General features: G+C 47.8%; 10 protein-coding genes and 1 pseudogene across 10 annotated transcripts; 4 read left to right on the top strand and 7 right to left on the bottom strand.

The window, feature by feature from the left end:
• Positions 1-9,512: 9,512 nt before the first annotated feature.
• On the bottom strand, positions 9,513-10,864 carry LOC125532144 (uncharacterized protein At4g15970-like). Its single transcript, XM_048696300.2, has one exon. The coding sequence runs from the start codon at positions 10,755-10,757 to the stop codon at positions 9,660-9,662; it is 1,098 nt and encodes a 365-aa protein (XP_048552257.2). The 5' UTR covers positions 10,758-10,864; the 3' UTR covers positions 9,513-9,659.
• Positions 10,865-24,823: 13,959 nt separating this feature from the next.
• Positions 24,824-26,952, bottom strand: LOC125529859 (uncharacterized protein At4g15970-like). The gene is made up of 2 exons (XM_087517030.1): positions 26,772-26,952; positions 24,824-25,922 (listed from the first exon to the last, which is right to left on the bottom strand). The coding sequence occupies exons 1-2, from the start codon at positions 26,937-26,939 to the stop codon at positions 25,023-25,025; spliced, it is 1,068 nt and encodes a 355-aa protein (XP_087373156.1). The 5' UTR covers positions 26,940-26,952; the 3' UTR covers positions 24,824-25,022.
• Positions 26,953-41,132: 14,180 nt separating this feature from the next.
• Positions 41,133-44,421, bottom strand: LOC147981091 (uncharacterized protein At1g28695-like). The gene is made up of 3 exons (XM_087513790.1): positions 44,008-44,421; positions 43,551-43,919; positions 41,133-41,829 (listed from the first exon to the last, which is right to left on the bottom strand). The coding sequence occupies exons 1-3, from the start codon at positions 44,257-44,259 to the stop codon at positions 41,344-41,346; spliced, it is 1,107 nt and encodes a 368-aa protein (XP_087369916.1). The 5' UTR covers positions 44,260-44,421; the 3' UTR covers positions 41,133-41,343.
• A 5,944-nt stretch (positions 44,422-50,365) lies between these two features.
• On the bottom strand, positions 50,366-51,358 carry LOC147981092 (uncharacterized). Its single transcript, XM_087515861.1, has one exon. The coding sequence runs from the start codon at positions 51,356-51,358 to the stop codon at positions 50,366-50,368; it is 993 nt and encodes a 330-aa protein (XP_087371987.1).
• Positions 51,359-64,280: 12,922 nt separating this feature from the next.
• On the top strand, positions 64,281-69,837 carry LOC147981093 (uncharacterized protein At4g15970-like). Its single transcript, XM_087513791.1, has 3 exons — positions 64,281-64,758; positions 68,738-69,103; positions 69,184-69,837. Exons 1-3 carry the CDS (start codon positions 64,549-64,551, stop codon positions 69,706-69,708), a joined length of 1,101 nt encoding a protein of 366 aa, XP_087369917.1. The 5' UTR covers positions 64,281-64,548; the 3' UTR covers positions 69,709-69,837.
• Positions 69,838-71,140: 1,303 nt separating this feature from the next.
• Positions 71,141-73,548, bottom strand: LOC147981094 (glycine-rich RNA-binding protein 4, mitochondrial-like). Its single transcript, XM_087513792.1, has 5 exons — positions 73,388-73,548; positions 72,683-72,800; positions 72,520-72,588; positions 72,325-72,431; positions 71,141-71,713 (listed from the first exon to the last, which is right to left on the bottom strand). The coding sequence occupies exons 2-5, from the start codon at positions 72,789-72,791 to the stop codon at positions 71,321-71,323; spliced, it is 678 nt and encodes a 225-aa protein (XP_087369918.1). The 5' UTR covers positions 72,792-72,800; positions 73,388-73,548; the 3' UTR covers positions 71,141-71,320.
• A 3,966-nt stretch (positions 73,549-77,514) lies between these two features.
• On the top strand, positions 77,515-82,005 carry LOC125531284 (UPF0481 protein At3g47200). The gene is made up of 2 exons (XM_048695697.2): positions 77,515-78,393; positions 81,234-82,005. The coding sequence occupies exons 1-2, from the start codon at positions 77,752-77,754 to the stop codon at positions 81,936-81,938; spliced, it is 1,347 nt and encodes a 448-aa protein (XP_048551654.2). The 5' UTR covers positions 77,515-77,751; the 3' UTR covers positions 81,939-82,005.
• A 2,841-nt stretch (positions 82,006-84,846) lies between these two features.
• On the bottom strand, positions 84,847-107,444 carry LOC147981095 (uncharacterized). Its single transcript, XM_087515862.1, has 4 exons — positions 107,403-107,444; positions 104,550-104,639; positions 89,047-89,064; positions 84,847-84,912 (listed from the first exon to the last, which is right to left on the bottom strand). The coding sequence occupies exons 1-4, from the start codon at positions 107,442-107,444 to the stop codon at positions 84,847-84,849; spliced, it is 216 nt and encodes a 71-aa protein (XP_087371988.1).
• LOC147981096 (uncharacterized) lies at positions 103,270-103,857 on the top strand (annotated as a pseudogene).
• An 8-nt stretch (positions 107,445-107,452) lies between the features above and the next one.
• LOC125531286 (uncharacterized) lies at positions 107,453-110,337 on the top strand. The gene is made up of 2 exons (XM_048695699.2): positions 107,453-108,854; positions 110,110-110,337. Exons 1-2 carry the CDS (start codon positions 107,629-107,631, stop codon positions 110,120-110,122), a joined length of 1,239 nt encoding a protein of 412 aa, XP_048551656.2. The 5' UTR covers positions 107,453-107,628; the 3' UTR covers positions 110,123-110,337.
• A 1,735-nt stretch (positions 110,338-112,072) lies between these two features.
• LOC125531285 (uncharacterized protein At4g15970) lies at positions 112,073-113,772 on the bottom strand. The gene is made up of 3 exons (XM_048695698.2): positions 113,357-113,772; positions 112,901-113,275; positions 112,073-112,730 (listed from the first exon to the last, which is right to left on the bottom strand). Exons 1-3 carry the CDS (start codon positions 113,564-113,566, stop codon positions 112,239-112,241), a joined length of 1,077 nt encoding a protein of 358 aa, XP_048551655.2. The 5' UTR covers positions 113,567-113,772; the 3' UTR covers positions 112,073-112,238.
• Positions 113,773-142,410: the final 28,638 nt, after the last annotated feature.

Genomic DNA, 142,410 nt, shown 5'->3' on the forward strand with positions numbered 1-142,410 from the left:
TCTCTTAGCCGTGTGCGGTGTCCCCCTCCACAGTTACACACCTCGGTCATATTGTCGTAGTGCTTAGGCGAAGCCCTGCGCCGGTAACTTCATCATCACCGTCAACACGCCATCATGCTAATGAAACTCTCCCTCGTCCTCAACTGGATCAAGAGCTCGAGGGACGTCATCATGCTGAACGTGTGCTGAACACGGAGGTACCGTACGTTCGGTGCTAGGATCGGTTGGATCACGAAGGCGTTCGACTACATCAACCGCGTTACTAAACGCTTCCGCTTTTGGTCTACAAGGGTACGTGGACACACTCTCCCCTCTCGTTGCTATGCATCTCCTAGATAGATCTTGCGTGATCGTAGGATTTTTTTTGAAATACTGTGTTCCCCAACATATAGGCAGCGGAAATTAGACATTCCAAGTGATAGTAATGTGGAGAGTAGAGTTTGTAGATACACCAACGTAATGCTGACACGGAAGATTTTGACCCGTGGTTCCGATAGGTGGTGCGATCATACGTCCATGTTGATGGAGGCTTCGATCTCAAAAGATTATGGTTGCGAGATTCCATGGAGTAATCGAGTCCACGAAAAGCTCACCCACAAAGGGTCCACGATGAAGCAACATTGCCTATCCCACCATGACTTACGTCCATGAATGACTAGTTTCACTTAGGGTAGATCTTCATGAAGCAGGTGATCTAGAAGCCAACCACCTGACTTTCGCCTCAAATTTTTGTGCCTCAGCCTTCCCAATGGCAACGTCGTGTAACTCCTCATCGAGCAACTCCATGTTCTTTAACATCTCTTCTAGATTGATCCTTCCTTGCCCGACTTCGATGAAGAATCCCTCTATGTTGCCATGGCGGCGCACTAGGTTTATCACAAATTCGACATTGCGAAAAGCTATTCCTTGTTTTGCCTTTTTTATGCAATATAGCCGGTATGTCACTAATTGAGCATTGGAACGAGTATTTGCAAGCAATAAACAACAACATTAATTTAAAATGCAAATTTGTGCAAATAAAATATTGGGACAAATAAAATGCAAGTTTTTGCACAAATAAAACATTAATATATTGGGCAACACGCACATGACATAGATATCAGTAGCACCCTTACAACTTAGCACAACATAGCACGACATAGACCAAAGTGCACGGTAGACACGGCACAACATAGATCAACCCTAACACACAACAGGACCAACACACAACACTGAACACGAGCTGGACCTACACCACCAAGTTCACTTCGGGTGCCCGTTCACTCCTCATCCTCAATGTTGCATGCGAGTGTGTTCATGCCACTGGCGGTGGGGAAGATGTTCTCGAAGTTAGAGAAGATGTTGTGGGTGGTGAAGGCGATGAAATCGCACCCACATCAAAAGACTTGGCCGAGGAGGAAGGAGGCACCGAAGGGGTTGGTGAAGTGAGCAAGGAGCCCAATTATAAGGGTTTCGTTGCCACAAACCTCTTCGAGGTGGAACATCACCGGAGAGCCTCGTGGGAGGTGGCGGTAGCCGACCCCAACGAAGAAGTTTGCTAACTCCCTTTGACCCCTCCACCTTGATATCGCCCACACCCAGATGGTGTTCTCCATGAAGACCCTGGCGGCATACTACCACTCCGGCACGGTGGCCGGCGCACGGTAGGTTGGGCCATTGAACTTCATCTTGTCTTGGACGGGATCTGTCTTTTGCTTTGGCTTTTGGTGAAGAAGAAGGGGCACAGATGGATGTGAGATCGAGTGAAGAGGAAGAGGTAGACAAAAGGTGTTTAAATATCCGTGGTGCACCGTTTCACCGCTTTCATCGTGGCACTACCCTCCCCTAATAATGACAATAATAGCCCAACGGAGCCCTAGGCATTTTTCACACTGAATCGAGGCATGTCGATCGGTAAATCGAGGTTGCACTAGTTGCCCTGATGCAATGATTCTGAGTGGCTCTGCATCGAGCGGTTACTGCATTGGCCGGTGGAGCGTGCTTGTGGTTTTGCGGCTGGCATGCGTGGCCGCGTACATGTTGGGTCGGGTAGCTGCACACGCAAGCATGGCAACGTGGTGGTTGCACGTGCATGCATGGCAGGCCGAGCCGGTGCCCATTCTACGACGAACGGACCAAAGAACGACGACCCAATGGTCTGACGAGCGCGCCCAACCGAATCCATGCATTTGAAAAAAAAGTCCAGCCAATCAGGTCACAGAACCAGCCTCTCACGGATTGCCCATGTGAATTTTTAAAGTTATTTAGGCCAGAATAAAAAGTTCACATGGCTTCACATGAGTCTAGGGATTTTTTTTATATTTTCAGGATTTTTTCTGAGCTTATTTGGATTTATTTAGGCCCCAAAACCCTCTCTCGGTACTTAAATAAAGAAAACCCTTTTTTCCAAGACGAAACAATATCCAGCCCAAGCGCTCACTGTCCGGCCCACATCCACTTTGGACCCACAGCCGTTGTCGCTTGCCCCTCTTTTGCCGCTGCCAGATGGGTTTAGAGTTAAGCATGGCATATTTTGTCCAAACGATCCCAATACTAGGCATGGACATTTTGCACACTAGATGTCAAGGTTTTTTTTGGCTCATTTAGAGAAGGTAGAAAAAACTTGCTTAGAAATGGGGTTGTTTACCCTAGCATTGGAGCTCATTTGAATCACATTTTTCATGACTATGAGTTTTACTTCACAAAAGTGCTCAGATTGATCACCTAACATGCATACTACTTGTGAAAGCATTGAAACATACAATACACATCAAAGTAAATAACATTACATCACACAAGTTGAGACTCATAGACTAATCGACACTGGAGTTTTCACTACTAGTTTTTCTTACCACTCTATTTCTTTTTCGTCTTCTTCTTACCACTGCTTGTTTTTAATTATACAACACACATTTCAGTAATGCTCTTGGTTTTCTTCACTTGAATAGCTTCAGCTTCCACCACAACAGTAGGAATACTTTCAGTTTGCACCATAACATCCAAAAGAGGCTCAGTTTGCAACACAAGAGCTTGAATAGCTTCAGTTTTCACCACAACATCCAAAAGACGCTCACTTTGCAACACAACAGCTGGAATAGCTTCAGTTTGCAACACATCATCCAAAGTTGGCTCATTTTGCAACATAACATCCAAAACTGGCTTTGCAACACAACATCCTAAATTGTTTCATTTTTTCCACAATATCTAAATCTGGCTCATTTTACACCACAACATCCAAATTTGGAATAGCTTTAGTTTGCACGGCTTTACCATTAAACATGATCTACACACATCTCTTTTTATACAATCATTGAGTTTTACCTCTTTTGTTGGCCAGCAATCTTCAACAACAAGGGGCTGACATGCACGCCTCCTCCTCACAAACAAAGCATGTCATTTGGTTAGTAATTAAAAAAAGTAGCCAAATAAAAAATAACTAAAACATGAACATACTTTGGCCTTTCAGGAGTGTAACGACATTTCGGAGATCCCTTTAAGGCGCCCAATTTCCTGGCACCACTTGCATCTATTATTTTTTTTAACCTTTTTGGGTCCTTCTTGGCTTTGTATCTTTCTTCCCTTCTTCCTACCCCACCTTTCTCAAACCATGCCTTGAATCTACTCTCTTTAGGCCCACAACCTTTCTTTTCGTTATGGGAGGACACATGGAAAATTTGATTTCCACTTCTGGCCACTGAGACTGATTTGTGTTGGAATTGGAGTTGCATACGCAACCTTGAATCTTGCTACTGAGTAATATTCATGCAAATATGGTTGCATGTTTATCTTCAATTGGGAGGCCAAGAAAAGTATGGCATTCTCACATGGTTTCCTAGTGTTTTGCCACTCGTGGCAAGTGCAGACATGCATTTCAGTGTTAACAACATGCCTCCTTCCAGTCTTGGTATCTCTAACTTCAGCACCCCACACTGAAGATTTTTGAACGGACAAATGTGCAAGATTTTTGCTTCTATTATACACTGCAGAAAACTTATCCCCTTGCAGACAATCACCAATCATTCTCAATTCCCACAAGCGCATGATCATGATCCTGATTTGGACAACCATGTCATGCACAGACAAGTTTCTTCACTACTTCACTTTGTTGTTAAAATTTTCTGCCAAGTTGTTGTTGATATGGTCACATTTGATGGTAGTGTTAAATCTTGACTTGTACCATAGTAGAGAATGGTAGGTGTTCACCCATGGACCAAACTCAGTGCATGCTGCCATTATCTTACCAAGATGATATGAATGTGTAGTGTAAGATCTTACTACTGGCCACTGCTACCTCTTGAGCACTGCGTTGGATTTCCCCGAAGAGGAGAGGATGATGCAGCAAAGTAGCGTAAGTATTTCCCTCAGTTTTTGAGAACCAAGGTATCAATCCAGTAGGAGGCTACGCGCGAGTCTCTCGTACCTACACAAAAACAATAGCTCAACGCAACCAACGCGCTTAGGGGTTGTCAATCCCTTCACGGTCACTTACGAAAGTGAGATCTGATAGAGATGATAAATAATATTTTTGGTATTTTTGGTATAGAGATGCAAAGTGAAAAGTAAAAGGCAAAGCAAAAAAGCAAAGCAATAATAAAGTGATAGAGATTGATATGATGAGAAAGAGACCCGGGGGCCATAGGTTTCACTAGTGGCTTCTCTCAAGAGCATAAGTATTCTACGGTGGGTGAACAAATTACTGTTGAGCAATTGACAGAATTGAGCATAGTTATGAGAATATCTAGGTATGATCATGTATCTAGGCATCACGTCCGAGACAAGTAGACCGACTCCTGCCTGCATCTACTACTATTACTCCACTCATCGACCGCCATCCAGCATGCATCTAGAGTATTAAGTTAAAAACAGAGTAACGTCTTAAGCAAGATGACATGATGTAGAGGGATAGTTTCATGCAATATGATAAAAACCCCATCTTGTTATCCTCGATGGCAACAATACAATACGTGCCTTCCTGCCCCTTCTGTCACTGGGAAAGGACACCGCAAGATCGAACCCAAAGCTAAGCACTTCTACCATGGCAAGAAAAACCAATCTAGTAGGCCAAACCAAACTGATAATTCGAAGAGACTTGCAAAGATAATCAATCAGACATAAAAGAATACAGAGAAGATTCAAATATTATTCATAGATAGACTGGATCATAAACCCACAATTCATCGGTCTCAACAAACACACCGCAAAAAGAAGATTACATCGAATAGATCTCCACGAGAGAGGGGGAGAACATTGTATTGAGATCCAAAAAGAGAGAAGAAGCCATCTAGCTACTAACTATGGACCCGTAGGTCTGAAGTAAACTACTCACACTTCATCGGAGGGGCTTGGATGATGATGTAGAAGCCCTCCGTGATCGATGCCCCCTCCAGCGGAGTTCCGGAACAGGCCCCAAGATGGGATCTCGTGGATACAAAAAGTTGCGGCGGTGGAATTAGGTTTTTGGCTCCGTATCTGATCGTTTGGGGGTACGTGGGTATATATAGGAGGAAGAAGTACGTCGGTGGAGCAACAGGGGGCCCACGAGCGTGGAGGGCGCGCCTGGGGGGTAGGCGCCCCCGCTACCTCGTGGCCTCCTGTTAATTGGCTTGACGTAGGGTCCAAGTCTCCTGAGTTGTATTCGGTGAGAAAATCACGTTCCCGAAGGTTTCATTCCGTTTGGACTCCGTTTGATATTCCTTTTCTTCGAAACCCTAAAACAGGCAAAAAACAGCAATTCTGGGCTGGGCCTCCGGTTAATAGGTTAGTCCCAAAAATAATATAAAAGTGGATAATGAAGCCCATAATGTCCAAAACAGTAGATAATATAGTATGGAGCAATCAAAAATTATAGATATGTTGGAGACGTATCAGCCACATGCACCTAAATTCTTCTCCTCTGAATTTTTTGATAAAATTCACCCACTTATGGTCGAAGCACTCCCTATACTCACCAGGGGAAAAAAATCATGACTGCACTTTCTAGCCCTTTACATGCATTTGTGTGGACTGTCAAAGGTAACACTGGCCCGATTGGAAAAATTCATGAACCATGTCAATGGAACCTTTGTCTCTAACTAAAACAAGCCAATAGCATCAGGAAACATCTAGTTATGGCCATCTAGAGCATTGCATGATGCCAATTGACCTTCCACTTGCCAATCAAAAAAAGATGAGTCTATGCTAAAATATGGACGACACCCTAGTTTGATGCCATCGATGCAAGGCTTTAAAGCTATAAAGGACTTAGAGAAAAAGACTTTGCCATCCTCTGTTACCTCATTATCTATCTCAACAACATTGTCAGGTGACCTCTTCTCCACCTCTGCTTTGAAGTTATAAAACATCCTAAAGGTATTTTCCCAATCACCACATAATTATTTCATTGCCCTTTGTTTTTCCTTTCACACTATGGTATATTTTAGCTTAATGGGGTATTGCTTTTCTAAGTCTACTAAAAGTTTCTTTGCAGTAGTTTTTGGTTTCTTGGCTAAAATATGAGTGATCTTTTCTTCAACCCAAACTGTGATGTCATGGTTAATACTCTCTGTGAACTTGTAATACGATTATGTTAATGTGTGGTTTGATTAATCCTGGTGGTACTTCTATCAAGTTGGCGTCTAGCAGATATGTACCACTTGCAAGGCTTGGCGCTTCCATCAAAATCTCTGCTCCTCGCATAAAACTTCCTTCTATCACTCCACTAATTCTTGGCATCAAACTCATGTTTGACTACATAAGTCTTGAAACACATTCTAAACTCATCCATGTTTGGCTAGAACTTCCCTACTTCAATAACAGGGTTTCCTTTGTCATAGACATTTACTAGCTCATCATCATGCGCATCATCTACATTATGTGCAACATCTTCCACCAACTGTCCATCCACATCTTCAGATGAATCTCTGTTAGCATCAACAAGCAAACTAGATTCACCCCTTTCCTCCTTACCTCTATCATCTACTGGAATGCTAAGTTTTTTGGCCATCTTAGTGTCAGCCATTGGTGTAATGACCAAATCAGCAGGGTCATCTAATTCTATCCTTTGGTTTAGAGGAATCTTGTAGGAATTTCATAGGATAGGATTTCCATAGGAAAAATTCCTTTAGAGCCCTTTGGTTTGTAGGAATGGAATCCTATTTCTATGGAGAAATTCTTCCTATCCTCCACATTTCATAGGAAAATAAATATTAGTCTAGACTCAATGGAAAAAATATCCTATGATGTGAATCAAAGGACATCTCCTTTCCTATTTCTACTCATAGGATTTGAGATACATGACATCTTATTTTCTATGGCTTTCCTATTCGTATGATTTTCCTACCATATGAACCAAAGGAGGCCTAAATTCACACAAGCAACCCTTGCAGCACCATGATAGCCTTGTGCATTTGCGTCATCCCCTCGGCTAATATTGTCACTACACTGGTACATATGGGCATTATCTGCCTCTGTGTAGCGCAATCATTATCTAAACATCTGCGAAGCCAACTTTGAAGGCACATATCCAACCTTAGAATCTGATTTCAGATCAATGAGCTCCGCATTAAAGGTAGCCTGTTTGCTTGTCCAGCCGTCTTGCCGGTTGACATCCTCAATTCTCATATACCCGCCCTTCCAATTTTCGAACCGTAACAATGCTACCTCTCGCTCTGGATTCCAAAAGATACTCTCTCCAATTTTCTCCATCACATTCTTCACGGCCTTCTCTTTCATGCTCTGTAGGTCTTGCTGCAAATTCAACCTCCCATTTTAGAATTGTATCTCTCTCTATGTTCCACATGCTACCATCACCTAGCTTCGACTTAGATGGAAAGAATTTGATCGTGAATTCGAAGGTCCGCGCACCATCCCCCTATTTGTCAATGGTTGGTAGTGTGAGGTAGAGGAAGCAGACGAGGCCCAAATCGCATAGGTTGGAGAAATGTGCATTACCTATCCGAAGTTGTCTCTGGCGGCTCCACCTCGTTCAACCCACCAGTGCCTCCCATAATCTAGATTCTAAATCGGTCAAAAACAAAGACGATGCGGTCAGATCTAAATCGACATAGAGTGGAAAATAAGTGGGACCCACCTCCCTTAACATAACCTCGCCCTCTTGACGACTGTTTTATTGCCCCGTCGGGCCTTGACTGTTTGGCCTTTCTGAAACATTGTACGAGAGTTATTCTGTCCAACTGTCGCTCTCCTTCCAATAGGCGTGAAAAACGTCAAACTGTGGCCTTTGTACACTTTGCAAGCGGGAGCAAGAGTTTGTTGACCACCTTTTCTACAAATGCCGCTTCTCTATCCGCCTATGGGGATTAGTCAAGGACTGGCTGCAACTGGTGAGCATCGATACATCCTCATGGCACCTCTCGGACAACATCGAAGAGTGGTGGGTGGGCCTCTCCGACACATCTACCCCCAACAGGAAGGCGATGGCCTCGCTCACCATGCTCGTCGCCTGGACCATTTGGAATGAGAGGAATGCGCGAGTGTTCCGTCAGAAGAGTGCCCCACCGATAGTCCTACTCGCCAACATCAAGAAGGAGGCCATGCTTTGGGTAACTGCGGGTGCTAGAAAGTTGGGATACTTGATGACGCGAGAGTAGTTGGTCACATTCATTTGTGTTGTTGCGGCGCTGTCTGTGTTGTAACACAACCATAAACTCTATTCCTCTTATTAAATGAATGAGGCAAATCTTTTGCCTCTCTTTCAAAAAAAAAATCACACATTGTAGGAGCTCCAGCTTGGCCCACACGAGCTCCACGTACGGGTCGCTCATGAAGTTGATGGTGGAGCTCAGGACAGGTTCAGAGACGTTTCCTCATCCAAAAAAAAGATGAGGTAGTAGATCCGGTGCACGGTCTCACAGTGGCGGTAGGCGAGCAATGCTACATTCACGGGGGCTTTACGGGCGTTTTATGGGGCTACGCTGACGTGGGTTGCACTAATTGGGCATTAGACGACACCGGCCCATCCTGAAAATCAAGGGGGGATGAGATTAGTGAGAGGGGGAAGGAAAGCCCGTTGATTAAGTAAAAATAGTCCGTGAGTGTAGCATTTTTGGCGGTAGGCCATGGCTTCGGGCTTCCACATCGACGAAGAGCGGTGGTCGAGGAAGTAGTCGGTCTTCTCACCAGCGAAGAAGCTCTCACGGAAGAGGTCCAACAGGGAGCCCCGCCGCGGGAACGCCTCGTTCACCGACGTGATGATAACCGTCCGGTTGTCCGTGGCCACATTGGGCAGAAGCTCAGCCAAACCTGCGAAATTGGACTGGGCATCCTGCGCACTGGATGATACAGTATTATTATTGAACATTTAACGCTGGATGTATTTTCCTGGAAAAGATTACACACGTTATTGGAGAAAAATGTTCAGCAATAGACTCAAATATTCGCTAAGGATTTAAAAGATTTTATGCGTTTCTTGCTAATTAAATCATTGGTCACGAGTTAATGTTGTATTCCTCCTTCACTCTACTCAGTTTATTGTTTCTGATTCCGTATTTCTGTTGAGACAAGTCCTTTTGCACATCCTCATTAAATTTTAGATCTAGTCAAATCCCACAATATTTCGATCGATTTTCTAATCAATTGAGAGTTACAAGGCTGATTTGCAGTACTCTACTGCTTAACCGTGCAGGCAGGCATGCATGCATGCATGCATGCACGCGGCCGGACCTGGTCAGGGTCAGCGCTGCCTAGCTCATGGACTCCTCGCACTGGGCGGGGGCCGTCCACGTGCGCCCGCTGTCCCTTCTCTCCGGCGGCGCTAGGCTCGTGTAGTTCTTCCAGTCGGCGGCCATGTTGGTGAGGTCGTGCACCTTGTTCTCGAGCCCGATGCAGCAGTTGGCGTGCATGGTGCACACCCGGTCCATCTCGCCGTGGAGCTGGCAGAAGCCGTCGAAGAGCGCCGTGTCCAGGAACACGAACCTGATCCGCAGCTCGCCGCCCGCCAGCTCGCCCTTGATCTCGTCGAACACCGCCTGGTCGTGCTGGGTCGGCGGGAACCGCGACCGCGCCGCCCGCCACCGCCTCACCATCTCCACCGTGCGGTTGGTGGACTTGACGTAGTAGAAGCCGGTGTTGGGCGCGTTCGCCAGGGACTCGGCGTCGCCGTTGAACCGGTCGGTGGAGACGGCCATGTCGGCGTAGAGGCTGATGTGCCGGAACGGGTTGCGCAGCCACATGATGTCCACGTCGGTGAAGAGGTAGCTGTAGCCGAGCTGGAGGACGCGCTGCTGGAGCTCCAGCTTGGCCCACACCAGCTCCAGGTAGCTCCTGGTCATGAAGCGGTTGGCGGAGCTGACGTTGGCGGAGGTGACCTCCAGGAGGTAGCAGTGCGGGTGCACGGCCTCGCAGTGCGCCAGCGCGCCGGGGTCGACGGCCACGATGAGGGTGTGGTTGAGGAGGTGCGCGATCCCCTCGCCGTTGTTGAAGCCCGCGCGGAAGAGGTCGAGGAGGGAGCCCGGCCGCGACCACGCCTCGTTCACCGACGTGATGATCACCGTCCCGTCGTCCGTGGCCACCCTCGGCAGCAGCTCCGCCAGCCCCGGGAACACCCTCTCCTCCGTGTCCGTGAGGTTGGCATCATGGGTCATCATCTGCTCATGAGCCGATGACGATCCATTGTTGTTCCCCAAGGTGTAGGTGGAGATGCTGGCCAGCCGCTCGCCGACCCGGTCGGAGGCGAGGAGGAAGAGCAGGAGCGTGGGGAGGAGAGCCCCGAGGAGGAACGAGGCCGAGTGGCTTCCGCCGCCGCCGCCGTGCTGCTTTCTCGGGCTGCCACCCATGCCCATATCACCACCAACTACGCAATCCACAGGGGTACGTACGGTACGTTGTGGCAGCAGACACAAATGGAAACTGCGTAGCACCGTACCGCCGGCTACCGGTGCTTTAGAAGGACGCGTGTTGATCGCTTCAAAGTTCAAAACGATCGACGACCATATATATATATATATACAGCCTGATGCGTGCGTGCGAAATAACTAGTCTTCCTGCTTCGATCCGACGTAGGATTCGGCCCTCTGTGTCAACGTGTGTCTTAGTCGTGATTCGGTAAAACAACGGCACACGCCACATGGTTTTGTACAACTTTTCAACGAATGCTAGCATGGAGTTACGTACGTGCTTTGATCCATCTCCAACAAGTATCCGTCAAACTGGCCTACGTAGTACGTAATACTAGTCAATATAATTAGCGCGCGTGCCAGTTCTCGATCGACCGGCCGGTCTCTTCCAGAGTTGGAAATGTTCCGGCCGGGCGGCCAGATCCTGGAAGGCAAAAGTCGCGGAGCCTCGGGGTACAAGGGTTCAAGCTTGACAACAATGTTCAAAGTCCAGTCAACCTAAAGCGCGACGTTTCCCTCTTTGGCGCCTCTTTCCTAGGCTGCTTTTTGACAACGACAACGGTTCAACGCGTCCATTCATGCTAGTATGAGAGAGCTTTGCTGTACCTACGGACTAATTTTACAAGGATTCAAGAGGAAAAAAATTCTGTGGATGCATTCATATGTGTTCATAGGAAACCCTTACACGAACTCTGTAGGAATACTATCCTATGTGTTTTGAGAAAACTAAACATCCATTCAAAGCTCTCTTTTTTTTTTATGTAAGAACGGGGACAGACAATTCCTTAGGTTGGCATTTATCATCCTATCAAAATGTCTGTACTACCCCTAATTCCTACGCTTTAGTTTCCTCCAAACCAAATGAGCCCTACATTGTGGATGCTCAAGGTGGAAGTCTATATGTGGGTTCATGACTGAAGTTTTTTTACCACACTCTCTCTTCGTCTCTTTTTTACTTCGCATATAAGATTTGTCATCGCAAATTTTGATCAACATCTACACTACTAAAGATATATACTATGAAAATTATTTCATGATGCATCTAATGATCTTGGTTTGATATTGTGAAAGTTGATATTTTCTTATAAACTTGATCAAACTTCATGAAGTTGGACTTAAGATAAATCGTATATGCAGAGTAAAAACACAAAGCATAGGAATAATTTCAAAGTATTATTACTACCTCCGTCCGGTTTATTGGGCCCTTGAGCAAAACACAAAGACCAAGAAAATCATACACATAGAGAAATTGAAAATAAATCAGAGGACCGAGGGAATAAAGCGACTTGCTTAAATGCAGAGGCGTAATAAAAATGGTACAACCTTTGGTGGCTTTCTGGCCCAATAAATCCAGACGGAGGAAATAGTTGCCCACGCACCTTCGTTTCTTTACACGAAATTCATCACGAAAAAAATTACATTGTTAGCGATATTTTCTTCTTAAAGTTAAGTTAAAATTAACATTTTCACAAAGAAAGTTAGAATTAACATTAAGATGCACCAACATTTCTTCTCTCTTACTACCTCCGTCCAGATTTATTGCCGCCCTTGGTATTTTGTGCCCAACTTTGACAGTAGATTTGACTAACAAATTATAAGTTGTATATCACAAAATTTATATTATAGGATTCATATTTTAAAGATGTTTTCAATTATACTATTTTTAAGGTATATAACTTATTTTTTGATATTTAAATTAAAGGTCGAAATTTGATCTAAACTATAAGGACTAATAAACCAGGACGGAGGTAGTACTAATACTCCTGGAACATTTCCAGGATCTGGCCGGCCGGCCGGAACATTTCCAGGATCTGGACGGAGGTAGTCCATGTCTAGTCTATTGAAATAATTGGTCAATTATTTCAATAGACTAGACATGGACTCTCAGACCTCTTGTCGGCCCCCACACATAGTCGTGATGTGCCACCAGGTCCTCCACACCCCCCCTCCACAAGCATGTATTAATTACATTTCCCTCAAAAGAATGTATTAAGTACACTCCACTCAAAAAATGTATGTATTGATTACATTGAACGTGGATACTTGGAAATATATGGATGATTAAAACAGCTTGAAAAACGTTTTTGTATTATGGGATATAGGGAGTAGTAATTATTACCTTCTAAATATCTAGGCGTTGCAACATGAGGATCTCGATCACCATATGTTTCTATGGGTTTTGATAGATGGGAAGCTTACCAAACAAGATGGGTGTAGGGTAATTCCACTGTCGGTGGCCCCCCTCCCACCACCACCAACTCCCAGACATGCTTGGTGGTTGCAGATGATAGCGGTATGAATAGAAAGATCATCACCTACCTTCCTCCTTCTAACCCATGGCTATCTCGTCGGTCTTTTCTTGTCTTCCAACCCATTGATAGCCCTTTAAACCCGGAGTTCCATGGTGGAAGACTCAGTTGCTATGGATAGAAGCCACCCCCGCACTCCTGCTCGCAAGCCGGGAGTGGTCAGTACCAGACGTGATGGTTGTCTTGGCATGGAGATGCTGCCACCACGTCTGCCGGTGGCCACTTCCGATTGGCAAGCTCCATATTGAAGTGGATTGTAATATCCTGATATTGGGAGAACCACCGCAAGCGTCCAAGATTAGATGCACACTTTCGCCTTCCTACCATGCCGCTTGTGTGTCTGTGCGGGGGTGGGGGTGTTGGTCGGAGGTAACCAAGGTTTAGGTTTTTCGACATGAAGAATTGCCTCTCATCCCTACCGAGTGCCTTATTTATAGCCTCAACAAAAACATTTACAAAAGTACCCCTACCTTGATACTAGCATCACAGGGGTATTTTAGATTTTTCACGTCTACATTTTATTCCCAAGCGATGCTCTAAGACTATGAGATTGTAGAGCAGAGCGGTGATGTATCGTGATGGCGGGCATGGTTATTGAATCCAAACAGAGTGACACATTTTACCTCGTAAGTTCTGCTCTTTTTTATTAGATGCACATCGTAATCACCCAAGATTAGATGCACACTTTCGCCTTCCTACCATGCCGCTTGTGTGGGTGTTGTGGGTGGGTGGGTGTGTGAGGACGCGGAGGGAGGTAATGTTTTTTGAAAAAAAGAATGGACTCTCATTCAGACCGAGCGCCTTATTTATAGCCTCAACGAAGACAATTACAAAGTACCCCTACCTCAGTGCTAGGATCGTAGGGGCATTTAAGATATTTCACGTTTACATCTTATTCCCAGGTGATTCTTGGAGATGTTGTGATTGTGGAGCGAGTCGGTGATGTATTGTGAGTATCAGTTCTACTCAAAACAGACTTTCGCCCCACTTTATATAACCGAACAAAGTATAACAAATAGATCATTGGTCGGCACAAAGCGAACTATTCTTTTGCATTTTTTATATACTTCTAGGTAGTAAAACAAATCAAACACTCCGTCCGTCGCATAATGCCTCTCATCCCTACCGAGTGCCTTATTTATAGCCTCAACAAAAACATTTACAAAAGTACCCCTACCTTGATACTAGCATCACAGGGGTATTTTAGATATTTCACGTCTACATTTTATTCCCAAGCGATGCTCTAAGACTTTGAGATTGTAGAGCAGAGCGGTGATGTATCGTGATGGCGGGCATGGTTATTGAATCCAAACAGAGTGACACATTTTACCTCGTAAGTTCTGCTCTTTTTTATTAGATGCACATCGCAATCACCCAAGATTAGATGCACACTTTCGCCTTCCTACCATGCCGCTTGTGTGGGTGTTGTGGGTGGGTGGGTGTGTGAGGACGCGGAGGGAGGTAATGTTTTTTGAAAAAAAGAATGGACTCTCATTCAGACCGAGCGCCTTATTTATAGCCTCAACGAAGACAATTACAAAGTACCCCTACCTCAGTGCTAGGATCGTAGGGGCATTTAAGATATTTCACATTTACATCTTATTCCCAGGTGATTCTTGGAGATGTTGTGATTGTGGAGCGAGTCGGTGATGTATTGTGAGTATCAGTTCTACTCAAAACAGACTTTCGCCCCACTTTATATAACCGAACAAAGTATAACAAATAGATCAGTGATCGGCACAAAGCGAACTATTCTTTTGCCTTTTTTATATACTTCTAGGTAGTAAAACAAATCAAACACTCCGTCCGTCGCATAATGCCTCTCATCCCTACCGAGTGCCTTATTTATAGCCTCAACAAAAACATTTACAAAAGTACCCCTACCTTGATACTAGCATCACAGGGGTATTTTAGATATTTCACGTCTACATTTTATTCCCAAGCGATGCTCTAAGACTTTGAGATTGTAGAGCAGAGCGGTGATGTATCGTGATGGCGGGCATGGTTATTGAATCCAAACAGAGTGACACATTTTACCTCGTAAGTTCTGCTCTTTTTTATTAGATGCACATCGCAATCACCCAAGATTAGATGCACACTTTCGCCTTCCTACCATGCCACTTGTGTGGGTGTTGTGGGTGGGTGGGTGTGTGAGGACGCGGAGGAAGGTAATGTTTTTTGAAAAAAAGAATGGACTCTCATTCAGACCGAGCGCCTTATTTATAGCCTCAACGAAGACAATTACAAAGTACCCCTACCTCAGTGCTAGGATCGTAGGGGCATTTAAGATATTTCACGTTTACATCTTATTCCTAGGTGATTCTTGGAGATGTTGTGATTGTGGAGCGAGTCGGTGATGTATTGTGAGTATCAGTTCTACTCAAAACAGACTTTCGCCCCACTTTATATAACCGAACAAAGTATAACAAATAGATCATTAGTCGGCACAAAGCGAACTATTCTTTTGCATTTTTTATATACTTCTAGGTAGTAAAACAAATCAAACACTCCGTCCGTCGCATAATGCCTCTCATCCCTACCGAGTGCCTTATTTATAGCCTCAACAAAAACATTTACAAAAGTACCCCTACCTTGATACTAGCATCACAGGGGTATTTTAGATATTTCACGTCTACATTTTATTCCCAAGCGATGCTCTAAGACTTTGAGATTGTAGAGCAGAGCGGTGATGTATCGTGATGGCGGGCATGGTTATTGAATCCAAACAGAGTGACACACTTTACCTCGTAAGTTCTGCTCTTTTTTATTAGATGCACATCGCAATCACCCAAGATTAGATGCACACTTTCGCCTTCCTACCATGCCGCTTGTGTGGGTGTTGTGGGTGGGTGGGTGTGTGAGGACGCGGAGGGAGGTAATGTTTTTTGAAAAAGAGAATGGACTCTCATTCAGACCGAGCGCCTTATTTATAGCCTCAACGAAGACAATTACAAAGTACCCCTACCTCAGTGCTAGGATCGTAGGGGCATTTAAGATATTTCACGTTTACATCTTATTCCTAGGTGATTCTTGGAGATGTTGTGATTGTGGAGCGAGTCGGTGATGTATTGTGAGTATCAGTTCTACTCAAAACAGACTTTCGCCCCACTTTATATAACCGAACAAAGTATAACAAATAGATCATTGGTCGGCACAAAGCGAACTATTTTTTTGCATTTTTTATATACTTCTAGGTAGTAAAACAAATCAAACACTCCGTCCGTCGCATAATGCCTCTCATCCCTACCGAGTGCCTTATTTATAGCCTCAACAAAAACATTTACAAAAGTACCCCTACCTTGATACTAGCATCACAGGGGTATTTTAGATATTTCACGTCTATATTTTATTCCCAAGCGATGCTCTAAGACTTTGAGATTGTAGAGCAGAGCGGTGATGTATCGTGATGGCGGGCATGGTTATTGAATCCAAACAGAGTGACACATTTTACCTCGTAAGTTCTGCTCTTTTTTATTAGATGCACATCGCAATCACCCAAGATTAGATGCACACTTTCGCCTTCCTACCATGCCGCTTGTGTGGGTGTTGTGGGTGGGTGGGTGTGTGAGGACGCGGAGGGAGGTAATGTTTTTTGAAAAAAAGAATGGACTCTCATTCAGACCGAGCGCCTTATTTATAGCCTCAACGAAGACAATTACAAAGTACCCCTACCTCAGTGCTAGGATCGTAGGGGCATTTAAGATATTTCACGTTTACATCTTATTCCTAGGTGATTCTTGGAGATGTTGTGATTGTGGAGCGAGTCGGTGATGTATTGTGAGTATCAGTTCTACTCAAAACAGACTTTCGCCCCACTTTATATAACCGAACAAAGTATAACAAATAGATCAGTGATCGGCACAAAGCGAACTATTCTTTTGCCTTTTTTATATACTTCTAGGTAGTAAAACAAATCAAACACTCCGTCCGTCGCATAATGCCTCTCATCCCTACCGAGTGCCTTATTTATAGCCTCAACAAAAACATTTACAAAAGTACCCCTACCTTGATACTAGCATCACAGGGGTATTTTAGATATTTCACGTCTACATTTTATTCCCAAGCGATGCTCTAAGACTTTGAGATTGTAGAGCAGAGCGGTGATGTATCGTGATGGCGGGCATGGTTATTGAATCCAAACAGAGTGACACATTTTACCTCGTAAGTTCTGCTCTTTTTTATTAGATGCACATCGCAATCACCCAAGATTAGATGCATACTTTCGCCTTCCTACCATGCCGCTTGTGTGGGTGTTGTGGGTGGGTGGGTGTGTGAGGACGCGGAGGGAGGTAATGTTTTTTGAAAAAAAGAATGGACTCTCATTCAGACCGAGCGCCTTATTTATAGCCTCAACGAAGACAATTACAAAGTACCCCTACCTCAGTGCTAGGATCGTAGGGGCATTTAAGATATTTCACGTTTACATCTTATTCCCAGGTGATTCTTGGAGATGTTGTGATTGTGGAGCGAGTCGGTGATGTATTGTGAGTATCAGTTCTACTCAAAACAGACTTTCGCCCCACTTTATATAACCGAACAAAGTATAACAAATAGATCAGTGATCGGCACAAAGCGAACTATTCTTTTGCATTTTTTATATACTTCTAGGTAGTAAAACAAATCAAACACTCCGTCCGTCGCATAATGCCTCTCATCCCTACCGAGTGCCTTATTTATAGCCTCAACAAAAACATTTACAAAAGTACCCCTACCTTGATACTAGCATCACAGGGGTATTTTAGATATTTCACGTCTACATTTTATTCCCAAGCGATGCTCTAAGACTTTGAGATTGTAGAGCAGAGCGGTGATGTATCGTGATGGCGGGCATGGTTATTGAATTCAAACAGAGTGACACATTTTACCTCGTAAGTTCTGCTCTTTTTTATTAGATGCACATCGCAATCACCCAAGATTAGATGCACACTTTCGCCTTCCTACCATGCCGCTTGTGTGGGTGTTGTGGGTGGGTGGGTGTGTGAGGACGCGGAGGGAGGTAATGTTTTTTGAAAAAAAGAATGGACTCTCATTCAGACCGAGCGCCTTATTTATAGCCTCAACGAAGACAATTACAAAGTACCCCTACCTCAGTGCTAGGATCGTAGGGGCATTTAAGATATTTCACATTTACATCTTATTACCAGGTGATTCTTGGAGATGTTGTGATTGTGGAGCGAGTCGGTGATGTATTGTGAGTATCAGTTCTACTCAAAACAGACTTTCGCCCCACTTTATATAACCGAACAAAGTATAACAAATAGATCAGTGATCGGCACAAAGCGAACTATTCTTTTGCCTTTTTTATATACTTCTAGGTAGTAAAACAAATCAAACACTCCGTCCGTCGCATAATGCCTCTCATCCCTACCGAGTGCCTTATTTATAGCCTCAACAAAAACATTTACAAAAGTACCCCTACCTTGATACTAGCATCACAGGGGTATTTTAGATATTTCACGTCTACATTTTATTCCCAAGCGATGCTCTAAGACTTTGAGATTGTAGAGCAGAGCGGTGATGTATCGTGATGGCGGGCATGGTTATTGAATCCAAACAGAGTGACACATTTTACCTCGTAAGTTCTGCTCTTTTTTATTAGATGCACATCGCAATCATCCAAGATTAGATGCACACTTTCGCCTTCCTACCATGCCGCTTGTGTGGGTGTTGTGGGTGGGTGGGTGTGTGAGGACGCGGAGGGAGGTAATGTTTTTTGAAAAAAAGAATGGACTCTCATTCAGACCGAGCGCCTTATTTATAGCCTCAACGAAGACAATTACAAAGTACCCCTACCTCAGTGCTAGGATCGTAGGGGCATTTAAGATATTTCACGTTTACATCTTATTCCCAGGTGATTCTTGGAGATGTTGTGATTGTGGAGCGAGTCGGTGATGTATTGTGAGTATCAGTTCTACTCAAAACAGACTTTCGCCCCACTTTATATAACCGAACAAAGTATAACAAATAGATCAGTGATCGGCACAAAGCGAACTATTCTTTTGCCTTTTTTATATACTTCTAGGTAGTAAAACAAATCAAACACTCCGTCCGTCGCATAATGCCTCTCATCCCTACCGAGTGCCTTATTTATAGCCTCAACAAAAACATTTACAAAAGTACCCCTACCTTGATACTAGCATCACAGGGGTATTTTAGATATTTCACGTCTACATTTTATTCCCAAGCGATGCTCTAAGACTTTGAGATTGTAGAGCAGAGCGGTGATGTATCGTGATGGCGGGCATGGTTATTGAATCCAAACAGAGTGACACATTTTACCTCGTAAGTTCTGCTCTTTTTTATTAGATGCACATCGCAATCACCCAAGATTAGATGCACACTTTCGCCTTCCTACCATGCCGCTTTGTGTGGGTGTTGTGGGTGGGTGGGTGTGTGAGGACGCGGAGGGAGGTAATGTTTTTTGAAAAAGAGAATGGACTCTCATTCAGACCGAGCGCCTTATTTATAGCCTCAACGAAGACAATTACAAAGTACCCCTACCTCAGTGCTAGGATCGTAGGGGCATTTAAGATATTTCACGTTTACATCTTATTCCTAGGTGATTCTTGGAGATGTTGTGATTGTGGAGCGAGTCGGTGATGTATTGTGAGTATCAGTTCTACTCAAAACAGACTTTCGCCCCACTTTATATAACCGAACAAAGTATAACAAATAGATCATTGGTCGGCACAAAGCGAACTATTCTTTTGCATTTTTTATATACTTCTAGGTAGTAAAACAAATCAAACACTCCGTCCGTCGCATAATGCCTCTCATCCCTACCGAGTGCCTTATTTATAGCCTCAACAAAAACATTTACAAAAGTACCCCTACCTTGATACTAGCATCACAGGGGTATTTTAGATATTTCACGTCTACATTTTATTCCCAAGCGATGCTCTAAGACTTTGAGATTGTAGAGCAGAGCGGTGATGTATCGTGATGGCGGGCATGGTTATTGAATCCAAACAGAGTGACACATTTTACCTCATAAGTTCTGCTCTTTTTTATTAGATGCACATCGCAATCACCCAAGATTAGATGCACACTTTCGCCTTCCTACCATGCCGCTTGTGTGGGTGTTGTGGGTGGGTGGGTGTGTGAGGACGCGGAGGGAGGTAATGTTTTTTGAAAAAGAGAATGGACTCTCATTCAGACCGAGCGCCTTATTTATAGCCTCAACGAAGACAATTACAAAGTACCCCTACCTCAGTGCTAGGATCGTAGGGGCATTTAAGATATTTCACGTTTACATCTTATTCCCAGGTGATTCTTGGAGATGTTGTGATTGTGGAGCGAGTCGGTGATGTATTGTGAGTATCAGTTCTACTCAAAACAGACTTTCGCCCCACTTTATATAACCGAACAAAGTATAACAAATAGATCAGTGATCGGCACAAAGCGAACTATTCTTTTGCATTTTTTATATACTTCTAGGTAGTAAAACAAATCAAACACTCCGTCCGTCGCATAATGCCTCTCATCCCTACCGAGTGCCTTATTTATAGCCTCAACAAAAACATTTACAAAAGTACCCCTACCTTGATACTAGCATCACAGGGGTATTTTAGATATTTCACGTCTACATTTTATTCCCAAGCGATGCTCTAAGACTTTGAGATTGTAGAGCAGAGCGGTGATGTATCGTGATGGCGGGCATGGTTATTGAATTCAAACAGAGTGACACATTTTACCTCGTAAGTTCTGCTCTTTTTTATTAGATGCACATCGCAATCACCCAAGATTAGATGCACACTTTCGCCTTCCTACCATGCCGCTTGTGTGGGTGTTGTGGGTGGGTGGGTGTGTGAGGACGCGGAGGGAGGTAATGTTTTTTGAAAAAAAGAATGGACTCTCATTCAGACCGAGCGCCTTATTTATAGCCTCAACGAAGACAATTACAAAGTACCCCTACCTCAGTGCTAGGATCGTAGGGGCATTTAAGATATTTCACATTTACATCTTATTACCAGGTGATTCTTGGAGATGTTGTGATTGTGGAGCGAGTCGGTGATGTATTGTGAGTATCAGTTCTACTCAAAACAGACTTTCGCCCCACTTTATATAACCGAACAAAGTATAACAAATAGATCAGTGATCGGCACAAAGCGAACTATTCTTTTGCCTTTTTTATATACTTCTAGGTAGTAAAACAAATCAAACACTCCGTCCGTCGCATAATGCCTCTCATCCCTACCGAGTGCCTTATTTATAGCCTCAACAAAAACATTTACAAAAGTACCCCTACCTTGATACTAGCATCACAGGGGTATTTTAGATATTTCACGTCTACATTTTATTCCCAAGCGATGCTCTAAGACTTTGAGATTGTAGAGCAGAGCGGTGATGTATCGTGATGGCGGGCATGGTTATTGAATCCAAACAGAGTGACACATTTTACCTCGTAAGTTCTGCTCTTTTTTATTAGATGCACATCGCAATCATCCAAGATTAGATGCACACTTTCGCCTTCCTACCATGCCGCTTGTGTGGGTGTTGTGGGTGGGTGGGTGTGTGAGGACGCGGAGGGAGGTAATGTTTTTTGAAAAAAAGAATGGACTCTCATTCAGACCGAGCGCCTTATTTATAGCCTCAACGAAGACAATTACAAAGTACCCCTACCTCAGTGCTAGGATCGTAGGGGCATTTAAGATATTTCACGTTTACATCTTATTCCCAGGTGATTCTTGGAGATGTTGTGATTGTGGAGCGAGTCGGTGATGTATTGTGAGTATCAGTTCTACTCAAAACAGACTTTCGCCCCACTTTATATAACCGAACAAAGTATAACAAATAGATCAGTGATCGGCACAAAGCGAACTATTCTTTTGCCTTTTTTATATACTTCTAGGTAGTAAAACAAATCAAACACTCCGTCCGTCGCATAATGCCTCTCATCCCTACCGAGTGCCTTATTTATAGCCTCAACAAAAACATTTACAAAAGTACCCCTACCTTGATACTAGCATCACAGGGGTATTTTAGATATTTCACGTCTACATTTTATTCCCAAGCGATGCTCTAAGACTTTGAGATTGTAGAGCAGAGCGGTGATGTATCGTGATGGCGGGCATGGTTATTGAATCCAAACAGAGTGACACATTTTACCTCGTAAGTTCTGCTCTTTTTTATTAGATGCACATCGCAATCACCCAAGATTAGATGCACACTTTCGCCTTCCTACCATGCCGCTTTGTGTGGGTGTTGTGGGTGGGTGGGTGTGTGAGGACGCGGAGGGAGGTAATGTTTTTTGAAAAAGAGAATGGACTCTCATTCAGACCGAGCGCCTTATTTATAGCCTCAACGAAGACAATTACAAAGTACCCCTACCTCAGTGCTAGGATCGTAGGGGCATTTAAGATATTTCACGTTTACATCTTATTCCTAGGTGATTCTTGGAGATGTTGTGATTGTGGAGCGAGTCGGTGATGTATTGTGAGTATCAGTTCTACTCAAAACAGACTTTCGCCCCACTTTATATAACCGAACAAAGTATAACAAATAGATCATTGGTCGGCACAAAGCGAACTATTCTTTTGCATTTTTTATATACTTCTAGGTAGTAAAACAAATCAAACACTCCGTCCGTCGCATAATGCCTCTCATCCCTACCGAGTGCCTTATTTATAGCCTCAACAAAAACATTTACAAAAGTACCCCTACCTTGATACTAGCATCACAGGGGTATTTTAGATATTTCACGTCTACATTTTATTCCCAAGCGATGCTCTAAGACTTTGAGATTGTAGAGCAGAGCGGTGATGTATCGTGATGGCGGGCATGGTTATTGAATCCAAACAGAGTGACACATTTTACCTCATAAGTTCTGCTCTTTTTTATTAGATGCACATCGCAATCACCCAAGATTAGATGCACACTTTCGCCTTCCTACCATGCCGCTTGTGTGGGTGTTGTGGGTGGGTGGGTGTGTGAGGACGCGGAGGGAGGTAATGTTTTTTGAAAAAAAGAATGGACTCTCATTCAGACCGAGCGCCTTATTTATAGCCTCAACGAAGACAATTACAAAGTACCCCTACCTCAGTGCTAGGATCGTAGGGGCATTTAAGATATTTCACGTTTACATCTTATTCCCAGGTGATTCTTGGAGATGTTGTGATTGTGGAGCGAGTCGGTGATGTATTGTGAGTATCAGTTCTACTCAAAACAGACTTTCGCCCCACTTTATATAACCGAACAAAGTATAACAAATAGATCAGTGATCGGCACAAAGCGAACTATTCTTTTGCCTTTTTTATATACTTCTAGGTAGTAAAACAAATCAAACACTCCGTCCGTCGCATAATGCCTCTCATCCCTACCGAGTGCCTTATTTATAGCCTCAACAAAAACATTTACAAAAGTACCCCTACCTTGATACTAGCATCACAGGGGTATTTTAGATATTTCACGTCTACATTTTATTCCCAAGCGATGCTCTAAGACTTTGAGATTGTAGAGCAGAGCGGTGATGTATCGTGATGGCGGGCATGGTTATTGAATCCAAACAGAGTGACACATTTTACCTCGTAAGTTCTGCTCTTTTTTATTAGATGCACATCGCAATCACCCAAGATTAGATGCACACTTTCGCCTTCCTACCATGCCGCTTGTGTGGGTGTTGTGGGTGGGTGGGTGTGTGAGGACGCGGAGGGAGGTAATGTTTTTTGAAAAAAAGAATGGACTCTCATTCAGACCGAGCGCCTTATTTATAGCCTCAACGAAGACAATTACAAAGTACCCCTACCTCAGTGCTAGGATCGTAGGGGCATTTAAGATATTTCACGTTTACATCTTATTCCCAGGTGATTCTTGGAGATGTTGTGATTGTGGAGCGAGTCGGTGATGTATTGTGAGTATCAGTTCTACTCAAAACAGACTTTCGCCCCACTTTATATAACCGAACAAAGTATAACAAATAGATCAGTGATCGGCACAAAGCGAACTATTCTTTTGCATTTTTTATATACTTCTAGGTAGTAAAACAAATCAAACACTCCGTCCGTCGCATAATGCCTCTCATCCCTACCGAGTGCCTTATTTATAGCCTCAACAAAAACATTTACAAAAGTACCCCTACCTTGATACTAGCATCACAGGGGTATTTTAGATATTTCACGTCTACATTTTATTCCCAAGCGATGCTCTAAGACTTTGAGATTGTAGAGCAGAGCGGTGATGTATCGTGATGGCGGGCATGGTTATTGAATCCAAACAGAGTGACACACTTTACCTCGTAAGTTCTGCTCTTTTTTATTAGATGCACATCGCAATCACCCAAGATTAGATGCACACTTTCGCCTTCCTACCATGCCGCTTGTGTGGGTGTTGTGGGTGGGTGGGTGTGTGAGGACGCGGAGGGAGGTAATGTTTTTTGAAAAGAAGAATGGACTCTCATTCAGACCGAGCGCCTTATTTATAGCCTCAACGAAGACAATTACAAAGTACCCCTACCTCAATGCTAGGATCGTAGGGGCATTTAAAATATTTCACGTTTACATCTTATTCCCAGGTGATTCTTGGAGATGTTGTGATTGTGGAGCGAGTCGGTGATGTATTGTGAGTATCAGTTCTACTTAAAACAGACTTTCGCCCCACTTTATATAACCGAACAAAGTATAACAAATAGATCAGTGGTCGGCACAAAGCGAACTATTTTTTTGCCTTTTTTATATACTTCTAGGTAGTAAAACAAATCAAACACTCCGTCCGTCGCATAATATACTAGTGTCCAAAACGTTTTTATATCATGCTATGGAGGGAGTAGATGTTTGTGAGGCCATACTTGAAGACAAAAGTTCTTGAGCCATGAGCTAGAAGGATTAAGGTATGACAGCAAAGTTCAAGTCTATCTATATATAGTCAACTTAAAGTGCGACGTAGCTTTATTTTTCTTCTTCTCGTGCTACTGAGGCCTCTTGTCGGGCGTCCCGCACTTGGCCGGGACGCGCCACTGGAAACTCCTCCCGGCGGCCATGGCCTTCATCTTCTCCGCCGGCGCCATCACCGTGTAGTTCCTCCACTGCCCCAGCACGTCCCGGAGGTCGCTGATCTTGTTCGCCATGCCGATGCAGCAGTTGGCGTGCATGGTACACGCCCTCGCCATGTCGTTGCGGAACAGCTGGCAGAAGCCGCTGAAGTGCGCCGTGTCGAGGAACTGGACGCGTATGCGCAGGTCGCTGCCGGCGCCGGCGAGCTCGTGCTTGATGTAGTTGAAGATGGTTTGCTCGTGGTTTTGCGGGAACCTCCGCCGCGCCGCCCGCCACCGCCGCAGCATCTCCACCGTCCGGTTCGTCGACTTCACGTAGTAGAACCCCGTGTTGGGCCAGTTGCCGAGGTCGTCCGCGTCGCCGGAGAACACGTCGCAGGACGTCGCCATGTCCGCGTGCAGGCCGATGTGCCGGAACGGGTCCCGGAACCACAGGATGTCCACGTCCGTGAACAGGAAGCTGTAGCCGAGCTGGAGCACGCGCTGCTGGAGCTCCAGCTTGGTCCACACCAGCTCCACGTACGCGTCGCTCATGAAGTCGCTCGCGGAGCTCAGGTTCATGGACGTCTTCTTCGTCGGGAGGAGGTAGCAGAACCGGTGCACGGTCCGGCAGTGGCGGTAGGCCATGGGGTCCACGGCAAGGACGAGGAGGTGGTCGAGGAAGTGCTCGATCTTCTCGCCGGCGAAGAAACTCTCACGGAAGAGGCCCAGCAGGGAGCCCGGCCGCGCGAACGCCTCGTTCACCGACGTGATGATCACCGTCCGGTCGTCCGTGGCCACCATGGGCAGAAGCTCAGCCAAACCTGAGAAACTGGACTGGGCATCCTGCGCGCAGTTCGTTCAGACACTACGTGTCAATTCAATTGATAACCATCATAATTTACCTCTAAGAATATCTCTCCAATTTTTTGTTACTAGAGTAGTACTACAGTAGGGCCATAGTATGAATATTGAACATTTAACGCTGGATATACTTGGATGGAGGAGTACTGATTTCATAACAATTAGGACAGCTTTCCTGCCAAAATCATGAATTGATCGTCAGTTAATGTTGTTTTCCTTATTTACTCTACCTTCTTATTGTTTCTACCCCGAAAACTCCATTTGCACATCCTAATAATTTTGGGACCCCCTTAAATCCTAGCATAATATTTGTGAGGATTTAATCATGTTATTAAGTTAATGCCAAATCTACCAAGAACTTCTTAGATCTTTCTTTTTTTGCAGGAATAATTTCTTAGATCTTAGCCAGCCAAACTTACTCGTCTAATTAGCCTCAAGATTTGCTTTGTTTATCTAAACACCTGGAAAGGACGATTAGAGCTCACTACACCGATAGGGAACTAAATGAACAAGCCTACCTAAAGTGCTATTTTTTTCTTTCTAAAATGTATAGTAACTATACTAATATAACGGCTCAATATGCCCGATGCACAAAAACATGACTAGCCGCGAGTAAAAAAGGCCAGCCTCCTATTCCAAAGAAATACACCATGTAATACAAGGGATCTATCTCAACGAGAAACAATGAAACAAAGCGATTATATGGGATTCAATCATGTCATATGTGTTTTCATACTGAAATGGAAACGTCGAAATGCTACACATCATATGGAAACCTGCAAAGAAACCAAATGGAAGTGACCAGCACAATGAACTACCTACCTCGGTAGAGTTTCCACTATTTTGTTTTGTTGCTCGCCATGGAGACGGCATCATTGCATCTAGTGGTGGCCACCTCTGGCTGGCCAGCACCAATAGTAGAAAGAGGGTTATAGTGGTTGCAATCCAAAACTTTACAAAGCGATGAAGACTTCCGTCATGGAACTCCATGATGATTTCCGAAACAAAAATGAACTTTACCGTGTTGGAGAGATCTACTTCCATTGCATTGGATTTATAGGGTGTCCATGATTAATTGGCATGCAGCTAATGCTGGCAGGAATTAATGACATTATGGTATCCTACTTGGAGATATATACATGATAAAAGAATAATTATTACCTTCTAAAGATGTATGCACTTCAGCGTGATGATATGGATGTCCTTAGGTTCCTATGGGTTTTGAGATCTGAGGGTGTCTTCAATCCACAATTTCACAAAGCGGCGGAGACTTATGTCACGGAACTCATATGGTGATGTGAAACTAAAAAATTAACATTATTTGCATCTCAAAATTCGAGTTCCGATTACATTGTATTTATAAGGCGGTCTATAATATATGGGTGATGCAGAATATGGATAATGCATGAACAATAATCGATTAGATTGAAGCAGTGAGTTGCTGACTAATTGGAAATATATGCATGATAAACAACAATTGTTACCTTCTAGAAATGTAGATATTGGATCTGAATGTCCATAAGTTCCTACGGGTTTTGAGAGGTGAGGGGGTACCAAAATAAAACAAGAAGATGGGTGAGGGGTGATTCCGATGTCACTGCTCCCCGCTCCACCAACCGCTACCCTCGGTGATCAACAATTGTAGATAATAGTGGCGGTAAAATAAACACCATTCACCTTCTACCTCGGGGTTACCTTGTCGGTCCATTCTTGTCTTCTAGTTCGGCAATAATCACCAGATTTTGAAGTTTTGTGGTGGTAGACTTTGTTAATTTGTCAAACCATTGGTTGCAATCCCCCTAACTCACCTAATGGTATTGCGATATGCCTATAGGATTTGCTTCTTGCAACAAAGACAATGTCATCATGTCAATCGGTGACAACTCCCAGTTGGTGAGCACTAACAGGAAGAGGAGAAAAAGGGAGGTTGCAATTTGTAGCTTGATGAAAGTACCCCATGGTGATGTGGAACATGAACTCCATGGTATTGGGATCGCCATCGCAAGCCCAATGGCACGCTTTTGGGCCAGTTGGGGGAGGGGAGGGATATGACCAAGGGATCCAGGGAGTTTTGGAAATCATGAGTGATCTCTCATCCTTGCCGAGCACCTTATTTATAGCCGAAACAAAAATATTTACAAAAGTACCCCTACAATGATGCTTGGATCTTAGGGGTATTTGAGAGATTTTTTGTTTGCATCTCACTCCCTAGTCCTTCTCGATGATTTCACGACGGTATTTGTGGAGCCAGCGTGAGATGTACTATGATGACATCATGGTCGTACAAGGCCATAACTCTTGAACTAAAAGAGAGATAGGATACAGGCAAGTCGGGCCGCGTCCTGGGTCTTGACACCAAAATCCTTTCACACTGTAGCACTATTTGCTACTTTGTGGCACTATTTTCCATGTTTAGCCCGGGATTGGCCTTGGGCCTGGCCCCATCCTAGCTCCGCCGTTGAACAGAGACAAAGTATGTTTGGTGTCATTCGCCCATAAAGTTGTGTACTAGAACAATTCAAATAAATGTTTTAGTGGCTATAGTTTGTTTCATGTAATTCTTTATTTGGACTATAGGACCGTGGTTGTCACAAAACACCTATCACCCAAAATCTAACTTGAGCCAGTCCCCTTTATTTGGGTTGCAGATTCCCGAGAACCATTGTGACTATGGATTCTTGAGAACCAGTTCTAGGTGTGAATTCTCGAGAATCAGAAGCAGGTTGTTTGCTTACCATGTTGTTGGACAGGTGTAGGAATTGTTGGGATTTTTAAATGTTAGTAATGTCCCTGAAAGTTGGATATGATGTTTATGTTGATTACACACAAATTAAGGTGTTTTGAGTGGTTAAAGTGGAAAATAGTTGTTTAACTATATGGGACATATCTTGTGTCTACAAATGTCATGATCATGGAAACATTTCATTCAAAGTATGCATATGAAACATAACATCCAAAATATGCACCAACCTTCATTCTTACATGCAAAACATATCATCCAAAATATGTACCAACCATGGTAGTGTTACATACGAAACATATCATCCAAAATATCTAGCAACCATCATTCTTACATATGAAATGTACGTATCATCCAAAATATGCATTAACCATCATAGACTCTTCAAGTAATATTTAAACATGTAATTGATCCGCCAACAAGACATTAGCAATTGCCTCACGAGTTGCTTGCATAGTTCCATCATCACCAACCACAATGTTGGAAACATGGCCTATCTGGCGGGCTTGTAAATTCCCTGGCATGTAGTTATCGTCACGGTCACATATATCAAACTCCAAGTCTCTCAAATGGTTTTCTCCAATGCAATTATGAAGTGGCATACATGCAATGGTGATCTAATCTGGCTTCTCACAAGGGTAACTTGACATTTTGAGAAAAATATGTCATGTCATCTTCAACACACCAAATGCATGCTCAATGTCATTGCATAGGGATGAATTCACATAGTTAAAAAAAATCGGTGGGAGACCTAGGCGAAATTATGACGCATGGTACTTTTTCCCTCTGTAGAGAGCTAGATATCCACCACAATTGGGATAACCTGAGTCACCAAGATAGTACCTCCCTGCATAAAGTAACAGCATTACACATGGAACCAACAAGATAACTGAAACAATATTAATGTGCACACGAAAAATGAAATGGATACCTATAAGTGGATGTGTAAATCTATCAACATACTTCGCAGAAGTATCTCTAAGTATCCTCGTGTTGTGTGCTTACTCTGTCCATCCTGCAACTATAGAGGTGAATCTCATGTCAAAGTCGCACACTGCCTTGATATTTCCGCGTTTGGTATCCATGACCATCAACGTGGTTGACAATCTCATTCTCATAACTTGGGGCAATTCCATGAAATATGTGCCCATCAATTGCACTGTGCAACCATCAAAGTGAGGTGCAAATCTCGCATCTTGAAGCCTTTCATGAACAACTTTGAACTCTGGATAATTTGGTTGAATGATGTCTATAACCATAGCATTCAAGAAGTTTAATACTTCATTGAATTTTTTATGTGTAACTTCAGTTGATATCTTGAAATGGTTTTCCACTTGGCTTACGGATTGAGGGCCCCTAACTGTTCAAAACATGCCTAATGCTTCCTCTGAACTCCTCTTCACTGTTGCTTTCAAGCCATATGTGTTAACAAGCGCATAATGCAATCTATCAATACAAGGCTTGTACTGTTGGAAATATGCCCTAGAGGCAATAATAAATTAGTTATTATTATATTTCCTTGTTCATGATAATCGTTTATTATCCATGCTAGAATTGTATTGATAGGAAACTCAGATACATGTGTGGATACATAGACAACACCATGTCCCTAGTAAGCCTCTAGTTGACTAGCTCGTTGATCAATAGATGGTTACGGTTTCCTGACCATGGACATTGGATGTCGTTGATAACGGGATCACATCATTAGGAGAATGATGTGATGGACAAGACCCAATCCTAAGCCTAGCACAAGATCGTGTAGTTCGTTTGCTAAAACTTTTCTAATGTCAAGTATCATTTCCTTAGACCACGAGATTGTGTAACTCCCGGATACCGTAGGAATGCTTTGGGTGTACCAAACGTCACAACGTAACTGGGTGGCTATAAAGGTGCACTGCGGGTATCTTCGAAAGTGTCTATTGGGTTGGCACGAATCGAAACTGTGATTTGTCACTCCGTGTAATGGAGAAGTATCTCTGGGCCCACCCGGTAGGACATCATCATAATGTGCACAATGTGACCAAGGAGTTGATCACGGGATGATGTGTTACAGAACGAGTAAAGAGACTTGCCGGTAACGAGGTTGAATGAGGTATCAGGATACCGACGATCAAATCTCGGGCAAGTATCGTACCGATAGACAAAGGGAATTGAATACGGGATTGATCGAATCCTCGACATCGTGGTTCATCTGATGAGATCATCGTGGAACATGTGTGAGCCAACATGGGTATCCATATCCCACTGTTGGTTATTGGTCAGAGAGTTGTCTCGGTCATGTCTGCATGGTTCCCGTACCCGTAGGGTCTACACACTTAAGCTTCGGTGACACTAGGGTTGTAGAGATATTAGTATGCGGTAAACCGAAAGTTGTTCGGAGTCCCGGATGAGATACCAGACGTCACGAGGAGTTCCGGAATGGTCCGGAGGTAGAGATTTGTATATAGGAAGTCCAGTTTCGGCCACCGGGAAAGTTTCGGGGGTCATCGGTATTGTATCGGGACCACCGGAAGGGTCCCGGGGGTCCACCGGGTGGGGCCACCTATCCCGGAGGGCCCCATGGGCTGAAGGGACGTGGGAACCAGCCCCTAGTGGGCTGGTGCGCCCCCCTTGGGCCTCCCATGCGCCTAGGGTTGGAAACCCTAAGGGGTGGGGGCGCCTCCACTTGGCTTGGAGGCCAAGCCACCCCCCTCCCTAGATGGGATCTACAAGGGGACGGCGCCCCCCTAGGCCCCTATATATAGTGGAGGGGAGGGAGGGCAGCCACACCTGAAGCCCTGGCGCCTCCCTCCCTCCCGTGACACCTCTTCCTCCCCGCTTGCGCTTGGCGAAGCCCTGCCGGGATCCCGCTACTTCCACCACCACGCCGTCGTGTTGCTGGATCTCCATCAACTTCTCCTCCCCCTTGCTGGATCAAGAAGGAGGAGACGTCTCCACTCCGTACGTGTGTTGAACGTGGAGGTGCCATCCGTTCGGCGCTAGGATCATCGGTGATTTGTATCACGACGAGTACGACTCCATCAACCCCGTTCTCTTGAACGCTTCCGCTTAGCGATCTACAAGGGTATGTAGATGCACTCCCCTTCCCCTCGTTGCTAGATTACTCCATAGATTGATCTTGGTGATGCTAGAAAATTTTAAATTTCTGCTACGATCCCCAACAGTGGCATCATGAGCCAGGTCTATGCGTAGATTCTATGCATGAGTAGAACACAAAGCAGTTGTGGGCGATGATTTATTCAATTTGCTTACCGTTACTAGTCTTATCTTGATCCGGCGGCATTGTGGGATGAAGCGGCCCGGACCGACCTTACATGTACGCTTACGTGATACTGGTTCCACCGACTGACATGCACTTGATGCATAAGGTGGCTGGCGGGTGTCTGTCTCTCCCACTTTAGTCGGATCGGATTCGATGAAAAGGGTCCTTATGAAGAGTAAATAGCAATTGGCATATCACCGTTGTGGTTTTGCGTAGGTAAGAAACATTCTTGCTAGAAACCCATAGCAGCCACGTAAAACATGCAACAACAATTAGAGGACGTCTAACTTGTTTTTGCAGGGTATGCTATGTGATGTGATATGGCCAAAAGGATGTGATGAATGATATATGTGATGTATGACATTGATCATGTTCTTGTAATAGGAATCACGACTTGCATGTCGATGAGTATGACAACCGGCAGGAGCCATAGGAGTTGTCTTAATTTATTTATGACCTGCGTGTCAATGAAAACGCCATGTAATTACTTTACTTTATTGCTAACCGTTAGCCGTATTAGAAGTAATAGTTGGCGAGGCAACTTCATGAAGACACAATGATGGAGATCATGATGATGGAGATCATGGTGTCATGCCGGTGACGATGGTGTTCATGCCGTGCCTCGAAGATGGAGATCAAAAGGCGCAAGATGATATTGGCCATATCATGTCACTTTATGATTTGCATGTGATGTTTGTCATGTTTTTACATCTTATTTGCTTAGAACGACGGTAGCATAAATAAGATGATCCCTCATTAAAATATCAAGAATTGTGTTCCCCCTAACTGTGCACCGTTGCTAAGGTTTGTTGTTCCGAAGCACCAGGTGATGATCGGGTGTGATAGGTTCTAACGTTCGCATACAATGGGTGTAAGCCAGATTTACACACGCAATACAGTTAGGTTAACTTGACGAGCCTAGCATGTACAGACATGGTGTCGGAACATGGAAGACCGAAAGGTCGAACATGAGTCGTATAGTGGATACGATCAACATGAAGATGTTCACCGATGATGACTAGTCCGTCTCACGTGATGATCGGACACGGCCTGGTTGACTCAGATCATGTATCACTTAGATGACTAGAGGGATGTCTATCTGAGTGGGAGTTCATTAAATAATTTGATTAGATGAACTTAATTATCATGAACATAATCAAAAGGTCTTTGCAAATTATGTCGTAGCTTACGCTTTAGTTCTACTGTTTTAGATATGTTCCTAGAGAAAATTTAGTTGAAAGTTGTTAGTAGAAATTATGCGGACTGGGTCCGTAAACTGAGGATTGTCCTCATTGCTGCGCAGAAGGATTATGTCCTTAATGCACCGCTCAGTGAGCTGTACCTCGAGCGTCGGTTGTGGATGTTGCGAACATCTGACATACACGTTTTGATGACTACATGATAGTTCAGTGCGTAATGCTAAATGGTTTAGAATTGAGGCACCAAAGACGTTTTTTGAAACATCGCAGAACATATGAGATGTTCCAAGAACTGAAATTGAGATTTCAGGCTAGTGCCCACGTCAAGAGGTATGAGACCTCTGACAAGTTTCCTAAGCCTGCAAACTAAGGAGAAAAGCTCAATCGTTGAGCATGTGCTTAGATTGTATGAGTACTACAATCGCTTGAATCGAGTGGGAGTTGATCTTCCAGACAAGATAGTGATGGTTCTCCAAAGTCACTGCCACTAAGCTACTAGAGCTTTGTGATGAACTATAACATATCAGGGATAGATATGATGATCCTTGAGCTATTCGCGACACCGCGAAAGTAGAAATCAAATAGGAGCATCAATTGTTGATGGTTAGTAAAACCACTAGTTTCAAGAAGGGCAAGGAATGAATACATCATGAGACGGCAAATCAGTTGTTGTTCTAGTGAAGAAACCCAAGGTTGAACCAAACCCGAGACTAAGTGCTTCTGTAATGAGGGGAACAGTCACTAAAGCAGAACCACCCTAGATACTTGGTAGATGAGAAGGCTGGCAAGGTTGACAGAAGTATGTATTGGACATATATTAAATGTGTACTTTATTAGTACTCCTAGTAGCAGCAGGGTATTAGATACCGGTTCGGTTGCTAAGTGTTAGTAACTTGAAATAAAAGGCTACAGAATAAACGGAGACTAGCTGAAGGTGAGATGACGATATGTGTTGGAAGTGTTTCCAAGGTTGATATGATCAAGCATCGCATGCTCCCTGTACCATCGAGATTGGTGTTAAACCTAAATAATTATTATTTGGTGTTTGCATTGAGCATAGACATGATTGGATTATGTTTATCGCAATACGGTTATTCATTTAAAGAGAATAATGGTTACTCTGTTTATTTGAATAATACCTTCAATGGTCTTGCACCTAAAATGAATGGTTCATTGAATCTCGATCGTAGTGCTACACATGTTCATACCAAAAGATATAAGATAGTAATGATAGTACCACATACTTGTGGCACTGCCATTTGAGTCATATTGGTATAAAACACATGAAGAAGCTCCATTTTGATGGATCTTTGGACTCACTCGTTTTGAAAAGATTGAGACATGCGAACCATGTCTATTGGTAGATATGCATGAAGAAACTCCATGCAGATGGATCGTTTGGACTCACTTGATTTTGAATCACTTGAGACATGCAAATCATACCACATGGGCAAGATGACTGAAAGGCTTCGTTTTCAGTAAGATGGAACAAGAAAGCAACTTGTTGGAAGTAATACATTTTGATGTGTGCAGTCCAATGAGTGCTGAGGCACACAGTGGATATCGTTATGTTCTTACTTCACAGATGATTTGAGTAGATGTTGAGTATATTTACTTGATGAAACACAAGTCTGAATTATTGAAAGGTTTAAGTAATTTCAGAGTGAAGTTGAAGATCGTCGTGACAAGATAATAAAATGTCTATGATATGATCATAGAGATGAATATCTGAGTTACGAGTTTGGCACACAATTAAGACATTGTGGAAATTGTTTCACAATTAATACCGCCTGGACCACCATAGTGTGATGGTGTGTCTGAACATCATAACTGCACCCTATTGGATATGGTTCATACCATGATGTCTCTTATCGAATTACCACTATCGTTTATGGGTTAGGCATTAGAGACAACCGCGCTCACTTTAAATAGGGCACCACACAATTCCGTTGAGACGACACCGTATGAACTATGGTTTAGAGAAACCTAAGTTGTCGTTTCTTAAAAGTTTGGGGGCTACGATGCTTATATGAAAAAGTTTCAGGATGATAAGCTCAAACCCAAAGCGGATAAATGCATCTTCATAGAATACCCAAAAATAGTTGGGTATGCCTCCTATTTCAGATCCGGAAGCAAAACTGATTGTTTCTAGAAACGGGTCCTTTCTCGAGGAAAAGTTTCTCTCGAAAGAATTGAGTGGGAGGATGGTGGAGCCTTGATGAGGTTATTGAATCGTCACTTCAACTAGTGTGTAGCAGGGCACAGGAAGTTGTTCCTGTGGCACCTACACCAATTGAAGTGGAAGCTTATGATAGTGATCATGAAACTCCAGATCAAGTCACTACCAAACCTCATAGGTCGACAAGGATGTGTACTACTTCAGAGTGGTACGTAATCCTGTCTTGGAAATCATGTTGCTAGATAACAATGAACCTACGACATATGGAGAAGCGATGGTGGGCCCAGATTCCGAAGAATGGCTCGAGGCCATAAAATCCGAGAGAGGATCCATGTATAAAAGAAAGTATAGACTTTGAAAAAACTACTTGATGGCCGTAAGGCTGTTAGGTGCAGATGGATTTTAAAAGGAAGACAGACAATGATGGTAAGTGTCACCATTAAGAAAGCTCGACTTGTCGTTAAAATGTTTCCCGACAAGTTCAAGGAGTTGACTACGATGAGACTTTCTCACTCGTAGCGATGCTAAGAGTCTGTTGGAATTATGTTAGCAGTTACTGCATTATTTATGAAATCTTGCAGATAGGATGTCAAAAACCATTGTTTCCTCAACATTTTTCTTGAGGAAAGGTTGCATGTGATACAACCAGAAAGTTTTGTCAATCCTGAAAGATGCTGACAAGTATGCAAAGCTCCAGCAATCCTTCTAAGGACTGGAGTAGCATCTCGGAGTTGGAATGTATGCTTTGATGAGATGATCAAAGATTTTGGGTTTATACAAAGTTTATGAGAAACTTGTATTTCCAAAGAAGTGAGTGGGAGCACTATAGAATTTTTGATGAGTATATGTTGTTAACATATTGTTGATCAGAAATGATGTAGAATTTCTGGAAAGCATGCAGGGTTATTTGAAAAGTATTTTTCAATGGAAACCTGGATTAAGCTACTTGAACATTGTGCATCAAGATCTATAAGAATAATAAAAAACGCTTAATGGTACTTTCAAATGAATACATACCGTGACAAGATTTTGAAGGAGTTCAAAATAGATCGGCAAAGAAGGAGTTCTTGGCTGTGTTATAAGGTATGGGTATTGAGTAAGACTCAAGACCTGACCACGGCAGAATAGAGAGAAAGGACGAAGGTCATCCCCTATGCTTAGACATAGGCTCTACAGTATGCTATGTTGTGTACCGCACCTAAAGTGTGCCAAGCCATGAGTCAGTCAAGGGGTACAAGTGTGATCTAGGAATAGATCACAGGACAATGGTCAAGGTTATCCTTAGTAACTAGTGGACTAAGGAATTTTCTCGATTATGGAGGTGGTAAAAGAGTTCATAGTAAAGGGTTACGCCGATGCAATCTTTGACACTAATCTGGATGATTCTGAGTAGTAAACCGGATTCGTATAGTAGAACAGTTATTTGGAATAGCTCCAAATAGAGCGTGGTAGCTGCATCTACAAGATGACATAGAGATTTGTAAAGCACACACGGATCTGAAAGGTTCAGACCCGTTGACTATAACATCTCTCACAAGCATAACATGATCAAACCCAGAACTCATTGAGTGTTAATCACATGGTAATGTGAACTAGATTATTGACTCTAGTAAACTCTTTGGGTGTTAGTCACATGGGGATGTGACCTTGAGTGTTAATCACATAGCGATGTGAACTGGATTATTGACTCTAGTGCAAGTGGGAGACTGTTGGAAATATGCCCTAGAGGCAATAATAAATTAGTTATTATTATATTTCCTTGTTCATGATAATCGTTTATTATCCATGCTAGAATTGTATTGATAGGAAACTCAGATACATGTGTGGATACATAGACAACACCATGTCCCTAGTAAGCCTCTAGTTGACTAGCTCATTGATCAATAGATGGTTACGGTTTCCTGACCATGGACATTGGATGTCGTTGATAACGGGATCACATCATTAGGAGAATGATGTGATGGACAAGACCCAATCCTAAGCCTAACACAAGATCGTGTAGTTCGTTTGCTAAAGCTTTTCTAATGTCAAGTATCATTTCCTTAGACCATGAGATTGTGTAACTCCCGGTTACCGTAGGAATGCTTTGGGTGTACCAAACGTCACAGCGTAACTGGGTGGCTATAAAGGTGCATTGCGGGTATCTCCGAAAGTGTTTGTTGGGTTGACACGAGTCGAGACTGGGATTTGTCACTCCGTGTAACAGAGAGGTATCTCTGGGCCCACTCGGTAGGACATCATCATAATGTGCACAATGTGACCAAGGAGTTGATCACGGGATGATGTGTTATGGAACGAGTAAAGAGACTTGCCGGTAACGAGGTTGAATGAGGTATCGGGATACCGACGATCGAATCTCGGGCAAGTATCGTACCGATAGACAAAGGGAATTGAATACGGGATTGATTGAATCCTCGACATCGTGGTTCATCCGATGAGATCATCGTGGAACATGTGGGAGCCAACATGGGTATCTAGATCCCGCTGTTGGTTATTGGCCGGAGAGTTGTCTCGGTAATGTCTGCATGGTTCCCGAACCCGTAGGGTCTACACACTTAAGGTTCGGTGACGCTAGGGTTGTAGAGATATTAGTATGCGGTAAACCGAAAGTTGTTCGGAGTCCCGGATGAGATCCCGGACGTCACGAGGAGTTCCAGAATGGTCCGGAGGTAAAGATTTGTATATAGGAAGTCCAGTTTCGACCACAGGGAAAGTTTCGTGGGTCATCGGTATTGTACCGGGACCACCGGAAGGGTCCCGGGGGTCCACCGGGTGGGGCCACCTATCCTGGAGGGCCCCATGGGCTGAAGGGACGTGGGAACCAGCCCCTAATGGGCTGGTGCGCCCCCCTTGAGCCTCCCATGCGCCTAGGGTTGGAAACCCTAAGGGGTGGGGGCGCCTCCACTTGGCTTGGAGGCCAAGCCACCCCTAGGGCTGCCGCCCCCCTCCCTAGATGGGATCTACAAGGGGTTGGAGCCCCCCTAGGCCCCTATATATAGTGGAGGGGAGGGAGGGCAGCCGCACCTGAAGCCCTGGCGCCTCCCTCCCTCCCGTGACACCTCTTCCTCCCCGCTTGCGCTTGGCGAAGCCCTGCCGGGATCCCGCTACTTCCACCACCACGCCGTCGTGCTGCTAGATCTCCATCAACTTCTCCTCCCCCCTTGCTGGATCAAGAAGGAGGAGACGTCTCCATTCCGTACGTGTGTTGAACGCGGAGGTGCCGTCCGTTCGACGCTAGGATCATCGGTGATTTGGATCACGACGAGTACGACTCCATCAACCCCGTTCTCTTGAACGCTTCCGCTTAGCGATCTACAAGGGTATGTAGATGCACTCCCCTTCCCCTCGTTGCTAGATTACTCCATAGATTGATCTTGGTGATGCGTAGAAAATTTTAAATTTCTGCTACGATCCCCAACATGTACATCCTAAACATGTTATAGGTATATTTTGGAGTTCTCAATTTATCTTTAACCCACTATTGTCCGATAATTATAGGAACTCATTTTATGAGATACTTCTCATTGTACATGTTACCAACAAGAGGAACCATCATGTGTCTTTTCTGCCTTTACCTCCATGAAATGCGACAACATCTGAATCAGTAGTTCCAGACTCTTCACTATGGTTTCCACTTGTGCTCATCTGCAAATGAAAAATATATTTGAAACAAGCAAGCAACATGATGAACTCTAAAGTAAGAAGAAGAAAATCATGGCACGACACAAGAGTTAACAAAATAACAACTTCATGTCATGATCAACACAAGAGATGACAAAATAACATATTCATGTCATGATCATTACAAGCAAAATTTTGTTAAACACGTCTCAAGTGAAATAACATAGAGGAAGGGAAATATTTTTCGATAAGTCTCAAGTGACATAACATAAAAAGATGGGAAATAACACATCCATGATCGCATGCCTAAAGTTTCAGTCTAATGCCTATCTCGCTCATCATACATCCTCCTAAGACAATTCTTCTTCCCTTTGCCAGTCTTCATATTATTAAGGAAACCATGATTTTCAACCCTAAACTTTAGATAACTTAGTTGGTATGAAGTTACTCATCACTTCCGACACAACTTCTTCCATTATCTGCTCTACATGACTATGTTTTTGTACCAAACAACATTAAAAGAATGCACACTCCCCTTTTGCTTCTCAGTGGAAGCAGGTTTACAAAATATTGTGGTCACTTCTGGATTCCAATTTTCTTTCAACATGTATGCATATGACAATCATACGTGAAATTATATGCTACTGATTTTGCCAATGAACAAGAAATCTAACATATATGCCATTTACATGGGACTTAACAAATCTAACAACTCTTCTCATGCTACTGCCATCCACATTTTTTAATAGAAAGATTGTAAGGGATGACATCCACATTTTTTTGACATGAAGACTATAAGGGAGGCCTCTATAATATAATTGGCGCAACAAACCCAAATTGCAAGTGCCATGCCTCGAACTGGGTGGGTGGGAAGGCATCAACCCTTTTCATCACTAGGCTGCGCATTAGTGAGCTGCCATCCACATTCAGGAACACAACCAACACATATTTTGCCAATGAACAATTCAAGGATAGAAAATAGAAGATATCATACTTGTCAACCAGTATCCAAAGAATGATTTTTTGGGGAGAGTCTTTTTTACCTCATCCTGGTGCAGGTCGGGCATGGGCTAGTGTAGGTTGAGTCAAGCGACGCAACTGCACCTTCGGCGCAGTGCAGGGATACCTCTGGCCGACGGTGTTGACAAAAATCAGGGGAGTGCAAGCGCAGATTGGGGAGGTTCGACGGAGGTGGATCCAAGGGACGATGGCGCAACCCGTGGGTAATTGCTTGATGGCCGCCCAAATTCTCGTCCTCCGTGAATGGCCGATCGAGGTCAGAGAGGCTAAAGTATCTCTCATCAATGGTCTAGAGATTGATGGTGAACTTGCAGGCCTCCGGGGTACCAAGAATACAGAAGAAGTGCTCAAATGCAGCGGCAACCATGTCCTCATCGATGGAGACAGTCTGATTACCCACCTAGAGGTTGAAGATGTGGTTCTTTTGTCTTCGATGTGCAGCATGAATCTTCGATAACGCAGTGTTCGTGCCTCCCTCTTGCAGCCGGCCAAACCGCGCCCACTGCCTTGCGATCGAGTGATCAAGAGAGGCCAACCTTAGGTATGAACGCTTTACTTCACTACGGAGCCATGCCTCGGGCGGGGAGAGCGGACTCATCATGTGCCATGTCTAGCCGATAGATAAGCTAACGTGCTAGAAGTATCTGTGTGAATATGTTGCTGAGGGTGCGAGCACTCCAACTCCAGAGTCACCATGCAGTAGCTTTGAGACGAGAATAGATGCGCCAAAACGGAGCTTGATTCGGAGGGATAGACGTCCAGGTGGATTGAACCACCTGCTGAAAGCCAAAAATGCTTTAAGTGGAATCTTCATCTACCGTGCGCTTGGGAGGAGCAGTATACAACTAGCGGACAGTGATCAGATGCGGCGGAGGCAAGATATCGTAGCATGCATTGGGGTTGGGTCGTGTCATAGGTGGTGGTGCAAAGAACACGATCGTTCTGGACCAGAGTGGGGGTCGCCCATGGAGATAAATGTCACAACAACACCAGGTCAGTGATGAAGAAACGAAATCGGCTCATTGTGCGGTGATTGAGGTTACTGTTGTTCTTATGATCATGTTAAAATCGCCACAAAGGAGCCAGGGTCCAACCATCATGTCACAAAGGTCATGGAGCTCGCCGAGGAAGGCTAGCTTCTCATCATACCCGTGGGGGCATCTCATACAATCACTCGCTTGGGTTTCAAGATCATGCGTCATACACTATTCATGGATTTGCATTCTCTTGACGCGACATGAACACTCAAACCTTCTGAGCAAACTACGAGTTGACGACATAAACCTTGATCTTGTCTTACGCACAACTGCAGACACATTTGTACATCTCAAACAAAAATGGTCGACTACATGTGCATTGCTATTAACCAATCATCAGTGGATGCATATCCCAGGGACCTTCCACCGCACGGGGCCGCGCTGGCGCTGTGCGTCGTCCATCCCCATGTACGCGCGCCACTCCTTCATCAGGTTCCCGAGGTCGTGGAGCTTGGCGGCGAGGCCGACGCAGCAGTTGGCGTGCATGGTGTAGAGCATGTTGAAGTCCCGGGTGTTGTTGCAGAACCCGGCGTTGTGCACCGTGTCGAGGAACTGCACCCGAAGCCCGCGCTTGTCGACCAGCTCGAACTTGATCTCGTTGAACACCTGCTGCTCGTGCTTCCCCGGGAAGGACAGCCTCGCAGCTTGCCATGCCTCAAAGACGCCCACCATGCGCGCACTCGACCTCACGTACAGGAACCCCGTGTTCGGGGCGTTCACCGGGCTGTATGGGTCACCGAAGTAGAAGTCCGATGAGGTCACCATGTGCGCCGCCACCGACATCCGCTCGAATGGGTTGCGGAACCACATGATGTCCACATCCTGCATCATCAGGTTGAAAATGCAACAAAAGTTTTAGGGGTGCGATAATGAAGGATAGAAAGTTTGAGAATACTTACATAAATTTAAAAGACATATATGATCTGTGTATCTAAAGAGAATAAAATATCTTAGAGATTTCTCAAAAACTTACACGTACGGCCTTTTTTTTTTGAAATTCCACCACACATGTTGTATTTTGGTAGGATATGTACCCCACATATTTGAAAGGTACGAAATCTATATCTATACCTCTATATCTATATCTATATACCTACTAATAAAGCACCTATTGCTTCTGGTGGTACGTCATATAATTTACCCTATAAGTTGACAAAAATTACCCATCAATGCCACCCGTAAGTCAAAAATCGATTCGGTATTTTCAAAGTCTCCACTGCGATTAGTACTCTTATAGAGAAGATACCACAAATAGTTTACACACACATCGACAGCCTAGTGGCTGGAGCTTGTCTCTTTCCACCCGGAGACTGGGGTCGACCCCCAGGTTTCGCAAATTTCCCCTCAATTTTTTGTCACGCACCCCCCTTCCACCAATGCGCGTTCATGGGCCAGCCCGCAGGCGCGACGCCCCTGTTTTTTTTCATCTTTGGTCTGTTTGTTTTTTTATTTTTTATTTTGTTTTTCCCTTCTCCAAATTTCAAAATGTTGCGAATTTTGAAAAACATGTTCGAGAAATTATAAAATATTTTCGAATTAAAAAAATATTTGGGAAATCATAAAATTTACTCAGTTTCAAAAATATTAGTAATTTAAAAATATTAGTAATTCTACAAAATTGTTCTTAAATTTAAAAAAATCACAATTTGGAAAAATATATCCGATAATAAAACCATGTTCATGATTTTGAAAAAATAATCGTGTATTCGAAACAAATTCGTGAATCTGACAAAAATGTCCATCAAATTTTAGAGCTAGCTTGCCAAGTGTCACTTAACAGATGGTCTACACAGTACACTTACAACCAAAATATTTTCTTTAAATTTTTTGTGTGCAGATTCAAGTATTTTTAAGATATTCATGTCTTTCAAACCCAAGCTCTAAATTTAGCATGCTATTTATGAAAATAGCTCAGAAAAAAATGTAGATTCTAAATATGATATTATCTTGCATGTTAATTATTTTTATGTGCAAAATTAATTAGTACTTCTCCTTTTCTATTAAAGGCATGGATGTTTCTTACTCCCATTTTTCGCACGTCACTTATTATCAGATTTTCATCCGTTGTTTGGTTCGTCCATTTGCACATAAAATAGAAAAATAAAATAAAATATGTTCACAATTTTTTGCAAATAGTATAGAACGTTTATGAATTCAAAAAATGTTCTTTATTTTAGAAATTGTTCGAAAAATTGTAAAAGTGTTCATTTGAAAAATGTTCATGATTTCAAATGTGTGCACGAGTTTAAAAAAATGTTCATGATGTCAAAAATTGTTCATAATTTCACGAAATTGAGAGTGATATTGTATCTCGATGATGCAACAAAATATGGTCATAGCCATTGAAGATTATGAAAAAATCTCCCGTTGCAACGCACGGGCTCTTTTGCTAAAATAAGCCTCAAGTTTATTGTTAGCAAGTGTGAGAGGGGTGTTTATGCAAAAATGTGGTCACATTGGACTGGTTCTTTTAGCATCCATTTTTTGATTTGTCTTCTTTGTTTAGGCAAACTGTTCCACCTGCTCCGACGACGAACACGTACCGTGAAGAGGAAGTTGTAGCCGAGCTCGAGGATCCTCTGCTGCAGCCGGACCTTGCTCCACACCAGGTCGAGGTAGTCCTTGCTCATGAACACCTTCTCCTCCGAGAGGTCCTTGCCGCCGGCCAGGGGCGGCAGGAGGTAGCAGTGCGGGTGCACGGCCCGGCACCGCTCCAGCGCCCCGGCGTCGAGGGCCACGACGAGGAGGTGGTCCACGAAGTGCGCGATCCGCTCCCCGGCGCGGAAGCTCTCGAGCAAGAGGTCCAGCAGCGAGCCCTCCGCCGCCCACGCCTCGTTCACCGACGTCATGATCACCGTCTTGTGCTCGTCCGCCACCGTCCGCAGCAGCCGCTCCAGCTCGTCCCCCGCCGCCTGCCGGACCAAACCAAACATTCAGTTCAGAGACGCTAAAGGAAAAGTAGAGATAACTAACTTAGCAAGAATCGCAAGCTTTGGAAACCTGGCTAGTGTTGTGGTTGGCCTCCTGCGGGGAGGCAACGCCGTCGACCTTGCTTGCGCTCGTGTGGTTAGCCTCGTGCGCAGGAGCGACCGGCACCGCCATGGTTTCATTGACCCAGCTGGATATGCCGGGCGTGGACGGCCCGGCGCCGATCCCGTCCGAGGACATGAAGAAGATGAGCACCCCGGCGACGGACGCCCCGAGGAGGAGCGACACCAGCTGGTTCAGCAGGTTCGGCTGGATCCCCATCATGTGTGTTTCACTGTTTCCACGAGAATCGCCGGCAGGAGCAGAGAGAAGACTCGGGACGATGACGAAAAGAGGAGTGCCGTCCGCGAGAACTGATCGTCGGCAGGGACAGGGAAAATAAATAACTCAGGAGGAGGAGGAGAAGGGGAGTGGCGTGGAGGGAAACTGCTTAGCAGCTCATGCTGTGTCTACTATACTTGCTTAATTAACTCTGAATCTGGTGTTAGATGGGATGTTGAGGTTGACATATTCAAACCGGGACGTTGCCCAATCAGACCGTTTCTACATGGTCACGGTATATGCACAGATGGCGCAATGTCATGTGATGTGAGAAAGTCAGAGATCCCTCCTGGCTTTGTCAGGGAGACGGCGAATGTGCTTATATTCTTCAGCTCTGCTGGATCAGGAACCTTGCTCCATGTGTGTGTGTATGCCGTCAGAATCCAGAAACTCTATTGATCTACTCCCTCTGTTTAGAGATTTCAATACGGACTACATACGAAACAAAATGAATGAATTTGCATTTCAAAATACGTCTATATACATCCATACGTAGTTCGTATTGAAATCTAGGGAAATGACCAACGTGCGGTGCTCTTGGGTACTCGTTGGATCTACTGCTCAATCCATAACCTTCACGGTCTAGTTGGTTTCGATGGGGAGATGGCCAATGTGCCGTGCTCTTCAGCGGTACTCGGTGGAACTGTTGCTCCATGTGGAACTGAGCCAGCGGCAATTTAGTACTATTATTCAGTTGCTTTCGCCAACTGCCCCTTGAATAGAATCCTACACGGCGCACGTGGACGAGCGCGCCAGTTCATACTCTCTTTTGAAAATCACATGTCAACTGTGGGATGGCTGCGTGAGGGAGATCGTGTTGGACAAACCAGGGTTACTTGGGCAGCTTGGCTATCCATCCACACTTTGCTTGTTTCTGTACCTTTTTTTCCCAATTATTAAAAAAACTGAACATGATGCCGAGATCTCAATGAGCCATCGCGATGACCTCAGAATTTGGGGTTTCGTCGCAAAGCTTCATATTGGCGCTCTCGTCGGATGAACACGACATCTCTTTGTTTTCTTTTTTATCTTTTTTTATGAGGAACCTCTTCGTTTTCTTGACAACAAGAACAAAAAAAAAAGGCATCAAACTGCTTTGGCTCTTTCATACTCCCTCCGTTCCAAAATAGATGACCCAACTTTGTATTAAAGTTAGTACAAAGTTGAGGCATCTATTTTAGAATGGAGGGAGTATATCTCAAGTCATATTCTGCCTGCAAAATAAAGGAAAATCTCAGTCAGATCTTTCTTTTTCTACAAGAAGAATGTCAGTCGAACCATAAGTTTTTTTTAGAAGAAAACATAAGACTTTTGTTTTAGAAAGCCATAACTCTTTTATTTGAGAAATACCCTGCGACCAAGGCAAAGCCCATGGAGAACGGGTGCATCAAAACCGTCCCATTTCGGCCTGGGCCTAGTAGTAGCAGTTGTGCTCAACAACCACTTGTTTTCTTATGTAGCGAGCGAGTGCTCACTCGGGAACCCCACAAGGATCGTCTGGGGGCACACTCTCAGCAGCTGCAAGTGTCGCGCTTTGGGCGCTCCTTTCAAATTTTTTTCACGCGTGTTTTTGACATTTTAGATGGTTTGTTTTGGCTTTTCGGGTTTTCACCAGCCTTTCTTAGCTTTTGGACAAAAAATTTTGTGTTAAAAACCACGTTTTTTCTTTTGTGAGAGGCACGGCCATGTCTCTCGCAAGCGAAAAAAAACTATGTTTTTTTACTTCCACGAGAGGCACGGCCATGACTTTTGGAAACGAAAAATACATGTTTCTTTTTCTCCGTCTGCGAGAGGCACGGATTTGCTTTCGCGAGAGGCACAACCGTGCCTCTCGAAAACAAAAAAAATGTGTTTTTCTTTTTTCTTTCTCGAGAGGCATGGATTTGCTTTCACAAGGGGCACGGTCGTGCCTCTAGGAAACGAAAAAAAAGTGTTTGCTTTTTTTCCTTACACGAGAGGCACATATTTGCTTCTCGTGGAGGCACGGCCGTGCCTCTCGGAAACATAAAACAAAAATGTTTACTTTTTTTTCTTCCGCGAGAGGCATGGGTTTACTTATCGTGGAGGCATGGATTTGCTTCCCTGAGAGGCACAGTCATGCCTCTTTTTAGAAAGGAAAAAAATGCTCCTGGTTTGGTTTTCTTTCGGTTTTTTATGAAAAAAAAGTTCATCAAAACCTATCAAAGTGGGATCTAGTTTTGAAGATCTCGAGCGGGGAATTCAAAATGAAAACGGTTCGAGATTTAGACGCACGGTTTAAGAGATAAAACACTTTAAATAAACGAATCTACGAAAAAAAGAAAAAACTCGTAGGTTGCCACCTGTCACTACATGGAAAGGTGGGTGTGACCTTTGCATAGAGTGTTCCTTAATTAATGATTTCGATTATTTGTCATTTAACTCTTATGTTACGAAGGGGAAGATTCCCTCCACCATACGAAGGTTTTCTAGCTTTGGATTAGGCTTCTTTGCTTACTTTCTTATATGATTTTTCCCCTCTTACTTGTTGACCATGAAGTTTACTTGGACTTTTGTTGACCGTGATAACTTGCTTGGACTCACGGGAGCTTACTTGGACTATTTTCGGCCTCCTTGACTGGTGTTGACTGGTCTTCACATGTGTTGACCGCACATATGTTGTGCCATGTAGGATAGGTGGTCATAGTAAAGTCGAGGAAAAATGTGTTATATCTATTTTAACTGACGAAATTCAAAACACATTGTTGCGTTTTAAATGAGCTCAGTATGTTTTTTGAAGGAAAGAAAAGAAACACAATCAGCAATTTTCTAATCATTGATTGGATGAGAAACGTGAACAGCTAATTGTCGACGAGAAATTGGATTTTTATTAGGGTATGTCATCATGGCGGTTTATACGGGAAAAATGGATTATTGTTATCCTTTACTTCCACATTTGATAATTAGCCCCCTTCAGAGTGACTGTGGTCGGGTCCACCCTTCACTGACATAAGCTCAGAAAAATCATCCACACCCTAATAAAGTGTGGCAAATCACGAAGGAAGTTCCCTCAGTTGATTTAGGTGTAGACAGACCCAAAGCAGCAGTTTGTCCCTTATATCTAGAATGAGCAAGATTCTACTGCCTGAGACGGTCCCATCCGAAATTGGGTCGTGCATACGGTTCTCATTCGTTCCAGTTCTTATAGTGAGATTCACAAAAGTAAACAACCTTTTGTATCGAAGTAAGTTTCATATGTAAAAAAGTCCATTATATTTAGAGAAAAGTATACTTTTCGTTCCTAAACTTTTGACAAAGTCTAAATTTAGTTCTCCAACTACGAAACCGGACAATTTGCACTCCTAGCTCTCAAAACCGGACAATTTAAGTCCCTCTCCCGATTGCAAGTGGTTTCATGATGATGTGGCATGGTTTTGACCGGGTCTACGTCCACGTGGCTATCCCTGGTGGATCTCCTTCCTTCGTTCTTCTAACTCAGCTGGGCATTTTGACGAACAGTGGGCGTGCGTGCAATCGCAGCGGCACGAGAAGGACGTGGGCGTGGAAGCCTCCGGCGAGGTGTCTCTGGTCCTGGCGACACCCGTAAGGCCGCTCCGCAATGTCGGCGTGTCGCTAGCGCGGGAGCTCATGGCGGTGGCCGACGACGCGCTCAACACCACTTGCCCGCTCCAGGCGCTCCTTCCCTCAGCTGAGTCAGCTCTCGCAATCGCTTCAGCCTACAGCCATGCCCGAGCGGATTGCGGCCGCAGCCGCGGCGAGCAGAGTGGCAGCGATAGCAGAGCTCGAGGGCGTCCTCCGGGTTGGGCATGCAGTTGGGGAACATGCCGTCGGGATCGAAAAGCCCAGACAGCGCGGCGGCGATCCGCACCGTCTCTGCGTTGGGAACCCAGCCTACGGCGAATCTTGCCCCTGCTCGGCAACTACGTCGCCGGACCCAACTGCGTCCTGGTCTGCGAGCTCCTCGAACAAGGCAGCCTCAACGACTGGCCCGCTCCCATGGCCGTTGTCTGCGAGCTCCTGATGGCCATGCATGCGTGCACGGTCGCGCCTCGGCTTTGCCGGCCACCGTCCGTCGGCTGCCAGCACCGCTGCGAGCTGCTGCACCACCGTCGTCTGCCTCGTGCTCCTACCAAGTTGCTCGTCGACACACCATCTGCGCGTTGGCCAAGCTCGCCGTGCAGAGACATCGTTGGCCCTGCTGGCCGTCGCCACCGCCTCCGTGCCTTGGTCAAGCTCGCCATGCCGAATCGTCCTCGGTCATACAGGCAGCGCCGATGCGTGCAGATGGTTGATCGCCGGGAGATCTTGATGGGTGATGTCCAGGAGAGCAGTATGGACCATGCGAGCGGCACGCACAACACCTGTTTGATATTTTGTCTCGATGGAGTTAACATGACCGTTGCGTGTGTGTTTTCTTTTTCTTTCTTTTTTTGTCCGTAAAAGCTTGGCCACATGTCACTCTGGACTAGGCTGCAAACGAGTAGAGCTCGAGCGAGTTGGAGTTGGCTCAGCTCAACTCATATGAAAATTCGAGCGAGCTCAAACTAAGTGAAGCTCATGATTGAACTGTAGAACATGCCTCGTGCTCAGCTCGTAACGATCTCGAGTTGATCTCGAGCTAGTTTCGAGCAAAATGAGATGGTAAAAATTATAAATCTATGGATGAAAAAAAAGATAAATATGCTAGGAACCTTTGCCAAAAATATAGGATATTTAACACATAGTGAACCACGTGCCATAATTAGGCCGAAATTTTCTCTGCACTTAATTAAGTTTCCATGTTCGTCGATAAATAAAATGGACAAAAATTATAGACAACATATATGGTAATAAATTATCTTATTTCCATTTAATATATGGCATGATCATTTAACATAATGATATTCCGTCGAGCTATCGAGCTAAAATCGAGCGAGCCAATATTGTCTCAAGATCGGCTCGTTTCTTGGTCGAGCTACATAAAGTGTTCAAACTCAGCTTGTTTCTTTTCTAGTCGATTTCGAGTCGAGTCAAAAAATGAGTTGATCTCGATCGGCTCACGAGCCTCGAGCTTTTCTTGCAGCCCTACTCTGGACCGATCAAAACCACGTTGAGTCAGCATAGATACCGCTTGAGGGACAATACTTGTCCGGTTTCAAGAGTTTGGGATGCAAGTTGTCCGGTTTCATAGTTGAGGGATCAAATTTAAATTTCGCCAAAAATTAAGGAACGAAAAGTATACCTTTCTCTTATATTTATTTCACATGCAGGAGGAGAAATTTGAAGGGCTCGCAAAGCTACTAACCAAGGTAGCGACTGATGACGTGGCGGTGATCATCACATCAGTGAATAAGGCGTGGGCATGGCCAGGCTCCCTCCTAGACCTCTTCCTCGCGGCTTCATGAACGGTGAGGGCATAGTGCACCTCCTCAATCATACTCTAATTGTGGCCGTCGACCGAGACGCCTTGGCCCATTGCGAGGTTGTGCACCCGCATTGCTACCTCCACCAGGTCACGTCCGCCAATGTCAGTTCCGCCAACCGCTTCATGTCCAAAAGCTACCTTGAGCTTGTGTGGGCCAAGCTCGGAGTCCCGGAGCGTGTCCTCCAGCTTGGCTACAACTATCTCTTCACCGTAGAAGAGAAGCGGCAGACGTAGGTGGACATGCCCCAACCGATGCAAGGCGTCGATGAGTAAACACTGATCAAGTCCGGCCATGTGGGGTGCATGTACACTTGTACGATAGGTGAATAATATTTCCTCTCTTATTTATTTTGGAAAAAGGCTACTCTTGGATAGAAAATGCATACACTAATTAAGTTGGGCCTGTGTCGGCGATTAGAGGTCAACAGGTATTGGTCAATCATGGAGAAACGACTTTCTATCCTAACGATATTTGTTGGGTCCTGTATCATCATATATAATATAATGTTTCATTGTGTACCAACAAAACAAGATTGCACTTGTTAAACCACTGCCTAATTTCATCAGATATTTTTCTTGCTTGAGGGCGCATCTTAACATTCCGTAATGTTTCGTAATATATGATATATATCAGCAAAATCCGGACGCACGAATCTCCAACATATTTCACGGTGCATATATAGATGCGCGCTGACCGTTCTCGCCCATCAAGGCGCAAACAAGTCTCTGAATACAATGTTCCATTTCGTCATTTTTCGCCGCAAACAAGTCTCCGAAACACCGGCTCGTAAGGTACACATCAATTACATGTATATCACATATATTTTTAGTGTTGCCGGCCTTCTTGTCCGCTAAGTATTTGGGGCAGTTCCGCTTCCAGTGACCACTTCCCTTTAAATAAAAACACTCAGTCTCGAGCTTGGGTCCATTCTTTGGCTTCTTCCCGTCAACTTGCTTACCGGGCGTGGCAACTCCCTTGCCGTCCTTCTTGAAGTTCTTCTTACCCTTACCTTTCTTGAACTTAGTGGTTTTATTCACCATCAACACTTGATGTTCCTTTTTAATTTCCACCTCTGCTGATTTCAGCATTGAATACACCTCAGGAATGGTCTTTTCCACCCCCTGCATATTGAAGTTCATCACAAAGCTCTTGTAACTCGGTGGAAGCGACTGAAGGATTCTGTCAATGACCGCGTCATCCGGGAGATTAACTCTCAGCAGAGTCAAGCGATTATGCAACCCAGACATTCTGCGTATGTTTTCACTGACAGGACTATTTTCCTTCATCTTACAGCTGAAAAACTTGTCGGAGACTTCATATCTTTCGACCTGGGCATGAGCTTGAAAAACCATTTTCAGCTCTTCAAACATCTCATATGCTCCGTGTCTCTCAAAACGTTTTTGGAGCCCCGGTTCTAAGCTGTAAAGCATGCCGCACTGAACGAGGGAGTAATCATCAGCACGTGACTGCCAAGCGTTCATAACATCTTGGTTCTGTGGGACATGTGCATCACCTAGCGGTGCTTCTAGGACATAATCTTTCTTGGCAGCTATGAGGATGATCCTCAGGTTCCGGACCCAGTCCGTATAATTGCTGCCATCGTCTTTCAGCTTGGTTTTCTCTAGGAACGCGTTAAAGTTGAGGACAACGTGGGCCATTTGATCTACAAGACATATTGTAAAGATTTTAGACTAAGTTCATGATAATTAAGTTCATCTAATCAAATTATTCAATGAACTCCCACTCAGATAGACATTCTGTCGGTGTCAAAACCGGCGGATCTCGGGTAGGGGGTCCCGAACTGTGCGTCTAGGCGGATGGTAACAGGAGACAAGGGACACAATGTTTTACCCAGGTTCGGGCCCTCTTGATGGAGGTAAAACCCTACGTCCTGCTTGATTAATATTGATGATATGGATAGTACAAGAGTAGATCTACCACGAGATCAAGGAGGCTAAACCCTAGAAGCTAGCCTGTGGTATGATTGTTGTGTGATGAAGTTGTCTTATGGACTAAAATCCCCCGGTTTATATAGACACCGGAGAGGGTTAGGGTTACACAAAGTCGGTTACAACGGTAGGAGATCTTGAATATCCGCATCGCCAAGCTTGCCTTCCACGCCAAGGAAAGTCCCATCCGGACACGGGACGAAGTCTTCAATCTTGTATCTTCATAGTCCTGGAGTCCGGCTGAAGGTATAGTCCGTCTACCCGAACACCCCCTAATCCAGGACTCCCTCAGTAGCCCCTGAACTAGGCTTCAATGACGACGAGTCCAGCGCGCAGATTGTCTTCGGCATTGCAAGGCGGGTTCCTCCTCCAAATTTTTCATAAAAGTTTGTAAACACCAAGAGTAGTGTCCGGCTCTGCAAAATAAGTTTCCACGTATTGCCACAGAGAGAATAATATTAACACAAATCTTAATCTGCTGACGTACTCCGCAGCGTGACATCACACTATGGCCAAGCCTTTATTCGAATCGTTTTCACTTTTCCACCTCAGCGTGTTTTGCGAGGCGGTTTCCTTGGCACGTCTTGTCAAAGCAGAGATCGTGTCCCCTTTATTTACGGGATTCTCATCAATACGGATGTGGGTAACCCAACCGCGCTACTTATCACGGTGCTTGGGAGGCAAGCGAGTTTTACTAGGCTGGTGGGGACGCATAGTCGCGTCCGCCCATATAAGGGGATAAGAATCCATCATTTTACCCACGCCTTCTTCCTCCTTTGCCTATCCATCTTCTGCGCACCCGAGCTCCAGCGCCCAAGCCCGCACTTCCTACCTCAACCTTCCCCAACAATGTCCGGAACGGGAGGCAAGTGGATGGTCTCCTCCATCACGGAGGGCCATGTCAAAAAGCTAAGGAAGGCCGGATACTTGTCCAAGGACATCACGCACCGGCTTCCTGAGGAGGGGCAGCTTCTCCCCACCCCAAGGCCCCATGAGAGGGTAGTATTTCTTCCCCACTTCCTCCGTGGACTGGGTTTTCCTCTCCACCCATTTGTCCGCGGACTCATGTTCTACTATGGCCTAGATTTCCACGATCTGGCCCCGAACTTCGTCCTCAATATCTTGGCGTTTATCGTCGTGTGCGAGGCCTTCCTCTGCATCCGCCCCCATTTCGGCCTCTGGCTCAAGACCTTCAACGTCAAGCCAAAGGTGGTGCGCGGCAACCAGGCGGAGTGCGGAGGTGCCATGGCGGGCAAAATAGCCAACGTCCTATGGCTCGAGGGCTCCTTTGTGGACACCTTGAAGGGGTGGCAGTCAGGGTGGTTTTACATCACCGAGCCACGCGATCCGAAGTGGATCGCAGCCCCTGAATTCCGATCCGGACCCCCTACGCGGCTCACGTCGTGGAAGGAGATGGGCTTGTCGTGGGGCGACGACGAAGAAGTGACCGGACTGCAAAAATGCATCCAATCCCTGGTGAACAAGCAGCTCAAGCTTGTCAACGTAGTCCAGGTCATGCTCGTCCGTCGGATCCTTCCGTGTCAAGAACGGGACTTCAATTTGTGGGAGTTCAACCCGGCGCAGCACCGGACTCTGAGCAGGCTCTTCGACACGACGTACGAAGATGTCTGGAAGGGGCTAACCAAAGGCGCCGAGGCTCCCACATCCGCCTCCGAAGACCGTGGATTCAGCTCGCAGCGTCCTGCTGGCGAGGTGAGATATTTCCATCTTTTACAAGATGTTACGTTTTTCTTTCATAGTTTGACTCTATGCGGGATCTAAACTCCCTTACCTTTGACAGGATTGGCAGGCGCAGTCCGGACTGATTAACTGTCCGGCTCCCTTGCCCGAAGACCCAGCCCCTGCTCTCCTAGTGAAGCTGCTGGTTCCAGCACCTTATGTGGTGCCGGAGAAGAAGGCCAAGAAGAAGAAGGCCACGGGGACTCGAAAGAGTTCCCGGAATATGGTGGTGTCGGACTCGTCGTCCGACGAGTCCGAGACGCACTCCTCCCGTGACGACAAGGAGGAGGAAGAAGAAACCTCTCCCCCTCCAGCGGGGGGAGGAAATAAGAGGAAGGCCGCCCTAGTAGGGGAGGCCGAAGGGTCCAAGAAGAGGAAAATCCCTCCGCCGGACTATGCCCCCGACGCCGACGAGGACGAAGAGGGATGGCCGGACAGGGCCAAGCGTCCGGCGAAATCGTAAGTGTTCGGATACCAGAGTAACTCATGATATTCCTTTTGTTGCACAACTTTCCCTAATGTCGAATATGATCATGCAGCCCGCCCAAGGACGGGCTCGACGGGTCGTTGAGCGGCTCCCTGGATTCATCGGACGTGAATTCGGTTTCGCCCGCTGCCTCCCCCTGTGCCGCGGATGACGCCGAAGTGGCGTCGCGACAAGCTCCAGGGCAAGAGGAGGTGGTCCAGGAGGAAGCGCGAGGCGACCTCCCGGACTCCAGGAGTGAAGGGGACAAGACCCCCCAGGGCTCCAAGTCCGGCTTTAAGCGGGACACCGCGCCGGAATCGTCAAAGGTTCCGGACCGTGGCAGGCGAACTCCTGCCAAGAGGAGCAAGCCTATTGAGCCGGCATCCTCCATCCAGCCGGAGGCGTCGGACAATCTGCTGGAGGTGCTTGAGGGCGCCTCCATCGACGAGGAGCACCGTACCATCATGAGTACGGTGGTCCAGAAGGTTCAGTCCGCCAAAAGCGGACTGACCGAAGCTTGTGCTGGCCTTCTAACAGGCTTCGAGGTAAGTAAAATATGTAAAAATATTACCGCGTAGACAGTAGCCCCTGATACTCTGTTTGGCGTTCAGAAAGAAAGCCGAATAGAGGATCTATTAAATATCGCAGGAGTCTAACTAAAAAGGAGTCAATATACGTATGCAGGCTTCGCTGCTGGCCACCGCCGCACTGACTGCGGAGGTGGGTGCCCTGAAGCAGGGCCTCGAGCGGACCGAGCAAGAGCTCGGCCTTGCCAAACGGCAGCTCGAGGAGAAATAAGGTAAGAGATACCTTATAGAAAAATGCCTATAAGAAGGCGCAATTGCAAAAAATGACAGGAGTATACTGCTTATTTGTAGGGGCCACAACTGAGGTGGCGACCCTTAAGCAAGCGCTGTCCGAGGCCGAAAAGAAAGCGGCCACGGAGCGCACCGAGCGGGGCCAATTTGAGGCGCAGGTCGGCAAGGTGCAGCAAGAGCTTCAGGCTCTCATGAAAAAACATGAGAGTTTGGAGCTCGACTCGAAGACGCGAGCGTCCGAGCTTGCTGCAGCCCTTAAGACTGCTGAATCTGCCAAGGCCGAAGCCCAGAAGGCCCTCCAGGAATTGGATGCGGTGAAAAAGATAGCGGCGGGTAAGGCATTCTCTATGCAAAGCAGACATGTAAAAGTAAACTACTTGTTACTTACCCGGATCTGGAGCTCTCCAGGGGCATTCGCAGATCTTCCCCGCAGCGTATCCGATGCCGCCGCATTCTACCGAGCCGAGGAAGGCAGCTCGACGGAGAAGGTGTTCTGGTCTCAGTGCGCTAAGGCCGGACACCCTGTGCCCTTGAGCGATCAGCTGAAGCAGCTGGTCGAGCTCCACAAGGCGGCCGAACAGGCCCTGAAGGGCTTCATAGTTCGGCTGTGGCCTGGAGAGGCCCTGCCTGGGAGCTACTTCGGACTGGTGCGGCGGCTGGTGGAGGCTTGTCCAAGGCTCGAGGTCATCAAGCGCTCCGTCTGCATCGAAGGTTCCTGTAGGGCCCTTGCCCGTGCAAAGGTGCACTGGGGTAAGCTGGACGGTGAGAAGTTTGTGAGGGATGGGCCGCCGCCGGGGAAGGAGCATCGCAAGGCCGAGAACTATTATAAGGATGTTCTGGCTGGTGCCCGCCTTATGGCGGATGAATGCACCAGGGATGTAATTTTTGAATGAACTCGCTCATGTTATCCTGTGCGCTGAAAACTTGTTCATATGCACTAAGCAATGCTTGTTAAATTTAAAATATTACTTTCTGTGCGGCCGTTTATCAAATTTTTTTTTGAGAGATGGCCAGTCGTCGGCTTCTGCCCCCATGCCACTAGTGCTGGGGTGTTCGGGATAAACCTGAGCGCTCTTTTTTCCATGATTAGGTCCGTCGAGGGAGGCGCTCAGCACAACGAACAAGGCAATCAGACTATAATGCTTGAACACTCTCACTTAGCCATAGAACTCTATAATTTTAAATTTCGGCGAAGCCCCTAGTATTCGGAAGACCGAGTTAGGGGCGCTATCCACGCCTTGGCCGGACATAGCCGGTTCCTCGCTCGAAGCGGCATAAGTCTTTAAGGACTCGAAAAACCTCTCGAACAGCGACCCGTCTCTCGCCTCATCATGACAGTCAGTTTTAGCTTTCTCTACTGAGGTGCTCAGCCCAGCTCAACTGGGGCACAATCGCAGTAGTTCTCCTAGTGTTATCTAAGCCGATATAGCGGAACGTAAGGCACCAAAACATAGGAGCCGGGCAAACCCAACTATTGACCCAAATCATGATTCGGAGCCGATGCATATAGTGCTATAAGTTCGGGGTGCCGCACTTGTGAAAGTGTACGGACTTCTCACACCGTACTGAAGCCCCTGGTGTATTTTTGCCGTACCACGGTGTACGGATGCAACATGTTATTAATAAACATATATATATAAAGAGGATAATGTGAAAAATAGACAAAAAGCTATGCATTGTTTATAGAAAGGCTGCTATGAAAGTGGAACGATACAAATAGTGCGATAAGCAAAAGAAATTGGACTATTTAACATGTCCTGGCCAGGGGCAGACCGCGGAGTTGTACGAAAAAACAGGTATACTGCTCGTAATAGAGACCACCTGGGAGTTTCATAATGCGGCGTGGCTTGTCTGCTTTCCTGGATCTTGCATCATTTGCGCGACAGTTGAATTGCCGAACGGGTCGTCCGAAGTATGGAGTCCTGAGAGTAAGGAAGAAAGAAAAAAGGAATCCGGCAGCCCCTGGTGCGGTTTAGGCCGTTTTTCGGGCGTGCCGCGATAGTGCCCCTTCCCCTGTGCCCATGGTATTTCAAGTGCGTAGTTATGTACGCGAAGCACTGGTTTTGCTATATCGCGAGGGCTGGGGTTGGGGCCGTATTGCTACGCTAGCTCGGAACGTGCCAGGCGGTCTTGTTGTAGGGTGCTCCGGGCGCGCTTGACCATGTTCGGCTTTTTGAAGGCCGAACTGGAGAACTGCCTAGAGAGGCTGCTTTGTACTTCTGCTGCGAGCGCTGCCGTGTGCTCCTCCGTTCGGAGGGAGCGTTCGGTGTTCCCATTGACCGTGATTACTCCTCTAGGGCCTGGCATCTTGAGCTTGAGGTATGCATAGTGTGGTACCGCGTTGAATTTTGCGAATGCGGTTCGCCCGAGCAGTGCGTGATAGCCACTGCGGAACGGGACGATGTCGAAGATTAACTCCTCGCTTCGGAAGTTATCCGGAGATCCGAAGACCACTTCCAGTGTGACTGAGCCTGTACAGTTGGCTTCTACACCTGGTATGACGCCTTTAAAGGTCGTTTTGGTGGGCTTGATCCTCGAGGGATCTATACCCATTTTTCGCACTGTATCTTGGTAAAGCAAGTTCAGGCTGCTGCCGCCGTCCATGAGGACTCTTGTGAGATGAAATCCGTCAACGATTGGGTCTACAACCAATGCAGCGAAGCCGCCGTGACGGATGCTAGTGGGGTGGTCCCTTCGATCAAAGGTGATCGGGCAGGAGGACCATGGGTTGAACTTTGGGGCGACTGGCTCTATCGCATATACGTCCCGTAACGCACGCTTCCGCTCCCTCTTGGGGATGTGGGTTGCGTATATCATGTTAACCGTCCGCACTTGCGAGGGAAATCCCTTCTGTCCACTGTTGTTCAGCGGCCTGGGCTCCTCCTCGTTGTCGCTATACAGCCCCTTGTCTTTGTTTTCGGCTCTTAACTTGCTTGCCTGCTTGAACACCCAACAATCCCTGTTGGTGTGATTGGCTGGCTTTTCGGGGGTGCCATGTATCTGGCACAAGCGGTCGAGTATTCGGTCCAAACTGGACGGGCCCTGAGTATTTCTTTTGAATGGATTTTTCCGTTGACCGGATTTGTAGCCTCGGAATCCGGTATTAACTGCCGTATCCTCGTTGCTATCGCTGTTAACGCGGCGCTTTTGTTTGTTCCGACGCGACCTGTCGCTTTTGTCCTTGGTATTCAAATTATCAGGGTTCTTGGTTAAGTTGCTGCTGCGAGCTAGCCAGATGTCTTCTCCCGCGCAAAAGCGGGTCATGAGTGTCGTGAGGGCTGCCATAGATTTCGGCTTTTCTTGTCCCAGGTGCCGGGCCAGCCACTCGTCACGAATATTATGCTTGAAGGCCGCTAAGGCCTCTGCGTCCGGACAGTCGACTATCTGGTTTTTCTTTGTTAGGAACCGTGTCCAGAATTGCCTGGCCGATTCCTCTGGCTGCTGAATTATGTGGCTTAGGTCATCGGCGTCCGGTGGTTGCACATAAGTGCCCTGGAAGTTGTCAAGGAATGCGGCTTCCAGGTCCTCCCAAGAACCGATTGAGTCTGCTGGCAAGCTGTTAAGCCAATGCCGGGCCGGTCCCTTAAGTTTGAGTGGGAGGTATTTGATGGCGTGTAGATCATCACCGCGGGCCATGTGGATATGAAGGAGATAGTCCTCGATCCATACCACAGGATCTGTTGTGCCATCGTACGATTCGATGTTTATGGGTTTGAAGCCCTCGTGGATTTTATGATCCATTACCTCATCTGTGAAGCATAGTGGGTGTGCGGCGCCTCTGTATTGGGCTATATCACGACGCAGCTCAAAGGAGCTTCGTCTGTTGAGTTCGGCTCGGCCGGATTCATTGCATCCGGAGTGACGGTCACCGTCACGTGCCGTGGGGCGCCTGCGCGATCCATAGATCGATCTTGTTTGCCTTGCCTTGTCCTCCAGTATGTCGCGCAGGTCGGGTGCATTTTCTCGTGCCTTAGTATGCTTGACGCGGCGCCGGGGCATGGCTTGAGTGGAGGGCCGAGAGGCCTCTCTGTCACGGCCACGAGGCGGCCGGTCGGCCATGTCATGCGCTGGTGATGCAGGTGCTTCCTCCTCTAGTGGGGGTAGCAGCCTGCGCTTTGGGTAACTCTTGGAGGGGCGTTCGAGTTCATACTCTTTGGCCGCAAGGACTTCAGTCCATCTGTCAGCTAGCAAATCTTGATCAGCTCTAAATTGTTGCTGCTTTTTCTTGAGGCTACTTGCCGTGGCCATAAGGCTGCGTTTAAAACACTCTTGTTCGGCGAGGTCCTCTGGCACGACGAACTCGTCGTCGTCGAGGCTTGCATCGTCTTCAGAGGGAGGTGTATAATTATCGTCCTCAACCTCTTGGTCCGCCGCCCTCTTGTGAGGGCTGGCTTCTCTGTCCTCCTGTGCTGAATCTTGCTGGAGGGGGTGTCCTTCGGCGTTATCCGGAGTAGCATTATCTCCTGTGCCGGAGTCACCGTTTTTGCTTTGGCGGGATTTAGAGTGGCGCCGCTGATGCCGGCGCTTGGACTGTTTCCTAGAGGTATCGTCCCCCGCTGTTTCATCGCCATCTCCATCCTTTGGAGTGTCCACCATATATATGTCATATGACGAGGTGGCCTTCCAGCGCCCTACAGGTGCTGGTTCTTGTTCGTCTACTGCATCGTCATCCATGCCGTCGATGTCTTCGGAGTCGAAGTCAAGCATGTCGGTTAAGTCGTCGACAGTGGCTACGAAGTGGGTGGCGGGTGGGTTTTGAATTTCTTCATCGTCCGCATCCCAACCTTGCTGACCGTAGTCTGGCCAGGGCTCTCCTGATAAAGAGAGAAACTTTAGGGAATTCAGGATGTCGCCGAAGGGCGAGTGCTGAAAGATGTCCGCGGCGGTGAACTCCATTATCGGCACCCAATCGGATTCGATTGGCAGGGGTGCGGGGGGCTCGGAGTTCGGAGAGGAATCCGGCTCCTCGGAGTCACGGGCCATGCGAGTGTGGGGCTGGAGTTCGGCTCGATCGCCTCTGAGATCGCAGCCCCTGAGGCAGCGTCTAACCATTGATCCTCGATCGGCGCAGTAGGCTCTGAATCAATGGTCGGAACCGATGCGCGTGCGGCCTCCAAGGCGCTGTTCGGCGGCAGAACTATATCATGCCCATCAAGACAGTGCGGCGCGCTTGGCTGTGGCTCGAATCCGTCGAAGATCAAGTCCCCGCAGATGTCAGCCGTCTAGTTTAGGCTTCCAAACCTGACCTGATGGCCAGGGGCGTAGCTTTCGATCTGCTCAAGGTGGCCAAGCGAAATGGCCCGCAGTGCGAAGCCGCCGAAGACGAAGATTTGTCCGGGAAGAAAAGTCTCACCCTGGACTGCATCGTTGTTGATGATCGAAGGAGCCATCGGGCCTAAAAGCGACGACACAGAGGAACTCTCAATGAAAGCACCAATGTCGGTGTCAAAACCGGCGGATCTCGGGTAGGGGGTCCCGAACTGTGCATCTAGGCGGATGGTAACAGGAGACAAGGGACACAATGTTTTACCCAGGTTCGGGCCCTCTTGATGGAGGTAAAACCCTACGTCCTGCCTGATTAATATTGATGATATGGGTAGTACAAGAGTAGATCTACCACGAGATCAAGGAGGCTAAACCCTAGAAGCTAGCCTGTGGTATGATTGTTGTGTGATGAAGTTGTCCTACGGACTAAAATCCCCCGGTTTATATAGACACCGGAGAGGGTTAGGGTTACACAAAGTCGGTTACAACGGTAGGAGATCTTGAATATCCGCATCGCCAAGCTTGCCTTCCACGCCAAGGAAAGTCCCATCCGGACACGGGACGAAGTCTTCAATCTTGTATCTTCATAGTCCTGGAGTCCGGCTGAAGGTATAGTCCGTCTACCCGAACACCCCCTAATCCAGGACTCCCTCACATCCCTCCAGTCATCTAAGTGAAGCATGATCCGAGTTAACTAGGCCGTGTCCGATCATCACGTGAGACGGACTAGTCAACATCGATGAACATCTTCATGTTGATCGTATCTTCTATACGACTCATGCTCGACCTTTCGGTCTTCTGTGTTCCGAGGCCATGTCTGTACTTGCTAGGCTCGTCAAGTCAACCTAAGTGTATTGCGTGTGTAAATCTGGCTTACACCCGTTGTATTCGAACGTTAGAATCTATCACGCCCGATCATCACGTGGTGCTTCGAAACGACGAACCTTCGCAACGGTGCACAGTTAGGGGGAACACTTTCTTGAAATTATTGCGAGGGATCATCTTATTTAAGCTACCGTCGTTCTAAGCAAATAAGATGTAAAACATGATAAACATCACATGCAATCAAATAGTGACATGATATGGCCAATATCATTTCCTCCTTTTGATCTCCATCTTTGGGGCTCCATGATCATCGTTGTCACCGGCATGACACCATGATCTCCATCATCGTGTCTTCTTGAAGTTGTCTCGTCATCTATTACTTCTACTACTATGGCTAACGCTTTAGCAGTAAAGTAAAGTAATTACATGACGTTTATGTTGACACGCAGGTCATAAATAAATAAAGACAATTCCTATGGCTCCTGCCGGTTGTCATACTCATCGACATGCAAGTCGTGATTCCTATTACAAGAACATGATCATCTCATACATCTCATATATCATTCATCACATCCTTTGACCATATCACATCACAAAACACTTGCTGCAAAAACAAATTAGACGTCCTCTAATTGTTGTTGCAAGTTTTTACATGGCTACTATAGGTTTCTAGCAAGAACGTTTCTTACCTACGCCAAAACCACAACGTGAATTGCCAATTTCTATTTACCCTTCATAAGGACCCTGTTCATCGAATCCGATCCGACTAAAGTAGGAGAGACAGACACCCGCCAGCCACCTTATGCAACTAGTGCATGTTAGTCGGTGGAACCAGTCTCACGTAAGCGTACGTGTAAGGTCGGTCCGGGCCGCTTCATCCCACGATGCCACCGAATCAAGATAAGACTAGTAACGGCAAGCAAATTGACAATATCGACGCCCACAACTGCTTTGTGTTCTACTCGTGCATAGTAACTACGCATAGACCTAGCTCATGATGCCACTGTTGGGGAATGTAGCAGAATTTTAAAATTTTCTACGCATCACCAAGATCAATCTATAGAGTCATCTGGCAACGAGGGAGAGAGGAGTGCATCTACATACCCTTGTAGATCGCGCACGGAAGCGTTCAAGAGAACGGGGTTGATGGAGTCGTACTCGACGTGATTCAAATCACCAATGACCTAGTGCCGAACGGACGGCACCTCCGTGTTCAACACACGTACGGTTAGGAAGACGTCTCCTTCTTCTTGATCCAGCAAGGGGGAAGGAGAGGTTGATGAAGATTCAGCAGCACGACGGCGTGGTGGTGGATGCAGCAGGATCCCGGGAGGGCTTCGCCAAGCGCAAGCGGGGAGGAGAGGTGTTACGGAAGGAGAGGGAGGCGCCAAGAGCAAGGGTGCGGCTGCCTTCCCTCACCCCCTCTTTATATAGGGGCCTTGGGGGGGCGCCGGCCCTAAGGAGATGGATCTCCAAGGGGGCGGCGGCCAAGGGTGGCTTCCCCCCCAAGCCAAGTGGGGGGCGCCCCCGCCCCTAGGGTTTCCCAACCCTAGGTGCAGGGCAGGCCCAAGGGGGGGCGCACCAGCCCACTAGGGGCTGGTTCCTCACCCAATTCAGCCCATGGGGACCTCCGGGATAGGTGGCCCCACCCAGTGGACCCCCGGGACCCTTCTGGTGGTCCCGGTACAATACCGGTAACCCCCGAAACCTTTCCGATGGCCAAAACTTGACTTTCCATATATAAATCTTTACCTCCGGACCATTCCAGAACTCCTCGTGACGTTCGGGATCTCATCCGGGACTCCGAACAACTTTCGGTTAACCGCATACTAATATCTCTACAACCCTAGCGTCACCGAACCTTAAGTGTGTAGACCCTACGGGTTCGGGAGACATGCAGACATGACCGAGACGCCTCTCCGGTCAATAACCAACAGCCGGATCTGGATACCCATGTTGGCTCCTACATGCTCCACGATGATCTCATCGGATGAACCACGATGTCGAGGATTCAATCAATCCGTATACAATTCCCTTTGTCAATCGGTACGTTACTTGCCAGAGACTCGATCGTCGGTATCCCAATACCTCGTTCAATCTCGTTACCGGCAAGTCACTTTACTCGTGCCGTAATGCATGATCCCGTGATCAACCACTTGACCACATTGAGCTCATTATGATGATGCATTACCGAGTGGGCCCAGAGATACCTCTCCGTCATACGGAGTGACAAATCCCAGTCTCGATTCGTGCCAACCCAACAGACACTTTTGGAGATACCTGTAGTGTACCTTTATAGTCACCCAGTTACGTTGTGACGTTTGGCACACCCAAGGCACTCCTACGGTATCCGGGAGTTGCACAATCTCATGGTCTAAAGAAAATGATACTTGACATTCGGAAAAGCTACAGCAAACGAACTACACGATCTTTGAGCTATGCTTAGGATTGGGTCTTGTCCATCACATCATTCTCCTAATGATGTGATCCCGTTATCAATGACATCCAATGTCCATAGTTAGGAAACCATGACTATCTTTTGATCAACGAGCTAGTCAACTAGAGGCTTACTAGGGATGTGTTGTGGTCTATGTATTCACACATGTATTACGATTTCCGGATAACACAATTATAGCATGAACAATAGACAATTATCATGAACAAAGAAATATAATAATAACCATTTTATTATTGCCTCTAGGGACATATTTCCAACAAATATTTCATAATGCACTTGTACTGATAGGTGAATGATATTTCCCCTTTTTTATTTTGGAGAAACGCTATTCTTGGATAAAAAATACATGCACACTAATTAAGTTGGACCTGTGTCGGCGATTAGAGGTCAACTGCATTGGTCAATCAAGGAGAAACGACTTTCTATCCTAACGATATTTGTTGGGTCCTCGCTTGATTTCAAACTGTATCATCATATATAATATAATGTTTCGTTGTGTACCAACAAAACAAGAGTGCACTCGTTAAACTTCTGGCTAGTCTCATCAGATATTTTTCTTGCTTGAGGGCGCATCTTAACATTCCATAATGTTTCGTAATATATGATATATATCAGCAAAATCCGGACGCACGAATCTCCAACATATTTCACGGTGCATATATAGATGCGCGCTGACCGTTCTTGCCCATCGAGGCGCAAACAAGTCTCCGAATACAATGTTCCATCCCGTCATTTCCGCTGCAAACAAGTCTCTGAAACATCGGTCTGTGCCGTGCCGTGCCGTGGGTGCTCTTCTACCTCAGTCTACTACTGTTTCTACGCTTGGGTATGGGTATTCAGCAAGGTCGCCCTAGCCGGACGTTCAGCGGGTTACTACGCACAGGTGGTCCAAGGTAGTGACCTCTGACCGCGTGCAACTAAACTGAACGCGTCAATAAAAAGAAGCATCCGGAAAATCCAAAACATCCACATTTGCACACACAATCGCATCGTTGACAAGTACTCCCTGGGTCCGGTGAAGAGTATACCAGTAGAAAACCGCATCCCCGGCCGCGTCGACAACCGTAGAAATTGCTTGCCCCCCTGGGTAGCATAGGCTAGCAAGGGATCCATCCCATTGGCCATGGCTAATCACACGTCGTTGGTCGATCCTTTGGAAGAACTAGACCAATTCATATATACAGCTAGCTATGACCCAGCCCACCCGTGTAGGCAGTGGACTGCAACGACCTAAGCTTGCCTCCTAGCTAGTACCTCCTCGTATTCTTGCCGATCGATCGCTCGACGAGCTAGCTATCTATCCCTGCGTCGTGGTTCGGAGAGAGCTATGTCGATGGGGTCGGTGAAGGAGGGGAGCCTGAAGCTGAGCGGCCACCACGTGGTGCCGTTCTTCCTCGGGGCAGCTCTGCCCACGATCCTCCTCTTCGTCTTGGCCTCCGACCGGGTGGGCGAGCAGCTGTCCAGCGTCTCCGGCAGCTGGCTGGGGAACAGCAACGGCGGGACCCCAGGGACGGCTCCGGCACCACAGCAACATGAGGTAATCAAGAAAGCAAGCCCATCGTATATTTATCCATGCACACGTGTTCACCTCCATCCCATGTTTTTATTTATCCATTTGCCCAGCTCTTGAGGGGGCTAAACACTTGCATGGACCTTGTTGAGTTGTGCCCTCAGCAGAACCTTCGTACTTGTGTGTGAGACCTGGGTGCGTGTGTTTGAACTAGTCCATGTATGTGTGCTCTGTGACGGTTTGCTTTATTTATAAAGCGGGGCGAAAGCCTTTTTCGATAAACACTTGCATGGATAAATTTCACTAGGTACGATGAAGAATTTTCCTTCTATGGTAAATTTTATGTTATGAATACCAGACGGGTGATGTTAAGGACTTGTTCGGCAATCCGCCCTCTCCCTGAAATTTAAGAATCTGCGGAGTACCTGTTCACTCTCTTCACGGTTTTTAACTGGAACTCCGCGTGCTCGGCGAGCGGCCTCATGGAGCGGAGGGACTCCGAACAGGCCCTAATTTCTCCATACGTTCCAAAATACATGTAGTTATAGTTTGTCTTAAGTCAAACTTCATCACATTTGACCAAGTCTATATAAGAATATACAAACATTTACAACACTAAAGTTGTTTCACTACATTCATCATAAAAATATATTTGCATATTGTGCTGTATATATTTGATGGTGTGTGTATTAGCATTTTTTTAATGTAAATCTGGTTAAATTAATGATGTTTAACTTGGGACAAAGCTAGAACTTCAAGTATTTTGGAACGGAAGGAGTATGTATGATCGATCCAATGGCTCAAATCTATGATTGCTTCATCAAAATATCTTCGGAGCAAATCAATGTTTGGGCTCAAGGCGCAACACACACTATGTGGCCCGCTACGAAGAAGATAAGTGGCAAGCAGACATCGGGAGGATGAAAGAAGAGAAAAGGAGAGAAGGGAGGGGGTGAAGATGAGTGGGGCAACTAATCGTGTTGAGAGAATTAAGAGGTGCAAAGAGTCGGCGACTCAAGGAGGATAGACAAATAGTGGAAGAGCAAGAAGGTGATCAATAACGACAATGGAACCTCGTGGTAGGGATAAAGGACAGAGGAGGAAGAAGGATCGGGAAATGCTCTTACTTAGAAAAAACAGAGTACAATATACTTTGTTCCAGAATAACGAATTGAATTAAAGGGCTTGCTTTGACCCTTAGGAGTAGGTAACCCGTTCGCTATCCTTGTTTCTATTTCTATTGCATTCTATCTCATAGTATTGATTTCCATGCAAGTCAATTATTAGAATATTTGATCAAGATTATAGAATGAAATAAAAACCTCAGCAATACTTGATAGATAAAATATGAAACTACTTTTCATGATGGATCAAATGATATAAATTTTGTATTTTTGATATTGATATATTTTTCTAAAAACTTGGTCAAACATGCACTCGTTTGACTTTTGAAAAACAAATATACTCCTGGTATAAAGGAACGGATGAAGTATCAAGATTGATAAGGTCTAATTGTTTTTTTTCTAGTATAATTTTGGCTTATTGTCAGTAAGGTGTCGTCTAAAAGCACGGCCAAAATGGGCTTTTGTACTCCTCGTTCAGTTCCACTTTTACAGACAGTGGACTAGCTTCACACGGAATTTCCTATTGGCCGCTCATTGCGGCAAAATGCCGCCGCTTCGCACATGGGAACGACCGAGTGACGCTGCTTGGGCCGGCCCACTTACATAGATACCTTAGGAACTGCCCAATCCGGTTTTGTAAACCTTCTAGAAGGTTCCTTGAACCGGGTTTTCGTTTCTTTTATCGGTTTGCTGGTTTTTTTCACCTTTTTTTTCTTTTTTTCTGTTTCTGTTTCTTTTCCTTTTCCTTTCCTTTTGTTTTTCTTTTTTCTTTTTCAACACAAGTTCGCAGTTCTACAAAATGTTTAGGATTTTCCGAAAAAGCAAAGAAATGTTCCTATTTTTTCAAAAAATGTTCTTGTTTTCTAAAATTTGTTTCATAATTTCTAGAAATACATGGAAGTTTCAAAAAATGTTCGTTTTCTGCAAATTGTTTTCAAATTTCCAAAACTTTCATGTTTTCTAATTTTTGTTCATAAATTCAATAAATGCTCCGAAATTTCAAAAAATGTTCGTGCTTTTTAAACTGTTCAGAATATTAAAATATGTTCCTGTTTTCAAATGATGTTCTGCAATTTAAAAAAATGTTCATGCTTCTGAAAAACTGTTCAACAAGTCAAGAAATGTTACCAATATAGAAAACTATTCAGAATATTAAAAATTGTCTCACAAATCCAAATATTGTTCGTGTTTTCGAAAAATGTTCTGAAATTTCAAAAAATGTTCAAGCTTTTAAAAAATTATTTAACAATTCAAAACATGAACACATTTTCAATTTTTGTTCTCAAAATTCTATAATTGTTCGAGCTTTTAAAAAAATGTTCAGGAATTTCAAATTATCTTTGCGCTTTACAAAAATTGTTCCCATTATTCAATTTTTTGTTCTCAAAAGTCAATAAATGTTCGCTATTTCAGTCAATGTTCAGGAATTCCATAATTTGTTTTGCCGAAATATGTTCACGCTTTTATTTTATTTTTTGGAATTTGTCCGAGTTTTTCAAATTTTTTTCTTCTTTATTCAAACTTTGTGCGTTGCTACAAAAAATAACAATTTCCGAGGAAAGTTCGAACTATATCAAAAAAGCTGTCCGGGTTCTTTTATACCGCCACGCTCTGATTTTTCACAAGTACTTGTTAGGTCAACTGGTTAGCTCTCTCCGACCGTTGTTGTAGGTGCTGAGTTCGAAGGAAAACGTTTGTTTAAAGTCGGATGAAAAGAACGAAACGCAAGCCGCTCCCGTTGATCGACACGTGTCCTCTCGCCCTCCACCGCTTCGCTCAGCCGGCCTTATCTCTTCACCCCGTCTCTCCTCCACACGTTTTCATCCCCGCTCACTTTTTTCTCTTTCCCATCTCTACTCGCGAGAAGAGGAGAGCCCCCATGGCGTACTTCGGCCACGGTGCTGCAAAAAAGGGAGCGACGGCTCCACCACGCTCCTGCATCCCACCACAAATGGAGAGACGGTGAAGTCCGCACGCCACCGCCGCGGCGTTGCATCCTCGAGGGTGCGACGCAACACGTACGGGGGAGGCGCTCGCTCGTCGGTACCGCCGGCGATGCGCCGCGCTCGTCGACGACCATCTGTGCTCCAATGCAGAGCAACGCATCCATGGCCACAGCACTGCGATACAACCTGTTGATGCTGCAAGTCGCCGGCGGCGGAGCTACATTGGAGAGCTCTTGGGGCCATTGGAGCTCCACCGCGGCTGCAGTGAAGCGTCGCCGGAGGGTCGGGGTTGCAATATAGCATCACCGGAGCTGCAGTGAAGCACGCCAGAGGGTCGTCGGGGTTGCAATGGAGCGTCGCCAGGAGCTGCAGTAAGCCGGAGGGTCGTCGGGGTTGCAATGGAGCGTCGCCGGAGCTGCAATGAAGCACGCCGGAAGGTCGTCGGGGTTGCAATGGAGCGTTGCCGGAGCTGCAGTGAAGCACGCCGGAGGTTTCAATGGAGCGTCGGCGGCGCCACCAGTGCTGCCATGGAAGCTGCTGCGCTTGGTACAGGGAAGGAAGACGAGATTTGTGCTGCGATCCACCTGCTGCGCTGCGTACATGGAAGGAAGACGAGGCTGTGCTACGATCCAACGGCAACCCCCGTCAGATCGGACGGCTGGTTAGGTGGATGATTTCCCGAGGAAATCATCCGACTTATTCGAATCCTGGTGACAGAGACTCTGCCTGCATTTCCGTTTTTTTAACATCAATGCGCTCACTACATCACCCTCTATTTGGGCCGGCCCAGTCGGGGGGTCCGTGCGTGCGTCGCTTCGCTGTTTGACGCAAAATGCGTTGAATAGGAGCTCCCGCTTCACACACCCCTAACGGGCCCTTTGCACCGTACTTATGTTTCAGTTTCTAAATGAGCCCATTTTATTATCTCGCGCGCAGGCGGAGAGATTCCCGGGCCTGGCCCAGCTGCTGCCGAAGGTGTGCACGGAGGACCGGACGGTGATCATCACGTCGGTGAACGAGGCGTGGGCGCGGCCGGGCTCCCTCCTGGACCTCTACCTCGAGAGCTTCAAGAACGGCGAGGACACCGCGCACCTCCTCGACCACCTGCTCGTGGTCGCCCTCGACCCGGCCGGCTTCCGCCGGTGCGCCGCCGTGCACCCGCACTGCTACCTCCTCGAGGTGACCACCGTGAACCTCACCTCCGCCGCCCGGTTCATGTCCAAGCAGTACCTCGAGCTGGTGTGGACCAAGCTGGAGCTCCAGCAGCGCGTCCTCGAGCTCGGCTACAACTTCCTCTTCACCGTACGTGAGATTGAACGCCACAACACCACAAGCACAACTAATCAATGGTGATTTATATCTATCGCTTGCATGTACCGTAGGACGCCGACATGATCGTGCTCCGGAACCCGTTCCGGCGGATCCCGGTGTACGCGGACATGAGCGTGTCCTCCGACGACTACTCGGCGGCGCGGGCGCGCCCGCTGGACAACCCGCTCAACACGGGGCTCTACTACGTGAAGGCGACGAGCCGGGGCGTGCGCATGCTCAAGTACTGGCGAGCGGCGCGGGCGAGGTTCCCCGGCGCGCACGACCAGTCGGTGTTCGGCAACATCAAGCGCGAGCTCGTCCAGAAGCTGGGGGTCACCATCGAGCCCCTGGACACGGTCTACTTCGGCGGGTTCTGCGAGTACCACGACGACCTCGCCAGCGCCTGCACCATGCACGCCGACTGCTGCGTCGGCGTGGACAACAAGGTGCACGACCTCAGGGACGTGGTCGCCGACTGGAGGAGGTACCGGGGCATGGCGCCGGAGGAGAGGAAGAGGGACGGCCGGAATGTGACATGGACGGTGCCCGCCCGGTGCCGGAGGTCCGTGAACTGGCGCAAACCCGTGCACCCCTGATGGCAGCTGCAGATCGATTGATAACTGATATACTATGGTCTGTTGACGGCATTGCCCAGGATTTGTGCACACGTACTGAATAAATTGTTGAAAAAACATACTCAATCAAGATGTTTATTTAGGCCCGGATGCAGCTGGTGTTTTCTGAATGTAAAGCTCTTGTTGCAAGCTTAACAAAGGTGGACGTGATCCATTGCTTCCGCGAAGCCAACAGTGTAGCAGATAGCTTAGCAAAATACTCCCTTAGTAATAGATCGTCTGAGATTTGGGATAGCTCAATTCCGGACTTCATTTCTCGTCTCATTGTACATGATCTCTCTATTATCTCTACTCTTATAAAAAAAACGAGTTGGTGATGATGGTGTGCCTGCCATCTTGTAATATAGACTGTCCAATCTATATCTGATGGATAGAAAGCAAACTATGACAATTTTACAAAAGATACTCGCACCTCTCTCCATATTTACAGATAAGGCCTTGCCTCGTTCATCCTTATCTCCCACAACCTCATTGCTGAGCAATTAAAAAAGAAAGTCTCTAGAACAATCTAGCATGGTGGCCGCTGCCACCTTCCGGCGCCGTCCATCCCCATGCCTCCGCCCAGTCCGACCACCAGTCACCACCACGCTCTATTCCTCCTCACCTTATCTCTCATCTTTCATTTTTTTTGATGAAATTCTCGAGATACCATTTTTCCGATAAAATTCTTGAGATATCATTAGTTTTTACACATGGGATTACTCCTGCATGGGTCAATCACAACAGGTGTTTTGTAAAAAAAATGCATCTTGGTGTTCCGTGCAATGCACGGGCATCTTGCTAGTCTAAGGAATAAAGTTCTTTACCCGTCAAAAAATTTGTTGAGAAAATACGTTTAGTTCTGAAGAGTTTGAGAGAGGAACAGTAGTGCAGTTTCAGAGGGAGGCCCGTGGAGATTCTTTCAGGAAACTGCCGCAAACTGCTACTTTGAATGGGTTCAGAAGCACCTGCCAAGCAACAATGTCTCTTGATCAAGCTGATTTCTCTTCAAATAAATGAATGCGAGTTTGTATGACTGGATGGAAAAGGAGCAGAAAACCTCAAGCGGATTCCCCTGCATTGTACAGAAAAGCCTGCATTCTATATGCATGGGTTTACACAGGCAGTTCAGACACAACAGAAAACAGCAAATGAGGAGTAACAGGTCATGGGATATAGGCAAAGAAGAACAGACAAAATATAGTCCGAGTAAATAAACCTAGAAAAAATACTGACAGAAAACAATATGATCCTTGTGGCCACCAATCAAATTGTTCTGGGCAACCCTTGTCAGGCCATTATCAGAATGAGCTTCAGGTCGGTTGATGAAACCACAAAACTAACGGTTCCAAACATGATCCCCAAAATATCATCACTGCTGAAGGATAATTTGTGAAGAGAACGAAAAACATGCTAAATCAGGCAAACTGAAAGTGCATTCTCATTGTCACCTCAACGCAGGTACTCGAGTAAGTTATTTGGTCTCTACTAGACAGTCATCCGGAAAGTAGTCTCTGGTCTGGAGGATCATTCACCTCACACTTATCCAAGGTACATAACTAGGGACTTGCAGAAGGAGATGCAGACTGGAGCCCTAGAAATTCTTGCTGGCGTACTTGTCAGGTTCATCATCCTTGAAGAGGTCGTCCATGACATCGTCATTCTTGGCGCTTTCAAAGCTGGAACCAGGGGTGCCAAGGGAGAACTCATCACCACTGGTGGAACCTGCAGGAGCACCATGGTTTCCAGCTGGGTTTCCACCGAAACCACGGTCACCACCAAAGTTGCCGGCAGCAAAGTTGTCGCCGCCAGCAGGAGCAAAGCCGCCGCCACCACCACTGTTGCCACCATAACCACCTCCTCCATAGCCACCACCGCCATATCCTCCTCCAAAGCCGCCACCACCACCTCCATAACCAGCACCATTACGGAAGCCAGCGGTCCTCTCAGTGGCAGCACTAACCCGTAGGTTGCGTCCATGTAGATCCTGAGATAAGGAAGAAATAAGTTGATGGGCAACATTAGATGCAAAGCTTTGAAACTTATATGAATCATTGCATGTTCTTGAAACTGAAACTCCTACAGTAAACCTGTCAAGGGAAGGTGATGAAAAAAATTGTAGTAAGCTCACTCACTGATGAACTTGACATAATTACATTTTCCTAACAGGCTAGCAGAGCATTAAGAAAGATGATGTGGCAGAATTCACGACTTGTTTTGCTATTATAACATCAATATCACAGTTCCCAATACTTCCATTACATGCTAGAGTTATCCAACTTGAATCGGATTGCAGTGATAACTGATGTACACCACATATCTCATTCTTTGTTATTAAAGACACAGCCATGACATCCAGGGAAGTACAACGAACTTCCAACCAATCAACAGGAGTTTCACCATCATTAATGTAGAATACGCAGTTAAAAAACAAGCTTAAGAAACATTGCTTTGATGGAGAGAATTGGGGCAAGATATAGTTCTAACAAATTCATCCTGGTCTGAAATTTCTCAGCTAAACATAGAGTAATTAGACTAATATCAGAAAGCACAGCACCAAAAAAATCTGTTAAGAGTTCATCCCGATTATGATTTTACCTTTCCGTCCAAGGCCATGATGGCAGATGAAGCCTGTTCTTCTGCTGCATAAGTTATAAAGCCAAAACCTCTAGACCTTCCAGTGTCGCGATCTACGATAATCTTAGCTGGAAAGAACAAAGCAAAAAGGAAGAAAAAACCATTACCAAAACAGCAGCCCAAGATGAGCACAGAGAAAGATTAAGAACTGCATACCATCAATAATTTCTCCATAATGGGAAAAGGCATCTCTCAGACTGCCCTCGTCTGTGTTAAAGGAAAGCCCTGCAACAATTACTCATGGCAGTCAGAGAACAGCATCGCAGCAGAACAACTGATTTTTGAACAGATCATCAACAGAGGTATAAGGAGGTCAAACCTCCAACGAAGAGCTTCGATGATGACATGCATCTTATTGCCTGATAGAGAGTCGGATTCGAGCTAGTGGCCTTCTTGAGCAGATTACCAAGCTTATTAACCAAGGCCATAGCTTCAATCTGCAGCAGGACGAGACGTCAAAACACAGAACATGTAAGGAAAGTTGATTCTTTAATGCAATGCCAGATTGCCGGTTGAGGAACAGGTAAGTACTTGGCACTTAGCAGCTAAGTTACACGGGACGGGGATACGAACACTGAATATACCGGTAGACGGCATTTCCCCAAAACACGAATTCAAGGATACGTGAGTGTGTGCTCTTTTTTATTTTTTATTCTTGAGAAGGAGAACACAACATGTGACAATACTACAAAATAGTGTCAACGGATTTTCGTCGTTCCCCTTTCCTAGGCTCTTCATTTCTCAAATTTTCATTAGGCTCCCAAGCAGCAAGCATCATCATATAGATATAGACAGCCAGACACATATACAGATGAATAATACAGTACAAATTAGCAAATTGGGAGCTGCCAATCAGACCTATTCCCAATTACAGGCCGAGCCAACCCACTACTGCTGCCGCTGTTGCCATTCCTGTTTCTCTCTCTGCTCGGCGTAAGCAGCCAGGCACGCACCGAGCAGGGCGAGCACACACTACGGCAGAGAAAAACAGAGAGGGGAATGAGAGAGCCGGGGAGGAGGTCACCTGCTTCCTGCTGCAGTGGAGGACGGAGGCGGCGAGGGGCGGAGGATCCTGGAGGCGGCGGCGAGGGGCGGAGGGTCCTGGAGGCGGCGGCGCGTGTAGACCTGGCAGGTGCGTCTCGTCGTCCCTTCGCTCTGAGTCTGTGACCTAGGCAGTAGTGGACTGGACACTTGTTTCGTGGGTATGCAATTGGGCTGAAATCTTTTGGGCTTTCGGGTTGAAATTTACTGGGCTGCATATCTTCCCCCATCGGTGCCCTCTTTTATGGACGACGCCACGCTCTCTGAGTTTTGAACCTTTTGCTCAAAAAAAATACATATCTGAGCTTTCAACCCTCAAAAGGAGCCTTAAAAAAACTCAAAAGGAAAGTTCTGATGGAATCATGAAAGAAGTAAGCATATTGATCTGAAAACATCATTATGTGTGTGAATGCGTTGAGAATGGAAGCGTAGAAGTGGAATTTGTACGCACAGGAGATCAGCTCGCAGATATAGACAAAGGCGTTGGGAAGAGTTAGCCTCCTGAAACTTAGGGACAGAATCGGAGTACGTTCATTGGAGCAGATCCCTTAAGTTTGAGGAGCTGAATGATGTTAACCTCGACGTATCTGCATCATTTAGTTTTTCTGTTTATTTGCTTGGTAGCAACATAAGTGCAGTCTCATGGTTTAGTCGAATTTATGTAGGTTGCACGGGCCAAAAGCTAGCTCGTTCTTGTTGTGGCCCGTCCTAGTCTTTAGCTTGGTTTGTTAGCTCCAGACTCGGCACGATCCTAGCCCGTGGGACGACACGCGTATTAGTTTTCTTTAGTTGGATTGTGGCGAGCTTCCTTCTGTTTTTTCAGTTGCAAGATGGAATAAACAAAGCCCCAGAAAAGATGCAAAGAATTACCCATCGCAAAACTCTTATTTCTCTGTGTGACTGTGTTCCTCTGTTTTCAGTCTACCTCATGTGTGTAATGTTCTTCAGAGAAAAATTCAGAGAGAAGAAGAGATAGTTGAGATCACGCCATAAATCTAACAAATCAAGCATTTGAAAATGTTATAATGTGATTCAAGAATTGTTAATCTTATATTTTAAAAATATTTATCAAGCATTTAAAAAATGTCAAAATTGTGTATAGAAAAATATTGACAATGTCTTAAAAACTTGTTAAACTTGAATTTTAAAAAAATGTGTATTAGAAAAATGTTCTTGACGTATACGAAAAGTGTAGACTAAGAACCAAAAGAAACGATGAAAACCAAAAAAAAAGAAAACACGAAACTAAAGAAAATGAAGAAACAAGTGCAAAAGGAATGAAAAACAGTGAGAACCAACAATGAAACAAAAAATAAAAAAACATTGAAAACCAAGAAAGAAACAAAAAATAGAGGAAAAATGGAAACTGGGAAAGAAAAGGAAAACTAAGAAAAGAAACAAAAACATAAGAAAGAACAGAAAGCCCATGAAAAATGAGAGAGAAATGGAGAAGGCAGGTTGGAAAAAAATGATGAGAACCCATTAAAGAAACAGAAAAGCCAAAGTAAGAACAAAAAGAAGGAAAAAAAATCGAAGAAACTGACAAAACTGCGCTGCCCAATGACTATACGTGATGGAAAGCATTTAGGCGAGGGCAGCACATTTCTGGCTATAAGCGAGATATAGCTCCCGCACGCCCGGCGTGCCTAGCGTCGTATCGTGCCGACCTGAATAGCATTTAGGCTGTGCCTGGGCTAGATGGTGCAGCACACGGGCCGGCACAGCACCACTTGTTTAGTAAACATGCCCCCATGGGCCAGGCCGGGCACAATTATGGTGGGCCGAGCCGGGCCGGCTTGTTTGGCCTACCGTGTTTCTCAAAAACAAACTAATGATGGGTTGAACAGGGGAGCAACTAGTTAACGAGCGCTTCTTCGGAAGCCTCGCAACGATCAGCGCCATTTGGCGCACTCTCAGCCATTTGTCACGTGTTGTGCTCTGGACGCTCCCTTTGAATTTTGTTTTTTATTTTTCCGCACGTGTTTTCGGCTTTTTAAACTGTTTTTTTTGGTTTTTTCGACGTTTTGGTTTTTTCTGGTCTTTCTTAACTTTTCGATCAAAAAAAATTCCGATTTTTTTTTTCGTGAAAAAACGCGTTTTCTTTTTTTTTTCTTTCGTGAAAGTCACGGTTTTTCTTCCGCGAGAGGCACGGTTGTGCTTTAGCGAGAGTCACCGCCGTGCCTCTCGGAAACAAAAAAAACGCGTTTTCTGTTTTTTCTTTTCTTTCGTGAGAGTCACGGTTTTGCTTTCGCGAGAGGCACGGTTGTGCTTTCGCGAGAGTCACGGCCGTGCCTCTCGGAAAGGGAAAAACAAAACGCGTTTTTCTATTTTTTTTCGTTCGTGAGAGTCACGGTTTTGCTTCCGCGAGAGGCACGGTTGTGCTTACGCGGAAGTCACGGCAGTGGCTCTCGGAAACAGAAAAAAAAACACGTTTTCTGTTTTTTTCCTTACACGAGAGTCATGGTTTTGCTTCCACGAGAGGCACGGTTGTGATTTTGCGAGATGCACGGGCGTGCCTATTTCGGAAAGGAAAAAAACCGTACTCCCGGTTCGGTTTTCTCGCCCGGTTTTTTTCATGAAAAAAAAGTTCGTCAAAACCTATCAACACGGGACTCTAGTTTTGAAAATCTCGACGCGAGAAATTTAACAGTGAAAACGGTTCGAAATTTGGACGCACGGTTTAAGAGATAAAACGTTTTGAATAAACGAATCTACGAAAAAAGAGAAAACTCCCGGATTCCGACAAGTGGCGCGCTGCATGTGCGCCACTTGTCACGACCTGGAAAAGTGTAGTGGTCTTTGCAACGAGTACCTTTTAATCAGTGATTTCGCAGCGCGCCACTTGTCATGATCTGAAAAAGTGTAGTGGTCTTTGCAACGAGTACCTTTTAATCAGTGATTTCGGTTAAACAGTGTCGTGCATGCCTCGGTCGTATCGGATGCAAAAGAGAAAGGTGCGGACTGTGGAGACACTGAGGCGAGGTTGAAGACCGACACAGATAAGAGTGAGCTGAGACAGTGATGGGTTGCCGTAAAGCGAAAGGGTCTTACTACTACTTGAAACTAAGGATTAAACCAACGCGAGGTCAAAAATATTCTCTCCTGCTTTCGATGTAGCAGCTGTCAGAGCCACGCCTCGAACTATCGACGATGCGGCGTCCGTCAAACAGAAACAAAAGATGGTGTGCTGCAGGAGCAGGACACACTGCCCTTGCTGGCCCCTGGGACCTGGATGGTGCTCGCTCGGCGGATTCCGTCGTTGATGGAGATGAAGCTCGCTGGTTCTGGCAGAGATATCTACTGACGTGTTTGGGATCCTGAGCTGCGGCGATAGCCGCCGCCCACCGCCTGTTCATATGCTACCGGTTGATCTTTTGGTCTTGCCGCCGGTGTGGTTTGACGGGCTGGGATCGATCGTCCGTTGTGCTGCATGTAACTAGCCTTTGCTGCTTGTTTACTTTCAGAACTTTCTCTATTTTTACCTTGCTTTTGTTTGCGGTGTACAAAGATGTCAATTTAGAGCCCGGGTGTCCTCGATGAGCGCTTTATTTTAAATAAAAAAACCATGTGTGGAATTGCTTTAGCATTAAAAAAACGAAATATTTAAAATAAAGTGCTCACTGACACCTGTAGCTGCAAAAACCCTATTGATGCATATTTCTTGAGTCCCATTCTGATAATCCTACACCTACGAAGTGGCTATGAAGGCCTATGTTATTTCCATCCCATACACCTCTCTCGCCCCCTGATTTTAACACGGTGGGCCCGTTCCCTCTAACCGATCCAATAATTTTTCTTCATGATGTTGTTTACGTTGAACCCGTAACAGACCTTACGTAGGTCTAGCATTGCCCGTCTCATTCTGCCAAACTGGAAACTCCCTTTACAGCAGGAACTCGTACTCAGATTTGTACACCTTTCAAACTTGTGCGCTGGATGCCGGTTACTCGTTGTCTATTTCGTTAGCTCCTCTCTTGACAGTGGAACCGGGCATAAACTCAGCATCAGTAAGAAAAAATGGGAGGAAAAATGGTGGTCGTGTCACTGCATTATTGGGGCCGGCCAGATTTGCTTTTCCGCCGATACCATAAATAATCCACAGACAAGGTTAGGTTACTGCCGAAAGGGGCGGCCTATGGTGGAGGGAGCCCACGCAAGAAAATTCCTTGTCCTTACCGAAGACGATCATCGGCATCGGTAGCGTGCGCTTCCAATCCATGGGTGTGGGCGCCATCCGACCAATTGCAACTTGCCTGCCTGCCCCTTCTCCATAGCGACAGTGCAGCGACCTTCCAGCTCAGTGCCCCAGTGAGCTGAACCCAGTCCAGTCCCGAGCGTGATCCATTAATGGGGGAGGCGACGGCGGCGGCGACGGTGGAGGCGGACGCGGGGGCGCCGCTGAGCAGCTGGGTGGTGGAGATGGAGAAGACGATCGGCGAGATGCACATCGACCCGGCGGCGGAGATGGCGCGGTGGAAGCGGCACTCCATCTACCGCGTGCCGGAGCGGATCAAGAACCTGCACAACAGCAAGGCGTACCAGCCGGAGCTGGTCTCGCTGGGGCCCTTCCACCACGGCGACCCGGAGCTGCTCCCGATGGAGGAGCACAAGCGCCGGGCCGTGGTGCACCTCGTCAAGCGCTCGGGGCGGCCGCTGCGGGAGTTCGTGGCCGCCGTGGCGGAGGTGGCGCAGCAGCTGCAGGACGCCTACAAGGACCTCGGCGACGAGTGGCGCGGCGCCGGTGAGAACCGGGACCGCTTCGTGCAGCTGATGGTCACCGACGGGTGCTTCCTGGTGGAGGCGATGCGGATGGACGCGCTGCGGGGGAAGGTGCACGAGGAGTACGCGCCCAACGACCCGGTCTTCAGCAAGTACGGCTACCTCTACCTGTGGAACTACATCCAGTCCGACATGGTCGTCGTCGAGAACCAGCTGCCGCTCCTCCTCCTCCAGAGGCTCCTCATTGTCCTCGATCACCACAAATATCAGGTACTTTTCGCTCCTTCATTCATCCCCCTTGCAAGCACTAGTTTCCTTCCGTCCGTAGTTTGCCAATGAAATCCCGATCGATCCACCAGATTCAAACCGGCAATAATGACTTCACTGATAGATTTACTTAAAGTACTGCTACCGTTGATGCGATCTGCATTGGAGTAGTTGGATTTGACAATAATGTCTTCACTGGCAATAGATTTATTTATTCAAGGAATTGATTCGACTGAGTGGATTGGTTGCTGGATTCAGTTTAAGTGGCGTAGAAGCATCGCTCAGTGAGTGTCGTTGCATGCCGACCTGGACAGGAACAGAAGGAGACATGACATGCTTGATTGGCAGGCTGCAAAGGGGAGCCAGCCAAACGCTTGTGTGAAAGTGATATCTTACTTGAAACTTTGAAAGAGAGGCATAGAGATAATTGAAAGATATTATCATGCACGGACAAACATACGCAGTATGCATGAAATACACGTGGATACTCACACGATAAACAACTTGATGCCGGGATAGAAGAACCGTTGTATATGTTTTTTTGTTGTGGCCTTCCTTCCGGCATCTAGTACAACGAAGACTTTTCTTGATTATTATAATGAACTTTAATGAAAAGGCTTGAACACTTATGCGATTGACAAGGATAAAATATTTCACACTGGCAGCTTATTTGTTCAGTCCGCAACTAAAAACATCTTATGTTAACTTACAGAGGTCACGAGGACAGTGGCTTCAGTCTCACAAAGTTCTTTGGCAGGCATTGTTCTCGTGCATCGTCCCTGTGTTCTTAACACACTAGCACATATTACTAATAAGTATTACTTCCTTCGTCTCATAATATAAGATGTTATTACAATAATACGTATATTATATTATGGGACAGAAGGAGTACAACTTTGTACGCGTGAAATTTTTGGGAGAAAAACTTCAAAAAAGTATTACTATTACGGTATTACCCTGCGCCAGTCTCCACTACAGATTTTAGCTATCAGGACTATACTCCTGATCAGATCAATAGCTTGAGCGCCATCTTCCAAATCCCAGCACCAGCACAGTTGTTCTCTTCTTCATGCTGAGCTGAGCAGAGCCGGGAACATTCCCTCGCCTTGGTCTCCATGATCTGGAGGCATTTGTCCAGCATCAGGACAGAGTGGCCTCCATCTTTTGAGCAAGCGCAACAGGCGTCGCCGCATCATCCGCAAACCAGACCAAACTGCATGGCCAAAAAATATGTCATTTATCAGTTTCCAAGTGGTCCACAACTCCACATTAATCCAGAAGAAATCATGTAAGCTAAAGCCTCTTTTCTTATTACACAACCAAGGACTTGCAACATTAACATAGCTGTCAAGCACAACAGGAACATCAACTATGACTCCCACTTCTTTCCAGGGTAGTGCCAATAACATCAAATTCAAAGAAACGGTGGCGAGTTTCTAATCTACAGCACAATGAGTATCTTTTATCAGGGATGTCTTGTCTCTCACACAAATTGTCTCTAATGAGCAATTTATTGTGTGACAAGAGCCTGTACCCTGGGGGGAACGATGGGTAATTTTCAAACAGCAGGGACAAAGATGGGGGTACTCCCCCCTGAAATTAATCACTACATAAAGAAACTGCGACTATGCAGGCCAGAACCATGTAATTGCTAGACCATCTGGTCCGGACAATCTGTACAAGGTCTTCCTGTTGCTGCATAAGTTTAGCATCAAAGCCCCTCCCAAAAGAGATCTTGATTTGAACCCCGTCCCAAATCTCGGCAATAGTGACATTAACCTCATTGCACACAAAATTTATGTCAAAGAACTGAATAGCTGAACTAAAATATTTGACTGACCGAAATAAAAATAGCCGCCTGCCAAGTTAATTTCACTACTCACTCCGATCCATATTACTTGTCGCGCAAATAGATGTATCTAGATGTATACATCATTTTGAGTGACAAATAACATGGATCGGATGGAGTATGACTTTACATGACATTGTGTGATTAAAATGACATTTCTCTATGAATTTTTTATACTTCAACTAGATTAATTTTTCTTTGCAATTGAACCAGATTAAACATTAACTAGTACTCCCTCCGTCCGAAAAAGCTTGTCCCTCAAATAGATGTATCCAGCATCAAGTTAGTGCTAGATACATCCATTTGAGGGATAAACTTGAGACGAGCTTTTTCGGACAGAGGGAGTATATAAAATTATACATATACATGGTTGCACACGCCTACTTGTTGTCGTACTGGTCTTCATTAGCTGGTCTTGTCAACCGGGATGAAAATCCTTGTCTAGATCATCTTTCATCTTTGGCCGGATGTGGCGGTGATAATGTGAGAACGTTATTCCTTCTTGAAGGTGTTGCTGCAGAAGAAGTCGACTTAGTTGTAGGTGCTTATTTCATATCTTGTAATGGTTCGGTTGTGGCTGCTTTGTTTTGTACTCTGCTTACTAATTGATAAAAATGGATATGTGCAACAATGATGCAGAGACCGGGGGTTTGAACCTTGTGCGCTGGGACGTAGAACCCATTCCTGTTAAATTCATATTCCAGTTTGACGAGTTATTTTTTCAGGGGGATTTCTTTTAGGTGTAGACTTAGAATTCAAGCATGCCACCATGTTTGCTCTAAGAATTTGAAAATTCATATGTTCATCGAATAAAAAAAGATAGCTATACTCTCGGCCTTGAGGTGGCATAAGATTGTCATAATGCAGATTAATCAGAACATTATATATTGAACCTGTTAATATTATTACAAAGATATCATAGTCGGGTCATACACACGATGGAGATCAGAACAACCTTGTTAGTTCTAACTTTATGTCTAACTAATTTTTATAGAACGCTTCACGGGTGAGCAGGTTGGTGCTTGATTCTCTATGTCCGTGGCGCCGACACTTGGTTGGCATCAATCACCTTGGGCTCCACCCTCTCGACATCTTGTACACAAGCCTCACCCACGGCGACCATCAAGAACGCACCGGATCGACGGCGTATGTCATGCCCTCGGCGATGGAGATATACGAGGCCGGAATCCATTTCAGGGTGAGCGATACCGACAGCCTCCTCGACGTCCACTTCGAACGTGGCAAGCTAAGCATGCCGGCGATCAGGGTTGATGACAGGACCGAGAAGAAGTTTCTGAACCTGATGGCGTTCGAGCGGCTCCACCCCGGTGCTGGCAATGACGTGACGGCGTACGTGATCTTCATGGACAACATCATCAGCTCGGCCAAAGACGTGGCGCTGCTGAGATCCAAGAACATCATCGAGTGTGGGCTGGGCAGTGACGAGGAGGTGGCCAAGCTACTCAACAACACGCTCAACAAAGGAGGAGTGATGAGCCCGGCTAGCAGGCTCCACGACGTGCAGCGGCGGGTGAAGGCCCAGTGCACGATGAGGAGGAACAAGTGGCGAGCCAATTTCATACAGAGGTACTTAAGGAATCCTTGGGTGTTTATCTCACTTGTAGCCGCCGTCGTCCTGCTTGTGGCCACTCTATTGCAGACTGTGTATACTGTTTTGCCCTTCTATAAGATTATTTAGTACCACTTGAATATACCATGTAAGCTTTCTAATATTGAAGCATATATGTTTTGCCCAATTTGGTTCATGGACTCTCTCCCTTGTTTGTTTTATGAGTACCTACCTTGTCCCAATTTTTTTGGCCATATGCATCCCACCACCAACAACACCACGACGCTACAGATCAGAGTTACCGGTATTTGGGGAAAGCGTCTTACGTGCAATGTGTGCTCCAAGGACTCGCAGTCGCATACTTGCACGGACTCTCATTTTCTGCTCAAGCTCAACGCAGTGGTGGTGCATCATATCCATGCGTCAGAATAAACCCTGCACGCCATGGCAAGCCGTGTGCAGTTGACGTCTTGACGTGGCTCAGAACAGAAAACAACCCTGGACTGTGTTGGCTGCAGTTGGCTATGTGCATCATGTCACGCCCTCCATATGGTGATACTGAAATTGCCTTTATATTATCGCAAATCGTGTGGGCTTTGTGTTACTCCAGATTGCTACAGTTCGCTACAGATGTAATCCCTGGTAGGGAGTCGTCTCAACTCTCGTGTATCGTGTGCGTGTGGTTGTAAGGCCCTGTTTGGTTTCAATAAGTCACCTGACCATCAACCTGTAATCATGTCTACGGAAGAGCAGGGTTCCCACAGAGGGAACTTAAATTCAGAATTCCTACGAAGCAGCACTACAGTGAGCAAAGTAACTCTAGCGACAGGGAAAAAAGCTCGTGGAAACTACATAGCTCATCCAAGAAGTGCACCTTATTATTTATGTTGAACATTTGATCATATCTCTCTTCAAATCTCTCTGTTTTGATTCAATGTGGGCTCAGCATGGGACCTCAAAATCTGACTTCATCATCGATATAACAATTAGCGAACAAAATGAATATATCGCCTTCAAAACTCCTGAAGTTAAGGTTCAACGCAAGGACAAGATGCAGGTAAACTGAAGTCATAGCTGATACAAGGAAGCAAGACAAAGTCAAGAATTCGTGTGACTTACTTCAAAATGTTCAGAGTGTGCACTGCATACTATGGATGATGGCCAATTGGCCATGGAATCCAAATAATGAATATATCCTATCTACTTATAAGGAGTATTGCACTGTGCGGCAAAATCACCTGTTAGCCTGTTAATGCGTTCTGCAACCATTGGAGTTTTTGAGCCAGCCCCTGACAAGAACATTATGTCTATTTTGCCAGGAAGTTTTTGTTAAAACCTGTGGAAACAGAGAGAAAACATAAATCACAGAGACAAAAGAAAATAGTACTCAAGTTCTAGGTGTTATTGACTCATTATTGGTTTGACAGGTACATGAGGGTCTAAGGTATATTGATGGAATAACTTTTCTTCACCTTTAAAGTACCAGATAGATCATTATGTTTGAAGAGTCTTCAATCATGTCCGGCAGATTAAAGCTTCCCACTTTGCGTAAAAAGAGTAAATGCCGCTGGCGGTCTTAGAACTTGCGCTGCTGGTGCACTTAAGTCACACTACTTACAAACAAGAAAAACCCGTCACAGAACTTGCGTTGCGGGTGCATTTAAATCAAAGAGGCAAGCTGAACCGGTCGGACGCCCGATTTTCTCTCTTTTGCAGTCTCGCAAGGCGCACGTGACACCTCCGGGGATTGGTATTTTTGCAGTAAAGTCGGTACTAATTTATTTGCAAGGCCGTATTGCGAAATCGCTAGATGATGATCGCCGAGCAGCATGGCCGGTAAGGAGATGATGGAGAGTGGCAGCGCCGCCGTGGCTAGCAGGCGCACCCCTTCCTATTTTCCCGTGCGCCCGTCGTCAGTCGCCTTGAACATAGCCGTGCGTCCAGCTCTCCACCGCCACCATTCTACTGTTGCCACACGAACAGTTGCCGCTGCCCTGCAGCTACGCCTTGCCTCCTACCTGCCGGCTGCTCGCGTACGGCGCGCCGAGAAAATGTTAGGAAATAAGCCACAGTGGGCGCGTGTGTGTGCGGTGAGCGTGGCCGCGCCGAGCCCGTGGCAGGCGTGCGTGTGTGCATCTGGTCATTGTATGGGCATAGTCCGACTAGTGTATGGGCATAGTCTAACTAGTGCGTGGGCAGTGTGCGTGCGTTTCGAGTGTGTTGTTGCGCGGCCGGAGGCAGAGTCCAGCATGAGCATGCAGAGGCGTGGGCGCTCGGGTCTCGCGGAGTGAGGTGTGGCTCACGAACGAGAGGATGCGCAAGTCGCCGAGCTGCAAGTGGACGTGGGCGAGTCGCCAGCGTGGGCCATGCATTGAGGAGCACGTCCTGCGGACGAGGGCATGCTCGGGCGCAGCGTGATCCGCGTCGAACGAAACGGCGCTTGAAGACCGGGTAGTGGAGGAGTGCTCCGTGTGGTGACCCTGGTGTATAAAGGGCATTGTAATCAGGCGTTTTGGGTTGAGTCCAGAGAAAGAATAAGGCTAAGATACAGGCGTTCGTCGCCGGAATATCCTTGTGTGCTCCATTGTTCTTCATCTTCCTTGCGTTCTCGTTGCGAGAGAGAGTGACGGTACAGCTGGAGGCGTCCTGGACTCTAAGGATCTAGGGGTCTTTGTGCGAGAAAACGATGCAGTCTAGAGGCGTTTAACCGCAAAATAGAAAAAACCGGGCTTCCGACCGGTTCAGCTCGTCTTTGTGACTTAAATGCACCCGCAACACAAGTTTTGTGACGGGTTTTTCCGGTTTGCAAGTTGTGTGACTTATGTGCACTCGCAAAGCAAGTTCTAAGACCGCCAGTGCCATTTACTCCGTAAAAACTAATGGTGCTAGCAATACAAATGTCTTCAGTCTTTTTGTTCCGAGCAAGTTGAGGTTGGCTACAGATGAAACCCAACAGAAAGCCATGAGAAAGAGATAAGAATAATTCCAACTATCATGTCATAAGCGGAAAGAGAAAAGGATCAACATAGTTAAGTACCTAGCACGAATTCTGAGATATACAATTGGCCTGCAAGTCCCACAATACAGGCGTTCTTTGTGATCTCTTTGCAACTGGCAGCCAGTCAACATTAACCATCAGAGATCTAATCAATTTACTGTAAAAAAAATCTATAGTAGTATGCAAGAAATGGGAGCCTTACATCACGTTGTGCAGAAGTAGAGTGCATATAGCACGTTAGAATCCTCGTTCCATTGTACTTACTATAGTTACCAAATGTTCAGCCCCAGTTACCAAATGTTCAAACATAGAGCAGAAATGTTCAACTGGAGTACAAATAATTTTAACACCTATCTGACCAAAAAAAATTCGACAAACGATGGATTTTATTGACTCAAAATAAAGCATTAAAAAGATACAAAACACGATGAGCCCATATCCGGGCTTTGCATAACTAAGAGCATCTCCAGCCATTGTGCCCCCTAGCCGGCATTTTTTTTGCCTCTTGGGGTTGGCCCGGCAAAGTATTTGGCATGTGATCGAGAACTTTCCCAGCCGTCCTCCCCAACCAGCCCCGAGCGCGCCACGCCTCCTGCCTGCTCGCATGCATTGCGACACCTCATTTTCCCCCTGCTCTCTCCCTCATTCCCTGGACGCCATGGCCGAAGCCGCCGTTCGCTCGCTCTCACTCCCCCCCCCCTCTCGCTCTCTCCCGCCTCCCCGCGCCGCCACCACCTCGCCGCGCCAGCTCCCGCCTCGACGCTGCGGCGCGCGCAGCCGCGTCCTCTTCTCTCTACCCTCCCCGTCCCCTTCCATGCCCTCGCAGCAGCGCGCGACTCCGCGCGGCACGCTCCCTCGACGAGCAGCAGCCGAGCAACAGCCTCGCTCGAGCAGGGGGAGACGGGGAGACGAGCAACAACAGCCGCCGCCACAAGGCCAGGCGCTCGCCGCTGGGCGTCGCCGGACAAGAGCGCGTCGACGGCGCCCTTGCGCGCGAGCGGCCCATGGACTCGACGAGCGGTGGCGCGCGGATGGTCACCAGTCAACCCCGCTCAACCCCGACTGGTCCAGGAGCACCGCCAGCGTCGACCACTTCTCCTGCGGGCATCGGAACGGGCTGGGTCGCTGTAGAGCTTTGGGATCGACCGCCTCTTCCCGCTTCGGTCGCCGGAGATCCCCGCCGAACCCACCGCCGGCTATTGCTACTGAGCTTCTCGCCGAGCCCCCTTGAGCCCCTCTGGTGAGCACCGCCGCTCCTGCATCCCCTCCTGAGCTCCGTCTCCTCCTCTAGCTAGCTGGCCGCAGCCGCCGGCTCTGCCGTCCGCCATGAACAAACAACGGCTCGATGTCGAGCTGCCCGAGCCCACTCCTGATGCCCGTTGTCGGTGTCAAAACCGGCGGATCTGGGGTAGGGGGTCCCGAACTGTGCGTCTAGGCCGGATGGTAACAGGAGGCATGGGACACGATGTTTTACCCAGGTTCGGGCCCTCTTGATGGAGGTAAAACCCTACGTCCTGCTTGATTGATATTGATGATATGGGTAGTACAAGAGTAGATCTACCATGAGATCAGAGAGGCTAAACCCTAGAAGCTAGCCTATGGTATGATTGTTGTTCGTCCTACGGACTAAAACCCTCCGGTTTATATAGACACCGGAGAGGGCTAGGGTTACAGAGAGTCGGTTACAATGGTAGGAGATCTACATATCTGTATCGCCAAGCTTGCCTTCCACGCCAAGGAAAGTCCCTTCCGGACACGGGACGAAGTCTTCGATCTTGTATCTTCATAGTCTAGGAGTCCGGCCGAAGGTATAGTCCGGCCATCCGGACACCCCCTAATCCAGGACTCCCTCAGTAGCCCCTGAACCAGAATTCAATGACGACGGGTCCGGCGCGCAGATTGTCTTCGGCATTGCAAGGCGGGTTCCTCCTCCAAGTACTTCATAGAAGATTTTGAACACAAAGGTAGTGTCCGGCTCTGCAAAATAAGTTTCCACATATTGCCATAGAGAGAATAATATTTACACAAATCTAATCTGCTGATGTATTCCGTAGCGTGACATCACACCACGGCCAAGTCTTTATTCGAATCGTTTTTTACTGTCCCACCTCAGTGCGTTTAGCGAGGCGGTTTCCTTGGCACGTCTTGTTAAAGCAGAGATCGTGTCCCCTTATTCCGGGATTCTCATCAATACGGGTGTGGGAGATAAGCGAGTTTTACCAGGCTGGTGGGGGCGCATAGTCGCGTCCGCCCATATAAGGGGATAAGGATCCACCTTTTCATCCACGCCTTCTTCCTCCTTTGCCTATCCATTTCCGCGCACTCGAGCTCCAGCGCCCAAGTCCGCATACCCCACCTCAACCTTCTCCAGCCATGTCCGGAGCGGGAGGCAAGTGGATGGTCTCCTCCGTCACGGAGGGACACATCAAAAGACTGAGGAAGGCCGGATACTTGTCTAACGACATTGCGCACCGGCTTCCCGAAGAGGGGCAGCTCATCCCCACCCCTAGGCCCCATGAGAGGGTGGTGTTCCTCCCCCATTTCCTCCGTGGACTGGGCTTCCCTCTCCACCCATTTGTCCGGGGGCTCATGTTCTACTATGGCCTGGATTTCCACGATCTGGCCCCGAACTTTGTCCTCAACATCTCGGCGTTTATCGTCGTGTGCGAGGCTTTCTTCCGCATCCGCCCCCATTTCGTCCTATGGCTCAAGACTTTCAATGTCAAGCCAAAGGTGGTGCACGGCACCCAAGCGGAGTGCGGAGGCGCCATGGTGGGCAAGATGCCCAACGTCCTATGGTTCGAGGGCTCCTTCGTGGAATCCCTAAAGGGGTAGCAGTCGGGGTGGTTTTACATCACCGAGCCGCGCGACCCTGAATGGGTCGCAGCCCCCGAGTTCCGATCCGGACCCCCTACGCGGCTCGCCTCCTGAAAAGAGACGGGCCTGTCGTGGGGTAAAAAAGGAGAGCTGACCGGACTCCAAACATGCGTCCAAACCCTAGTGGACAGGAAGCTCAAACTTGTCAACGTAGTCCAGGTTATGCTCATCCGCTGGATCCTCCCGTGTCAACAACGGGCTTTCAACCTGTGGGAGTTCGACCCGGCGCGACACTGAACTCTAAGCAGGCTCTTCGACACGACGTACGAAGATGCCTGGAAGGTGCTTTTCAAGGGCGCCGAGGCCCCCGCATCCGCTATCGAGGATCGCGGATTCAGCACGCAGCGTCACGCTCGTGCGGTAAGCTGTTTTTACCTTTTACAGGGTATTAGTTTTTCATAGTTTGACTCCATGCGGGATCTAAGCTCCCTTACCTTTGACAGGATTGGCAGAAGACGTCCGGACAGATCAACTGTCCGGCTCCTTTGCCCGAAGGCCCAGCGGACGCTCGCTTGGCGAAGCTGCTGGTTCCGGCACCCTACGTGGTGCCGGAGAAGAAGGCCGAGAAGAAGGCCACGGGGACTGGAAAGAGTGCCCGGCGCCAGGAGGTGTCGGATTCATCATCCGACGACTCCAAGGCGCACTCCTCCCATGAAGACGAGGAGGAGGAAGAAGAGACCTCTCCCCCTCCAGCGGGGGGAAGGAAGAAAAGGAAGGCCGCCCCAACTGGGGAGGCCGAAGGGTCCAAGAGGGGGAAGACCCCTCCTCCGGACTACTCCCCCAACGCCGACGACAGCGAAGAGGAGTGGCCGCACAGGGCCAAGCCCCTGGCGAGATCGTAAGTATACGGATACCAGAGTGATTCATAGTATTCCCCCCTTGCACAGCTTTTCCTTACGTCGAACATGATTGTGCAGTCCGCCCAAGGCCGGGCTCGATGAGTCGTCGAGCGGCTCCCTGGATTCGTCGGATGTGAATTCGCTTCTGACGGCTTCCTCCCCCACCCTACGGACGGCGCCGAGGTGGCGTTCCAACAGGTTCCAAGCCAGGAGGAGGTGTCCTAAAGGCGCCGCAAGGCAACCTCCCGGACTCCAGGCGTAAAGGGGATAGAACCCCCAAGGGCTCCAAGTCCGGCCTTGAGCCGGACACCGCGCCGGAACCTTCAACGGTTCCGGACTCCGGTAGGCAGCCTCCTTCCAAGAGGAGCAAGCCTACCGAGCCGGTGACCTCCGTCCAACCGGAGGCACCGGACAATTTGCTGGAGACGCTTAATGGCGCCTCCATCGACGAGGAGCACCGCACTATTATGAGTGCGGTGATCCAGAAGGTTCAGTCCGCCAAGAGCAGACTGACTGAAGCCTGTGCCAGCCTTCTAACAGGCTTTGAGGTAAGTAAAGAATATGTAAAAATATTACCGCATAGACAGTAGCCCCTGATGCTCTGTTCGGCGTTCGGAAAGAAAAGCCAAATAGAGGATCTAATAACATTCGCAGGAGTCTAACATAATCAAGTCAATATGCGTATGCAGGCTTCGCCGCTGGCCTCCGCCGCATTGACTGCGGAGGTGGATACGCTGAAGCAGAACCTCGAGCGGTCCGAGCAAGAGCTCGGCCTAGCCAAGCAACAGCTCGAGGAGAAGGAAGGTAAGAAATACCTTATTGAAATATGTGAAAGGTGCAATTGCAAAAAGTGACAGGATTAACGCGGCTATTGTAGGGGCCACAACTGAGGTGGCGACCCTTAAGCAAGCGCTGTCCGAGGCCGAAAAGAGGGCGGCCACGGAGCGCACCGAGCGGGAGAAGCATGAGACGCAGGTTGGCGAGGTGCGGCAAGAGCTCTAGTCTCTCATGAAAAAACATGAGAGTTTGGAGCTTGACTCGAAGACGCGAGAGTCTGAGCTCGCGGCGGCCATTGAAGATGCCAAGTCTGCCAAGGCCGAAGCCTAGAAGGCCCTCCAGGAGGTTGAGGCAATAAAAAAGATAGCGGCGGGTAAGGCATTCTTTATGCAAAGCAAGCACGTAAAAGTGAATTACTTGTTACTTACCCGAATGCGGAGCTCTCCAGGAGCATTCGTAGACTTGCCCCGTAGCGTGTCAGATGCCGCCGCCTTCTACCGAGCCAAGGAGGGAAGCTCGACGGAGAAGGTGTTCTGGTCTCAGTATGCTGAGGCCGAACATCCGGTGCCCTTAAGCGACTAGCTGAAACAGCTGGTCGAGCTCCATAAGGTGGCCGAACAGGCCATGAAGGGCCTCATAGTCCGGCTGTGGCCTGGAGAGGCCATGCCTGGGAGCTACTTCGGGCTGGTGAGGCGGCTGGTGGAGGCCTGTCCAAGGCTCGAAGTCATCAAGCGCTCCGTATGCATCGAGGGTGCCCGTAGGGCGCTTGCCCGTGCGAAGGTGCACTAGGGCAAGCTGGATGCTGAGAAGCTTGTGAAGGACGGGCCACCGCCGGGCAACGAGCATCGCAAGCCCGAGATGTATTATGAGGGCGTTCTGAAGGGTGCCCGCCTTGTGGCGGATGAATGTTCCATGGATGTAATTTTTCAGTAAACTCGCTCGTTTTGTCCTGTGCGCTGAAAACTTGTTCATGTGCGCTAAGAAATGCTTTTTGAATTTAAAATATTACCTTCTGTGCGGCCGTTTATCAAATTTGAGAGATGGCGAGTCGTCGGCTTCTGCCCCCATGGCACGAGTGTTGGGGTGTTCGGGATAAACATGAGCGCTCCTTTTCCCATTCTTGGGTCCTTCGAGGGAGGCGCTCAACACAACGAACAAGGCAATCGGACTATAATGCTTAAACACTCTCACTTAGCCATAGAATTCTATAATTTTATATTTCGGCGAAGCCCCTAGTGTTCGGAAGACCGAATTCGGGGCGCTATCCACGCCTAGGCCGGACAAAGCCGACTCCTCGCTCTAAGCGGCATAAGTCTTTAGGGACTCGAAAACCTCTCGAATAGCGACCAGCTCTCGCCTCATCATGACGGTCAGTTTTAGCTTTCTCTACTGAGGTGCTTAGCCCAGCTCAACTGGGGCACAATCGCAGTAGTTCTCCTAGTGCTACCTTAGCCGATATAACGAAACGTAAGGTACCAAAACATAGGAGCCGGGCAAACCCAACTATTGACCCAAGACATGATTCGGAGCCGATGCATATAATGCTATAAGTTCGGGGTGCTGCACTTGTGAAAGTGTTCGGACTTCTCACACCGTATTGTGGGGTGCTTAAGCCCCTGGCGTATTGGCCGTACCAAAGTGTACGGGTGCAATATGTCATTAATGAACATATATTCGTAAAAAAAGTAATGCAATAATAGACGGAAGCTATGCATTGTTTATTTAAAAAGGTTGCGATCAAAGCAGGACGATATAAATAGTGTGATAAGCAAAAGATGGGACTATCAAATATGTCCTTTCCAGGGGCGAGCTGCGGAATGTTATGCGAAACAGGTATACTGCTCGTTATAGAGACCACCTTAGAGTTCCGTAGTGCGGCGTAGCTTTCTGCTTCCCTGGTTGTATCGTTTGTGCGGCAATTGTACTGCCGGACAAGCCTTCCGAAGAATGGAGTCCTGAAAATAAGAGAAAATTAAGAAATCGGCAGCCCCTAGTGCGGTTTAAGCCGCGTTTCGGGCGTGCCGTGATGGTTCCCCTCCCCCTGTGCCCATGGTATTTTCAGAGCATAGTTATGTACGCGCAGCACTGGTTCCGCAAGTTTGCGAGGGCTGGGGTTGGGGCCGCATTGCTACGCTTGCTTTGAACGTGCCGGGCGGTCTTGGTGTAGGTTACTCCGGGCGCGCTTGACGGTGTCCAGACGTTTAATGGCCGGACTAGAGAATTGCCTTGAGAGGCTGCTTTGTACTTCCGCTGCGATAGCCGCCGTATGCTCCTCCGTTCGGAGAGAGCGTTCGGTGTTTCCGTTGACCGTGATGACGCCTCGAGGGCCTGGCATCTTGAGCTTGAGGTATGCGTAGTGCGGCACCGCATTGAACTTGGCAAATGCGGTTCGCCCGAGCAGTGCATGATAGCCACTGCGGAACGGGACTATGTCGAAGATTAACTCCTCGCTTCGGAAATTATCCGGAGACCCGAAGACCACTTCAAGTGTAACTGAGCCTGTACAGTTGGCTTCTACACCTGGTATGACGCCTTTAAAGGTCGTTCTGGTGGGTTTAATCCTCGAGGGATCGATGCCCATTGTCCGCACTGTATCCTGATAAAGCAGGTTCAGGCTGCTGCCGCCGTCCATAAGGACTCTAGTGAGGTGAAATCCGTCAATAATTGGGTCTAGAACCAATGCGGTGAATCCGCCATGACGGATGCTAGTGGGGTGGTCCCTTCGATCAAAAGTGATTGGGCAGGAAGACCATGGGTTGAACTTTGGGGGGACTGGCTCCATTGCGTATACGTCCCTTAGCACACGCTTTCGCTCCCTCTTGGGGACGTGGGTTGCGTATATCATGTTCACCGTCCGCACTTGTGGGGGAAAACCTTTCTGTCCACTGTTGTTCGGCGACCGGGGCTCCTCCTCGTCATCGCTATGCAGCCCCTTGTCTCTGCTTTCGGCATTTAACTTGCCTGCCTGCTTGAACACCCAACAATCCTTGTTGGTGTGATTGGCTGGTTTTTCGGGGGTGCCATGTATCTGGCATGAGCGGTCGAGTATTCAGTCCAAACTGGACGGGCCCGGAGTATTTCTTTTGAATTGCTTTTTCTGCTGACCGGGTTTAGAGCCTCTGAATCCGGCATTAACTGCCATATCCTCAGCGTTGTCGCTGTTAATGCGGCGCTTTTGCTTGTTGCGACGTGACCTGTCACTGCTGTCCTTGGTATCCGAATTACCAGGGCTCTTGGTCATGTTATTGCTGCGAGCTAGCCACCTGTCTTCTCCCGCGCAAAAGCGGGTCATAAGTGTCGTGAGGGCTGCCATAGATTTCGGCTTTTCCTGTCCTAGGTGCCGTGCAAGCCACTCGTCGCGGATGTTACGCTTGAAGGCTGCTAGAGCCTCTGCGTCCGGACAGTCGATAATTTGATTTTTCTTGGTTAGGAACCGTGTCCGGAATTGTCTGGCCGATTCCTCTGGCTGCTAAATTATGTGGCTTAGGTCATCGGCGTCTGGTGGTCGCACATAAGTGCCCTGGAAATTGTCGAGGAATGCGGCTTCCAGGTCCTCCCAACAACCAACTGATTCTACCGGCAAGTTGTTAAGCCAATGCCGAGCTGGTCCTTTAAGCTTGAGTGGGAGGTATTTGATGGCGTGTAGGTCATCACCGCGGGCCATGTGGATATGAAGGAGATAGTCCTCGATCCATACCGCAGGATCTGTTGTGCCATCGTATGATTCAATGTTCACGGGTTTGAAACCCTCGGGGATTTGATGATCCATTACTTCATCTGTGAAGCATAGTGGGTGTGCGGCGCCTCTGTATTGGGCTACATCACGATGCAGCTCAAACGAGATTTGTCTACTGTGTTCGGCCCGGCCGGATTTACCGTATCCAGCGTGACGAGTACCGTCTCGTGCCGTGGGGCGCCCACGTGATCCGTAGATCGATCTTGTTTGCCTTGCCTTGTCCTCCAATATATCTCGCAGGTCTGGCGCATTTTCCCATGCTTTGGTATTTTTTGAGCGGCGCCGGGGTGCGGCTTGAGTGGAGGGCCGAGAGGCCTCTCTGTCGCGGCCACGGGGTGTCCGGTCGGCCGCATCATGCGCTGGTGATGTAAGTTTAGGTGCTTCCTCCTCTAATTGGGGTAGCAACCTGCGCTTTGGGTAGCTCTTGGAGGGGCGTTTGAGTTCATACTCTTCGGCCGCAAGGACTTCAGTACATCTGTCGGCTAGCAAATCTTGATCAGCTCTAAGCTGTTGCTGTTTTTTCTTGAGGCTGCTCGCCGTGGCCATAAGCCTGCGTTTGAAACGCTCTTGTTCGACGGGATCCTCCGGCACGACAAATTCATCGTCGTCGAGGCTTGCCTCGTCTTCGGAGGGAGGCATATAATTATCGTCCTCGACCTCTCTGTCTGCCGCTCTCTCATGAGGGCTGGCTTCTCTATCCTCCTATGCTGAATCTTGCTAGAGGTGGTTGTCTTCGGCACTGTCCGGGGTGTTATTATCTCCCGTGCCGGAATCACCGTTTTTGTTTTGGTGGGATTTAGAGCGGCGCCGCTGACGCTGGCGCTTAGGCTGCTTCTTGGAGGGGTCATCCTCCGCTGTTCCATCGCCATTGCCTTCTTTTGGGGTGTCCACCATGTATATATCATACGATGAGGTGGCTTTCCAGTGCCCTATAGGCGTTGGTTCTTGATCGTCTCCTGCATCGGCGTCCATACCGTCGATGTCTTCGGAGTCGAAGTCGAGCATATCGGTTAAATCATCGACAGTGGCTACGAAGTGGGTGGTGGGTGGGCTTTGAATTTTTTCATCATCCGCATCCCAACCTTGCTGACCATAGTCCGGCCAGGGCTCTCCTGACAAAGAGAGAGACTTTAGTGAATTCAGAATATCGCCGAAGGGCGAGTGCTGAAAGATGTCCGCGGCGGTGAACTCCATGATCGGCGCCCAATCGGGTTCGATCGGTCGGGGCACGGAGGGCTCGGAGTCTGGAGAGGAGTCCGGCTCCTTGGAGTCACGGGCTTCGCAGAGAATAGGGCTGGTGTTCGGCTCGATCGCCATAGAGATTGCATCCCCTGAGGCGGTGTCTAACCACCCATCCTCGATTGGTGTGACCGGCTCCGAGCTAGGGGTCGGAGCGGACACAGGTGTGGCCTCCAGGGCACTGTTCGGCGGCAGAGCTGAATCATGCCCATTGTGATAGTGCGGCGCGCTCGGCTGTGGCTCGAATCCGTCGAAGATCAAGTCTCCGCAGATGTCGGCCGTGTAGTTCAAACTTCCAGCTGACCTGATGGCCAGGGGCGTAGCTTTCGATCTGCTCCATATGACCAAGCGAATTGGCCCGCAGTGCAAAGCCACCGAATACGAAGATCTGTCCGGGGAAAAAAGTCTCACCCTGGATCGCATCGCTGTTGATGATCGGAGAAGCCATCGGGCCTAAAAGTGACGACACAGAGGAACTCTCAAGGAAAGCACCAATGTCGGTGTCAAAACCGGCGGATCTCGGGTAGGGGGTCCCGAACTGTGCGTCTAGGCCGGATGGTAACATGTGGCAGGGGACACGATGTTTTACCCAGGTTCGGGCCCTCTTGATGGAGATAAAACCCTACATCCTGCTTGATTGATATTGATGATATGGGTAGTACAAGAGTAGATCTACCATGAGATCAGAGAGGCTAAACCCTAGAAGCTAGCCTATGGTATGATTGTTGTTCGTCCTATGGACTAAAACCCTCCGGTTTATATAGACACCGAAGAGGGCTAGGGTTACAGAGAGTCAGTTACAATGGTAGGCGATCTACATATCCGTATCGCCAAGCTTGCCTTCCACGCCAAGGAAAGTCCCTTCCGGACACGGGACGAAGTCTTCGATCTTGTATCTTCATAGTCCAGGAGTCCGGCCGAAGGTATAGTCCGGCCATCCGGACACCCCCTAATCCAGGACTCCCTCACCCGTCATGCTCTGCGAGCTCCCAGTAGTCCGCCTAGCCGCTCGCTACGCTCGGAGACGAGCCGTAGCAGCATGACGCGGCTGCTCCGAGGAGATGCGGGCGAGGCCGGCGACGGGAGACGGGGCCGTCCGCTTGTGGCTCCTCCGGGGAGATGCGGGCGAGGCCGGCAACGGGAGACGGGGCCGGCCGCTTGCGGCTCCTCCGGGGAGATGCGGGTGAGGCCAGCGACGGGAGACGGGGCCGGCTCGCCGGTGGAGGGCGTCCAGGATCGCAGGAGCGAGGAGCAGGGGAGAGAGGAGAGAGAGCAGAGGAGCGAGGCGGGAATGCGGGAGACAGCTTGTATTTTTTGCATGCATCACGTGGTGGGCCAAGCCAGGAAAAGAAGGAGAGAGAGATTAGAGAGGCTGCCAGTGGGCCTTTGGCAGCGAAAGTATCGCGCCGGCGCCCCCAGCTGCCTCCCGCTTGCGCGCGCCGGCCGTAATTTTAGGCAAATCCGGCGCAAAACGAGGTTATGGGGGTGTGACTGGAACTTTTCTGATCGCCGGTGCTAAAAAAAGGCTCCTGGGGGGTTTCTTGGGGAGGCGGCTGGAGATGCTCTAAGATGCACACAGCCAATACACGCAAACATGCCGGCAATTAGCAAAGTCATAAGACCAAAGCTATGCATGGGCGAGGAAAAGATAAAAAAATCCCAAAGCAATCAGATCAGCGACTGCCAAAACTACAACAATGACCATGTCTGCACCAATCATATCATGACACAACATGGACGATGAGGTCTTCAACAACAACGCCTTTAGGGGGAGTGATTGTTGGAAATATGCCCTAGAGGCAATAATAAATTGATTATTATTATATTTCCTTGTTCATGATAATCGTTTATTATCCATGCTAGAATTGTATTGAAAGGAAACTCAGATACATGTGTGGATACATAGACAACACCATGTCCCTAGTAAGCCTCTAGTTGACTAGCTCGTTGATCAATAGATGGTTACGGTTTCCTGACCATGGACATTGGATGTCATTGATAACGGGATCACATCATTAGGAGAATGATGTGATGGAAAAGACCCAAACCTAAGCATAGCACTAGATCGTGTAGTTCGTATGCTAAAGCTTTTCTAATGTCAAGTATCATTTCCTTAGACCATGAGATTGTGCAACTCCCGGATACCGTAGGAATACTTTGGGTGTGCCAAACGTCACAACGTAACTGGGTGGCTATAAAGGTACACTACAGGTATCTCCGAAAGTGTCTGTTGGGTTGGCACGAATCGAGACTGGGATTTGTCACTCCGTGTAAGCGGAGAGGTATCTCTGGGCCCACTCGGTAGGACATCATCATAATGTGCACAATGTGATCAAGGAGTTGATCACGGGATGATGTGTTACGGAACGAGTAAAGAGACTTGCCGGTAACGAGATTGAACAAGGTATCGGGATACCGACGATCGAATCTCGGGCAAGTATCGTACCGATAGACAAAGGGAATTGTATACGGGATTGATTAAGTCCTTGACATCGTGGTTCATCCGATGAGATCATCGTGGAACATGTGGGAGCCAACATGGGTATCCAGATCCCGCTGTTGGTTATTGACCGGAGAACGTCTCGGTCATGTCTGCATGTCTCCCGAACCCGTAGGGTCTACACACTTAAGGTTCGATGACGCTAGGGTTATAAAGGAAGTTTGTATGTGGTTACCGAATGTTGTTCGGAGTCCCGGATGAGATCCCGGACGTCACGAGGAGTTCCGGAATGGTCCGGAGGTAAAGATTTATATATGGGAAGTCCTGTTTTGGACACCGGAAGAGTTTCGGGGTTTATCAGTAATGTACCGGGACCACCGGGAGGGTCCCGGGGGTCCACCAAGTGGGGCCACCAACCCCGGAGGCTTGCATGGGCCAAGAGTGGTGAGGGACCAGCCCCTTAGTGGGCTGCTGCGCCTCCCATAAGGGCCCATGGCGCCTAAGAGGTGGAAAGGGGGCAAACCCAAGGGATATGGGCCTTAGGGCCCATATTGGTGCGCCTCCCTCTCCTCTCCCCCTCTTGGCCGCCACCCTTGATCCCCATCTAGGGCTGCCGCCCCCTCTAGGGGTGGGAACCCTAGAAGGGGCGCAGCCCCTCCCCTTCCCTATATATATGAGGCCTAGGGCTGCCCATAAGACACGCGATTCAATCTCTCTTTGGTGCAGCCCTGCATCTCTTCTTACTCCTCTTCTGCGGAGCTTGGCGAAGCCCTGCAGGATAGCCACGCTCCTCCATCACCACCACACCGTTGTGCTGCTGCTGGATGAAGTCTTCCTCAACCTCTCCCTCTCTCCTTGCTGGATCAAGGCGTGGGAGACGTCACCGGGCTGCACGTGTGTTGAACGCGGAGGTGCCGTGCGTTCGGCACTTGGTCATCGGTGATTTGAATCACGACGAGTACGACTCCATCAACCCCGTTCTCTTGAACGCTTCCGCTTAGTGATCTACAAGGGTATGTAGATGCACTCTCCTTCCCCTCGTTGCTAGTCTCTCCATAGATAGATCTTGGTGACACGTAGGAAAATTTTGAATTTATGCTACGTTCCCCAACAGTGGCATCATGAGCTAGGTCTATTGCGTAGATTCTATGCACGAGTAGAACACAAAGTAGTTGTGGGCGTTGATCTTGTTCAATATGCTTGCCGTTACTAGTCTTATCTTGATTCGGCGGCATCGTGGGATGAAGCGGCCCGGACCAACCTTACACGTATGCCTACGTGAGACCGGTTCCACCGACAAACATGCACTAGTTGTATAAGGTGGCTGGCGGGTGTCTGTCTCTCCCACTTTAGTCGGATCGGATTCGATGAAAAGGGTCCTTATGAAGGGTAAATAGCAATTGGCATATCACGTTGTGGTCTTTGCGTAGGTAAGAAACGTTCTTGCTAGAAACCCATAGCAGCCACGTAAAACATGCAAACAACAATTAGAGGACGTCTAACTTGTTTTTGCAGGGTATGCCATGTGATGTGATATGGCCAAAGGATGTGATGAATGATATATGTGATGTATGAGATTGATCATGTTCTTGTAATAGGAATCACGACTTGCATGTCGATGAGTATGACAACCGGCAGGAGTCATAGGAGTTGTCTTAATTTATTTATGACCTGCGTGTCAACATAAACGTCATGTAATTACTTTACTTTATTGCTAACCGTTAGCTGTAGTAGTAGAAGTAATAGATGACGTGACAACTTCAAGAAGACACGATGATGGAGATCATGATGATGGAGATCATGGTGTCATGCCGGTGACGATGATGATCATGGAGCCCCGAAGATGGAGATCAAAAGGAGCAATATGATATTGGCCATATCATGTCACTATTTGATTGCATGTGATGTTTATCATGTTTTGCATCTTGTTTACTTAGAACGACGGTAGTAAATAAGATGATCCCTCATATTAATTTCAAGAAGTGTTCCCCCTAACTGTGCACCGTTGCGACAGTTCGCTGTTTCAAAACACCACGTGATGATCGGGTGTTTTATTCAGACGTTCACATACAACGGGTGTAAGACAGATTTACACATGCAAACACTTAGGTTGACTTGACGAGCCTAGCATGTACAGACATGGCCTCGGAACACAGAAGACCGAAAGGTCGAGCATGAGTCATATGGTAGATACGATCAACATGAAGATGTTCACCGATGATGACTAGTCCGTCTCACGTGATGATCGGACACGGCCTAGTTGACTCGGATCATGTAATCACTTAGATGACTAGAGGGATGTCTATCTGAGTGGGAGTTCATAAGATGAACTTAATTATCCTGAACATAGTCAAAAAGGATTTTGCAAATTATGTCGTAGCTCGCGCTTCAGTTCTACTGTTTAGATATGTTCCTAGAGAAAAATTAGTTGAAAGTTGATAGTAGCAATTATGCGGACTAGGTCCGTAAACTGAGGATTGTCCTCATTGCTTCATAGAAGGCTTATGTCCTTAATGCACCACTTAGTGTGCTGAACCTCGAACGTCGTCTATGGATGTTGCGAACATCTGACATACACATTTTGATAACTACGTGATAGTTCAGTTAAACGGTTTAGAGTTGAGGCACCAAAGATGTTTTTGAAACATCGCGAAACATATGAGATGTTTTGAGGGCTGAAATTGGGATTTCAGGCTCGTGCCCACGTCAAGAGGTATAAGACCTCCGACGATTTTCTTAGCCTGCAAACTAAGGGAGAAAAGCTCAATTGTTGAGCTTGTGCTCAGATTGTCTGAGTACAACAATCGCTTGAATCGAGTGGGAGTTGATCTTCCAGATGAGATAGTGATGTTTCTCCGAAGTCATTACCACCAAGCTACTAGAGCTTCGTGATGAACTATGATATATCAGGGACATATATGATGATCCTTGAGATATTCGCGATGTTTGACACCGCGAAAGTAGAAATCAAGAAGGAGCATCAATTGTTGATGGTTGGTGAAACCACTAGTTTCAAGAAGGGCAAGGGAACAAAGGGATACTTCATGAAACGGCAATTCAGCTGCTGCTCTAGTGAAGAAACCCAAGGTTGAACCCAAACCCGAGACTAAGTGCTTCTGTAATAAGGGGAACAACCACTGGAGCAGAATTACCCTAGATACTTGGTAGATTGGAAGGCTGGCAAGGTCGATAGAAGTATATTGGATATACATTGTGTTGATGTGTACTTTACTAGTACTCCTAGTAGCACCAGGGTATTAGATACCGGTTCGGTTGCTAAAGTGTTAGTAACTCGAAATAAAAGCTACGGAATAAACGGAGACTAGCTAAAGGCGAGCTGATGATATGTGTTGGAAGTGTTTTCCAATGTTGATATAATCAAATATCGTACGCTCCTTCTACCATCGATATTGGTGTTTGCGTTGAGCATAGACATGATTGGATTATGTCTATCGCAATACGGTTATTCATTTAAGGAGAATAACGGTTACTCTGTTTATTTGAATAATACCTTCAATGGTCTTACACCTATAATGAATGGTTTATTGAATCTCGATCATAGTGATACACATGTTCATGCCAAAAGATAGTAATGATAGTACCACCTACTTGTGGCACTGCCACTTAAGTCATATCGGTATAAAACGCATGAAGAAGCTCCATGTTGATGGATCTTTGGACTCACTCATTTTTGAAAGGATTGAGACATGCGAACCATGATTGTTGGTGTATATGCATGAAGAAACTCCATGCAAATGGACCGTTTGGACTCACTTGATTGTGAAACACTTGAGACATGCAAATCATACCACATGGGCAAGATGACTGAAAGCCTCGTTTTCAGTAAAATGGAACTAGAAAGCAACTTGTTGGAAGTAATACATTTTGATGTGTGCAGTCCAATGAGTGCTGAGGCATGTAGTGGATATCGTTATGTTCTTACTTCACAGATGATTTGAGTAGATGTTGAGTACATTTACTTGATGAATCACGAGTCTGAATTATTGAAAGGTTCAAGTAATTTCAGTGTGAAGTTGAAAGATCGTCGTGACAAGAGGATAAAAGATCTATGATATGATCATAGAGTTGAATATCTGAATTGCGAGTTTGGCACGGAATTAAGACAGTGTGGAAATTGTTTCACAACTAATACAGCCTGGAACACCATAGTGTGATGGTGTGTCCGAACATCATAACTGCACCCTATTGGATATGATGCATACCATGATGTTTCTTATCGAATTACCACGATAGTTTATGGGTTAGGCATTAGAGACAACCACATTCACTTTAAATAGGGCACCACGTAATTCCGATGATATGACACCGTATGAACTATGGTTTAGAGAAACCTAAGCTGTCATTTCTTAAAAGTTTGGGGCTGCGACGCTTATGTGAAAAAGTTTCAGGCTGATAAGCTCGAACCCAAAGCGGATAAATGCATCTTCATAGGACACCCAAAACAGTTGGGTATACCTCCTGTCTCAGATTCGAAAGCAATAAGGGATTGTTTCTAGAATCGGGTCCTTTCTCGAGGAAAAGTTTCTCTCGAAAGAATTGAGTGGGAGGATGGTGGAGACTTGATGAGGTTATTGAACCGTCTCTTCACCTAGTGTGTGGCAGGGCACATGAAGTTGTTCCTGTGGCACCTGCACCAATTGAAGTGGAAGCTTATGATAGTGATCATGAAACTTCAGATCAAGTCACTACCAAACCTCGTAGGATGACGAGGATGCGTACTACTTCAGAGTGGTACGTAATCCTGTCTTGGAAGTCATGTTGCTAGACAACAATGAACCTACGAGCTATGGAGAAGCGATGGTGGGCCCGGATTCCGATAAATGGCTCGAGGCCATAAAATCCGAGAGAGGATCCATGTATGAAAACAAAGTGTAGACTTCGGCAGAACAGCTCGATGGTCGTAAGGCTGTTGAGTACAGATGGATTTTAAAAGGAAGACGGATAATGATGGTAAATGTCACCATTAAGAAAGCTCGACTTGTCGTTAAGATGTTTTCCGACAAGTTCAAGGAGTTGACTACGATGAGACTTTCTCACTCGTAGCGATGCTAAGAGTCTGTTGGAATTATATTAGCGATTACTGCATTATTTATGAAATCTTGCAGAAAGGATGTCAAAACATTGTTTCCTCGACGATTTTCTTGAGGAAAGGTTGTATGTGATACAACCGGAAGGTTTTGTCAATCCTGAAAGATGCTAATAAGTATGCAAAACTCCAGCAATCCTTCTAAGGACTGGAGTAAGCATCTCGGAGTTGGAATGTATGCTTTGATGATGATCAAAGATTTTGGATTTATACAAAGTTTATGAGAAACTTGTATTTCCAAAGAAGTGAGTGGGAGCACTATAGAATTTCTGATGAATATATGTTGTTGACATATTGTTGATCAGAAATGATGTAGAATTTCTGGAAAGCATATAGGGTTATTTGGAAAGTGTTTTTCAATGGAAAGCCTGGATTAAGCTACTTGAACATTGAGCATCAAGATCTATAAGGATAGATCAAAACGCTTAAAAGTACTTTCAAATGAGCACATACCTTGACATGATCTTGAAGGTGTTCAAGATGGATCAGTCAAAGAAGGAGTTCTTGCCTGAGTTGTAAGGTTAAGACTTAAAGCTCGACCACGGCAGAATAGAGAGAAAGGACGAAGGTCGTCCCCTATGCTTAAGACATAGGCTCTACAGTATGCTATGCTGTGTGCCGCACCTGAAGTGTGCCTTGCCATGAGTCAGTCAAGGGGTACAAGAGTGATCCAAGAACAGATCACAGGACAGTGGTCAAAGTTATCCTTGCCGTCCGTAGTTTTGCATCTCACCGTTGAAGTCAACCGCCGGATCTCAAGAGATGAACCCTCCGTAAGACCTTCGGATGACCATCGCCGTCATGGAGCCGTAGGAGGTCAGTCACCACCAAACAGACCGACCGGATCTGGATCACCACCACCAAGCCTTCCAGGCCTGAATCAAGGCAACTACGCCGGGGTACCATGCTGCGGCCGCCTGACTACAGATACGACTGTCTGGCATACCGTAGATAGTCATCCGTTCCAAGACTCTGGCCGCCCGCACACCGGCACCAGGAGGCCGGCGTCCGCGCGTGCGCTACAGATCCACGCCGGGAGAACATGCGCCTTCTGCCTCGGGCTGCCAGCTGCCACCACGTCGCGGCCCTCGCACGCTAGCTGCGGCAGCACGGGACAAGTCCGGCCACGAGCCCACGAAGCTGGGATCCATTAGGACTGACCCAGCTCATAGGTAAGAGCATCTCCAACAGCCGCGCCAAAAGGCGCGCGCGGTAAACTTGGTGTTTAGCGCGCATTGGACGGTTTCGCACGCTTCAGCGGTGGCAGGAAACAATTACGCGCGCGGGGGAAAGGGCGGCAGCTCGCTCGCTACTTTTGACGCGCCGCTTCCGGCGCGCCTATAAATTGCGGCGCTCGCCACGCGCGCCTCGTAGCTTCTTCGCCGCTCCAGCGCGTCCACCGCTTCCTCTCCTCGCCGCTCCAGCGCCCCGCCACCGACGCGCCACCATGCCGCCGCGCCGCCAAGGAGCATCGGGCTACCGCGGCGTCCGCCAGTGCCCCAACGGCTGGTACTCCACCGAGATTCGGTCCGGCGACGTCCGGCTCGACCTCGGTACGTTCCGGACCTCGCACGAGGCCGCACGCGCCTACGACGCGGCGGCGTGGCGCCTGGACAGGCCGCAGCAGATGAACTTCCAGGATGTCCAAACGCGCCAGCAGGCGTAGGACGTCGCCCCTCCGCCTCGTCTTATCACGGACTAGGACCGTGCGGATCACGCTCGGCGGCAGCGCCGCCTCCTCGTCGCCGAGGAGGACGAGCGGGCCATGGCGAAGTGGCGCCGGCGCCACCCGGAGGACATCGCCAACGAGGAAGCCTTCTGGGCAAGGCGCCGCGAGGAGACGGCAAGGTGCCGCATGGAGCGGTTGGACAGGCGTCGGCGGAAGGCCCTGGCGTTATCGCAGTGCGAAATCGTTGAAAATGGTGGGCAGTCGATCTTTTCGTCTAATGATGACCGTTGGGAAGACATGTGGCTCGATACCTCGGACCAGACCAGCGAGGATGGCGATGATGATGATGACGACGATTGGGAGTAGGCTGTAATTGCACTATCTAGTAGTTTTTTTAAAATCGTTGCACCGTAGTTTTTTATCTATCTATGCTATCCAGGACATCTATCTATGTATCGTTTTAATCTATGAATTTTATTTATCATTTTATTAAAAAAATATATATACGCAATGTTTAGCGTGTGCTGCATTTTAGCGCGGCCGCTGAAGCTACGCGTGCGCGCTCAGTTTTAGCACGGCTGCTGTAGCCAGCGCTGCCGGCTGCGCTAAACTAGACAAAGAACGCGCGGCAAATGAGTTTTTAGTGCGCGGGCGTTGGGCGACCGTTGAAGATGCTCTAACGCGTGCTGTGCCGATGCACCCCGCCGAGCCGCGTGGCCTCGCGCCTCTGCCAGGATGAGCGGCCCCCGCGACCCCCACCCAAGGAGAGAGGAGTAGGACTCACCGCCACCGACGCTGAGCGGGCTTTGCCCGGCGACGCTTGTCAGCTGCGGCGGGGAGAGAGACGGCGGCTCGCGGCGACTAATTTCACGCCCAGCTCGCCCGCGGGGGAGCGACCGGGGCGTCAGTTACGGGCCAGTTGTTTGTCTCGTGCGCGTTTTAGCAAAGCAACGAAGGGGGCGGCAGAAATGACGCCACGAACTAATGATCCTCACCAGAGGCAGATCCGTAGGCTGCAGCCTGTAACTTATCAGTAGGTGTAGAATATTCGTGCGCGCCGCGGCGGCCTCCGACTCCGACTCCGTCTGCAACCACCCGGCAGCGGATGCGAGGAAGGCGACGGACGGGAGGGTGAACTGAATTTCGAACTATCATTTTTTGAATTTTCAAAAAAGTACGTGCATTCTAAAAAATGCTTTCGTGTTTTTTGGAAAACAACGGATGAAGAAAAACACTTGAAAACAAAAAATAACCATTAGAAACCTGAGCAGGGAATTTTTTTTGGGTCCCTCAACTATCTGGAACAGAGAGTCTTTTTTTTAAGTAAGAGAGTTGAATGGGCTGACCCACTCGGTCGTTCACTGGGCGAAAGGTCCAGATTACAGGCTTGATGGGCCCTAGTTGTTAGTTCGGGCTGGAGTTAGATGGGCATTGGTTGTCAGGCCATGGCCAGGAAGAGTTGCATCGAAGGTCTTAGCCAACAGGCTCAAGCAGATTCTCCCCGATATCATCTCCGAAGAGCAGTCCGCTTTTGTCCCTGGACGCCTTATCACAGATAATTTTATCACAGCTTACGAGTGTTTGCACTATATGAAAACCAGGAGGGTGAAGGGAAACAGGTTTTGTGCACTTAAGCTAGATATGATGAAGGCATACAATCGCCTAGAGTGGCGTATCTGAAAGCGGTCATGATTAAGTTGGGTTTTAGCCCCAGATTTACAGAGACCATTATAAGGTGCGTTTCTTCGGTTTCTTTCTCCGTTCTGTTTAACGGTGGCAGTTTGGAGGGTTTCAGGCCTACACGTGGACTTCGGCAGGGGGATCCGATCTCGCCTTACCTTTTCCTGCTAGCTGCGGAGGGCTTATCGTGCCTTTTGAAGTCCAATATTGGGGTTCAGGGAATATCAGTGGCGCCTGAAGCACCTCTGGTTAATCACCTACTTTTCGCTGACGACAGTTTACTCTTTTTTGAGGCAAACGATGAGGCTGCTACAAGGGTTAATGGTCTGCTGAGAGTATACTGTGATGCTTTGGGGCAGAGAATCAATGTGGAAAAATCATCAATCTTTTTTAGCAAGGGGGTTGCGGATTCGGTAAGAGGATCAATCATGAATATCTTTGATGTGCACAATGAGTCGTTAACTGAGAAGTATTTGGGTTTGCCATCAGACGTGGGCAGAGCAAAGGAAGGATCTTTTAAATATTTGAAGGACCGAATTTGGAAACGTGTTCAGGGTTGGATGGAAAAGTGCCTGTCAATGGGAGGGAAGGAAGTTCTCATCAAGTCTGTAGCCCAGGCCATTCCAACATACTCAATGGCATGTTTTAAGCTACCCCGAGGTTTATGTGAGCACATCAATAGTTTGATACGCAAATTTTGGTGGGGGAGTAAAAACGGTGAGCGAAAAACAGCATGGGTGTCGTGGGAAACAATGTCAAAACCAAAATTTATGGGCGGCCTGGGTTTCCGAGATATTGAGCTATTCAACCTAGCTCTTCTTGCCCGGCAAGCGTGGCGATTGATGCAGTAGCCGGATTCCCTTAGCGCCCGCATTCTAAAAGCTCGTTACTTCCCAAATACAGATTTTTTGAACGCCACACTTGGCAATGCTCCTTCGCAGGTATGGCGGTCACTCTTGGAGGGCCGTGACATTCTGTCTTTGGGGCTCATCAAGAGAATTGGAACTGGAGCAACTACGCATATTTGGCAGGATAACTGGTTGCCGAGAGATTATAAGTTGATGCCCTTTTGCGCCCGCTCCACGAACCCGCCAGGGATGGTTTCAGAGCTAATCAACCCAGCCACAAGGTCATGGAACCGACAAGTATTATCTGAGTTTTTCATTCCTGCTGATGTAGAAGCGATCCTCAATATACCGCTCAGTACCAGGCAACAGGAGGACTTTTGGGCGTGGCACTACGACAAGAGAGGGATCTTTTCGGTTCGGTCAGCTTACAGGATGATTTGCGCCATCAAAACACAACGAGAGGATTGGCTTGAACATCGTCCTGGTCATTCTAACGTGGCTGCGGACAAAAACTCTTTGTCTCAGCTATGGAAGGTGAAGGTCCCCTCAAAGATAAGAGTTTTTGTATGGCGGTTGGCGCATACTTCTATCCCTACCGGCCGGGTGAGACATGGAAGACATATGGCAGAGTCCCCCGCCTGCTCTATATGCGGAGCAATGGAGGATACATGGCGCCACTCGCTAGTGAGTTGCCGCATGGCGAGATGTGTTTGGGCTCTGGAGGATGATGAACTGGTTGAGCATATGATATCAAACCAAACCGAAGATGCGAGACTATGGCTGTTCTGGCTGTTTGAGAATACAAATCAGCGAGACCTAGCTCGAATTTTAGTGACCATGTGGGCGATTTGGTGGGCTAGGAGAAAAGCTATACACGAGGAGGAATTTCAGAGCCCGCTTTCCACTATGTCTTTCGTAAACAGATTTTTGGAGGAGCTGTATATAGCTAACTCGCTAAAACCCTCGACTACTGTCACACGAGTTAACCGGCAACGAGCAAAGGTGTGGCTACCACCCCCGGGCGAGACCTCAAAGCTAAACTGTGATGGGGGGCTGTCAACCTTAGGAGACAAAGGAGCAACAGGAGTTGTGTGTCGTGACAGACTTGGCAAGTTTTCTTGGTGCTTTTGCAATGGTGTTCGATGGCCTCACTGACCCGGCAAGTCTTGAAGCTCATGCATGCAGCGAAGCACTAGCTCTAGCCCGGAATTTGCATCTTCAGGATCTCACCATTGCCACGGATTGTGCTGAAGTGATTCAAACATTAGATCGTCAGGGGTTCCTTCTTATGCTCCTATCCTTTGAGAGATCCATACTAGCTGTAATGATTTTTCTTCTGTTGATTTCCGTTTTGAAAATAGAGATAATAATTTTGAGACCCACTTGCTTGTCAAGGGAGCTGCGTCTCTCGCAGTGGGTCGCCATGTGTGGCTAGAGGTGCTACCGGAGATTGCTTGTATTCCGGACGTTGTGAACTTTGAATAAAATCCCTAGTTTACCTTAAAAAAAAAGAAAAAAAGGGGCATCGTCTCTTCACTCCATCGACTCGCCTCGATCCCCAATTCCCCGTTCTGCCCAAACCCTGAATCCACGGAAACAAACGAACAGAATGGAAGGAGAGACGCGGCCGCCGCCGGAGCTGGACGGAATGGAGGGTGAGGCGCAGCCGCCGGCGGCGGCGTGTGTCTCCAAGGTGCTCGACGACGAGAACCTCCTGACGGAGATCATCGTCCGCGTCGGCTGCCCCACCAGCCTCGTCCGCGCCGCCGGAGTCTGCAGGCTCTGGCTCAGCTACGCCTCCGACCGCGCCTTCCTCCGCCGTTTCCGCGAACTCCACCCGCCCAGACTCCTCGGCTTCTACCTCGCGCAAAGGGAGTATCCGGACGCCGCCGCACGCTTCTTCCCGATGCTGCCTCAGCCTCCGGGGCTCGATGCCGTCGTCCGCCGCGCAAGCTTCAGCCTGGACACCTACGAGGGCGCAGACATGATGGAATGCTGGAACGGCAGCGTCCTCACCTGCTTGCACGTACAGAACTTCAATCACCGCCGATCCGAAATTATATTTGCGGTGCACAGCCCGCTATGTTCAGAGAGAGGTATACCCACCATCCCAGCATTACACCACAAATTCGGGGAAGGCAAATTATGCACTTTTATTCAGCTCTTTTCCAAAGAAGAAGGCGACGGCGTGTCCTACTTTTATATCAGGGTGGAGTGCGACAGGCTTCAAACATATTCTACGGTGCATGTATATGTGTTGCAAAATGGTGATGATGTCTGGCGCACCCATCTTACCTTGGCCTCAGGAGACATCCTACTATATCCACGATCCAGTCCCAAAGGGGTGCTCGTTCACAACAAAATCTATGTGCCGTGCGACCCAAATGAAATTGTTGTCCTGGATTTGACAACCTCGATCTTATTGACAATTCAGCTCCCACAAGGGGTGGGTTTTGGCTTAGCAGGCAACACCATGCTGTCACGGGCTGATGATTCTTCTGGTGTATATCTCATCCATGCCAAAGAGTTTCAACTTCACATATGGCTCCTCAAGGGAGACAGCTGGTTGTTGGTGGACACCATTTGTTTGCGTGAAATGTGTGCTAATTTGCTTGAGGATGAGCCTATTGCTGATATCCGGATAAACCATGTGGGGGACTATAATGAGTTTGTATTCTTGGAGATGGGTCGATGTGCACTCTATTTGGATATCAAGTGCAGGACACTGCGTAAAGTGTATGAGATGACATCAGAGGAGCAACATTTGGGTGATATCTATCCTTTTATGATGAGCTGGCCTCCCATATTCCCTGCACTCGTGGATAGTCCTACAAGGTGTGCCTTTTTCCCCTTTTGGTGATCTGTATTGCGTCCTCGTAGAGGTTACAGAGTTTTGCAATGTGCATCGTGCATCTCACTGTTTCGTATAGTTGTGGGGTGGTTTTACATATGTGATTGATTCCTTAGGCCTTTTTAAGAATACTAATTAAGCGACATTAGTGAATTTTGCTCAATATTAGTTGCAAAATTGCACATGATAGTGTCGATGGTTGTTGTTGTTTGTACATATATTGAAGTATTAGACTGTAGCGGACCCCTCTGTGACTCTGTGGAATACTCCCTCTGTCCGGAAATACTTGTCATCAAAATGAATAAAAGGGATGTATCTAGATGTAGTTCTAGATACATCCCTTTTATTCATTTTGATGACAAGTATTTCCGGACGGAGAGAGTACTTGCTTCTGTTTGTGCTGGCAGCAGAAGTCATGCTTCCTGAACCTGGTCTTCCCTTTATAGTCTCATAATAAAAATTCGTAGTGGTGCTGAAAACTGTCCTATTTGCTGCTTTCGCATGGATCTCTCGTTCTGTTCTATACTTGTATCACAGTTATCTGAACTAGCAGTGCAAAATTGCAAACTGGACCTACAAAAACATGAGACAGCATGTATAAGAGGATTAAGAGCTGAAGTATGCCTAGCCTTGTCAATCTGTTATCATGCTGACCACTATGTTTTCTTGCACATAAATAGTCAGAAACCCATAAATTCTGGAATTTCCTATTTCTTAAATCCATTGTGTAATTTTCTACAGACTACTTCTCAACTGTGAACCTCAAGCTACTTATGAGATTGCTAATACTTGTTTCCCCCCAGAATGTTGCCTAGTGGATCGTATGTTCTTTTTCTCAAACACGAGTGCTGGATTTTACGCCGGTGCTCTTGACCTTATTCATGATTTGTGATTCAGATATATTGCAGTGAAAATCTTCCTTTTGGTACTCCCAAGCTAAAAGTGGCTAGTTTATGTTTGTGTGGCATTTCTCTTTCTATATCGGAGTTTTGGTTTTGTTGGAATACAAACTATAAAATGGAAATATGTTTGACTGGGATACGAAGGCATTTAACCTATGCTGCTGTAAATTTTGGAAATAAAAACTATATTGCTTGACCAAATCCATCCCTTTGATTTCTGAGTGCACTTGACATTTGACTATCGATGGTGTTATTGTGATGCTTAAAGTGGCAAATTGAATGAAACATGATGCTTAATTACCTCCATCTGGATTCTCCTATGTCTTCTCTGAAACAGAAATGTCACGTGAAGGAGACTAGGAAGCTTTTGGATGGTTTGCTTGTGTCAAGAGCGCTATAAACGAAGAGCACGGGGCTGCATTTCCTCAGTAGCAGTTCTAACCGTGTTCATCTTATAAGTAGTGGTGGATTAATTAGGATGCTATGTAACTGTATCAGGCACTCTTGTCCTGTGACATCAGTAGTGTTACTCTGTTAGCGACCAATTGATTTCTCTGTTTCGTCTTGTTGCCCTGTGTGGTTCCGGTGCTTGCTCGCTTCAGCTTGCTCCTTGTGGCATCTGGGGGTTGGTTCCACAGCTTTGCTACTTGTGGCATCTGGGGTTGGTTCCACAGCTTGCTAGTTGTGGCATTTGGAGAAGCGTCTTACTGTATCAATATTACAGAATCGGTTTCAGTTAGGGATGTGTAGCTATCTGACGTAACAGTAAAAGAAAGCTTCGTTGAAGGCACGATCTACTCTTCTTCTACTTCCCCCGTTCCTAAATATAAGTCTTTTTGAGATTTCAATAAGAATATTTTCGTTGAGAACTCCCTTCGAACCGCTCAAATTTGAGAGGCGGTCGACACGACTCCTAACTTTTTGAACAGCTAAGAGCAACTCTAGCCTATCCCCTAAGAAATAGAGAAAATGGCCGAGTAAAGTTTAGTGGAGCCCTTCGACCAATCAAATTTGAGAGGCGGTCAACGCGACTCGTAACTTTTTGAGCAGCTAATAGCAACTCTAGCCTAACCCCTAAAAAATAGAGAAAATGGCCGAGCAACTCTAGCCTATCCCCTAAAAAATAGAGAAAATGGCCGAGTAAAGTTTAGTGGAGTAAAAATACTCCAGTAAGTTTTGACCAGACCTAGCCGACCCCCTAAATATAAATGGAGTAAACTTACGTTTGGGTCATACATTTTGTCGAACACATGCTATGCACCGCTGCAATGATGGTGGCCACGCCGGCAACGTTGGTGTGCACTTCAGACACGCTAGCAATGCTGGTGAGCGCTTCTCGCGGCCTTACTGGAGCGGGGCCTCCGTCCGCACCATGCATGGTGGGGCGCTAGGGGCGACCTTGTGGCCTGTGCTGCTCTAGCGAGGCGCGGGCGAGGAAGGATGCGAGGTTCGAGGTGTCAGCATCCATGGTCAGGGCGCGCTTTGGTTGGTGTGGGTGACGTCGCTGGTTCTGTTGGCTTCTTGGTTGCGGCTTCATGGGTCGCTTCGCATCCTACCGCAGCTGCAAAACTCCTGCAGCGGTGGCAAAGGGGTGGGACGCTACAGAGGTGGTGGCCCAGGGGCGGAGCTGGTGGTGGGATGCGGCGGCAGATTTGGGGTCGGAGGGGGCGAGGAAAGCCACTAGATTTTACTCGGTCAGCTAAAGGCCGAGTATATTTACTCTACGGATAGGCTGAGTAAAAAAAAATTTACTCCCCTAACCACTTGAGGAGATTGGCCAGGTGACTGTTAGAGGAGTAAAATCAAAATTTTACTCTTTTATTATACTCCCTCCGTACTTGAAAAAGTGTACTTTCAACTTTGTTGGAATGTCAAAATATCTCAAAGATTGACCAAGTATGTGCAAAACTATATTAATTTTGTGAAACCTAATAGGTATATGATGAAAATATATTTAATCATGAATCTAATGCTACTAATTCGATGAAAAAAATGTTAGTGCATTATTGTATAAAATACGGTCAACTATAAATTTCTTTGACTTACCAACAAAATTAAAAGTACACTCTTTGAAAAACGAAGGGAGTAGTCTTTAGGGGATCGGCTAGAGTTGCTCTCAACCGGCCGAGAGTTCGACTAGGTCTGATTAGGGTTGGGCTTGAGATGCTCTAACTGCTGGACAGCAACAAAATTACAGTTTAACACCGTAAAATCCACCGGAGCATAGCAATACGTATTCTTCTTCCCTAAGAAAAGCATAATTTTTGTGTACTCTTTTCGAGAAATATAGCATGTGTGCGTGTAGTAACTAGTTAATTTCTGAAATATGAACAGAATGGCGAAACACAGCAACGACAGGCCGGAAGCTCGCTCGCAATCTTCCATGCACCATCGGTCTCTCTCAATGAGCATTCCCGCATCGATCGGTCCCCGTCGTCGATCTCAATCAATCAACAAATCGATCAATCAATGTATGCACTTGCCTCCCTCGAACCTCCACCCGATCTTGCCGGCCTGGCGCTCCCACTCCGGGCGCGACACGTAGCGCCTCCAGTCCTCGACGACGCGCCGGAGGTCGTGCAGCTTGTTCTCCAGGCCGATGCAGCAGGTCATGTGCACGGTGGCGATCCGGTTCAGGTCGCGCCCGAGCTGGCAGAAGCCGCTGACGTGCTTGCTGTCGACGAACCTGATCCGGACGCCGATGGGCGGCGCCGCCAGCTCCCGCTTGATCTCGTTGAAGACGAACTGGTCGTGGTTCTCCGGGAAGCGCGCCCTGGCGGCGTGCCAGTAAGCCATGGCGCGCGCGTTGCGGGCCGTGGCCTTGAAGTAGATGAAGCCCGTGTTGGGGTAGTTGCCCAGGTCGTCCGGGTCGCCGAAGTAGAAGTCGCTCGACGTCGTGATGTCCGCCGCCGCCGTGATGTGCACCCGCGGGTCCCGGAACCACGCCACGTCCACGTCCTGCACCCACGCACCCCGCACCTCGTCAACGCCTCGATCGGTAGAGAGATGCCGGCACGATTATTATTTCTAACGGAGATCGAGAGAGCACGTCGATCGATCTCCAGAGAAAAGAAAACGATGGAAAAAAACTAAACTAAAGTAATGGCAATGGCGACGAGACGACGTGCCGTGAAGAGGAGGTTGTAGCCGAGGAGGAGGACGCGGTGCTGGAGCCGGAGCTTGCTCCAGACGAGGTCGAGGTAGTCCTTGGTCATGTAGCTCTTGGCGCCGGAGAGGTCGAGGCCGTGGACGTCCGGGAGCAGCAGGTGGCAGTGCGGGTGCACGGCGCGGCACCGGCGGAGCGCGCCCTCGTCCATGGCCACCACCACGATGTGCTTCACCAGGTGCGAGATGTTGAGCCCCACGCGGAAGCTCTCGAGGAAGGAGTCCAGCAGCGACCCCTCCGCCGCCCACGCCTCGTTCACCGACGTCATGATCACCGTCCGGTCCTCCATCGCCGCCCGCCGCAGCATCCGCGCGAACGCGTCGTCGCCGCCGCCCGTCTGCGCCAAGGAAACCGTTAAGCAGATTAGAATCAGATAGCAACGGCCGAAGAGCTAGCAAATACGAGTAGATCGTAGTACCGCATTGGTAGGAGAAGAAGCCTTCGTCGCCGGCGCGGAAGTCGGCCGAGCCACCGCGTGGCTTCCCTGAGGGGTGAACTCCGTCGTCGCCGTGGGCCACGCGGGGCCTGCGGTGGCGGTGTAGAAGAAGATGAGCAGCGCAGTCGCTGAGGCCGCCCCTGAGAGGAAGATGGCCACCGGCGAGGGCTGGGTGCTCTTGGAGATCGCCATGCCGGAGCAGCAGCTGGATCAACTCCGAGGCATGCAGGGGAAAGGAAGGAGCAAAGAGCTCGGAGGCGGCTTCCTATAACTCTACCAGCAGCAAGCCCGGGTTTCCTCGGACGCTGATAGGCCGTGCCAGTTCGTGCCTTCTCCACTCTCACTGTACTGCTACCATTTCTTGGCCCATTATTTATTGGACTAGTATCATTCTATGCATGTTATGCATCACGGGTGGCTCGTTGACGGGGTGATTAACTAACGCGCCATCGACTAATCAAACGCGAGGTCGTAGCCAGGTCCGATGCCATCCACATGGCTGCCCGCAATCAAACCGACAGATGAAACCAGCAGGGCGCGCGCATGGTCATGGCCAGGTCTCAGAACTCTCGCAGCCGAGCTTAATTACGAACGCGACGGATGACTGGGGTGGGCCGGTCCTATTGCTTGGACGAGTTCGCCATGCCTCCATCGCTGCCACAGTGCACACGGCCGGAGGAGGAGGAGGAGGAGAAGCTTCCGCAAGCAAAGCAGCAGCCGGTCGACAGACACTGGCGCCAATTGAATGCCGAGACCTCGACGTGCACGGTGCAACGCATGGTTGTGGGCCGGGGAGGCATTCGCGGGAACAAATAATCATGGCGAACTCCGGCCGTCCGTCACCAGCGCCTACCTACTAGTGTCAGCGTCACCAGTATCGCTGCCCGTACTGGCATGCTGCTGGCTTCTGCCAGAGCGACGCGTGCACGTCTTGGCCGGCGTATCGTGTGCACGGCGCACCGACGACGGCCGCCTCCATATGCAGCGGCACAGCGGCACATCTGATCCGCACATGGCGCGGTTCTTTGGCATGCTGGCGACACCGTACCAGTGGACGGTGGTGTTAGAACGAGGCGGGCGGGCACTTCTGTGACTGTGATAGTACTTGCTGTTAGGTGGTTAAACTGACTTTGCTCTGACCTCTGCGAATAGGACTGAACTCCGCCGAACTTCTCATCTTTTTTCCGTTGCGCGTCCGTCGTTGGACTGAAGAAGAAAGCTGCGGCTCGACCGAGAGACAGCTTGCCTGACGGGTGCTTGTGAACCAATTCATCGCTTCCATACAAGCCCCGGTAGCCCCGAGTCGTGGCGTTTTCCCCTTCTGCGATTAGTCGCCAGTCGCGACGGAATCATGATGGCCTCCCACCGGAAAACTGCACTGTTCCTGCTGTCTAAGTTTCGAGGGGAAAAAACTGCTTCTACTGTGCAAGTCACCTAAGGCACCTTCAACGTCAACCCTTAAACCATCTACAATTGTTCGGACCATGGAAGCCATCCAATTTAATCCTATATTAGTCGGCAGCACGATTTGGACGTGTTTTCTCTCACAAACCGGAGACAAAAGTGGAGAAGGTTTGCGGGAGTCCAAACCAATTCCAAGCCCGCTCCCATGCCCGCTTCCAAGTCCAGACCGATCCATCACAAAAAAAAGACCGACCCCAAGCCCACTTCCGACCGTCATGACCCTCCGGAAAACTGCACGTCATCTATGTGTTTGGCTCAAGGGAGATGCTAGGGTGGTTATGGGTATCCCTATCCAGCTGGTTAGAGCATTTCCAACAGGCGCGCAACGCTCGGCGCCTAAAAAACAGTTTGCAGCGCCTGAATTGCCTATTTTTGCGCGCCGCGGTGCGCTGACTTCAGCAGCTGAGGCAGTCCTGGATTAAGGGGTCCTCGGGCGTCCGGCCTGTGTGACATGGGCCGGACTATTGGGCCATGAAGATAAAAGATAAAAGACTTCCTCCCGTGTTCGGATGGGACTCTCCTATGCGTGGGAGCCAAGCTAGGCGTCCGGATGTATTATTTTATTTCTCTGTAACCGACTTTGTATAACCCTAGGCCCCTCTGTGTCTATATAAACCGGAGGGTTTAGTCCGTAGAGAGCAATCACAATCATACAGGCTAGACTTCTAGGGTTTAGCCACAACGATCTCGTGGTAAATCATAATCCTCATACTCATCAATATCAATCAAGCAGGACGTAGGGTATTACCTCCATCAAGAGGGCTCGAACCTAAGTAAAATATCACGTCCCTGCCTCCTGTTACCATCGACCTTAGATGCACAGTTCGGGACCCCCTACCCGAGATCCGCCGGTTTTGACACCGGCATTGGTGCTTTCATTGAGAGTTCCACTGTGACGTCGAAGTTAGGGTTGATGGCTCGCCTCGTTATCAGAGACAATATCAACTCTGGAGGAGCTCTGGCCTAAGGCCAAACCCTAAAAATCTTTTTTGTGTAATTCCAAATGTGAAGCAAGTCTCCATATCCTATTGGTGAAACTGAATACTTGAAATCCAACAGAACCCTTGTTTCCGGGCAGCTTTACCATGACCGCCTGTTCGGCCGTTAAGCCGACGATGACTTGTCGGGTCATCGAAAATCGCCTCCGTGTTGACTCTGAATACTCCAGACAGATGGATTCGGTCGAGTGCTTGTCTTTAAATGAACTCCTGGATCGCATTGCCGCCATGGGGGTCGCTACTGACTATGATCGGATTGGGCTTAAACCCGATCAAAGAGAAATCAAATCTCCGCCGATCACCCATCAGATAGCGGTCATAGAAGAGCAAAACAATAATTCTTCCCCTATGCTGAAGACGAACTATGTTTGGATTTCTGAGCTTGAGGAGCTGGATACCTGTCTGCGGAACGACACTCCAAGCCCTCAGAATCCGGAATCGGGCGTGGGGCCCGGAAAATCATTGGACATCCCGGAACCCGAACTAATAAGCTCGGAAGCTTCTCAAACTCCGGACTTCAAATTGGGTCAGGGTTCGGATTTAAAGCCACCCACCCACCACATGCAATATTCAACAAGAAATTCCGGTCATCCGGATATATGCAACCTCACGTGCATACGACAGCGGTCTCAGGAAACAGTCCATCACTTTTGGACCAGGTTCCTCCTTGTCAAAGACAAGATTAAAGATTGTCGCGATGAGGACACGATTTCAGTATTCTGCAATAATTGCACGGACGAAGGAATCCTCAACGCCATCAACCACCGTTGCGTATTACACTTCGCGGACTTGGCAACTATAGTACAGAAGTACTGCACAATGGAAAGCGCCTGGAAAACTCGGACAGCTCGCTGGGAGCCACGGTCTCCACCCAATCCCATGCACCCTCACGGGGCACCCGAACCCATAGTAAAGAAAATTAAACCCATTACGGGACGCGGAACCGTTCTGGAGGGCTGGCTCGATAGGCCATGCAAAATACACACGACACTGGATGCCGTACCAACCCACGGCCTTAGAGCATGTTGGATACTTTGGCAAGTGTCCAAGAGCGGCGAGGATATCCTCACCAAAAACACCACGGAGAAACTCCCCCGGGAACACGACGACCACATAGTATTGACAGTCTTCGAGACTTTCGCTTCAAACAATCGGCGCAAGAGGGCACTCCGTGACCTCGCTGAAGTCTGCCAAGTCGCAACAATAAATCCTTGGAACGACACGGCCACAACTTTCAACCCCAGTGACGAACCAAAAATCCGGTCAGTCCGGGCACCGGCCGCCTTGGTCCTCAACTCAATTGTGGATGGCTTTCGGCTCACTAAAGTGCTCATGGACGGCGGCAGCGGAATAAACCTCATCTAGGAGGACACACTGAATAAAATGGAAATAGACAGGAGCCGCATCGAGCATAGTAATACGACCTTCCGAGGGATCATTCACAGCCGAGAGGCACGATGTGTGGGGAAAATTACACTCGACGTGGTATTCGGCACGTCGGAGAACTATCGGTCCGAAGAGATAACCTTCCAAGTGGCCCCTTTCAACAGTGGATATCACGCCCTGTTGGGGCGAGATGCATTCACACGCTTTCAAGCTATACCTCATTATGGGTATATGAAGCTCAAGATGCCCGGGCTAAACGGTATTATCACTCTTGCTAGTGATCCGGACATAGCCCTCCGCGCCGAAAACAAAACAACATCCCTGGCCCTCGAGGCACTGTCCGAGGCCCTCGCGGCCGAAGAGTTAACCGCACTACGCTCTACGGTGGATAGGGATGACATAATACTTAATAAGCGTCCCAAATCCACCTCCTTCAAACCATCAGACCAAATAGTCAAATTTCAAGTCCACCCGATGGACCCCAAGAAGACAGCTTCCATCGGGGCACAACTGGACCCAACGGTTGACGCCGCACTACGAATCTTGGCGCCTGTGCGTCGGTTTCAAATCCTGGCGCCTGTGCATTCAAAGACCTCAATAAGGCTTTCCCTAAGGATCCCTTCCCCCTCCCCCGCATCAATCAGTTTATTGATGCTACTGCAGGACACGACTCACTGTGTTTCCTCGACGCATACTCCGGATACCATCAAATCAAAATGAAGGAGTCCGATCAAGCCGCAACGGCATTCATTACCCCATACGGGCCTTTCTGCTTCAACACTATGACTTTTGGGCTCAAAAACGCCGGTGCCACCTACCAACGCATGATACAAACATGCCTGGAGAAGCAAATCAGCAAGACAGTTGAAGCATATGTAGATGACGTCGTCATAAAGACTAGGCACGTCGAGTCATTAATAGACAATCTGCGTCTCACATTCGACAGTCTCCGAACTTATGACATCAAGCTCAATCCACAAAAGTGTGTTTTCGGCGTTCCCGCTGGAAAACTGTTGGGCTTCATCATTTTCAATAGAGGAATTGAGGCAAATCCAGCCAAAATCCGAGCTTTGTCACAATTGACTACACCAACAGACCTTAAACAGGTCCAAAAGCTAGCCGGATGCGTAGCAGCATTAAGCCGCTTTATCTACAGACTAGGAGAAAAGGTATTGCCACTTTATCACCTTCTCCGACGCACCGACCACTTCGAGTGGACGGATGCGGCAACGGCCGGACTGGAAGAAATAAAGGCTCTTTTAGCGAGCAACCCAATCCTGGCCGCGCCAAACATCGACGAACCAATGTTATTATACATATCTGCAACTCATCAGGTGGTGAGCACGGTGCTCGTCGTTGAGCGAGAGGAGGACGGACACAAATTCCCACTTTAGAAACCGGTATACTATGTATCCACCGTCCTCACACCATGCAAATCCCGGTACCCTCATTACCAAAAGATAGCATATGCGGGTCTTCATGGCATCCTGGAAGCTACGACACTACTTCCAAGAGTGCTCGATAACGGTGGCTTCCGAAGTACCACTCAATGACAAAATATACAACCGCGACGCTACGGGCCGGATTGCTAAGTAGGCCATTGAGCTCCTGCCATTCGACATAACATACAAACCACGCCGAGCCATTAAATCCCAAGTATTGGCCGACTTCGTCGCCGAATGGACAGAGGCCAAACTTCCTAAAGAGTACGGTACATATTCCAACTGGGTCATGCACTTCGATGGCTCTAAAATGCTGGCCGGTTTAGGAGCAGGCGTCATTTTAACGTCCCCCATTAGAGACACAGTCCAGTACGTACTCCAAATATTATACACAGACTCCAACAATGCAGCCGAATACGAGGCCTTATTGCACAGTCTTCGGATGGCTACCTCCATGGGCATACAACGCCTGGAGGTGCGCGGGGATTCAAATATCACAATATCCCAAATAAATGGAGACTTCGACGCCAAGGATCCAAAGATGGAGGCCTATCGCAACGCCGTACTCAAAATATCAGCTCGGTTCGAGGGACTCGAGTTTCATCATGTGGCTCGAGAAAGAAATCAAGTGACGGATGTCCTTGCTTGCATGGGCACCAAGCTTGACCGCGTCCTGCCTAACATCTTTTTGGAAAGGCTCTTCAAGCCATCTGTGGTGTGGCAGGATGAGAGCGGCAACACTAGGCCGGATCCGATTATATCCCCAGATTCCGAACACAATACCGATGTCATCGAGGGCTCAGCCACCGAAATAACACCATCGACCCATCTAATAATGGCAGTAATTGCCCCATGGACCGAACCCTTCTTGGTCTACCTTAATAGGTGAGAGCTCCCTGAGGACCAGAATGAGGCTCGCTGCATTGTTCGGCGCTCGAAAGCCTACAAGGTCCATGTCGGAGAGCTCTATAAGAAAAGTGCTACCGGAGTCCTTCAAAGATGTATCTCCGAAGAAGAGGGACGGCAGCTCCTGGCTGAAACCCATGCTGGTCTCGGCGGTCACCACGCCGCGGCTCGGGCCCTTGTAAGTAAGGCCTTCCATACAGATTTCTTTTGGCCGACGACCCGAGCAGATGCAGAGGACCTGGTCCAACGTTGTGTCAGATGCCAACTCTTCGCCAATCAAAGCCATATGCCGCCTACTGCTTTACAAACAATCCCATTACTTGGCCTTTTGCGGTCTGGGGGCTTGATATGGTAGGACCCCTTAAAGGAGGAAGCCATAAGAAAAAATATCTGCTAGTCATGGTAGATAAATTCACCAAATGGATAGAGGCCAAACCAGTGAAAACGACTGAAGCTGGACCGGTGATAGAGTTTATATCCGGTGTCGTGCACCGTTATGGTGTCCCACACAGCATCATCACCGATAACGGCTCCAATTTCACAGCCGATGAAGTGAAATCCTGGTGTGCTAAATTGGGCATTAAGCCTGATTATGCCTCGGTCTATCATCCATAAACAAACGGTCAAGTCAAATGAGCTAATGGTCTTATTATGAGCGGCATTAAGCCTAGACTAGTGCGGTCGTTGAAAGAATCAGACAAGCACTGGGTTGAGGAGCTAGACTCCGTGCTCTGGGGGCTGCGGACCATGCCCAATCGTACTACCGGATACACACCATTCTTCATGGTGTACGGCGCAGAGGCCGTTTTGCCCTGCGACATCATTCATGACTCACCTCGAGTGCGCATGTATGAAGAGAGAGAAGCCGAGTTGGATCGACAGGACAGTCTAGATGCCTTGGAGGAGGAGCACGATGTTGCAAAGGCCCGTTCTGCATTCTATCAACAACAGGCTCGTAGATATCAAAGCAGAGAGGTGCGGGCCAAGACTTATAATGTTGGTGAACTCGTTCTACGCTTGCGAGAAAAGAAAAAGGACAAACTCAAGCCCAAGTGGGAGGGTTCCTTCATCATTGATGAAGTTCTCACCGGAGGAGCGTACCGCCTGCGTGATGCATCGGACAATCGCCTAGAGCCGAACCCGTGGAATGCGGCCAGACTCCAAAGATTCTACGCCTAGAGCCGGACTCTTTGTTCGTTTTCTTCTCCCTTTGTCTCCATTTTCCCCTCTTTTTAACCTTTTTATCTAGCTCTTTAGCTCTTGTGCGGCCAGACCGCACACCTATGATGTGCACATCCTTAAATGTATACACTCATAATACCTGGGGGTCTCTTTTACAAAAGCTTATTATTATTTTCCGAGCGTCAAGCTCAACACATATGTGTCCTCTTCCACATATGTACCTTTTCTTCGCCATTATATGCATCGTTGTGACTTAAGTTTTTGCCAAGCTGGGTTGCCTGGCTCCTGTGCTTATGCTCTACGTTCCCGTTTGTTCGGCTAGGGCATAAAGGGAGCACCGCTGTGATTGTTACAGCCGGGTCATCCGGACTTGTACCTCAGACTGGGTGAAGCCGAAAGCCAGCATTCTTAAGGGAATATTCGGTCGGCGAACTAAAGACGTTTACCTTCATCGCACCATGAACCCCCATATGTCACGTATACTGCGATTTTTCAATCATAGTTCGGATATGCATACTAACGCATATCCGCCCAGGGAAAGGAACCCTTAACGGAACTATTCTCCCTGGAAGATATTTCTTACAATTAACATGTAATATAACATAGCTAGCTGGATACAACTTGTCTGTTCAAGCAACTATGACCCCTATGCCTGGTTTCCACGCATACCCCGGTCTATATTGCCGTTACGATATTCGGAAACACTCCGAGCCTTCGGGTCCAGAGGTCGAAGCGAAAAGGTCTACCATGACAATCGTTTTACAATCTGGCTAGGGACAAATTTGTAAATCGAAGTACATAGTCATTTGGACTAAAAAACTTCTTCCTCTATGCCATCTAACAGGTTATCTAGCTTACAATCCTGTTGGGAATACTTGGCGGCTATCTTTACTTGGTCATATACCAGACTAACTGGAATTTCTTTTCCATATGACCCCCGAGGTCTGACCCGGACCATATGATTCGGATCAAGCTTGGTGTACCATGTTTTTACCATGGCCCAGGCCTCTCGCGCACCATCTCGGCAGGCTGATATCTTCCATAATCAGAAGCGCCGCCGAGCTCCCTGGAATGTCTTGGCAAGGTCCTCCATACTTCCTGGAGGAGAGGCGGATGGCCACAAAGCTTTGGCAATGCTCCACATTGCTTGCCGAGCTCGCTCGTGCAGTTGGGACAGCTCTTGCAGCAGGTCGCCTTGAGAGCCGAACATTTCCTCTTCGGAACGGCCAGTCAGCATACCTGCAGACATCAATCTGTTAGATCATTTCCTCGCTGAATTACATAAAGGTAAGGTCAAAAGCATACTGAATATGCCGCCTCGTAGCTTCTTATTCTCCTTTACGGCGTCAGCCAGCTGGGCCCGTACATCTTTTAGCTCTTCACCCATCAGGATGTTGGAATCCTGCAGCTTGTTCTTGTCGTCCCTGACCCGCGTCAACACACGTTCTCCTGATGCGTGTTGCCTTTTGGCCTCCTGTTCACCCGCCTGGGCGACTTTCAGTTTCTCTTTCAGTTGATCTACCGATCCTGTTAGCGGAGACACAACAGTATTAATATTACTGGTATATGATTATCCTTTTTTTGGATGGAGGGAAACATTACCAGGCGGTGCCTCCTTGGATTTCTCCAATTCGGCGGTAGCCGTAGCTAGCAGAGTCCGGCACTCTTCCAGCTCTTGAGACAGCAGGTGAAAGGATCGATATGGTTGACTAGAGGGGGGGGGGGTGAATAGGCAACTAATAATTTTTAGCTTTTCTTTAGCAATTTAAACTTTGCATCAAAGTAGGTTGTCTAGATATGCAACTAGGTGAGCAACCTATATGATGCAACACGGATAGGAACACAAGCAAGCAAGATATATGAAACAAATAAGCTTCCACAAGTAAAGGCACGAGATAACCAAGAGTGGAGACGAGGATGTGTTGCCGAAGTTCCTTCCCTTTGAGAGGAAGTACGTCTCTGTTGGAGCGGTGTGGAGGCACAATGCTCCCCAAGAAGCCACTAGGGCCACCGTAATCTCCTCACGCCCTCACAAAATGCGAGATGCCGTGATTCCACTATTGGTGCCCTTGGAGGCGGCGACCGAACCTTTACAAACGAGGTTGGGGCAATCTCCACAACTCAATTGGAGGCTCCCAACGACACCACGAAGCTTCACCACAATGGACTATGGCTTCGCGGTGACCTCTACCGTCTAGGATGCTCAAACACCCAAGAGTAACAAGATCCGCAAGGGATTAGTGGGGGAATCAAATATCTCTTGGTGGAAGTGTAGATCGGGGCCTTCTCAACCACTCCCGAGCAAATCAACAAGTTTGGTTGGCTAGGGAGTGAGATCGGGCGAAAAATGGAGCTTGGAGCAATAATGGAGCTTAGTGGTGGAAGAGGTGAGTCAACAGGGAAGAAGGGGACCCCTTATATAGTGTGTGGAAAAGATCCAACCGTTACCCACCAACCAGCCCGCGGCCAGCGGTACTACCGCAAGGCCGCGCGGTACTACTGCTTGCAACCAAGCGGTACTACCGCACGGTTGTGCGGTACTACCGTACCGACCCATGGTACTGCCACAACCCCAGCACAGAACCGATAAAAAGACGCACAGGAGCTGGGGGCGGTACTTCCGCACGCGCGGTACTACCGCGCCCCCCATGCGGTACTACCGCGAGGCAAAAATCCCAGCCAGGGGAGAAGGGAAACTTCCGTGCCTACTTCCGCAAAGAAACAGAAGTAGCAAAAACCCGACACAGTAGTACTGCCGAGGGGCGGTACTACTGCCTGACTGCATAGCGCGGTAGTACCGCTCGGCGAAAACGGTACTACCACGGTAGGTGCGGATGTAAAAAATTACATCCGCTCCTACTACCGCAAAGGGGCGGCACTAGCCTGGTGGGCAGCGGTAGTGCGGCTCCAGGGGAGCGGTACTACCGTGGGCACCTGCGGTACTATCGCGCCACCGCGCGGTACTACCGCGGATGCCTACGGTACTACCGTTGACCTGGGAGCAGTACTACCACAACAAACAACGGCAGCCAGACAAGGGAGGCAAGAAAACGGAGGAAGCTCCAAGGAAGAGGGAGGGGAGAAGAAGGAGACGTGTACGTGATGATTCCACCCAAACCTTTCCAACGCGGACCCCCTCTTAATAGTACGGCTTTCCTACGACTCAAATCCACCAAAAAGAAACGTAGAAAAGACGCCGTCTTCGTCAGTCTTCGAGGGGCACCCAATCGTCTTGTGCCTAGCAAAGAAGTGTCTGGAATACTCATGGCACACAATTAGTCCGCAAATGCATTGTCATCAATCACCAAAACACTTAGGGATAAATGTGTCCTTACAATCTCCCCTTTTTGGTGGATTGATGACAAAACGGGATTTGCACAAGGAAAATACTATTAAGTAAATGCAAACCCCTCCTCTCTATAATATAGACGGGCTCCCCCTAGATGTGTGCCACCTAGATGAGTGCTATGGACTGCATGGCACACGAATACTAGGAACAGAGCACCCCCTATATTATAGAGACAAGGCATATCTATCACTAGACAAGATAGCACACATATAAGTTAACTACGATAGATAAAGTGCATATGTCTTACACCATATGAAGGAAAGGACTTGAAAGCACAAACCAAACAAGAGCAACCAAGCACAAACAAGGTCCAAAAGACAAAGCAAATAAACGCAACAAGCACGACACAACGCAAATCCCTACACTCTCCCCCCTTTGGCATCGAGACACCAAAAAGGCAGAGAGGACACCTACACACACGGGGTGGCTCAGGCAAAGAAGTCGTCCCACTGCTCCTCGTCAGACTCAGCGGCGGGGATAGTCTCCTCGAGGTCATCCTCTGAACTGGTCCACTTGTATCCCTGCTTTGACATCCAGGCAGCCTCAGGTGTGATGACGTCCTCAGACCCGCCAGACACATCCTCTCCAAAGAGCCTCATAACCTTCTTGTCATGGCGGCGACTCTCCTTGTCTGCCACGTGAGCCCTGTACTGTCCCTTCGCCTGCATGTAGAAGAGAGTCTTCATCTTGTACTTTAGCTTCTTGGCCCATGACGGCTCAGAGGTGGTGGACCTAGCAGCACGGTCCTCAGCAACATTCTCAGCAGCAGCCTCCCCCTCACCAGCAGCCCTCCTAGCAGAAGAGGCCTCAGCACGGGTAGTGGTGTTGGCCCAGTTGGGCTTGACGCGGAGGCTGATGGACTCATGGCGAATCCAGTCTGGAGCAAGGAACTCATCACCCGGGTACATCTTCTCCCAAGTGGTGGAGAGCAGCAAAAACAGGTACGGTCCATAGATAGGTACCTTGTGAGTGAACACCGCAAACCGAAGCTCACACCACATGATGTGTGAGACATCAAGTGGCTGAGTCTGAGAAGAACATGCCTCTGCACACAAGAGCAACATGTCCACTAGATATGCATGTACCTTGTCCTTGTCGCCAATGCGTGGGAACAGAGTGTTGCGGAAGATGCGATGCATGATATCCAGAAAGGAGTTTAACACCCAAGATGACTTGCCATTGAGGAGTACCTTCTCAACAAGGAAGGGCTGAAGCAGGTTCTTGTTGGCAGACTCAGAGTTGGCATGGGGGCGAACGCCAACGGGGGTGTGAAGCCCGTCATCAGGAATGTGCAGCAGACCCATGAACTCTTTCCATGTAGTAGACAGCTGACGGCCATTGGTCATCCAGGTCATCCTCCGCTCCTCCCCGGGATGAAAGTACACTGAGGCAAAGAACTGACAGATGAGCTCAGGGTCATAGTCAAGGTGAAAAGAGATCACCGGCTCAATAGCAAACTGTTCCACCAAGTCCAGAGCCTCTCCAAAATAGTCACGAAACTTGTCCTTCCGCATGTGATGCATGTCTATCCACTTGACCTCCACGAATGTATTCTGCTTGCTCTTGATTACATCCAGATAGATGAGAACCTGTTGCTTGTTCCAGAACATCTCAGTGCCTCTGAGCACAGCCCGAGGAGTCACATAGGGATTGACCTTCCGGCGTTCGACATACTCAGTGACAGAAATCTCGTCCATGCCCTTAGCAGGTTCCTTTTGCTTGCTGGCAGTGGTCTTGACATTGCGCTTGGGGGCATTGGAGCCCTCTGGGGCTTCATCTTGGGGGTTGCACAGACGCTTGGAGCCAGTGTCATGACTAGGATTGGAACGGCGAGAGCCACCACCTGAGACACAAAACACAAAAACACCCACAACAGCCAAGAGAGATTAATGCAAAGACCACAACAAAGCAAGTGAAACAAGCAGAAAGCACACATGATAAATGCCTAGAGAGAGATTTGATCCCTACGGTAGTACTGCCAAGTGCTGCGGAGCTAAGATAGTAGTACGGCTCTTAGACGCGGTAGTACCGTGCAAGATCACGGTAGTACCGGGTGTAGGAGCGGTAGTACGACCTTAGCACCGCGGCTGGCGTGGTAGTACCGCGTCTACAGAGCGGTAGTACCGCACCTGACGGGCGGTAGTACTGCACATTAGGCACGGTAGTACCGCACCGCGTCAGATCTGAACAGGTTCAAATCTGAAAAAGCCCGCGAAACCACGACGGTACTACGGTTGGACAAAGCTACCACAAGACAACATATCAAGTATGTTTCCTACGCATCACGACTCTCCTGCATCCTACTCTTGCACAGATTTGGCCTAAAATCTCAAGAACGACAAGTTTCTCCCCAAAAACCTAGAAGCAAGAGAACAGCCAAGAAAAAGAGGGATTTGGGGAAAACCTTGGTCCATGGCAAGAGGAAGTGGTGGGGAACGATCCCACCGGTCGTAATTCGAGGAGAGTGGCCGGAGACAGAGATCCGGCGAGGGCCTCCGGCGCCGTTCTTGAGAGAGAGAGACGTGGAGAGAGAGACAAAAGAATGGGTATGGGGAGTTGGAACTCCCCTGCCCGAGTCATAACCCCCACGCGCCCTCGACGGCACGGTAGTACCGTGCCCAGACACGGTAGTACCGCCCGGCGCGGTACTTCTGAAGTATCGCACCAGAGTGGTAGTACCATGCTGTGGCGCGGTAGTACCGTGCCTCCCAAAGCGGTAGTACCGCGGCCAGACGCGGTAGTACCGTGAGCTCAAGAAGATGCACGTTTCGAGCACACGAAAAACTGGATCTTTGCACAAAACACTCCGAGCCAACACGACACCACAAGACCACGCAACCCACAAAACCAGAAAGGCACACGACAAACGAACCAACCACGAGACACCACCTCTCCAAAAGAGAGGGCGGTGGCTGTAGCCACCTATGTTTGAGTCAATTGGTATGGCACTGCGAAGAATTATCCTTGGGTCCATGACCAAAACTCGTCTTTGAAGCACAAGTACCATCAAACATGGCTAATGTGAAAGACTTGATTGATTTATGCATAATGGGGGGAGGGAGAGTTCATTGAGAGAACATCACTCCCCCTATGTCCATGCCTACATCTAAATAGGACAACATGTTGAGTATGGTGGGGTGTGCAAGGGTTCAAGCAACATTGCTCGAATCGATGATATTTAGCTCATGCCTTAACTCGCGAAATCTTGCTTCATCCAAGGGCTTCATGAAGATATCTGCAAGGTTATCATGAGTGTTGACGTAGTTGAGCTCGATCTCTCCTCGCCTAATGTGATCCCGGATGAAGTGATACCGGATCTCAATATGCTTCGTCTTGAAGTGTTGCACCGGGTTGAGACAGATCTTGATGGCACTTTCATTGTCACACCAAAGAGGCACTTTGTCACAAGTGACACCGTAATCCTTTAAAGTTTGCCTCATCCATATGAGTTGAGCACAACAACTACCGGCGGCAACATACTCCGCCTCAGTGGACGAGAGAGACACACAGCTTTGCTTTTTGGAAGACCAACTTACCAAAGAGCAACCAAGGAATTGGCACCCTCCGGAAGTGGACTTCCTATCCACTTTGTCTCCCGCCCAATCGAAATCCGAGTACCCTACAAGCTTGAAGTTTGATCCTCTTGGGTACCATAAGCCAAAGTTTGGGGTATGAGCCAAATATCGAAAGATTCGTTTGACCGCCACATAGTGACTTTCCTTAGGTGTGGCTTGAAACCGTGCACAAATTCCCACACTCAACATGATGTCCGGTCTAGATGCACAAAAGGTAAAGCAAGGATCCAATCATGGAACGATATACCTTTTGATCCACCACTTTACCATTGGGATCTAAGTCAAGTTGGCACTTGGTGGGCATTGGAGTGGAAGCCGGCTTGACGTCACTTAGCTTGAATCTTTTGAGCATGTCTTGAGTGTATTTGGATTGATTGATGAAGGTTCCTTCTCTTCTTTGCTTCACTTCGAACCCTAGAAAGAACTTCAACTCTCCCATGGAGGACATCTCGAACTTTGAGGTCATGAGAGCGGCAAATTCCTCATTGAAAGCTTTGTTAGGAGAACCAAAGATAATATCATCAACATATAATTGGCACACAAACAACTCCCCTTTGACCTTCTTAGTAAAAAGAGTGGGGTCGATTAGCCCAACTTCAAAACCACGGTCTTGTAACAATTCGGTAAGGTGGTCATACCACGCACGTGGGGCTTGTTTAAGGCCATAGAGTGCCTTATCGAGTTGATACACATGATCGGGAAAGTAGGGATCCTCGAACCCGGGGGGTTGCTTGACGTAAACCAATTCATTAATGGGACCATTAAGAAAAGCACTCTTCACATCCATTTGTTGTAACTTAAAGTTATGATGAGAAGCATATGCAATCAACATGCGAATGGATTCAAGACGAGCAACGGGAGCAAAGGTTTCACCGTAGTCGATACCCTCGACTTGGGAGTAGCCTTGTGCTACCAGACGAGCCTTGTTGCGAATGATAATCCCATGGGCATCTTGCTTGTTCTTAAATATCCACTTGGTTCCTATGACATTGTGATTCCCAGTTGGTCTTGGCACTAATCTCCACACTTTGTTGCACTCGAAGTTGTTGAGTTCTTCATGCATGGCGTTGAGCCAGTCCGGATCTTCTAGCGCTTCATAGACCTTGTGGGGTTCCACACAAGAGACAAACGTGTGATGCTCACAATAATTTGCTAATTGTCTATGAGTGCTTACCCCCTTTCTTAAGCTTCCAAACACATTCGTCATGAGATGATCATTGATGGAGAGCTTGGAAGCAACCTTGGCGGCACGACGCTCTAATTCCTCCTCGGTGGTGAGTTGAGGAGAGGTTACTTGATCATCTTGAGCGCCGTCATGAACTTGTTCTTGATCTTGAAATTGCTCAGGGGAGAGAACTTGACCTTGGGCATCACTTGGTGTGTCCACACCGTCTTGAGTATGATCTTGCCCTTGGTCATGTTCTTGAGGATGAGAGCCTCCATGTTGTTCTTTGGAAGCGTGTGGGCCTTGGGTTGGTGATGGCTCCACTTGAGTGGAGCTTTGTCCTTCTCCTTCGGCCACAAGGGGTTCCTCAATGGGTAGGATAAAGCCAACACCCATTCTTCTTATGGCTTGGGGAGGAATTTCATCACCTACATCACAAGTGCCACTTTGCTCCACTTGGGAGCCGTTATTCTCATCAAACTCCATGTTACACGTCTCCTCAATAAGTCCCGTGGATTTATTGAGGACACGGTAAGCATGAGAGTTTGTAGCATAGCCAACAAATATGCCCTCATAAGCTCTAGCCTCAAATTTAGACAACCGAACACCTTTCTTGAGAATGAAACACCTACACCCAAATACCCGGAAGTACTTGAGGTTGGGCTTGTTACCGGTGAGTATCTCATATGGAGTCTTGTTCAAGCCCTTGCGGAGATAGAGCCGATTAGATGCATGACATGCGGTGTTGATGGCTTCGGCCCAAAAGTTGTACGGAGACTTGAACTCCGCCATCATGGTCCTTGCCGCATCCATCAACGTCCGGTTCTTCCTCTCCGCAACACTGTTTTGTCGAGGGGTGTATGGTGCAGAATATTGATGCTTGATTCCCTCATCACTAAGAAATTCATCCAAGGTGTAGTTCTTGAACTCGGTGCCATTGTCACTTCTTATTGTCAAGATCTTTGCATTGTGTTGATGTTGTGCTTCATTTGCAAAGTCAATGACGGTTTGTTGGGTCTCGCTCTTCCTCTTGAAGAAATACACCCACGTGTACCTTGAGTAGTGATCCACAATCACCAAGCAATACTTCCTACCTCCAAGACTATCGAAGGATGGAGGCCCAAAGAGATCCATGTGAAGGAGCTCCAAAGGCCTCTTTGAATAAATGATAGTCGTGGGAGGGTGAGCCTTCTAATGTAGCTTTCCTTCGATACAGGCACTGCAAGCATGATATTTAGCAAAACTAACATTCGTTAGTCCACGGGCATGGTCCCCCTTGAGGAGACTTTGCAAAGATCTCATATTGACATGGGCTAAACGGCGATGCCAAAGCCATCCCACATCAACTTTAGCCATTAGGCATGTCGCGGTCTTAGTGGGTCGCTCCGAAAAGTTAATCACATAGAGACCGTTCTCGACATGCCCAACAAAAGCTACTTTAAGAGTCTTGCTCCACAAGAGGGCCACGGTATCGATATCAAAGAAAGTGGCAAAGCCCATGATAGCAAGTTGACGAACGGAAAGTAAATTGTATGCAAGGGACTCAACAAGCATGACCTTCTCGATCGTGAGATCATGAGAGATGACCACCTTGCCAAGTCCCAATACCTTAGAAGATGAGGCGTCACCCCACTCGACATTGGTGGGCATAGATGGAACTTTGTGCACGTCCACCACCAAGTCCTTGCTTCCGGTCATATGATTTGTAGCTCCGCTATCGAGCAACCATGATCCACCACCGGAAGCAAACACCTACAAGAGATCAATGCTTGGTTTTAGGTACCCATTTTGTAATGGGTCCTTTGATGTTAGTAACAAGGGTCTTAGGAACCAAAATAGACCATTCAATGTACTCATGAAGAGAACCAACAAATTTGGCATAAACATGCCCATCACTAGCACGACATAACACATAAGAAGGGTTAAAATTGCCGGCTTTGTTGAGAGGGGTGACATTGCCCTTCTTGACATTGTTCTTCTTCTTCTCCTCGGGGGCACTCTCTCCCTCCCTCACAAAGGTTTTCATGAGGGGAGGAGGTCGTTTGGTCTTGTCATTCTTCTTCTTGTTCTTGGAGTCGGGCACGTACCCAACCCCTTCCTTGGCCACACCTCCCTTTTGGTTGATCAAGAGATCGTTGAGGTTCTTCTTGCCTTGTATGCAAGTCGCAAGACCTCTCTCAAGTTGATCCTTAAACTTAGCATTTTCCTCAACAAGATGTATATGCTCACAACACGGGTTAGTAGCATTTGCATTATCAATTAGAACCATATGAGGAAAAGTTGCTTTCTCCTTAGTTAGCTTCACTTGGAGTTGATCATGAGACTCCTTGAGACTAGCGTGAATACCCTTCAAGGCCTTGTGGGCCTTGTCAAGTATATCAAACTCCTCTTTGAGTCTAGCAAGATCAACCCCGAGTTTGGCCTTCTTGGAATTTAGCACACGAGAAACAATGAGGAAATGATCATAATCTTTCTTTAACTTAGCATGATCAATGTTGTGTGACTCCTCAAGAGCCAAACGAAGACCACGCTCTTCCTCAAGAGCATTGGAAAGATCCGAAATCTCATAGGCATAGTCACGACTATGCCCTTCCATCTTAGAGATGGTGTCTTCGTGAGCCTCGATCATGTCATTGGATTCACCAAGTTGTTCCAAGAGAGCAACAAAGTGCTTCTTGGATTTTCCCTTGAGTTTGCCCATAAAGGCCTCAGACTCGTTAGCCTCCACATTAGCTCCCTCAAGTTCATTAATGCTATCCGTCGGAGAAGGATGATTAATGATGGTAGTTTTGATGTTGGAGGTTACCTTGTTGGTGGCTTTAGCCATGAGGCACTTGGCGGTGATGCTCTCGTTGGGTGAGTCGAAGAGAGACACCTGTGACGTTGTTGCAATGGCAACGGAGGCCATGGCAACCGACTCACCATCTTCATCATCGTCATCATCCTCATTGTACTCTTCTTGCACAACCAAAGCCTTGGGAGGATTCTTCTTGGTGAAGTTGTTCTTGTTGGGGAACGACTTGGCCTTGTCCTTTCGGATGAGCTTGCCACCATTGTCTTCCCTCTTCTCATACGGGCATTCCGCAACAAAATGACTCACGTTGCCGCAATTTTAGCAAGTCCTTACACGTTGCTTCCCCCTTGTGCCACTCGAGTTGCTTTTGCTAAAGTTTAGCCTCGAGTTTTTCTTGCTCCAAAATTGCCTTGAAGCAAGTGCCATGTGTTCATGATATGCATACTTCGTATCTTCGGGGTTGCTCTCCTCTTCTTCCTCTTCTTCTTCTTCCACGGTGAGCTTGGCCTTCAATGCAAGGTTGGGCTTCTTTGCCCGTTGAGAACGGAGCACCGCATTGTCGGTGGTCTTGTCCAAAATGTTCATGGCCAAAAACTCATCCAACACTTCTCTTGAGGTCAAAGTGTGGAAGTCCGGTCTTTGACGAATGACGGAGGACATGGCCTTGTGATAGGGCATCATTGCCTTGAGGAATTTTCGCTTGATCCAATTGTCATCCGTGTCCTTGCTCCCATGATCTCGTAGTGAGACCGCGAGTTTGGTTACTCTCCGATAAAGCTCACGAGGTTCTTCATCTTCTTTCATTGCAAACTCATCGGCCTCATCTTGTACCACTTCATAATTAGAGCGTTGAATGCTTGCGCTTCCCCGGTAGAGAGAGACAACACAATGCCATGCATCTTTGGCCAAGGCGAAGGGACGAAGATGAGGTAGGTCTTTGGGTGGAATTGCATCTTGAATGATGAAGAGAGCATTCTCATTGAATTGATTATCCGCGGCTTCTCGAGGAGTGAAGTTGCTTGGATCATGCGGATAAAAACCTTCTTCAATGATTCTCCAAAGGTTAGTGTTCACATGATTTAAATGACGTTTAAAGCGGTAAACCCAAGAATCAAAGTCCTCATTTTTCACAATCTTAGGAGGAGGACCGGCATGATTCAAATGAGTGGAAGGAATCGGTCCACCATAAACAAGTGGTGGTTCCACATGGGAAAAGATGCCGGTGCCATTCTTACCACTAGAACGAGCCTTTTCACTACTAGCTTCCCCCTTGTCGGGGATAGCATCCGTCACCTTGTTGGCGGGATCACCCACTTTCAACGGTGCGGTGGATAGTTGAAGCCCCTCAAGAAATTTAGTAAACATGCTCTCAACTTCGGTCGTCATGGAGGTTTTCAATGTCTCCAAGGCCACATTGAACTCCTCACGAGAGACCGAGGTTCCCCCATCGCCCGTAGACGAGATAGGATTCACATCGGAGTGTTCCTCCACACCGTCTACGGTATCAACCATACTCTTTGGACGGTAAAGTCCTTAATAAAGAGACGAGGCTCTGATACCAATTGAAAGGATCGATATGGTTGACTAGAGGGGGGGTGAATAGTCAACTAACAATTTTTAGCTTTTCTTTAGCAATTTAAACTTTGCATCAAAGTAGGTTGTCTAGATATGCAACTAGGTGAGAAACCTATATGATGCAACACGGATAGGAACACAAGCAAGCAAGATATATGAAACAAATAAGCTTCCACAAGTAAAGGCATGAGATAACCAAGAGTGGAGACGGTGGAGACGAGGATGTGTTGCCGAAGTTCCTTCCCTTTGAGAGGAAGTACGTCTCCGTTGGAGCGGTGTGGAGGCACAATGCTCCCCAAGAAGCCACTAGGGCCACCGTAATCTCCTCACGCCCTCACACAATGCGAGATGCCGTGATTCCACTATTGGTGCCCTTGGAGGCGGCGACCGAACCTTTACAAACGAGGTTGGGGCAATCTCCACAACTCAATTGGAGGCTCCCAACGACACCACGAAGCTTCACCACAATGGACTATGGCTTCGCGGTGACCTCTACCGTCTAGGATGCTCAAACACCCAAGAGTAATAAGATCCGCAAGGGATTAGTGGGGGAATCAAATATCTCTTGGTGGAAGTGTAGATCGGGGCCTTCTCAACCACTCCCGAGCAAATCAACAAGTTTGGTTGGCTAGGGAGTGAGATCGGGCAAAAAATGGAGCTTGGAGAAATAATGGAGCTTAGTGGTGGAAGAGGTGAGTCAACGGGGAAGAAGGGGACCCCTTATATAGTGTGTGGAAAAGATCCAACCGTTACCCACCAACCAGCCCGCGGCCAGCGGTACTACCGCGCCTGGCCAGCGGTACTACCGCAAGGCCGCGCGGTACTACTGCTTGCAACCAAGCGGTACTACCGCACGGCTGTGCGGTACTACCGTACCGACCCACGGTACTGCCGCAACCCCAGCACAGAACCGATAAACAGACGCACAGGAGCTGGGGGCGGTACTTCCGCACGCACGGTACTACCGCGCCCCCCATGCGGTACTACCGCGAGGCAAAAATCCCAGCCAGGGGAGAAGGGAAACTTCCGTGCCTACTTCCCAGCCAGGAGGCATATTTAAAAAGTCATTCCTCTTCGATGAAGGTTCGGCCATGTTATCATCCGCCTTCCTCTTCGACGACTTGTTCGGCGCGGGCGCCGCACTCTTACGAGAGGCCTCTGGTGTAGCATGGCGCGCCGAGCGCCTCCCCTTTGGAGCACGAGACAATGCGGTGGGTGAGGTGCAGTGAGGAAGCTCTTTCGGAGGGGGTGTCTCTTGATTACTTACATGCAAGGCAGGAAGGAGGCCGGGATAGTCGGCCACGATTGGCACTACTGTGCCATCGTAGCTCGCCTGGTACAATACTCCCTCCTCAAGCTCTACGAATAAGTCCGGACCTCTTCATATCCGGGGTTAACCCCCGGTTACGGTTCTCCGGCTGTGGAGCGGGGCTATAGATCCCCGCTATAACCTTCCACCATTCCTGTGGCAAATGGACGGGTTAATACCAATTAAACATGACTCAGGGAGAGGATTGAGTAGAGTGATGGGATTAAAACTCACCCAGCTAGGGGGATTGTACATAGAAAATCCTTCCTGGGGCGTAAGACGGGTGAACTCCTCTTTCTCCTCTTTATACAGATCGACCAGTATTGCGGCCAGGGCGGTTAGGGAATCCGGACCCTTTCGTCCGCAGCGCGAGGCGTCATCTTCCCCATTGTAGTGCCACGTGGGAAGCCCCATGAATTGGAGCGGCTGAACACCTCACACTATCGAAGTGGCCATTACCTCGATTATTGACAATCCGGACTGGGCGAGTGTCCTTATCTTGCCCATTAATTGTTGGACTTCCGCATTATCTTCCTCCTCGAGGCTCCAAGGGCGCCAGCTGTGGCATTTCTTCAATGGGGCACCAGTAAATTCGGGAAGGACCATTCGGACTGGTTCAAGGAGAGTGAGGTCCTCAATATAGAACCACTTTGATGGGCACTCTTCGGACACCTTCTTCGGCGTGCCGGATAAGTATCTGGTCCTGACTATGCACCATACTTCGGCGCCGCCCACCTCAAATATAGATCCCTTTTGGAAGCGAGGGACAAGGCAAAACAGTTTCCTCCATAGCTCGAAATGGGCCTCGCAGCCCAGGAATAGCTCGCAGAGAGCAACATAGCCCGCGATGTGCAGAATAGAACCCGGCGTGAGATTGTGCAGTTGGAGTCCGTAGCACTCCAGAAGACCTCAGAGGAAGGGATGGGTTGGAAACCCGACGCCTCTTATTAAGAAGGATGTAAAGCACACTCGCTCCCCCCCTGGCTGGATTGGGGAAATTTTCTGCCAGGGCTTCTCCCGTAAAAGAGGTTAATCCTGCTCGGATAGGGACTAGATCCGCGGGGGGAAGAAATCCCTGCGTTTGAAGCTTAACCAGCTGATCGTGGGATACGGAACATCTCTCCCAATCGCCTTTTTCGGAGCCATGGGGACGGGAGGAAGAACTGGGAACGCTAGCCATGTTGGAATGGTTTCTCCTAGCAAGCTCTAATGATTTTCCGCTCGATGTGGAATGGGATCTGAGATCTAGTCCCTTTAAATAGGCGCCCTTCTTACATGGCCAGGGTGGTATGTGCAAAAAGTACTCTGACCTTTCGTGTTCGCTTGACACGTGGAAGCCGAAGTGGTGGAGGCGCAGAAGCCAATGGGTACGACATTAAATGGAAAGCCAAGTATGACTCTTCGGATCAAACGCTTTGAAGTGTTCGAAGGAAGAACCTGCCTTGCAATGCCGAAGACTATCAGCGCACCGGACACATCGTCATTGAAGCCTGGTTCGGGGGCTACTGAGGGAGTCCTGGATTAAGGGGTCCTCGGGCGTCCAGCCTGTGTGACATGGGCCAGACTATTGGGCCATGAAGATACAAGATATAAGACTTCCTCCCGTGTACGGATGGGACTCCCCTTTGCCTGGGAGGCAAGCTAGGCATCCGTATGTATTATTTCCTTTCTCTGTAACCGACTTTGTATAACCCTAGGCCCCTCCGGTGTCTATATAAACCGGAGGGTTTAGTACATAGAGGGCAATCACAATCGTACATGCTAGACTTCTAGGGTTTAGCCACAACGATCTTGTGGTAGATCAACTCTTGTAATCCTCATACTCATCAATATCAATCAAGCAAGACGTAGGGTATTACCTCCATCAAGAGGGCCCGAACCTGGGTAAAACATCGTGTCCCCTGCCTCCTGTTACCATTGACCTTAGACGCACAGTTCGGGACCCCCTACCCGAGATCCGCCGGTTTTGACACCGACAACGGCCACCGCAAAATAAAGCGCGCCTGAGCCGCTCTAGCAGGCGCTCTATATTTCATTTTTAAACTACGATTTGATACACATTTGGCTTCGATAGTACAAATGTGATATAGTTCATCACATAGCCTGCTTCTACGATACAAAATAGTGCATAGATAGTTCATAGTCTTCTCCTACGATAGATAGAAAAACTACTACTACTCGTCATTCTCCGACTCGGACTCTGCCTCGGTGATGTCCTCCTCCAACCTCTGAGCATAGGCATCAAGGAACCGCTTGTCGTTGGAGTCCCAGGACGATGCATCTCCTAGTGCGATGTTGAATTTAGCGACCACCTTCCACGTTCGCTTGTCCTCGCGATAGGCGGCTCACTCCTGCCCCCTCTCCTCCCTCTCCGCCCTCCTCTCAATGAAGAAATGTTGCTCGTTGATGACGTCTTGTGGGAAGCGTTGGCGACACAGCGCCATGGCTTGCTCGTCCATCTCGGCCAGGCTAAGACGGTGCTCCCGCCTCCGATTCTTGCAACGATCCTCGTCGGTGATAAGCCGCGAGGGAGGCGCCAACTCCTGCTCCCGCTCCCGCGTCGCCGCATCCTGAAAGTTCATGTCCCAGCGGGACCGCCGGAGGCGCCACGTCGCAGCGTCATACATGCAGGCGCCCTCCTAGGCGGTGTCAAAGGTTCCGAGGCCGAGGCGCACGTTGCCCGACGAAATCTTGGCGGAGTAGGTGCCGGACGGACGCCGCGGTAGCCAGAAGCTCCCCGGCAGCGTGATGGCATGGTGGCGCGGTGGTGGCGTGTCGGCGGTGAGGAGAGAAAGCGATAGAGGGAGCGACGAGAGAGCGGCAGAGGGCGCTGCAATTTTATAGGCACGCCGAACACGGTGCGCCAAATCTAGCACGCGAGCTGCCGCTTTTTCCCACGCATGCTAGTTTCTCCCCTCCGCTGGAGCGCGCGAAAATGTCCTGCGCGTGCTAAAATGCTAGTTTATTGCACGCGCGCGTCTTTTGGCACGGATGTTGGAGATGCTCTTAGGGATAGCCATTTTTCTGTTTGGTTGATGGATATGGTTAGCCTATATTTTGTTGGGTTTGAAGGATAAAGCATGGTTGGGATATCAAGTGAAGAAGCATTTCATGTTCCTTTTTCCCTTCGGCTGATGTAGAACAAAATTAATCAAAGGACCAGTATTTTGGGGAGATTATCAAGTGAAGAAGCACACACATCAGTATACCATGCACGTACGAGAATGGCAAGCCCAGCACACGCCCGACCGCCATGACCGCCGCCGGATTGCGGCTCCAATGGAAGAAATGACAGAGGAAGGAGAGAAGGCGCGCATATGGAAGGGGAGATCCAAGCCACTGCCATGCTTCGATTTCTACAGCCGCCGCCGCTGTGGGAGAGAACAGAGCTGAACGAAGCGGGAGTGTAGAGAAAATCGTTTCGTGGGCTGCTTCACGTCGCGCGCGCGTCGGCATGCCCATGTCCGCGAGATTTTCGCGGACGCGCTTAGCCTCATTTTTGAAGAATATTCTTAGCATCTGGCTATCCTTATCCCGCTCGCCCATGAACCAAACAACTCGTATCCGGCAAAAATTGGCTATCCCTGTCCCAGGGTGGGATAGCCCAGCAACCAAACGCATTGTAAGTACCATAAGCAACAATGCAACTTAAACACTTGAGAAATAACAACTATATTTATTTTTTTAAATTTGCCAAAAAAGAACTATTCCTTTATTCTTACGTCGATCTTACTTTTTCTCGAAGCCAAAGGCCATTTATTAAGTAGCACAAATCCTTACAAAACACTCTTGCAGAAAACTAAAAAATACATCCAAATCCTTGGGGTGTCAAAGTAATTTCCCTCCCCCTCTTGTATTGTATCCACACATGATGAGCTGTGGGAAATTTATTTTTTGCAACCTCTGAGCCTTTGTCTCACTGCAGTGGACTTATTTAAACTCAGAAGCCTGTAGAAGTAGCAGATGGGAAGTTATCGACGTAGACTAAAGACGACGGTAACTACCATAGCAAATTGTCATTCGGAGGAGAAAATGTCGAAGAGGGCTTGTAGAATGGCCCAATTTTGGCCGTACAGAGTGTGTGTGTGTGGGGGGGATTCTCACACGCTCCCCGATGAGCCAAGTTTGTCCAACATTCATTGTTTAGAAAAAACTTGCACGAGAAAAATGCCATACCTAAAGAAAGAAATTTGGGGACACACCATCTTCCACATGGGTGGCGGCAACGACCTTCTACATTCCAACTAGTGCTGGGGAACGTAGTAATTTCAAAAAAATTCCTATGCACACGCAAGATCATGGTGATGCATAGCAACGAGAGGGGAGAATGTTGTCCACGTACCCTCGTAGTCTGAAAGCAGAAGCGTTAGCACAACGCAGTTGATGTAGTCGTACGTCTTTATGATCCGACCGATTAAGTACCGAACGCACGGCACCTCCAAGTTCTGCACACGTTCAACTCGATGACGTCCCTCGAACTCCGATCCATCCGAGTGTTGAGGGAGAGTTTCGTCAGCACGATGACGTGGTGATGATGATGATGTTCTACCGACGCAGGGCTTTGCCTAAGCACCGCTACGATATGACCGAGGTGGATTATGGTGGAGGGGGGCACCGCACATGGCTAAGAGATCAAGAGACCAATTGTTGTGTCTTTGGGGTGCCCCCTGCCCCGTATATAAAGGAGTGGAGGAGGGGGAGGGCCGGCCCTCTCTATGGCGCGCCCTAGGGGAGTCCTACTCCCACCGGGAGTAGGATTCCCCCTTTCCTAGTAGAACTAGGAACCCTTCCAAGTAGTAGGAGTAGGAGGGAAGGAAAGGGAAGGGAAAAGGAGAAGGAAGGAAGGGGGTGCCCCCTCCCTAGTCCAATTCGGACCAGCCCATGGGGAGGGGTGCGGCCACCCTTTGAGGCCTTTCTCTCCTTTCCCGTATGGCCCATTAAGGCCCAATACGAATTCCCGTAACTCTCCGGTACTCCCAAAAATACCCGAATCACTCGGAACCTTTCCGATGTCCGAATATAGTCGTCCAATATATCGATCTTTACGTCTCGACCATTTCGAGACTCCTCGTCATGTCCCCGATCTTATCCGGGACACTGAACTCCTTCGGTACATCAAAACACATAAACCCATAATATAACCGTCATCGAACTTTAAGCGTGCGGACCCTACGAGTTCGAGAACTATGTAGACATGACCGGGACACGTCTTTGGTCAATAACCAATAGCGGAACCTGGATGCTCATATTGGCTCATTGAAAGTGCAACTATCCCTAGGTGGTTTTGGTAATTCATAACAACATATAGCTCATTGAGCTAATGCTATTCCAAGATGATTATTTTAGGAAAGCTCAATGATTGGCATGGCATGGATGTGAAAGTGGAACCCTCAAAATACTAAGGACAAAGGATTGGCTCAAGCTCAAAAGCTCAAGACTCTTCATTTTATATTTTAGTGATCCAAGATCACATTGAGTCTTTAGGAAAAGCCAACACTATCAAGGAGGGATGAGGTGTTGCTTAATGAGCCTCTTGCTTCATGTGCTTAGTGATATGCTCCAAAACCCTCAACTACTTTCCCATATCCACATATGACCTAAACCCTAAGCCAAACTCGGTCCTACCGATTCTTCCTATCCGGAGCCACCGAGTTTCACTTGTCATTAGCCACTGCCAAACCCTAGCAATTCGGTCCTACCGATAAGGATCTCGGTCTCACCGAGATGGGGTTGCAAACTCTCTGTTTCCCTTTCGTAACTTTTCGGTCTCACCGAAAGAGCGAATCGGTCCCACCGAGATTACAATGTAAACTCAGTGTTTCCCCTTTGTAACTTTTCGTGCTCACCGAGTTCCACTCGGTCTCACCGAAAGAGCAAATCGGTCCCACCGAGTTTGCCTGACCAACTCTCTGGTTAGCTAATTACCAAATTCGGTCCCACCGAGTTTGTGTAATCGGTCTCACCGAGATTATGTTATGCCCAAACCCTAACCACATCGGTCCTACCGAGTTGCTTGTCAGTCCCACCGAAACTCTCTAACGGTCACTAGGTTTACATTTTCGGTCCGACCGAGTTTATTGATTCGGTCCCACCGAGATTGGAAAACTGTGTAACGGTTGGATTTTGTGTGGAGGCTATATATACCCCTCCACCTTCTTCTCATTCGATGAGAGAGCCATCAGAACACACACACCATTCCAACTCATATGTTCTGAGAGAGAACCACCTACTCATGTGTTGAGACCAAGACATTCCATTCCTACCATATGAATCTTGATCTCTAGCCTTCCCAAGTTGCTTTCCACTCAAATCTTCTTTCCACCAAATCCAAATCCTATGAGAGAGAGTTGAGTGTTGGCGAGACTATCATTTGAAGCACAAGAGCAAGGAGTTCATTACCTACACACCATTTGTTACTTCTTGGAGAGTGGTGTCTCCTAGATTGGCTAGGTGTCACTTGGGAGCCTCCGACAAGATTGTGGAGTTGAACCAAGGAGTTTGTAAGGGCAAGGAGATCGCCTACTTCGTGAAGATCTACCGCTAGTGAGGCAAGTCCTGTGTGGGCGATAGCCATGGTGGGATAGACAAGGTTGCTTCTTCGTGGACCCTTTGTGGGTGGTTGCTTCTTCGTGGACCCTTCGTGGGTGGAGCCCTGTGTGGACTCGCGCAACCGTTACCCTTGTGTGGAGCCCTGTGTGGACTAGCGCAACCGTTACCCTTCGTGGGTTGAAGTCTCCATCAACGTGGATGTAGGATAGCACCACCTATCCGAACCACGGGAAAACATCCGTGTCTCCAATTGCGTTTGTAATCTCCAAACCCTTCCTCTTACATTCTTGCAAGTTGCATGCTTTACTTTCCGCTGCCTATATACTCTTTGCATGCTTGCTTGAATTATGTGATGATTGCTTGACTTGTCCTAAATTAGCTAAAATCTGCCAAGAACTAAAATTGGGAAAAGGTTAAGTTTTTATTTGGTCAAGTAGTCTAATCACCCCCCTCTAGACATACTTTCGATCCTACAAGTGGTATCAGAGCTTTGGTCTCCATTTGCTTTGATCTCCATAGCTTTTGGTGGTCATAGCCCTGGTTTCACAACCTAGGAGAGTATGGCGTCTAGCGAGGGAAACTATCACCGTAGAGGTCCTTACTTTGATGGTACAAATTTTGCTAGTTGGAAGCATAAAATGAAAATGCATATTCTTGGACATAACCCCGCCATTTGGGCTATTGTGTGTGTTGGTTTGCAAGGTGACTTCTTTGATGGGAGAGAACCGAACCGTGAAGCTACCGCGGATGAGTTGAAGATGTTGCAATACAATGCTCAAGCTTGTGATATTCTCTTCAACGGATTGTGCCCCGAAGAATTCAACAAAATCAGCCGCCTTGAGAATGCAAAGGAAATTTGGGACACTTTGATTGATATGCACGAAGGTACCGACTCCTTCAAGGAATCTAAGTTGGATGTGCTTCAAAGCCAACTTGACAAGTTCAAGATGAAGGATGGTGAAGGTGTCGCTGAAATGTACTCTAGGCTTGCTCTCATCACAAATGAGATTGCCGGCTTAGGAAGTGAAGAGATGACCGATAAATTCATCATCAAGAAGATTCTAAGAGCCTTGGATGGAAAATATGATACCGTTTGCACATTGATCCAAATGATGCCCAATTACAAAGATCTCAAGCCAACGGAGGTGATTGGGAGAATTGTTGCACATGAGATGTCACTTAAGGATAAAGAGGAACTTCACAACAAATCAAGTGGTGCCTATAAAGCCTCATGTGAAGCCCCTACATCATCAAGTGAGAAACAAGACTTCAATGAAGAATTGAGCTTAATGGTGAAGAACTTCAACAAGTTCTACAAGAGTAGAAGCAAAGATAGAAGCTC

The sequence above is a fragment of the Triticum urartu genome, chromosome 3A (genome assembly GCF_056163025.1).
Source record: "Triticum urartu cultivar PI428250 chromosome 3A, HENAU_Tu73, whole genome shotgun sequence".
Classification (NCBI taxonomy): Eukaryota; Viridiplantae; Streptophyta; class Magnoliopsida; order Poales; family Poaceae; genus Triticum; species Triticum urartu.

What these genes read in the sequence shown, in the direction of transcription:
- LOC125532144 (XM_048696300.2), bottom strand. Translation starts at nt 10,757, where the DNA reads ATGGGCATGGGTGGCAGCCCGAGAAAGCAGCACGGCGGCGGCGGCGGA.
- LOC125529859 (XM_087517030.1), bottom strand. Translation starts at nt 26,939, where the DNA reads ATGGAGTTCCATGACGGAAGTCTTCATCGCTTTGTAAAGTTTTGGATT. An exon ending in ATAGTGGAAACTCTACCGAG is followed by an intron (nt 25,923 to 26,771) that starts GTAGGTAGTTCA and finishes CAGGATGCCCAG; the next exon opens with TCCAGTTTCTCAGGTTTGGC.
- LOC147981091 (XM_087513790.1), bottom strand. Translation starts at nt 44,259, where the DNA reads ATGATGGGGATCCAGCCGAACCTGCTGAACCAGCTGGTGTCGCTCCTC. An exon ending in CCAACCACAACACTAGCCAG is followed by an intron (nt 43,920 to 44,007) that starts GTTTCCAAAGCT and finishes TTGGTCCGGCAG; the next exon opens with GCGGCGGGGGACGAGCTGGA. An exon ending in GCTACAACTTCCTCTTCACG is followed by an intron (nt 41,830 to 43,550) that starts GTACGTGTTCGT and finishes CTGATGATGCAG; the next exon opens with GATGTGGACATCATGTGGTT.
- LOC147981092 (XM_087515861.1), bottom strand. Translation starts at nt 51,358, where the DNA reads ATGGCCCACGTTGTCCTCAACTTTAACGCGTTCCTAGAGAAAACCAAG.
- LOC147981093 (XM_087513791.1), top strand. Translation starts at nt 64,549, where the DNA reads ATGTCGATGGGGTCGGTGAAGGAGGGGAGCCTGAAGCTGAGCGGCCAC. An exon ending in CGGCACCACAGCAACATGAG is followed by an intron (nt 64,759 to 68,737) that starts GTAATCAAGAAA and finishes TCTCGCGCGCAG; the next exon opens with GCGGAGAGATTCCCGGGCCT. An exon ending in GCTACAACTTCCTCTTCACC is followed by an intron (nt 69,104 to 69,183) that starts GTACGTGAGATT and finishes CATGTACCGTAG; the next exon opens with GACGCCGACATGATCGTGCT.
- LOC147981094 (XM_087513792.1), bottom strand. Translation starts at nt 72,791, where the DNA reads ATGGCCTTGGTTAATAAGCTTGGTAATCTGCTCAAGAAGGCCACTAGC. An exon ending in ATCGAAGCTCTTCGTTGGAG is followed by an intron (nt 72,589 to 72,682) that starts GTTTGACCTCCT and finishes TAATTGTTGCAG; the next exon opens with GGCTTTCCTTTAACACAGAC. An exon ending in TCATGGCCTTGGACGGAAAG is followed by an intron (nt 71,714 to 72,324) that starts GTAAAATCATAA and finishes TCCTTATCTCAG; the next exon opens with GATCTACATGGACGCAACCT.
- LOC125531284 (XM_048695697.2), top strand. Translation starts at nt 77,752, where the DNA reads ATGGGGGAGGCGACGGCGGCGGCGACGGTGGAGGCGGACGCGGGGGCG. An exon ending in TCGATCACCACAAATATCAG is followed by an intron (nt 78,394 to 81,233) that starts GTACTTTTCGCT and finishes TAATTTTTATAG; the next exon opens with AACGCTTCACGGGTGAGCAG.
- LOC147981095 (XM_087515862.1), bottom strand. Translation starts at nt 107,444, where the DNA reads ATGGCGACCCACTGCGAGAGACGCAGCTCCCTTGACAAGCAA. An exon ending in GCAGCTCCCTTGACAAGCAA is followed by an intron (nt 104,640 to 107,402) that starts GTGGGTCTCAAA and finishes AAAAAATGATAG; the next exon opens with TTCGAAATTCAGTTCACCCT.
- LOC125531286 (XM_048695699.2), top strand. Translation starts at nt 107,629, where the DNA reads ATGGAAGGAGAGACGCGGCCGCCGCCGGAGCTGGACGGAATGGAGGGT.
- LOC125531285 (XM_048695698.2), bottom strand. Translation starts at nt 113,566, where the DNA reads ATGGCGATCTCCAAGAGCACCCAGCCCTCGCCGGTGGCCATCTTCCTC. An exon ending in CTTCTTCTCCTACCAATGCG is followed by an intron (nt 113,276 to 113,356) that starts GTACTACGATCT and finishes TCCTTGGCGCAG; the next exon opens with ACGGGCGGCGGCGACGACGC. An exon ending in GCTACAACCTCCTCTTCACG is followed by an intron (nt 112,731 to 112,900) that starts GCACGTCGTCTC and finishes GCGTGGGTGCAG; the next exon opens with GACGTGGACGTGGCGTGGTT.